The sequence below is a fragment of the Marmota flaviventris genome, chromosome 10 (assembly GCF_047511675.1).
Source record: "Marmota flaviventris isolate mMarFla1 chromosome 10, mMarFla1.hap1, whole genome shotgun sequence".
NCBI lineage: Eukaryota > Metazoa > Chordata > Mammalia > Rodentia > Sciuridae > Marmota > Marmota flaviventris.
Genome location: NC_092507.1, coordinates 106,180,380 through 106,293,160, shown reverse-complemented (window position 1 = coordinate 106,293,160; position 112,781 = coordinate 106,180,380). Strand labels below are relative to the sequence as shown.

General features: G+C 42.2%; 2 protein-coding genes across 3 annotated transcripts; one reads left to right on the top strand and one right to left on the bottom strand.

The window, feature by feature from the left end:
* The first annotated feature begins 43,115 nt into the window (after window positions 1-43,115).
* Window positions 43,116-93,840, top strand: Tspan2 (tetraspanin 2). Of its 2 annotated transcripts, XM_027940265.2 has the most exons (8): window positions 43,116-43,239; window positions 58,316-58,418; window positions 71,898-71,995; window positions 73,313-73,387; window positions 74,751-74,849; window positions 76,061-76,132; window positions 89,718-89,801; window positions 93,520-93,840. In XM_027940265.2, the coding sequence occupies exons 1-8, from the start codon at window positions 43,171-43,173 to the stop codon at window positions 93,583-93,585; spliced, it is 666 nt and encodes a 221-aa protein (XP_027796066.2). In that variant the 5' UTR covers window positions 43,116-43,170; the 3' UTR covers window positions 93,586-93,840. The 2 variants fall into 2 exon arrangements, with proteins under 2 accessions (XP_027796066.2, XP_071474322.1); XM_071618221.1 differs by lacking the exons at window positions 89,718-89,801; window positions 93,520-93,840 and adding an exon at window positions 86,881-87,007.
* An 8,727-nt stretch (window positions 93,841-102,567) lies between these two features.
* On the bottom strand, window positions 102,568-104,189 carry Tshb (thyroid stimulating hormone subunit beta). Its single transcript, XM_027940340.3, has 2 exons — window positions 104,028-104,189; window positions 102,568-102,822 (listed from the first exon to the last, which is right to left on the bottom strand). The coding sequence occupies exons 1-2, from the start codon at window positions 104,187-104,189 to the stop codon at window positions 102,568-102,570; spliced, it is 417 nt and encodes a 138-aa protein (XP_027796141.1).
* Window positions 104,190-112,781: the final 8,592 nt, after the last annotated feature.

The following is a 112,781-nucleotide window of genomic DNA, read 5'->3' as shown; positions in this document are numbered from 1 at the left end:
CCTGATGCATTTCTGCTCCAGACACCAGCATCATCTCCATAAAATTAGAAAATCATGCACTCGGAACTCCAAGGGCCTCACAAGAGTTCCACTCGGAGGGAGGGAGTCTGACTTTTGATTCACACATTCATCAGTTTAGTCACTCAGCAAACATTTTGTACACACCTATCTATGCCAGGTACCAAGCTAGCACTAAAGCTACAAGCAGGAGACAAAGAGAAATGATACCTTCCTTCAGAGCCTGCAGAATCATGGAGCATGAGGCTCTAAACCTGCCCTATTGGGTGCTGTGCAAACAGGAAGGAAACATGATCTATTCTACCCAGAGAAGTCATGCAGCTAAGGGACTGCCTCAGATGAGAGGTGACATTACAGATAGAGTGGAAGTTCTTTAGGAAGAGAGTGGAACCAGGAGCTTTTGAGTGAGGCATATAGATGTTCCCAGGCACACCCTGTGCTGAGGATCTAATGGGGGATAAAAGACCATTGTGCCCAGAGTGCTAAAACTTCACTGTTTATTTTCCAGAGCCTCACTCTGTCATGTGGATATCAGAGCATCTCAGAAAGCAGAAAGACAAGAGCACTGGATGAAAAGCCAAGGAACCAAGGGATTTGTTGGTCCCTCGCTGTGCAAACTTGGGCAAGGGACCATCCCTCTCTGGACCTCAGTTTCCTTCTCTAATAAGAGAATCTTTAGGAAATGATTTCTTCATGCCACAGAAAGCATAGAAGCTTGGTTAAGAAACAGATTATAAGGATGTCTATTTGGAAGGCTCCCCACACCCTTTCAATTAACCTCATTTGGACCATGCACATCTGTATATGTGCATTCAAACGTACACACTCAACCACACCCCTTCCATCCATCCTCCACTTGTTCACTTTGGGGCAATAGGATTTAAGGGCTCCAGAAATCCCGGGTCTCTAGAGGATGAAGCTAAAGTTCCTTAGTACAAAAGACAAAGGGCTTCACAACTCTGCCATCTCCTATAGCACAACTCTGCAGCTAAACCTTCAGTCTCCGGTCACGTCACCAACCCCAACTCCCCGGATGCACTGTTCAGCCTCACGTATCTGCTCCTTGGCCCACAGTGCTTCATCTGCCTGAAATGCCCTTTCACTTGGTAAACCCCTACTGACGCTTTTTTAAATAGGCTCTAGACTGGTCTTCTCAGCAAAGCTTTTCCTCACCTGTATTCACTCCATCCTGGGCATATTTCTATCCATGATGGGACCCTGAATTGCACTTCTTGGTTCACACAGATCTCCCTCAGATGATGAATGCCTCAAGTCACTATGCCTCAGTGATACCTGCATCCCCAGCTCCTGGACTGAACCTGGACTCACAGAGCCCTCAGCAAGCCTTTGTTGAACCAAACACTTGCATTATTTTATTTAATTGTTCTGACTGTGTGCACAAGGAGACAGGAGGTTGGGGAGGGAGGTGGAGACCAAGGTCTTCTAGGGCTAAGTTAGCTGCCAGAAAAGAGGCTAGAGGCCCATCATCTCATGCATTCCCAACTTTTCACAAACTCTACATCCATCCATAGGAGGGGCAGGTCAGAAGGTAGGCCACTCAAACTTGTCCATCAATTTGTCATTTTAATTAAGTCACAGAACCTTAGAAGTGAAAGGGATCCTGGAAGCCACCACAAACTTCCCGGGACAGACATCTTGACATCCCTGACAGATGCTCACCCAAACCCAGCGGGTCTCACCACATCATAAGGGAGCCCATCCTATTCTTGACTGGGCATTAGAAAACATGTCCTCATTTAACCCATACAGTCCCAGAGTCCCTTGTTCTCCTGTCTCAAAGTCTTGTTCTAATAAAAGAGTCTAACAGCCAAGAATAGGAGAAAATGCAATTCAAAGATGTCCTGGAATTTCTCAAAGATCATTACAAGCCACAGACAACTTCTTAGAATCTTCTTCCCTCAGAGTTTTCCTTTGATCAGTGCAGAGGCCCCCCAAGGCCCCCCTCATTTGACCAGTGCCAGCCAAGCCTATAAGCAGGCTGCAGCCTCTGTCCTCAGTGCCCCACCCACCCTGCCTTCAGGGCAGAACTACTGCACATGCCACGGGCTCTCAAGTTTTTAAATTTTCTGTTGGTTCCTCTCTCACCCTACTCCCCCAACTACGTGTATATAAGAAGACTCAGGAGCTTCCTCCGTGTTGGAAACGTGTTCTTTCATTCTGTATTACCTATTGGTGGAAACAGAAGGATCTGCATGCTGGGAAGCCATCCTATAACCCTACATCTTCCCTTTGCAGTCTTCCCAGCCCCTTGCTTCAAGTTACCTGGCAATGCCAGGGCTCCCAGGGCCTCCACCATTTTTGGTCACCCTCCTTCGATATGATCCTAAGATAATTTCCGCTGTCTTTAAAAAAGAGATGCACAGAATACAGGAATTCACATGTAGGTTCACGACACAAAGCACTGTGGGATGCCACAAAGGAGAAACTTTATGAATAAAGCTGAAGAATGCATTCCTTTTACAAGTAAAGGTTCTGAAAACCAGTAACATGGTCAATTCAAAAGAGGACACTAGTTTACAAAGGGATCACTACACTCCGCACATAGATGTGCTGTGACTGGTATATATACTGTTGGATGTGAGCTCTTATAAGGACAGTCAGGTGGGGCACTCACAGGCAGGGCACTGTGGATGTGATGTGAGGAGCTCTTGGGGCAACCCCACCCCTTCCACCAAAAAACATAACCACCACCAAAGCACATCACTGTCCATGTTTACTCAAAGGCATGAAAAGCCAATGTTATGTTGCAACTATGTCAACAGAAGAATGGAAACTCCAGAATCATTGACAATTAGCATCTTACAGCAAGTTATTTCAGATTTTGTTGGCTACTACTAAAAGAAGTAAGGAAAGATCTGGATTCGCCATAGTTAAAAGTGTACACATCCAGGGGAAGCCTGAGGTAGGGGAAGAGTAATGTGAAAAAATGAAGGAGACATCTGAAGATAATGACAGGAGTCCGGATAAGAGGACTGACCCGTCAGAGAGCAAGTACCCTCGGGCAGCTCCCCTCACAGAGTCCCCAGGCTCTGCCAGACACCTGGAGTGCAGCTCAGGAGGAGCAGAGGGCCACCTCAGCGAAGCACACAGCGAGATTGCCCTCTAGTGGGAGGAACAAGCACTCACCAGCCCAGGGACAGCAGACCAGTGTGGGTTTAAAATTTCCATTACCTTTCCAGTCACTGGGTTGGCAGACGTTGGTCGAATCCCCACTATGTGCTACACATGGTGAAGATATGTGACTATAACATGAGCACCACTCTCCAGAGAGTTTCAGCTGGCTAAGGAAGTCAGACAACTCACGGCAGGCTCGTGTATGTCAAGGACAGTAGAATGCAAAGGCCCAGGTCGTGATTCAGGAAGTTTCTTTCCGACAGAGGGAACCCACAAGCTGAGGGTATGTTGGCCAGATAGAAAGTAGGGGGCAGGCATGATGGGCAGAACAGCACAGTGGGAGGGAGAAGGTGGGGGTCATGGAAGCTGGAGAGAGGAAGATAAGGTGAGCCCGTGGAGGGTGGCCTTCATTCTAAAACTACAGAGGCAGAAATGAATTTTACAGAATTATAACAGAATCAATCTGGTAAAGGGAACAGAAATTGAACCTCAGAGAAACAGAACTGAAGGCGAGCAGAAAACCAGAGCCTTAAATTAGGGTCAGAATGAAGAGATGTGAGGGAGAGCAGGACAACGTCTGGGTGCACAAGGTGAAGGAAAGAGACCAGTCAGTCTCCAGCAATTCCCAGCTTCGGGCTCAGGAGGTCCGCCTGATGGGGACATCATCCATCAATCCAGGAATCACAGAGAAGGAGCAGATGTGGAAGGGAGATAGTGGGTTCCATTTTTGAACACACAGATTTGGATGTGACTGAGAGAGAATTCCAGAAGGAAATTGGTAATGACCACATAGTGTGAAGCTCTGGGAACTAATGTGGAGTTGGACTAATCAATGGCACAGGAAGGGGAGAGCTCTCCCAAGATAGCAGCTGACTTGAAGAGAGAAAGAGCTGAGGACAGATGTTATGGTTTAGATACGAGGTATCTCCCAAAAGCTCACGTATGAGAAAATGGGAGAAGGTTTAGAGGTCAAATGATGAGGTTAGGGGAGCCTTACCCCAGTTAGTGGTTTAATAGCCTGGTAGGGATTAACTGAGTGGTAATTGAAGGCAAGTAGGGTGTGGCTGGAGGAGGTGGGTTACTGCAGGGAGAGGGCATACCTTTGGGGTATATATTTTGTGAGCCAGTTTAGTCTACCTCTGTTTCCTTGTGCCATGTCTTGAGCTGCTGTCTTCCACCACATCCTTCCACCATGATATTCTGCCTCACCTTGGGCCCAGAGCCATGGAGCTGGCCATGTATGCACTGAGACCTCGGACACCGTGAGCCCCCATAAAATTGTTCTTGTCCGGTCCTTCGGTCATAGCTGTGAAAAAGCTGACTAAAACAGCAGACCCTTAGGGAAAGTTCACTTTTAAAAGGCAATCCAAGGAAGAGCAGCTCTGCCTGGAGACCAAGAAGAAAGACTGAGGTGGAAAGAGAGTCAGAAAAGAACTGTAGACGGCAAAGAGAGGTTCAAGAAGGGTGTGATCCACCTCCTCACATGGCTACCAGGAAAGTCCTGCAGCGAGCTGAAGAGAGAATGGAGACAGAGTGTGGGCACTCAGCTTTCTGGTTCCTTCACTTTGGATTTTTAAGGAATGGGTCTGGTTTCCTTCTCTCACTCAACATCCAGGACAACCCAGCCTGTGAGGCTTCATAGCCCCTCACAGGACTCTGATGACTAGGATGAGGATTCCGAAAAATCATTCAGAGAGTGACAACTTCCCAGCACATAGCAGGCACTCCGAGGTAGCAGCCTCCTCCACCATAACAACATAATTAGGAAATAAACGAAGCAGGACACAGACCCACATGAGATCAGCCATTGTCTCCACTGACCAGGTCTGTACATAATCACCAAGTGGGCACTGTGGCCTCAGTGGCCCATGTGTGTGCTGAGCATCAGCAATTGGATCCCAACATGTAGACATTGCTGACTCCGATTCGTCACAACAATACTCTAAGGTAGGTGTTATTATTATTCTCCATATATGGATAAAGACGCTGGACTTAAAGAATTGTGTAATGAGCCCAATGTTAGGAAATGGGGTGCCTTTTTAAATTGTGTTATCTTCAGGGTGTCCCCTTTTGAAGACTGAGGATTAGAGAGGAACATGTGTGCACGCGTGCACACACACACACACACACACTCACTCACTCTCACACACACACTAACTGGCCACCCTAAATCAGTTTGTTCTCAACTCTAAAGCAGCTCATTATCTCCTCCTTACCAAGCTCCTCCCCCTGCTTAAGGCCTCAGTTTCTCCACTTGGAAAAACGGGACACAGTGGTCCTGTACCCCTGCATCTCCCCTCTAGGGAGTCACCCTGGTTAGATCATGAGTGAAGCTCCAGGATCTGTAGAAAGCTAGGGAATGGCAGTGGACCATCCGCTTGGACAGAAGGAAGGCCCAGTGCCTCCTCACTCCAAGCGGATGTGCACATTTGGAAGTACCAACCAATGGGTTTTTGTTTGTTTGTTTTGCTTTGCCACATTTTTATGGGTGCATTATAGTTGTGCCTAAGGATGGGATTTGTTGTTACGTATTCATACATGCACTCAATGTAACAATAAAATTTGGCCAATATCAATCCCCAGCATTTCCCCCTCCCTCCCTGACTTCCACCCCCGATCCCTCTCCTCTACTGATCTCCCTTTATTTTCATGAGATCCCCTACGCCCACCTTTCTCTTTTTTCCCCTCTCTAGCTTCCACATATAAGAGAAAATATATGACCCTTGACCTTCTGAGTTTAGCTTTTTAATTTAATATGATGGTCTCTAATTTGAAAATAATTTCATTTCTCTTTATGGCTGAATAAAACTCCATTGTGTGTATATACCACATTTTCCTTCTCCATTCATCTATTGATGGACACCTAGGCCATACTTTGGCTATTGTGAATTGTGCTGCTATAAACATGGGAATGCATATATCACTGTAGTATGCTAACTTTAATTCTTTAGGATAAATACTGAGGAGTTGTATAGCTGGGTCCTATGGTGGTTCTAGGCCTAGTCCGTTGAGGACCCTCCATACAGATTACCATAGACCAACCAATGTTTTGATATCTAATGGCCACATTACTCACTTCTGAAGCCCAGAACAAGTGGGAGCACAGGAATTTTGACAGTTCTCCACAATGAGCAGGAAGTAAATAAAAGCTCGGTTTCACAGTGATAAACCTTCAAACAAAGAGGCGGTCAAATTTTAGACCCCAAATTATTGTATGGATCTTGGGTCCCAGTTTATTTATTCTGCCCTTGACCCTTAACCCTTCCTCTGATTTTAACCTAGCCACATTCCAAGTTTCAAATCCAAAGATGCTGGGGACATCTTTATTGACTACAGTGTAAAGAAATGTCTTTACAGGGTTCCCCTGAAACATCTCACCCCCTGAGACTGTCCAGCGCATTTTTTTCATCATCTGCACCAAGTATCTACTATACTTCCTTCCACCCTCACCATCTATCACTTCCCCTCACCCCCCAACCAGCCCCCTCTCTTTCCCCTCTCTCTCTCTTTCTCCTCTCTCTCTCTCCTCTCTCTCTCTCCCCCTCTGCTCTCCCTCCCCCACACACACTGAAGCCATTCCAAACTGTCAAGAGAAATAAACCATCCTGAAGGCACCTTGCCACCTCCGCCTGCAGAAGTGACCAACGTTCAGGTGCCTGGAATGTCCTCTGACCACTTCTTCTCCAAGCCCCATCCCACCCCATAGTCTACCTGTTTCTACAAGCCTGCTTCCTCCAGAAGGTCTTCTTGGATTCGTTAGATAAAAGCAGTTTCCCTGCCCATCCTGACTCAACCTGTATCTTCGGGCTGTTCCCACTGGCTACTTCCCTTCCTCGATTATTCACTTATGGCTTCTTCTAGCCTCCAAAATGCACTTTTTATGTGTAACTTACTGGAAAGTGGCGTAGCTCTGATGCCGTCCCATGGTCCTCAGTGCCCCCCCACACCCTCCACACCCTCCCGCACCCCCACACCGCCCCCCCAAAAAACACACACACGCCTTCTCTGTCAGCAGCAGGAGGGTGAGTCCTCTGGCACAACAGATAGGCATTAATGAGGAATTTGTGAAGATGAGAATCACGATGATCACATTCAACAATTATTTATCGAGCTCCTCCTATCTGCTCAAAAGTGTGCTCATCTTGTCAGAGTCGGAGCTATGAGACAGTCATAAAAACGAAAAGAACAGTCCTTACAAAAAGAAAAATACTGTCAATTCCTCACTTGACACCACAATTCAGTTAGAAAGCATTCTCAGACATTAACATTTGGCCCCTGTTCCAGGAACCCTATCCCTGGAAGACAGGCCAATCATAGTTGCTGCTTATCCAATGTCTTACTCCCACTTTACACATGAGGAAATAGAGGCTTGGAGATGTCCATGACTTACCAAAGGTCACACAGCACAGAGTTTCAGAGAAGGGACTCCTGACTTCCGGTCCAATGTCCAGGAAAGCAAGACGGCTCCCAGACACAAAAGACCTTCAAAGGCTGTAACCAAAATTGTAGGTGGTAGGTGCAAAAGGCTATGTACAGATGACACACACAGTAGAGGTATTCAAAGAATCACAATGAAGAAGAATCAGCCACAGTGGGGAGTTTCCGGGCAGAGAAAGATAAAGGCTGCCCAGAAATAGCCTTTGAGGGATCACAGAGTTGCTGCCCTTGGGCCACCATCTTCTGCTCCTGGACAGCATTCTACTACCCAAGTTAGACACAGAGAGCAGCATGAGTATTCGCCACTTAATCACTTTTTAGGCACTACTGTCGGGAAGTGACTCTGCATCTACATCCTAGAGGATGTCTCTTCTGTATTGCAATTGAGTCTGCAAATACATTATTTACGTGGAGATACATGGACATGAGCCTGGGGAGGTTCCATGGACCCTCAGTCTCCAAGCCCCTAAGGGATTATTAGCCTAACAGATATTCTGTTTGCATGAGACAGACTAAGCAATGTGTCCTCTTGTCATGGGGGTTTCTTTAAATTTTTTTATTTGTTCTTTTTAATTATATGTGACAGCAAATATATTTTGACATATTATACATACATGAAGTATAACTTCCCATTCTTGTGGTTGTACAAATATCATGACAGACACTAGGGAGATACAGACAATAATCAGAAACTATTTTGAAAATTTATACTCTAATAAAATAAAAATCTTGAAGACATCATGGGGGTTTCTTAGAGGATGCCTGGACCCAAGAACCTAGAGAAAGCCAAACAGCCTGGCACTGGGTAACGGACAGCACATAGAGGTTGGTTCTGAATCTGCAGCAGACCTTGGGGCCTTGGTAGTGGGAGTCTGTGTGTCCTCCAACTGACACTTCACCCTTAATGTGATCTGGCCTCCTTCTGCATCTTTCCCGCATGGCTCACTTCTGGGCGCCCTCCTATGTCCACTCTGTGGCTTCTCCCCCACCTTACTGATCACTTTCTATGCTGGCATGTATGGGCCCATGCAGGCCCCCTCCCTCACACACCATCATGACCTTGTAGCTTCCTTTCCCACCGATACCCTCTTCTCTCAGACTTTTCTGGTTCAGAAACATTAGAGGGAAATCCAACCTATTAGGCTTTTCTTTTCTAACAGGCCAAGTCACCGGCTGGCTCACGGGTTAGTTGCACTTAGGTCAGATGACCCGTCTAATCAGGGGGACAGCCTTATACAAAAATAACCCCTTGGGCTGTTTTCCAGAGCCAGGAGCTGGGAGCAGATGCTGGCCAGACTGCACAAGGACAGTCCCCTCCTGTGCATGCAGAATCTCCTTTCTTTTCCACAGATGACCCTAAGCCAGGCCCTTTCCACTACACACCTGGAATTCCACAATAGCTCCTCAGTGGATCCTGCTACCCCACACTGAGCCAAGATTTAAATCCTATTTTTGCCATGAGTTTCCTCTCTCTCTCTCTCTCTCTCTCTCTCTCTCTCTCTCTCTCTCTCATTCTCTGATGCATCCATTTGTCTACTTCCATTGTGTACTTGACTCATCAATGAGACCACAAAACCCTCAAGGCCAGGGAGGAGCTCACCTTTCTTATATGTCACAAAACACAGAGGGTAAAGTGCCTCGCAGGCCAAGAAGCACAGAAGAAAGAACATGTTAATTAGCTTAGCTAGGAAAAGACCCTGGCTGACTGACCATCGCTCTTTAAAGCAAGGTAGCTCTGTAGTCCCCTGGACACATGCTGCCTGTCCCCACGGCCAGGCTCCTCTGCCCTGCTCTTCCCTCGGGGATGGAGAAGCCCTAACAGGCCTCAAAATTCTTCCTCCCCAGGGCATCACACATGGGTGACTGAGCCCTCAGCTCCCCCCAGACACCAAACACCCAGACGTGGAGGCTCCTGAGGAAAAAGCCTTTCCTGTCTTCTACGTCGCGCTACTTATAGCCCATGTGGAAACTTAGCCATCTAATTTGGTTACTGGAACTCAAGCCAAGTCCAGAAAAACAGAGTCTCAGGAACACATTTTGACAGAATGTCTACAAAGGATTGGGGGGGGAGGGTGCAAGAGCGGCCCATTTGGGAAAAAGCTTTCAGGCACAAGCTGCCATGTTCAAGATCTGGTCTTGTCCCCACAGCCAGCTGTGTGTCCCTGGGCAGTTTCTCATCAGCTGTGGCCATTCACTTCACTCGTCCTTCCTACCTTCCCCCCCCCCCCCCCCAGGTACTGTGAAAGTCACAGGCAAGTGTCATGGTAAAATGGATGTTGTTATCATCACCAACACGATTACAAGGTCAATAATCATACCTGGTGCAGCTCAGAATCCCCCAGAGCTGCCACCTGGGACAGGCACACCCAGACCTCCAGGTTGGGAACCCAGCAGGGGGGAATGAAAACAAGCCACAAGCACTCCTCTGGTGTATATACCACATGGCAAACAAAGCTAAGTGGTTGTTTATTCTAGAACACAGGGTCGTCCCAGTGTGGAGCCCATATCCCAGGTACACAGAGATATGAAATGAGGAGGAGAGAACAGTAGCACACTCTAGGGGTATGGTTTCATTTATTTCTCATGGAAACCCTGCGACAGTGATATTATTATCTTCATTTTTGCAGAGAAGGAAAACAGGTGTGTAAGAGAACTGAGACTTGACCCCAGGGCTGTCAGGCTCCAGAACTGGTATCTCTCCACTACACAGTCTCAGGTCAGCATCCTCAGAGGTTATTCAGACCAATGCCATTTCAGAGTGGCCACTGGAAAGCCCAGCTGGTTATCTCCAGTGCTGGGCAGCTCTCTGTCTCCTCGGCAGAGCCCAGCGTGCCTGGACACCTGGGGCTGTAAGAAAGGCCACTGTTCTCCAGCGCAGAGGAGGGAACACATTCACCCCCAGAAAGAGAGGCTGCTGCCATCTCCCTCGACACCCTCATAGAGAAGGGCACGGGTGAGTGCCTGAGGAAGACAACCTGATTTCACAGTGGTCATTCGAATGCTGAGCTTCATGTTCTGGTTTCATGAATGTCCCTGTGTTTAAAGAATGAGTGGATTACTGGTCCTACAAATGCTTAAATGAAAAGTACATGGGAAAGTCCAAATGACCCAGCACTGCAGAACGGTCCCACTAACAGCCAGGGAGGTGGAGAGTTCTGAATTGGCTCCATTTCACAGCCTCCACATGATGCAGCCACCCACATTCATAAACTGGGCTTCTGGGCCTTTTCAAAGATTCTAGAACCAAAGACATAATGAAAGTCAGGCATCTTGGGGCCAGAATACAGGCCTAGTGGCAAAGAAGGTACAAAGTGAGTGTCTAGAGGACGTTGGAAAGGGCAGAAAAAAAGGGGCTTCTCAGGGGCAGCACAGGAACAGCTTCTTGCACCTCATGCTAGGGCTGAAGGACTCTAATCCAGACGTGACCTGGGGAGTTGTGTGTTCCTGATGTTTATAATCAACAAATCCATTTGTGTGGAACTGGTTTATTTTTGCCAAGTAGACCTGGATATCATGCTTTTCAAATATGTGGAAAATAAGGAAATGGCTTTAATAATAAGGGTGACATTTTCACCTGACCTTCCTCTGAGAAGCAGATGTCTGGAACCCACAAAGAAGGGGCAGGGCGGGGGGAGACCAACCCACAGGACAGCCTACCTCCTTCAAGAATCTTAGCTAGCTTATGTGGGCCCCCCACTTCCTCCCCTCAAGTGACCCAGGCAGAGGAAGTTTCCATCAAGACAGGGCCTGACTCAACCTCTCCCAGGCAAACCAGACACCAGCCACCAAACTGCCTGCACAAGAGTTTCCATAATGAGAAGCTTCCAGGAAAGCCCCATAAAACCTTTACTGTAAATTCAATAAACTGGGTTTCAAACATGGTGGCTGGGCTGGGAAAGCCTGGAGCCATACCGCCACCCTCCACCCCTCTCCACCATCTCCACACACACACACAGAAGTGGGTTGAATCAGCCGAGATGGAAAGGCAGCCTCACCCTCAGCCCAATGCCAAGTCCTTCTTGCTCCCAAATCAGCTCTACACACTCTCCCCACACCCCCAGCAACACCAGACCAAGTCCAGCCAGACATGCAGATAGCCATGTTGACAGGACTCAAATGGCACCCTGCTATTCTCAGGGTCCCTAAGCCAAATCCCAGATCCCTCAAGTCCACCCACTGCTCAGGGACTCGGTTCCCATGCTGTTAGTCCTAACAAAAGAACACAAGCCAACCAAGACCAGAACCAGGAAACGCACCCCTGAAGGACTCAGTTAAGATCAGGAACTGAGCTATAGCATTTCTCCCTGCCCTGGGCCAAAAAAGCCTCACCTCTACCACCACCCCCAGCCCATTATTTCTAGGTCACTCACCCTGATCCATACTCCAATTGCCTCACCCCTGACCCTGAGACCCTGATTGTTCCATATACAAGACTTCTGTTCCCATGTTTCAGTCTCTTACCAAATCCCAGCCTCACTCTTCCCTTTTAGGGCACAACCAGCAGAGATCAAACAGCTTGTGAGGTGCTTAGAGTGGGCAACTCAGCCTGGGCTCTGGAGATGCAGAGCAGAGCGGGTCTTGGACATCTAGACCCCGAACTCAGCTCACTAAATCAGAGCAAGGTGGGTATCAGGAAAGGTCACAGCAGACAGTGGAAAATGAGGTTGGATGGACTCGGAAGAAGGGGATGGCTTTTCTGGCAGAGGTTAGGAAACCTGGATTTGATCAGAAAGTACAGACCCTCAAAACTTTGGAGTGGGAGAGCGTGTAGATGTCAACTGTCACTCAACACTTGTATTGTGCAAATGAGGAAACTGAGGCATGGAGACGTGACTTGCCCAACCAAGGTCATACTCATTCACTCCTTCCTACAATCAATAAGCCAAGCACAGCACCACCCATGGCCAGGCCTCCAGGCTGCAGACTGGCCTTCACTGCCCAGAACTTCAGATTCTAAGATAACAGCAGCAGGGTCCCATGGATCACTTAAGGCACAGGCTGTGGCCATGTCCTGGTCTAGCAGTAAGAAAACTGAATTCGGGAGGGGAGGGGAGGGGGGATAGTAGAGGATAGGAAAGGCAGCAGAACACAACAGACACTAGTATGGCAATATGTAAATCAATGGATGTGTAACTGATGTGATTCTGCAATCTGTATATGGGGTAAAAATGGGAGTTCATAACCCACTTGAATCAAAGTGTGAAGAAATATGATATATCAAGAAATTTGTAATGTTTTGAACAACCAACAATAAAAAAATTTAAAAAAAAAAGAAAACTGAATTCATAGGTGACCCTGGGTAGATGACTTCCCTTCCTGAACCTTGGTCCCTCCTCTTGTACAATAATACATACCTGTCACACCTCATTGCTACACTTGCTGCAAGTATTAAATGGATCCTGTGCAAAACTGTGAATCACTACCTAAAGGTAAGGAGAGAGGGAGAAATAGAGAGAGAGAGGTCAAAATGAGGAGGCCTGGGTAGCCTCCGCACCCACAAGGAAATAGACGTGTGCCTCAGGTCTCCATTGAGCACCTGGGGAGCAGGGTCAGGAGTCCTGACTCACCCACTGTTGGAACACTGGCTTGTGAAGTCAGATCCCAGGAGGCTGTGACCCCCCAGCATGCTCTGCACGCCTGGCCCCTTCCCAGAGTGGGCAGAGAGTGAAACGCACACTGTGCCTTGCTCCTTGGGGTGATAGGGTTTCACATTCCTTCCCTGCCTCTTCGCAGGAGGACTGTGGAATCTTCAGCTGGAGCCCGTCTAGAAGACTTCCCGCCCCACTTGGGTTGCGGATATTTTCCATATTTTTTTTTAAACTGCTTTTTTAAGAAACTATTTTCCTCCAGCCCTGGATCATGGACAAACCAGTCAGCACTTGCAGTTGGGGAGTCCAGAGGGCAGTCAGGCCTTTGCCTGAAGGCTTGAGGGGCACCAGCCTGCCTGTACTTTTCCATGCCTGGGAGGGACGGGGTCTGCTTCCCTGGGAACACTGCCTAGTGGCCTGGCATCCTGGGGATTTTCCCAGCCAACTCTGGGGAAGTTATTCCAACCTAACCAGCCACGGCGGAGGCCCCAGTGGGTATGTGAGGATTCAGATCTTCAGCTCTGGTCATAGGCTCAAAGTGATCCGGCCTTCCCCAAGCCAGCTTTCTCTCCTTGATGGGTCTGCCCAGTAGCTCCTCAGCATGGGTTTCTGGCATTGGGCAACATTGTCCTCCAAGCGCCTACCATTCATTATATGCACATCCTAAATACTCTGAGTTTTGGGGCTGGCCAGCCTCACCCATGACCTATATGATCGTCCTTCATTCAGTCCAGCCCAATCCTAGGGTCAGATCAAAAGAGGTGAATTTGATGCTTTGAACAAAACAGAATGATGTTAGACAGTTTGGAGGGGACATAGCTATATGAAGAAGTGGAATTTGGATCCAACATACTCACATTCGACTGGCTTTGCCATTTGGTAGTGGCTACTTCTCTGAGGTTCAGTTTCCTCACCAGTAAAAGGGACTCTACTACTTATCTCAGAGGATGAAGTAAATAGTAGAGGATTCATCAAAGTGTAAAAGGGACCTGTCACTGAGCCAGATAACAAAGCAATCATGACAGGTGGGATAGGCTGAGGCCTACGATTTACCCACCTCCTCATCCCAGGTTACCTGTGCAGGCAGAAGGAAAGATGGGGATGTGAGAGGCCCTGGAGTAGCACCAAAGGACAATCCCCCCACATTAGGAGTGACACAGGACAGCTGCTTTGGGGGGGTAAGGCATGCAGAGGAAGGAGAGGGGTTGGCATTACTTGTTCCTTGAAGAGCTCTGAGGAATTGGCATCTTCAGAGAGCTTACATGTGGCTTGAAAGCAGCCTTCCAAGGGACAACCTAAACCCATGCCCCAGACATGACCCACCTTCCTGCCAGGCTAATTCCCCTGGAACAGGAACTTCTTTCCATCCCTCCACCCTGCCAATGTCCAGCTCTTCCTACAAAACCCTGGAACAAAATTGCCACTTGATACTATATTTTTCCTAAGTGTGGTTGATAGAACAATATGTACAGCATGATCATTCCAAATATGCTATAATACGAATATTTATTGATGATTGCAAGATTACATTCCGAGGGTAACATGATTATCTGTTGCCCTGGAGCATCAAATTAGAAGTGATTTTTTTTTTCTACTTGGTACTTTTCTGTGTTTTTCAAATGAGCATATGCAAGTTTTATAATCACAAAATATATTTTTTTAAGTTTGCCACTGACTTTTCAACATGCATGTTAAATTGCACACTCTTCCTGATTACTTTATTTATTGCTTCATACAGCACATAGAGTAAGATGAGATTCAAACTCCTTCTCATGGCCCACAGGCTGGACACGACCCACACCCTCTACTTTTTAGCTCCAGCCTGATCTCCTGTCCTTCTTGTCCTTTCTAGTCCTCACCACCAGCCCAGTCCTGATAGCATCCTTCTGGATGTGGAGGTCCTCCCAGCTCCACCACTTATTGACTGGGTGGCCTTGGAGAGGTCACTTAACCTCCATATACCTTGATTTCCAATTCTGAAAGAAAAAAAAAAACCTCAATAACTGAACCTACCTCAAAGAACTGTTGTGAGAATTAATTTTAAGAGTCCCCGGCATAGAGTAAAGTGTCATATGTTTTTGTTATTATCACTTCTCCACCACAGTTTTTGCCCACGCCCTTCCCTCTGCTAAGAACATGCTTCATTTCGTTCTTCCCCTGGAAAATTTCTTCCCTACGTTTTGGATTAAGTGTTCTTCCTGAGCACCTGCTCTCAGCTCTGCCTTTGCCCTTTACATATTTATGTGTGGCTAACTTGTTGAATGCTGACCTCTCCCCCAGACTATAGGCTTCATGAGAATGGCATCAAAGCAGGTTTGCCCACCTACCAACAACCTGGGCTTAGGAAAGCCCAGTAGTTGTTGGAAAGCAAGCAAATGAATGAGTGGTTTCAGGCATCGCAGATGGATAACACCGATTTGCTTTTCTATTTAGAAACTCATCAGCACTGAGGTTTTTGCTTGGAAATCATGTTGAATATGGCAATTAAAGCTATTCTTCAGTCAAGAGTTCTCCTTAACCTCACAATGGCAAATGACAGAAACTGAGCAGAAGCCAGGCTAAGCCAAAAGAGAAAGTTATGGGATCATGTATGAAAGGGAGGGCAGGAATGTAGCTGGACTCCAAGACCATCAGCTCACCATCGGCTCCCTGCCTCTGCTTTTCTCTGCTGCTTCATTTTCTTTACACTAACCATGGATCTTGGAGGTGACCTGGTGGCTGAGATTTCAGAGCCTCAATGCTTTTGGCTCCCACTGCCAGAGAGGCAATGAATCTCTTTCTTCAATTCCAGCTTGGAAAATTTTTGAGAAATAACCAATAGACCTGAGTCGGTCTGGGTATTCTGCTAAGACCAGACCTTGAGGCACAGACAGGGGCCCCTGGAATCCACCTCTGCTAACTCCAGGGAGCCAAGAAAGGTTGAGTTGATCAGAGCTCTGATGCTCCATGGTGCGGCACTAATCTCTCTAAAGAGAGCCCTAAAAATCTCAAGGCCATTCCAGGAGATAGTTCTTGGGTCCATCAAAATGCTATTGACTATCTGACTAAAGCATAGACTTTCTTCTTCTCTAAGACAATCTAGCTTGGATTAATACCAACTTTATTTCAATAGTATAAAATTTTACTAGAACTTCATTTGCTACCTCCTCCTTTGTGCTATTGTCATATAGCTTACATCTTTATACATCATAAACCGTTCAACACAGTTTCATAATTATTGCTTATATAAATTTTCTTTAAAATCAGATAGAAAATGAAAAGAATTACAAGGGCTAGGGATACAGATCAGTTGGTAGAGTGCTTGCCTTGCATGCACAAGGCCCTGGGTTCAATCCCTAGCCCCCCACACACACATAAAAAAAAATATTACAAATAGAAATATAATTATATTGTCTTTTATATTTACCTATGTAGTTACCTGTAACAATGTTCTTTTTTTCTTCATGTGGAGTAGAGCTGCTACTGCCAGCTGCCCTTTTATTTCAGTCTGAAAGAACTCCTGGTGGTACTTCTTGAAGGGATATTCTCCTAGTGAGTTGTTTTTTCATGAACTTTTTTGTTTACTTTAGCAATATTTTAATTTTCCTTCTTTTTTGTTGTATACTTTTGCTTAAGACAAAATTCTTGGTTGACAACTTCATTCTTTCAGCACTTTGAATGTCATTCACTGTCTTCTGGCGTCGATGATTTCCAATGTTAAGTCAGATGTTAACCTCATGTTAATCTTAACTATTATATATTACAAGTTGTTTTTCTGTTGCTAATTTCAATATTCTGTCTTTATCTTTGAGTTCCAGTATCTTGTTTGTGATGTGCTTAGATATCTTTGAATTTATCCTACCAGAAGTTTGTAGAGTTTCTTGAATGAGCAAATTAACATTTTTCATAAACTTTTAGAAGTTTTCATTCATTACTTTTTCAAACATTTTTCTACTCCTTTCTTTCTTCCCATATTCATATGTTGGTACACTTGATGGAGACACACAAATCTCTGATTCTGCTCATTTTTTTCTTTCCTTCTGTTCCTCAGACTGAATAATCTCCATTGACTTATCTTTAAGTTTGCTGATTCTTTTACCAACTCAAATCTACTTTGATCTCTCTAATGACTTTTCATATTAATTATTATACTTTTCAACTCTAGGATTTATTCCTATTTGGTTCCTTTTTATAATTTCTGTCTCTTATTGATACTCTCTGTTGAGACAATATTGCTATATTTTCTCTTAATTCTTTAGGAATAGTTTTTGTTGGGTTTTTTTTTCAGTTCTTTGAACAGGTCTATAAAAGCTAATTTAAATTTGTTGTTTAATAAATCCAGTAAGTGGGATTTCTTCTGGGAGATTTCCTTTATCTGATTTTTCCAATAATATCACATTTCTTTTATTCTTCTTTTTTCTTAATTTTTGGTTGAAAATTGAATATTCTAAACAATATAATGTGTCCGAAAATCATGTTCTTCCATCCACCCTGTTTGTTGATGTTGCTACTGTTATTTGTTTAATGAACAAATGTTTGTTTCCTAGAATAATTCCATAGAGTCTGTAATCTTTGATATATGCAACCATTGAAGTCACTACTTGATTAGCTTAAGTGATTAGCTAGTATTTGGACAGAGAATTTCTTACATACCTTGAAGCAATTAGTCTCCAATCCGTTACCATGCTTGCACTCTGTGTGTATTAGGATGCATCTTCAATTTGCCAGAAGTGTACAACTCTGCCTTAACTTTTGTTTCCTAATGTGCAGAGCCTCAGCACCAATCACAAGTGAGAGATTAGGGCCTTCTCAAAATTTTTCTGGGCATATACATATGCCCACACACATGTATGGCCTTCTAGATTCACAGAAATATCGTGAAGCTTTATAAAACCCCCATGAACATCCCATACCTCAGATTTTTCTTTTAAGTTTTTTGGTCTGACCCTTGCCCCCAAGTGGTGTCAGTGTCTCAAGCAGCTTGATGTTGAACAATTGCAGTAGATTGTTTTTGAAAAACACCCTAGGAATGGGGCTTTCCAGAGTGAACTCTGAGTCAGGTAGATAAAGATAAGCCCTGTGGATGGAGATTTATCAGCGAGGTCAAATAGTAACAATTATCTGAGGTCAGGACTTCCTGGGTCCCCCAAGACAATTGTGCCCCCTCCAGTAGTTGCTAGACTGCTGGTTTTCACAAAGACCATGATTCCAATGCTACCTACATTTTCAAGACTATCTCTACTGGTGCAAGAGGAATGGGAATAGGGCAAATTAAAACATCACAAATCTTGCTTTTCTTGCCAGTTCAGTTATTTTTCTTGAATAAACACTCCCCAAATTGTTACTTCTTTGATTAATTTCCACAGTTTTGAAAAAATTAATTAGAATACTCCTGCCAGTGTTCCAGTTACTTTCATAGAGGAAGCAGTTTTCAGAAGTCCTCTAACTCTGCCATTCCAAAGTGCCTCCTCCCTTGTAAGCATGTGAAGAGCCTGTCTTTCAAGTCCTCTCTTTTAAAAACTAAACTTCTTAAAATATGTAGGTCGTTTTCCAAAAACAGCATAACTAGGAGTCCAAGGTGGAGAAGATCATATGTCAAAGATCATTGTGAATATAAATTTCGATTGGTGGAGTGAATTATAAATCGAGACATTAAAAGCCCGCAAAGTTTTTAAACAATGATTCCATTTCGGATTAAAGGAGACAGACAGTACAAAATTAAGAAGCCTTCGGGTCCCAAAACCTTAACAAGCAGACAGTAGACTTGGAAAATCACTCAGCTGGAAACATAAGCTATTGTATATATAAAAAGAAGAGTGACTCAGAAATCAAAATCGAGAGCCCAAGAGCTGAGAGAGGAGAACCCAGAGGCACACAGCAACTTCCAGAGAGAAGCGAGTCTAATCATAACTGACTGAGCCCAGAGAGATTTCAGAGTTTCTGTGCACCAGTGTGCCCTATTTTACTCTTTATAAACTGAAAGGTCTGTATGCCTAACCCACCCTTGTACATAGGCTATGTCCTTTGCTTATAGTTTTTCAAATCAAGAAAAACCTATTTAAGATTTCCTTGAGGACCACACCTGAGTAGCCTCATTCACATCTGGATCTAATTTAAATTACCAGACCTAGACTTCAAGCTGACACCATAATGAGATAAGTCTTGGAAGTCTACGGAGAGGGATGAGTATATTTTGCATTTGGGAGGGATGTGAATTGTAGCTAGAGAGTGGACTGTGGCAGTTTGTATTTTTCAAAAATAGGCACATTACCCAACCATCATGTTTTTTTCTGATATTTTTCCCATTGAGTGCTGATATCTCTGTTCTCTCCTTTTGAATCTAGTTGAAACATTGTGCCTTCCCTGGCCAACACAGTAAGACAAAAGTGACACTGTGATTTCCAAAGTTAGATAATAAGTAGCTCGCACACAGCTGCCTTGCTCCTGCGGGTCACGTGCTCTTGGAACTGAGCCACCGTCCTGAAAGAAAGTCCAAACTATCCTATATGGAAAGATCACATGGACCTGAGTTAGTCAGCTTTTTGTTGCTGTGACAAATACCCAAGAAAAACAACTTAGAAGAGGAAAGATTTATTTTGGCCCAGAGGTTTGGCTTCAGAGGTTTCCATTCATGACCAGCTGTCTCCATTGATTTAGGCCTGAGGCAAGGCAGAACCTCATGGTGGTAGGTAGGAACGTGTGGTGGAGGAGACCACTCACTTAGTAGCAGCCAGGAAGCAGAGAAAGAGGAAGGGACCAGGGACAAGATTCAGTCCCCAAGGACCTGCCCCCCAGGACCCTCTCCCTCAACTCGGTTCCACCTCCTAATAATTTTGCACCTCCCAATAGTCCATTCAATCATGAATCCCTCAATGGATTAATCCATCAATAAGGCCAGAGCCCATGATTCAAGAGTCCCAAGAGCCCCACCTCTGAACACTGTTTCCAGGTGTTCAAAGGTGGGGCTTCCACACGTGAGTCTTTGGGCAACATTCCAGGTCTAAACCACAACAAGAAGCCACATGCAGGTACTCTGCTCAACAGCCCCGTTGAAATCCTAGCCAAAAGGCAGCAACAACCACAAAACATGTGACTGCTGATAGCCCCAGATAATTCTAGATGCCAGCTTTTGAGCCACCTCCAATCTTCAAGTCTTACCATTTAAGTCCCCAAATGGAGAGACTTCCTTCTCTGCCCTGCCCAAATTTCTGATCCAAAGAAACTTTGAAAGATAATAAATGATTGTTGTTTTAAGCCACTATATTTTGGGATTTTTATGCAACAACAGCTAATTAGAACATGCCCAAACAATATGATTTATGCCTGGACTTTTCTTTTTTGTTATCTATTTATTATGAACATCACTGCTTTAAACGCTTGCGTACATTTCCCCTAATACAGTCAAAAAAGTGTGTTTAGGGTATGTGCTTAAGAATAGAATTGCTGTTCAAATTTATAAGATATTGCCCAATCATTTTGCAAAAGGGTTATATTATGTTACATTCCCATCAACAAGGGATATGAAATCCAGTTGAGCTCCCACCTCAGGGCTCTCGCGCTGGCTGTCCTCTCTGCCTATAACGTTCTTCCTCCAGGTATTTGGACACCTTGGTGTCCTTCAATTCTATCTCACAGGTTACCTTTTCAATGCGATGTACCATGACTATTCCATTCAAATTGGAAATTATCCCACCATCACTCCCAATTGTCCTTATCCTCCTCTGTGTTGTCCTTTCTAGCACACTGTGTCATTTACTTAATATTCACATTCACTGCATATTATCCATATCCTTCCAGAAGAATGTCAGCCACCACAAGAATCTGCATTTTTTGTCTTCTTTGTTAACCTTGACATTCTGAGTACCCGAAGAGTATCCAATGCAAAGTCAGGCCCAGCAAATTTCCATCAAATAATAAATGAACATCCACATCTTTTTCAACTCCCTATATGAATAGACAAATTAATATTTGCCAATTGAACAAATATATGTGGATTCACTGTTGTTCATTGATTATTTTCCCTTAATAAAATGAGGCTGACTACCCCTCTGTGTTTATTCTCATGTCTTTCCTTTTCTGTGAAGCCTTATTCTTGTCATCTCTTTTTATCAAATTAGGTGTAAAGATGAACTGATCCTTTGCAAGTCACATGCATCCCAAATATCTTCTCCCAGTATGCAACTTGTCTTTAAGATGTCCAATAAACAGAATTTTTGTTTTAATATAATCAGTATAATAGTAAGTTATTTTTGTGTCTTGTTTATGAATAAACTATTCTTTTGTCAAAACAGCAATGCAGGGGTAGGGGAGTTTCTAAACTTTCTAAAACTTTCTTTTTAATTAAAAAAAATGTTAAAACGTACTTTGTTGACCACAAAAGATTGGTGCTTGAAATTCAATGGATTACAAAGGACCTCGAGAGAGACAAGCCCACCCAGCCCCAGGCCCAGGCCCCGCTCACTTTCATTCAGCATTTCACTTTCTCCCCGATAGCAATGTCAGGAGAGACTTCACCATTCATCACCCCCTAAGAACTGCCAGGTGGGCAAGGGGTCGGGGAAAGAGGAGAAGAGCCCAGGGGAAGGGGCTGAAGTTTGGAAATACCAGCCAGCAGGAGTACCTCTCCGGCTGTCAGGAGAAAGCAGACAAGTCCCAACACAGGATTCTAAGGGGCACTCAGGGGATTTAAAATGTAGCAAAAGGGTGGCCATAACAGGGGTGGGGAGGGGCCAGGTATGAAAGAGCACCCGGGCTCACAGAGAAAAGGCTGCACTTTGGCAGAAAGAGATGCCCTTTCCGGAGGGCCCCTTGGAGGAAAGGGGAGCCAGGGTGACCTCTGTACCTCTAAATGCTCCGCTATGATCTGCACATTGGCACAGGTTCCCCAAAATGAGAGGATAGCTAAGGGCAAGGAATAGAGGCAATGGGGGTCCTTTGAGTCCTTCAAAGCTTTGGGCTTATGAGTCAGTGATCACAGGATTCCAAACTCTCTTGAGTTTTGTGGCCCAAGGATAAAATTTATTTTCTTTAATGGCGGAAGAAAAGGGGAAATTTCAAAACATAAATACCAGAAGGTGCCCCTGTCCATCTTCTTGAGATTAGCCAGGCCATCAGCCCATAACCTGCAGGGATTTCTGAGTTCTGAGTTCCCCTCAACAGGATGATTCACTAAATCTTATTTGAAGTGTTCAGACTTTGCCTCCAGTGAATATTTGGCTTTGACACTTTCTGTCATCTCTGCTGAGAACAGAAGCCATAACTCGCTGCTGCTACCAGAGCTCAGGGCTTCGGTAAATCTCCTCCCTGCCTCAGGTCTCCGCCTCTGAGCCCAGAAAGACAGGCTGAGCACTGGACTAAGAGCCAAAAGGTCTATTATGGTCCCTTAATTAGCCTTGTGACTAGTCAAACCCATTCCTTCTTCTATAAAACAGGAGCTGGCCCCTTGTTCTGAGATGAAACACAAGATTAGAAATTGAAAGGCCACCAAGACGAGAGAGAGCAGAGTCCAGGAGCACTCCTTAACCTGCACCACATACTTGCATAAAAGGTAGCTGCAGGTCTGGTCCGGCAAAATGACAGGAAGCACCCAGAAGAAGCCTGCATAGCTCCGGGCAAATCCCCTAGTCCTGTCGCCATTACCAGAACTGTGACCAGAGGGTTTTCTATCCAGGTTCCCTGCCCCTCGTCAGCCCATTGCTATTTCAGGAAGTTCGGTCCCTGGAGCCAGCAGATACCCCAGGACATGTGTGGTTTCAGCCCAATGGGACCCAAACTTTTAGTGCACCAAGCCCCTTGAGCCCTAGCTGAGACTCTGCACACGCAGCAGGCCATACCAGAACATCTGCATTATGGCGGTGGGAGGGGTCATGGTGCTACCTTCAAGGAGCTCCCAATCCGATGAAATCATTGATTACAATGCTCATAAAGGGAAGGGCAAAGTCTCTGCTTTCAGACCAGCAGCCAGCTCCAGAAAGTCCCTGAGCTAAGGTAGGCCCCCTCTGAGGGGTCAGGCCAGATCAAGTTTGCTAGATTTGGTGACTAAAAATATAGGATCCCACTGGGTGCCATGGCACCCACCTGTAATCTCAGAGCCTCAGGAGGCTGAGGCAGGAGGACTGCAAATTCAAAGCCAGACTCAGCAATTTAGCAAGATCTTAAGCAACTTAGTGAGAACCTGTCTCAAAATAAAACTTGGCTAGGGATGTCGCTCAGTGGTAAAAGCGCCCCTGGGTTCGATCCCTAGTACCAAAAAAAAAAAAAAATACAGGACACCCAGTTAAATCTGAATTTCAGATTAAGAAAAAAATAAGTTTTTAGGATAGTATGTTTCATGTAATACAACAGATTCCTTGTCTATGTGAAGTTCAAATTTAACTGGACATTTTGCATTTTATCTTGCAACCGTACAACAAACTTCAATCCACATTCAGGGCAACCTCAGAACAGGTAGAAAAGAAAAGTCACAAACCAAATCATAATGCCGATGGTGACCGAAAATAAAGGGTTGCTTAGAGTTTGTGGGATGCTGTGGGACCCAGGAACGCACAAGTCATCTGGAAAGCCTCAGACTCTGACCCATCACCATGGCTGCTGCTGGCTGCACCCCTGCTTGGCAGGCAGAGTTTGGGATCCTAGTCGAGTGGCCCAGGGACTTGGCAGCCAGCTGCATCCACTCAAATCTGAACAGAGGTAAGGCACACCGGGGGACAGAGGGTTCTGGGAAGCACCCACGGGGGTAAGAAGGGCCAAGATTCATGCAAATACAGAGAGGTGCCCTAGAAACCATGTGTGCTTTCAAAATAGAGAGTAGTGGGAGTCTTCTTTGTTGCCAGGAAAGAAAGTTCCGTGAGATGAAGGCTGCTAGGGTGCTGGTAACACAGGAAGTTGAGAGCTAGGGAAACTGGAAAACAGGAAACAGTGGAATCCGGAGCCGAAGCTGCAGGCTCCAAAGGGCCGAGCACCCCATGGAGCTGGGTGACTGAGGCCCAGGGCCAGACTGTCTCTTCCTAGGAGGCTGGCACCAAGAGGCCTCCAGACAGCTTTCTACCACCAGCACCCACCTCAGAAGAGCAGCACAGACCAGGCTGAAAAGCATTTTGCCAAGTCAGGAACTGTTTTGCATTATCTAGTGCCTGTTGCCCATTAGCCCCACTAATTCAGAGCATCTCCATCTAAGAGAGTCTAGAGAGTTCATCTTCTAAGCAGAACAAGATGCAGCTTTTGGATGCAATCTTCTTCCAGAGACAGTTTCAGTAACTGAAGTAGAAAGACAGCTCAGCTCCCTCAGGCCAGAGGGTTGCCAGCATCCAGTGCTAACCTGTTGACAAACAGGGGACAGAAGCCCTCTCCAAGTGTAGGCCTTCCTCTTCCTGGTGCTTTGAGCATCAGGTTCCTGCCCCTGGTGTTCTGCTGCGTGGGGAAAACAGAACATCTGAACACCCTGGAACTCCCAGAGTCAGAACCAGCTCTCACTGTGACCGAGGGGCATCCAGTGTTGCCTGCTTTGAGGAGCTTGAGGAAGATGGGGAGCAGCTCTTACAACAACAATAACCACTAGCATTCTTGTTATTTACAGAGCACTCACTATAGGGCAGGCAATGTTAAGCACTTTGCTACTGATTCATTTAACAAAAAAAGACCCTGCACCACTGACTCCACTTTGCAGATGAGGACCTTGCAGCTGCAGGCATCTACAGTCTAGGCAGTCGACATCAAGTACCTGAGATCAGTGAAATGGAACCTCAGACTTGGGATTTCACACCGGCATTTTGGGAAGAACAATGTTAAAGGCAGGCGCCAAGTGCAATGCTGATCTCTGACAGCAGAGGGCGCCAATGTCTGAGAAAAGCGGTAAACCCAGAAACAATTGGTGCAGGGGAAGGTCAATGCCCAAAGGAAAAGGGGGCAAATGGTCCTTTAAGCCTGACTGCCCCAGGAAAGGAGCTTTAAACTAAACAGATGCAGGCAGCTCAGAATCAGATTTAGTGAGCATTAGTTCCCAGGTTATTGAGACTCCCTAGAAGCCCCAGAGCTCTGCAAATGCTGGCTGGGGAAAACCAGCCTTGCCTTCGGGACTCCTCTGGTTCCTCCTCTGTCCCACCAGCCAGGCAAGACAGATGCAACCTGTTTCCTCTTCCTCTCAGGGGGGACTCTGCTTACGAAGGTCAAGCCCACACCCAAGCTCAGAAGAGGCAAACACACTGGGACAGAAAATGAGATAGAGGTCTGCTGGCTTCATCTCCGGTCCAGCTGTCTCCGCTTATGGCTCACACAGCTCTCCAGCTCTCTGTGTCTTCGGATCTTCCCTTGTTACAACGTATCCAGTTTTCTATTATCCCACTATTATCCCAGTAGAATGGAGATGGCCTGTTGTTGCTTTCTATATCCTACCAGGAAGCAGAAGTGCAGGTTACCTCCCTAAACTTCCGTTTCCTCATCATCTGTGAAAAGAGGATGATTATATAAACGTTAAAGGAGGGGAAGGAAGAAAATTGACCAACATAGTGTCTAGGTCATGGGAGGTACTAAGTAAAGTGTGAGTTTTGGTAGATCACTGAAGGGATGTGCAGGGAAGGAGGCCATGTGGGCCCTGATGAAGACTGCTGGCCTTGGAGTCAGTGACTTGGATTTGAATTCCTGTCTCCCAACCTGTAGGCAATGTGACCTTGAAGTGACCTTGAATAACCTATAGCTTCAGTTCCCTCAGTCAAATAAAGACATAAGAAAACGCAAGCCTGATCTCTGTAAGTACTTAGTGGTAATCAATAATACATCAGATTTTATAGATTTTGCTTACAAAATGAAATAAGGACAGGTAGATTAAGGTGTTATACTATTTAGAGACTGCCTGCAAATTACAAAATGTTATAATGCATATCAAACAGTCATAAAATAATGAGAAATATTTCTTAGATTTCATATTCATGGAGCAATTTTTCCGATTGCTTTGACAGTCATTATCTCTTTGAATCTTTACCACCACCAGGTAATATTTAGTAGAACACACATTATCCCCATTTTAAAGATGAGGAAACTAAGGTTCAAAGAGATTAAATGAGTTAGCTAAAGTCTACCCAGATACTCAGGAGAAGAACCAGAAAAGTAATTACCCTTCATATCCCTAATCCCAGTCTGCAAGGATATATAATCCTATCCCAAGGATATACTAATTCAGTAGGAGAATGTGATCAAGTGGTATAAGATGGACATTAGGCAAGATTATGATAGGAGGTCAGAGAAAGGGGAGCTGGAGGAGGCAAGTTAGTAAATACCATGACTAACCATCCCATCACTACCCACCACAAACCAGAACTCTAAAGAGAAGAGATGACTCTTACAAATAAATCTTCATGAGAAAGAAAATCTGGGAACAAGTGTTCACATTTTTCAATTAGTTACATACATTCAAATACATTTTTAAAATGTATTTATTTCACCAAAATATTTGTATTCTTACCATACTCCAAGTGCTGTGTAAGATGCCAGAATACAGTTGTGGACAAAAACATAGTGCCCACCTTCTGTAACTTTCTTACCTGGTGAGGGAGACAACCAATAATCAAATAATCCATAGGTAGATGTGCACAGTTATTCTTCAATATCCACGAGGGATTAGTTCCAGAATTCCTGCATATACCCCCAAGTTCCTTCTATAAAATGGCACAATATTTCCATACAACTACATACATCCTCCCATATACTTCAAATCATTTCTATATGGTCACATCCAACATAATGTAAATGCTAGGTAAATACTTCTTCTACTGCATTGTTTAGGGAATAATGACAAGGAAATAAAGTCTGTACATATTTAGTACAGACAAAATTGTCTTTCAAATATTTTCAATTCAGTTGGTTAGGTCCATGGATGCGGAACCCGTGTACACAAACAAAGACCAACTGCAATTACAAACTGAGGTAAGTGTTTTGGTGGGGAAGTATCAGGTGTGTACCAGGAGAGCCCCTAACCTAATAAACATGACCAAGAATTAGGAAGGGCCTGAGAGGGCCCACTTGAGAAGTCTGCAGGCAGAAGGGAGCATGTGTGAAATCCCCACAGTGAGCACAGAATGCCCAGGGCAGGGGAAGGGGGTGAGTGAGCTTCAAGAGACATGGAGTAGGGAGGTGGGAGCGTGGCCTGCAGAGGCCCCAAGGCCGGATCAGTCTGGGGCTTGCAGGCTGTGGCTGGGATTTGAGTCTTCTCAGTCTAATAGAAATGTGAAGCTATTTGCTATGGCCTGAATATTTGTAATCCCCTCAAAATTCATCTGTTGAAACCTAATCACCAGTGTGCTGCTGGCCTTAAGGGGTAGAACCCCTGAGAGGTGACTGGGTCCTGAGTGTGGAGCCATCATGAATGGGATTAGTGCTTCATAAAAGAGACTCCAACGAGCATTCCTGAGCAACTCAGCCCTCACCCTCAGCCTGCACCCGTGACCCCTGCACTTGCAAGCGCTAGAAAAACTGGACCAAAATTGTGTAACCCTGCCTGGATGCTCCCCCTAGTCCGTTCTAGCAATACTAACACCCATAACGAGTCTCTCGCTCTGAAGAGGGCCCGCATTCTCATTTGCATGTGTATTTCCTACTTTACCCCAAAAGATCTCTCTCCCTTGAGATATCTTACATTCTCCCATGAATGTGCATCTGTTTTCCTAATAAATCTGTGTCTCTGAAAAATAAGATAAAAATAAGCGACCCCAGGAAACTAGCTAGCTCCGTCCACCAGATGAGAACACAGCTAGAAGCTGCCATCCATGAACCAGCAAAAAGGACCCTCGCCAGACACCAAACCTGTCAGCCCCTTATCTTGGACTTCCAGCCTCAACAACTGTGAGAAATAAGTGTCCGTCATTTATAAACCACCCCATTTATGGCATTCTGTTACAGCACCCCGAAAGGACTAAGACACCGTTAAAGAGCCGTAAGCGGGTAAGAAACCCAGAAGAGGATTGAGAAAGGTAGTCAAAGGTGGTCTTTTCAGGATTCTTGGGTTATAAGTAACAGCAACAGGGTCTGGTTTACTTCAGGAAAAAGTTAATTTACAGGGAGGAAATGTCATAGCATCAAAGGAAAGACCTTGAGAAGGAAGGGAACAAAGGGAGTGCCAAAGGCCCAGGCAGCAGGGTTTGGCTCAGCTCCAGCCAATCTCCAGCCCCGTGGCCCTCCCCTCCAGATTCAAGTTCCCCAGACAGACCTGACCAGCTCCACTTGGGCACACCTGCTCACTACACACATCCAGACTGACAGCTTCCAAGGGAGAGGGGCATTCCCCAAAGGAAAATCACAAAGAAGTTGAGTGATGTTTCCAAAAAGTGGAAAGAAATTTTGGACAAACAAAAAAAATAATCCATGAAGGGTTAGGGGTGTCGGTCAGTGGTAGGGCACTTGCCTTCTATTCCCAAGGCCCTGAGTTTGATCCCCACTGTCACAAGAAAAAAAAAATCATCAGATGTCTACTGCAGATTCTGAAGGAAAGACTAGAGGGTCATCAGGGCCAAACTGGATGTACCTGTGGTTTTGAAGCAAACTATTTCGGGCAGCAACTCCTCGAGAGGGCAGACCATATGGAGGTTTGGGAGATGGGAAGTAGAGAAAAAAGTTGTTGGACGGAACTTCAAATGAGGTTACATGACCTATAACTCTCCCTTAGGCCTCATTCTCTGACTCATCCGTAATATTCAGAGAGAAAACACCACTAAATACACAAGCCACCAAAGGTAATAAGAGGTGGCAGAGGACACTGGACCGGAATTTAATCTTTCTGTCAATAATATGCATAAACCTACTCATCCAAGGATGAAAGCTGACCTAGATGTGTTTCCCTCCTCAGGGAGATGAAGAAAGGAATACATGTTACCTATAGATGAGGTTCTGGGTGTGCAGGAAAAAATTATGGGAAAACAAATCATGGGTTCTGCAGAACTTGAGGCAGGAAATATCTGATATGGGCCAAAGCCTTTTCTCTTACTACCTATCCGTTGGCATGGTGGTTTCCTTCCTGAACTGGCAAGCTTTGACCCAAACATGATAATTTCAATGCATAATTTCTCACAGGAAGCATATTTCAAATGTGGGTTGCAGCATCTTAAGAAATCCACAATGCTTCCAAGAAAGTAGACTCGCAAAGGAAGATAAAAATTACACAAGAGTTGGATGCTGGGGTGGGACGGGGAGGATTTGTTTCATTGGAGCAGAGTCCAAGGTTCTTCATGCAGTTCTGAGGCTCGACCTTAACAAGTTCTGAAAGTCTTATTTTATTTTCATGCTTCCACCATTGCATCTCGATTAAACTTCTCAGTAAAATAAGAGTGTCATTGATTCTAAGGGGAGGAGATAAAACTGTGATGTGTCACTTGTCAAACCTTCAAAACACCACTGCCAAAATCAAGAAATGTCTATTTTGCAGAAAGGCAGTCATTTACCAACATGTCACTTCACGGGAAGCAAGCAGATGAATTTCCAAAGAGAACGCAAGTGAATGTGAGACTGTGTGAAGGGAAAACTGTACAGGTTCCTCAAAGAGAAAACTCTTGCTGCTAATGCATCCACGTAGCTTCCCTTACTGTGCCAGCTCTGGTCTCTACTTTTTCTATTTAATCCATTTCACACCAGTTCTCCAGCCAATTTTATTTTATTTTATTTTATTTATTTAGGTACCAGGGATTGAACACTGGGGCTCTTAACCACTGAGCCACATCCATTTTTATTTTTATTTTGAGACAGGGTCTTGCTAAGTTTTTGAGGCTGGCTTTGAACTTGCCATCCTCCTGCCTCAGCCTCCTGAGCTACTGGAATTACCGACATGCACCAGCACACCCATCTCAGACAAATCTTTCCACTGAAGCACTACCCTTTAATACTAAGGTGCCTACCTTCCTAAATTATCCTAAATTCCTTGACCCACTTTCTCAAAATCTTTACATATTTGCATATTTCTTTGATGATTCTTGTCATATCTGTGCACCATCCATATTATTCTTTCTGAATGTTGATTAAATTGCCTCATTTTATTTTTCTTGCCTCATAGTAGGCAGTATTATCAATGCACTTAAATATTTTCCGTATACATTAATGTAAATACCTAGCTTTAAAATGTCCATGATGTACCACCAAAAATCATCTTTAGCCTGTAAAACATCCTTTAGCCTGTCAATCAAGATCTGCCCTTGGCTCCCACTAAGTCCCTTCCATACATCTTACATTCTGGTCAAAGTAGGCAACACCATTACACACACACACTGCTTGCCCCAGTGTTTGTCCCACCACTCATCTCTGCCTTCCAAATCACACTAATCACTCAGGACCCACCCTGACTTAAAGCGTTCCCCAACCCCTCTCCAGCCTGAAGGAATCTCTCTTCTCTGAATTCTCACTGCACTTGGAGCATTGGGGACTTCTCATTTGGGACTTAACACTGACCTGGAAAACTAAAGTGTTTTGATAGACACCTTCTCCTCTTTTAAAACATCTGCAGGCTTCCTGGAATCAGAGGTCATAGCTAGATGCTCTGCATAGTGTCATTGTTTTGGTCAGCTTTTTTGCTGCTGAGACGAGAGGATCTCACCAGAACAACTATAGAGGAGGAAAAGATTATTTGAGGCTCACGGTTTCAGAGGTCTAAGTCCATAGATGACCAGCTCCATTCCGAGGGCTCATGGTTTGGCTGAATATCATAGCGGAAGAGGGTGGTGGAGGAAAGCAGCTCACATGATGGTGATCAGGAGACAGACAGAGAGACATCCACTCTCCAGATACAAATATATACCTAAAGCCTCGCCCCAATTCCCACCTCCTCCAGCCACACCCGCCACAGCCACTTCAGTTACCATTCAGTTAATCCCTATCAGGGGATTAATTCACTGATTGCTTTAAGACTCTTACAACCCAAGCATTTCTCCTCTGAACCTCCTTGCATTGTCTCACATGTGAGCTTTTGGGGGACACGGCACATCCAAACCATAACAGTCATGCACAATGAAGATTTGTTGGATAAATATGTTTTCCCTACTGTCCCTTGCCCTTATCATAAAACATGAATCTGATCGTGCCATTCCTCTGCTCTCCACAAAATAATTTCAATAATGTAGTAGCTGTAAAGAGACAGGATCCTTCACACTTTGGCCCAAAGTGCTGTTTGATACACACACACCCCCATCTCCACCTACTCCCCAGTTACCATCACCTCTCCAAATGCACACTCCCTGTTCTAACCACACCCAACTCCTAGGCATTCCCTGAGTGGAGCAGACTGCACTGTGGGTCAGTTCCCCTGCAAGCATCTCAATAAATACACTCCCTCTCCGTCAAACAGCAACTCAGTGCACAAGTGCTCGATAAAGTAGCATCACTTCCTTTTAGCCTTTCCCAGCTCCCTAGGGCCTTTCTTATTCCCCTCTTCATTGTATACATTCTTTTACTGAAGCACCTGTCAGTGAGGTTGTAACTTTTGTTTGTTTTGATGACTGTGACCTCCATTACACCATAAGCTTTCCATGAGCATATGTATTATTCAGAATCCTCAATACCTAGTACAGTACCTGGCACATAGTAGGTGCTCAATATTTGGTGAATGACCAGTGTAGGTTAAAAATATAGACTATAGCCAGACATCTGAGATGTAAAACAAAACACTGTCACTGTCTATCTTGGGCAAGTTACTTAATTCCTCTGTACCTCCGTCTTTCTCATTTAAAATGGTATTAACTCATAGGGTTGTTTTAAGGGTTAAATGAGTTAACAACTGAAATGAGCTTAGAACAGAGCTATGCATAGTAAGTGCTCAGTAAATTCCATTATTTACATTGTCCCTGTCCAGAAAAATACCCATATCATCTGAACTTTCCTTTTGTTTGGCCTCTAGTGAATGTTGTAACGGTTCAGGCAAAAGATAAGGAGGTAAGACTAAAAGTGTAGTGTTAAGAAGAGAAAGGCGGAATCCCAGGACTTGACAACTGAGGGGATGTGAGGGGTGGAAGAGAAAAGCCAAGGACTATCAGATCCTCATGTGGGAACTGAAGAGTTCACGGCAGAGTCTAAGATCCTCGCCAGGGCAGGCTCTAAGCCACGTCAGAAATGAGGGAGCTGGTGCAGATGTGTTCAAAATACAGAAAAGGAAATTGAGCTCCAAGGAGAGTCAGAGCAAGAACCCAAGACAAGAAGCCAAACAAGGTCAGATCCAAGGGAAGCTCCAGATCCACCAGGCGAAGAGGTCAATGAACAGGGTCAAAAGCTCAAGTGAGGCTTACATAGCTGACCGAGACACGGGGTGCCTCATGAATTCCCCATGTTTGTAGATAATATCAAATTCGTTGCTACAAAACTATAAGGTCTTTAGAAATTGGATGGTCCATGGAATTCAATGCAAGTAAGTGAAAATGTGAATATTTCAATGTAAATGGCTAAGATAATAAATGTTTATGAGCGGAAAATACCCCTAGTGAGAAATCTGGACTCCTGAGACCTGACCCCATGTTCACTACCAGCTAGCCACCTGACTTCCTGAGCCCCAGTTTCTCCAGCTATATAATCAGGATATTGGAATGATGGATTTTCAGTCACTCCCAGCCCTTATAGTCTCCTCAAAAAAGTATTCATTTTATTTTCTAGTTAGTTCCCTCAAGGCATCCCTCCTAAACTTCACTACACTACTGGATATCACATCACAAGTCAAGTGCCATTCGCCTCAGAGTGCCTCAATCTTCCCCTTGATATTATTTTTAAGCTGATGAAGCGTCTGTTCCATTGTTAGTGGAGTCACCTGTACTTCCTCTAATTACCAAATCCTAGGGAAATGGCATCTTTCCTCATAACCTGTTGCTCAGCTTCCTATCATGGTTTCTAGTGCAACTCACAGAAAGCCAACCCAAACCAGCTGAAACCATAAAACTGCAAGTTTGGTAATTAGCAAGATTTCAAGACTTGGTCTAATCAAGACTAAGTTCCATTCCATTATTCTCTCAGCTCTTCAGACGGGATTCCTCATTGTAGCAAAACAGTTGCAGCACTTTCTGGCCATTCATGTGCTTAACACTTACATGTTAACCAGCCTTCCACCACTGTGACAAGCAGAGATGAACAAGGCCCACAGAGGCTGGGGCTCAGAAGGCCACACTGACACTCATCAAAGTCTCAGTCAAACCTCTAGAGTCAAGGAAGGCAACATAAAATCTGCCTCTTTTGGAAAAGAACACGAATACAGGAAGGAGAGAACAATTGGGGCCAATAAAGGAATAAATCATATTTTCAAAAAGCTTTTTTATAGTTTCACCTTCTACGTAAGTCTCTACTCCACGTGAAGTGACCGGTGTAATATGATGCTGGGATGCATATTTTTCCCATGTGGATACCAATTGATCTAGACCTATTTTTTAAAAAATTTTTTTAGCTTTATTTTTTATTTGTATGTGGTGTTAGGGATCGAACTCTGTATTTCACACATGCTAGGCAAGTGCTCTACCACGGAGCCACAACCCCAGCCCTATCTAGCACTTTTTATTTTTTAAGAACATTTCTTTCCATTGCATAGCAGGGGTACTTCTACTGTGAATTAAGTATCCACATACCAGTGTCCTAGTCTATTTGCCTCTTCCATTCCCAATGTTAAACGGTCTTAAATACTGTGGATACATATAAATCTTGACATCTAATAGTGCAAGTCTTCCCACCTGTCCTACTTCAATGATGTCTTGGCTATTCTTGATCCTTTTCATTTGTATATAATTTTTTTTAATTATCTTATCACATGCCACCCAAAAAAATCTAAAGCCAAAAATCTTGGTAGAAAATTTTTATTGGAAGTTCTTTGAACCTATATATCATATTGGAGAAAAGTGACATTCTTAAAATGTTGATTCTGTTAATGTGAACATAATGCATTTCTCCATTCATTTACATCTTCCTTAATATTACTCAGTAAAGATTTTTAAATGTTCCCTGTAAAGGTCTTACATATTATTTCTAGGTACTATATATGTTATGTCGCTTTAAATTATGAACTTTAAATTTTAGTTTTTATTCTTTGCTGATAGAAGGAAAATATATTCTTACATTTATTTTTATTTCTAAAAGATTTAATAAACTCTTATTAATTCTAGTAATTTATAATTTGTATGTGGAAAATCAAAATGAACACACAAGTCATCAGCAAATAGTGGCCATTTTTATTTCTTTCATTCTTAACTTACATACTTTCTTTTTCTTGACTTATTGGGCTATCTGGCACAATCCTGAATAGAAGTAGAGAAAGCAGGAATCTGTCTTATCGCTCAAATCTTATTTGTCAATTTCATTAAACATTGTGAAGAAACAGCTTTTGACTTCACTGATCCTCTACTTAATGTCCATTTCATCATTTTTTGCTTTTAGCTTTATCATTTCCTCTTTTCCACTTTGTTTTATTTTTCTTTATTTGAATTCATCTCCTTTTTGAGATCAATGTGTATCTGATTAACTTGCAGTCTTTCCCACTAATACAGGCATTTGAGGTTACTCTTTCCACTCTAAGTTCTACTTTAGCTGCATTCTATTCATGTTCAATATAGGATTTTTATTACTACTTAGTACACGTATTTTTAAATATGCACCATGACATATTATTTTGGTTATTTAAAAGTATATTTCTTAATTTTCAAATACATTGAGATTTTTCTATTGTCTTTGCACATTTGCATTATTACTAGAATTCATACTCCATGATTTTAATTCTTTGAAATCTGTAGAGATGTGTTTTATAGAGCAGTGCATGATCATTTCTGTAAATGACCCAAGTTGCTTGACAAGGTCGTATATTCTGCAGTTTTAAAGTGCACTGCTATGTCTATTATCTATTGCTGCAAACCAAGTCACCCCAAAACTTAGTGGTTTAAAACAGCAACCATTTTTATTTGCTCACAATTCCATTGTGAGTTGGGCTCACACATACATTTGCTATTATTTAGTTGGCTTGGGGCTAGCGGGTCACAGACGGCCTTACTCACACATCTGGCAGACAACTGGGCAGTCCTGCTTCTCCTATACATGACCTCTCCAGCCAGCTAGCTTGGCAGCAGCATTCCAAGAAAACAAGGGTGGGTGTAAGGCTCAGATTCTAAAATCATACCGTATCATTTTTGTGGCATTCAATGGGTCAAAATAAGTAACCATGTCAACCAAGATTCACAGGGTAAGGAAATAGACTGCTTCTTATTGGGAGAATCTTTTAAAATGTATGGCCATTTTTAAAAATTATTTTTTAGTTGTTGATGGACCTTAATTTTTTATTTATTTATATGCAGTGCTGAGACTCGAACCCAGTGCCTCACACATGCTAGGCAAGCACTCTGCCAACTGAGCCACAACCCCAGCCCCATGGCCATTTTTAATCAACCACAAGTGATATCCATTTGTCCTCTGATTTTAACATCAGTTTTCATTTATTCACTTATTTGGTCAGTGTGTGTATCTCAATTCATTTGCTTTGAACTTTTCTAAGCCCTATTGCTTTAGATGTGGCTCTTATAAACAGCAATTTCTTGAATTTTGTGATTTTTTGTTTTGTCTGTTTTAATTTTTTTTCATACTGGAGCATTTGCTCTGTTAATATTTGATACAGTTACCGAGAGGCATCCCACTGTGTACTTTTAGTTTATCCTACCTGTTCTGTATTTCTTTTGCACCTATGAGAGTTGATTTCAATTTGACTGAATCATGAGGTACACAGATATTTGGCCAAACACCATTCCAGACACTTCTGTGACAGTGTACTTAGAAGACATTAACATTCATTTAAATCATGAGATTGAGTAGATTGCCTTTCTTAAAGTGGGTGTGCCTTATCCAATCAGTTGAAGGCCTGAATAGAACCAAATGCTGACCCTCCCATGAGTAAGAGGGAACTCCTGCTGCCTGAGTGCTTACCCTGGAACAATGATCTTTTCCTGCCTTCAGCCTTGACCTAAAACATTATTCATTCTTTTGGCCTCGAGGCTCCCAGTTTTCAGACTGGAATTTAGACCACAAGTTCTCCTGCTTCTTGGTCTGTTGGATTTGAACTAAACTGCACCTTTGGCTCTTCTGGGTCTCCAGCTTGCCCACTGCAGATCTTGGGATTGGCCTCTGCAAACTTTATAGAGCCAATTCCTAAATATATAACGACTAACACAGACAATCTTGCATCTTGCTTCAGAATGGAAAGGGGCTTAACCTATAGTGTTGCTCTCAGCCTTTGGGGCCTCTGTTGAAGCTTAAAAACTAGAAGAAAAGTCATACAAAAATTATGCCAGATTATTATTATTCTACAATTTTTAAGACATCTTTCCTAGGTGATTTAAATGTGGATCATTTATGAGGCAGAATAAATTCTCCAACTTTAAAAATTCAGACCTGAGTGAGTTATGTTCCTCTCCTTCCCCCAGCCCCTGTAAAAGCGAAAACAAAAATAGGTTAGTTGTTTCTGTAGGGTCCTATGGAAACAATCTGTTATGCTTGGAGTCGGCTCTCTCCTCCCATTCGTCCCCCTGCCTTGTGTCACACGTGTCTCCACAAGCAGGTACACAGTCCTTTCTCTTACAAACAAATACCCAAAACTGAGAAGTGATAAAAGAAAGCTCTTACTGCCTGAGTGCTGCTGGGAAAACAGAGGAGAGCCCAGCAACCTGTGGCCATGGAGATGGTTGGTAATCAGCAAGCCGAGGCCCTCGCTTTCCTTCCTTCTCTGGGCATCCAAGAAATGGTTGGTTTAGAAACTCTGAGCCCACAGACTATTTTCCAGCAACAACTGCATAGCAACCAGGATTCATACACTGCAAACCCGGCAGTCAGAAACTGCTCGTGTCCTGCTTATCAAAACCAAAATGATGATAGCAAACACACCAGGCTTCCTTTCTTTGCAGAAGGGCAGACCTGATATCCTGAACTGTCTTCTCAATTGAAACTAAAGCACTGGATAAAATACAGAAGCATTTAAAACACACACTCATACAGACACAAAAGGAGGAGAATCTACAAAAGCCAAAACGAAGTGAAAGCAAGAACCTTGGGAAGTGAGCAGGCGACAAACCACCTTTAGCCCCGAGTTTCTGTTTCCACAGCAGCAATGGCTTGAGGTTTGTTAAGACTGAAGTGCCACCAACATGGAGTCTATCCGAAGACACCACCTAAACCTTGCACCACCTCCCAGGAGCTACACTCTAAAGGTAAAAGTAGACAAGAAATAAACCCCCTGTGCCAAAGAGCACGAGGAACTGCACGTGTTTTGACTTTGGTGTTGGAGTGGGGGAAGATCTCCCCTGAGAACACGTGACCACAAGCCAGCCCTCAACTGCTCTGCGGGTTGAGTTAACACCCCGTGGCACCCTTCAGATCATGTGCAGAAGGCTGAGTAAATCCTTTTTGGAGAAACAAAACTTCAACTGAGGACTCCCACAATCCTCACAATTTTCCAAGGAAAATGAACAGCTTAAAAAAAAAAAAAAATCACACAATAAACAAGGAACAAGACGCTAAAAGCAACAGGCAGAAAATTCCACAGGCAGCAAAATCAGATCACCGAGAGCTCAGATGCTGGGATTATGAGATTTAGAATACAGAATGTTTCTGCAGCTCTGTCCTTGCCCATTTCTCCTGATCCAAATGTAAACTGCACGTGATCTGGCTCCCCTGTCCCTCTCTACTTCTTCAGAGACGCTGTTCTTGCTTTTCTTCTTTTTCAACCACACTCTGCCTATCTTCCCCAAGGCCTATGAGCACTTCTCCATCTTCCCATAAAGACATGTAAGAAAGGAAAAAAGGGGAAAACCCTTCCACCCACCTTGATCCATCTTACAGCTAAACTTCTGGGAAAAGCAATGATTAGGACTCCCCACCCTTATGAAGTGGTCTTTACCCAGGTTGTCAGTGTCCTAAGGCACCAGGCCACCAAACTTTTATACTATTATCTTACCTGCTCCGGCTGGGGCATTCGCTCAGTGACTGTTCTCTCCTTCCAGAATCTCATTCATTCCTCAGCCTCTGTGACACCATTTTCTGGGTTTTTCTTTTCTCTCTCTGATCATTTCTTCCAGTCTCCTTCGCATGTCTGCTATGGTTGGATCTAGAATGTCCTCTAAAGGCCCATGTGTTAAATTCTTGGTTCCCAGCTTGAAATTATTGGGAAGTGATGAAATCTTTAAAGGCTGGGGCTAGGGCTAGGGATATGGCTCAGTTGGTAGAATGTTTGCCTAGCATGCACAAGGCCCTGAGTTCAATTCCTAGGACTCCCTCCAAAAAATGATGAGGCTAAGAGGGATGCTTTCAAGTGATTGAGGAGGGACATTTTTACTTCACTATGCACTTCCACCATGGTGTGCTCCCCCACCATAGGCCCAAAGCAAAAGCCAATATCATGGACCTCCAAACTGTGAGCCAAAACAAAATTTCTATCTTTAAAAGCTAATTTATCTCAGGTATTTTGTTATAATGACATAAAACTGATTAACAGAGTGTTATAGCTCCTCTGACCAACCAGGATTTTGTTCTAAAGATTTTGCATATTCTCCATGGGCACATCAACCATTTTCTTGGCTTAAATCTATCTCTAGAGCATGTGTATCTGAGGATGCAGGAAATCTTTCCAGAGGATGTAAGAAATCTTTCCAAAATGAATCGTTTTAAGAGATTGATTTCCCAGTCCTCAATTTCTGTATTCCTTCCTAAAATCAATCTGCCTGAGAATACGCCTGTGAAGAAGATATCTTCCTTCACAAGCTACCCATTACCCAGCCCTGAGCCTACTTACGGTACATTTCCCCAGGGTGTAAAAAGCCCTGAGCCATCAGCTTGCAAATGATGTAGATGCTGAGAAAGTAGATAACTATAATATGGGTAATAAATTCTCTTGTATGTTAGAAGGGTTCCAATCCTATTCTCTGAATAACATTGAAGAAAGACAAATGCAATTGTCAGGCAAATGGATTGATCATTAAAAATAATTTTTGATGTTAGGCCATTATGTGAATGGGGCATTTAATTCAGAAGGGGTTTAAAGAATTGGTTGGCATTGCTGTAACAACATCATCCATCCTCATCTACCTGTTTGTATAAACAAAATTTCTCAGCATAAATATCAAAACAAAGGACAATATTAAGAGAATGTAAGCTGAGCTCTGTGTTGTTCTAGCAATAAGTAATTTCCATTCATGGATGCATGAACTAGTAGAAAAAAATACCAACCCCACCAGTCCTATTAAGAGAGACATTCTCAGTAATATTTTCATGATCACACTTAATGATTATTCATTTAAAATTATATTTATTATTTTAATCAATTGTGTACTACTAATAATTTTAGCAATAACTCAATCTAGAAGAAGTTAATTAACACTTAGAGTCTTATGGTTCTCAAGGGAAATTTTTAAAATTTGTTTTAATCACCATGTAATAATTATCCAAATATAAAAGGACATTGAATAAAAATCTTTCAAGCATAAAAAAGCCTTACTTTAGGATTACATACATGGAATAAAAATATAAGTTCAAGGATTAAAAAGAAAAGGTGTAAAATCTCCACCCTGTTAAAGAACAACTTGTTGGTGTGTTTTGAAATGGATGATAGTAGGCAGCAGATCACACTGATGTTTAGTTTCTATTGGATGCTTGAAATGAGTGATGTGACAATTTTTCTTTCAAAATGTCGATATTTAAGATACATCATAAATGACATATTTTGAGCCAGGCACAGTGGTGCATGCTTGTAATCCCAGTGGCTCAGGAGGCAGAGGCTGGAGGATTGTGAGTTAAAAGCCAGTGAGGCCCTAAACAACTCAGAGAGACCCTGTCTCTAAATAAAATACAAAATAATGCTGGGGATATGGCTCAGTGGTTGAGTGCCCATGAGTTCAATCCCTTGTATCCCCTCTTAAAAAAAAATGTCTATTGTAGAATCTAGGTGGTGAGTATGTGGTGTTCATTGTCCATTATTTCAACTTTTCTATATGCTGGAAAATTTTCATAGTAAAATATCAGGGGGAAAGTTCTAGAGGGACTATTTATTTCATAATTATTTTAGGGTATGGGGGAAAGTTTGAAGACCACTGGCTTCAACTTACCACCATTTGCTAATGAATCCTTACCTTAAAGTTATAGTTCAAACCTCTGCCCAGAATTTCAAATTTCCATTCCATCTGGATTTCCCACCAAATCTAAAACAGCAGATCCAAAAATGAACATATCGTCTTCCCTTTATCAGTTAGGAATATCTTCAACTATAAGTAACAGAACCCAAAGTCAAACACATTAAGGGATATATATGTATATGTGTGTATATATATATATATGCACACACGCACACACACACACACACACATATATCTGGAAATAGATGAAAGCTGATATTGGCTGATACTGGTTACATGTTGGTTACATGGTTCAACAGCATCCTGGCTGGCAGGTCTGCAATTTTCTTGTATTTTTCCTCTAGTCACAATATTGTCTTAGAGTTTCAGGCACCATGACTGAGTTCAACACAGGAGAAAAAAGAGGAGAAAGGAGGAGCGATGCTAGTGACAATTAATCACAGGCTAACTTCTTTATTATGTCATTATTTAGGATGCCTCTCCCCCACAATTCACACATACATATATATATGCACAAACAGACAAAACTCAAACTACACTTGGCTTCAGAATGGGATGATTTCAATGGTCCAGGTTTTTTCAACTTTCTGCTTTGTTGTCCTCAATGTTGTTGGGTCTGTCTTGAGGATGGTACCAAGTTGGAAACAGCTATTTCAAGTATAACATCCAGATTCAATAACTTTGAAAAGAAGAGAGACCATCTGGGCCCCATTAGATACCACTCTATCCCATTTGCCGAAACATCTGTCAGTTTGCTTTCTGAACTAAGTACAAGGAAAAGAGGATTATTTTAGTCTAGTCCTGCCAAGGGTCAGACTCCCCTAAAAGGAGAGGCTTCATCTTTGTGAATGGGGGGATTGGGAGAGTCTAGACTCAAAATCTAAAACTGTTACATTAAGCAGGCAATCATTTGTCTATTACACGAGTGCTAAAATCGAAGTGTGAAAGAACAACAGCTTTGCATGTCATAATAAGGGTTCTGTTCCCAGAATATTGAATATAATGTCTAAATAAATATATTTTGTCTTAGAGATGTGAAATTCAACAATATATCTAAATTATAATATCATTGTTGTTCATTTAGTTGATTGATTGCATGCCTGCTGGGTAGTAGACACTACTCTTTAGTTTTTTTCCTTTATAGTAAAACAGAGGTGTCAGATATAGAACTGTGTTTGAAATCAAAGCTTTGCATCTGCATACCTATTAACTTCTATCTTTGTCTCTAGTTCATTGTGTGAGACTTATGCTTACTACCAGAATCAGCACTTTCATTTTTCTTTCTTCTACTCATTTTTGTTAATAAAATTCACTAGATTTTTCAAACATGTGTCCAAGGATGCAGATGTAGGCCAAGATGGCAACATGGTGGAGACTGAATGGTTGGCTGATTGAGTACTATATTGAAACAGCTAACCCTTATATTGTACTTACAGTACTTATACTGTACTTACAGTGCAGGCACTGTTCTGGGCACTTTGCAAACATTAACTCATTAATCCTTCCAACAATTCTTTAAGACAAGTACTATCCCTATGTTGCAGGTGAGGAGGTGGGAAACTGAGGCCCTCGGTTTGTGTTGCACATTCAACAGCTACCTGCAAGCTGTGATTTGGCTCCAGCACCCTCCTGACTCACCTCCCCATTGCCTTCACACGGGCTCCTGCTCCACCTGGCTAGCAAAGATTCTCATCCTTTTCCCAGAAAGCTTTGGTCCCTTGCAAACTTTTGCACATGATACCTGGACTGCTCTTCCTCTCCTCTGAGACTCATTCTTCAAGAAGGGATCAGTCTCACTCTCCTTAGCAAAATCTCTCCTGGCCAATGCAGCGAGGCCAGGGATGCTTGTCCAGCACTTAACTTGTCCTGACACCTTGCTACAATTAATTGCATACAGATCTGTCTCTACAGATATGCAATAGGAGAGCTGACTAACTCCCTCCTTGTTGAGTCCCCAGGGCTTGCTACTATGCCTGGTCTATAATTGGCACTTAGAATGTTGCTAAATTAATGCATAAGCTCCCTGAATTTTACACTTCCCTGTCTCCCCCACACTGTCTGACACCACACATTGTAGACACTTTAGTCAACGGGAGTGGGGAGCCTGAGTTCCCGCCAGCAGCCAAACTTAATAAAAACAAAGCAAAACCAAAACCGCCCCCCTTTTCTCCAATCTCCACAACATAATCAAGATCCCGGGAATTTGGATTCATTTCAAGCCCTCTCATCTGTCGTATCTAGCAGGATATGGGGGTGGGAGGAGGATGGGGCGCAGGGCTCCGGGTGGCCGGACCGCGCGCCTTCCCCCAGTTCTTGCCTATTAAGGTAAGAACCCTCGGAGAGGCGCGGGGCGGGGGCAGGGGGCGGGGGCAGGGGGCGGGGGCAGGAGGGAGGGTCCCCTGCAAGCCGCCTCTGCGGCCTGTGAGCTTACAGGGCGCCGCGGGACCACAGCCCTGGAAACTCCGCCGGGTGCTCCACCACGGGTCCTGCCATCTCTTCTACCTGAAGCCACCTTCCTAGGTTTCCATAGCCACCGAGGCCGCGACCTATGTGTCCTCCATCAAGAAGGGCCTCAAAGGAGTCTAGGCACTGGGCGCTGATTAGATGGGGCCCGCTTCCCTGGCGGACGTTCTATTGTCGCAGATGCTGGGACAGCCGCCGGGAGCAGGGACCCCAGGGAGGGCAGGAAGGTAGTCTCCGCGGCAGAATGAAAGGAGGGAGTCCCTGGGTGGAGGGATCCGCACCCTCCCGGCGTCCGGCCCGCCTCCCCTCCCACTCGCCAGCTGGTCGCTCCGGGTCCCCGCAGGCCCCGCCCCCAGGCCCCGCCCGCGGCCCGCCCCCCGCCCCTCCCTGCCGGCGCCCGCCGCTCCCCGGGCTCGCAGCGCGGGCCTGGGGACTCGGGAGCCCGCCGCCTGGGCCACAGCATGGGGCGCTTCCGCGGGGGCCTGCGGTGCATCAAGTACCTGCTGCTCGGCTTCAACCTGCTGTTCTGGGTGAGACCCGAGCCGGCAGGCCCAGCAGGGCAGGGGGACTGGCGGCGGGCGCGGGGCCGGGGTCTCGGGGGAGCTGACCGCCGTGCGTCCGAGCCGGCTCCGGGAGAGGGCAGGGTGTTCCATCGGCGGAGGCGAGAAGGCAGACAAAGAAGAGGGGGACGGACGGAGGGGGAGGGAACGGAAAAAAGAGAAGGTTGAGCAATGGGAACCGGTAAGAAGCGGAGACACCGAGCGGCTCTAACCCGGGAGGAGCCCCTCTGCCTAGGTTTTTATCTCCAGGCGGGTGACGCCAGGTGCGGGGACTCAGCCACTCCTCACCTCCCAAGGGCTCCCGGCCCCGGCGGTCCGCTCCAGCTTCCCAAGCACACACACACCCCCTTCTCGCTCTGCCTTTCCGCGGGAGCCCGGTGGCCTGGCCAGTGGGTTGGGAGGGAAACCCCTGCCCTAAGGGGCTGCCTGTGGGGTGCCACCCCATCCAGAGTGTGTGGACACACCACCTGCCTCTGAGGATTTCTTTAGGAAATTGGGGGTAGGAATGAAAATTGTGGGGGTGGGGAAGGACCATCCTTTTTCTAGGCATTATGACAGGGTCCTAGTGAATGAGGAGGTGGGAGTGCTCTTTAAGGAAGGATGTTGGGGGCACTGAGGGGCTTCCAAGAGGCAGCAGCATCTCCCCACAGTTCCCTGTCCGCAGCTAAATACTAATGCTAATGGAGATGATCTCATTCAACTTTGCAGGGTTTTATGGAGCCGACAACAATCCGGGAATTAGTAGTTCACAGAGAGATAAGACTGTGACCCTTGTCTTCTATATTATTAGAGAATGGTTAGGACTCCACCATCCTTAGCCCCCTGGATACTCAGCCCCAGGTCCTGGAGAATTCTGAGAAAGGTCTGAAAATTGTCTTCTGCACAGTCCCTCTTGGGCTTTCTTGATGGCCACCCATAATAACTGCTCAAATAGACCCTGAGTGAAAATATAGGTCCTGCTTTGGGTGAAGAGGTTTTTAGAGGGTGGAGGGAGCAGGAGGGGCTTAGGTGCTTTGAAACCATTTGCTCTGTGGAGGTTGCTTCCCATGACTGCAAGTAATTAATTATTGAATAATAGGCCCAGTTTGTGTCTGCCAACCCATTAGCCCAGACGCCTGGGTGACTCCAACAACTCCAAGCTCTTCCAAGTAGCCATCTTCAGCATCTTTCAGCAATGGAATGTGTGGAGGAGGTACCCAGGAACAGCCCCTGCATTTTAAAGATACATGTGACTTTTGTACACCTGGACATTGATATTCAGCATACTATAAGGAGGAACATTTCTCAAGGCCCTTACTTTGTATTTTTTAGTAGGCTGGCTTAATTTCCAACTCCGTTAATTAATTATAGATGTCATTGCTGCAGTGGCACCTTTCACTCTCACTGCTTACAAATTCAAAAGAAGTTTATAGCAGCCTGAATAGAAGTTCTTAAACTGGGTTCAGTTCTTATTAAATGCTTGATGCTGTGCCAGCTTTCCAGGGATAATTGGAAGCATTTATTGAGTGTTTTCCATGTGTCAAGGACAGGGCTAAGCACATTACACTCATTATCACACTTCATCTTCATGGCAATACTGATGTACATCGGATTATCCCCATTTTTACAAATGAGGAAACTGAGATTCAAACAGGTTAATTTGCCCAAGATCACAGAGCTAGCAAGAGGCAAAGATGGGTCTCAAACTCTGCCTACTTACTTTTAAAAACTGTGGTAATTCAGTTAACCAGTGGTTTTCAAAAGTGTGGCTCCTGGACCAGCAACTTCAGCATCCCTTGGAAGTTGGTCATAAATGCACATTCTCTGCCCATCCTGAACCTGCTGAATCAGAAACTCTGGAAGAGGGACCCAGCAATCTATTTTAACAGACCACCCAGGTAATTCTGACCCATGTGCAAGTTTGAGAGCCACTATTAAATAATGACTAAGCAAATAATAAATAAGCACTAGTAACTGCAAACACTGTTTCCTAAGTAGCTAATCTACTTGAGGAAACAAGACCAATGCATATAGAACAACAACTGCCCCCGCCCCGCCCCCCCCCCCAAAAAAAGAAAAGTTCAGTATATAATCAAGTGACAAATTTCACACCATTGACCATTAACACAGTAAGGAAGGGAAGTAGCAGCAAAGTTTGAGTCCCTCCCTGTGTTAGCCACTGAGGTCATATATGGCCTTTGGTATATATGTTCTGACTAAGGTGTTCAGAGAAGGGATCACAGTAACATTAAGGAGGCTGCAAAGTCTTCTGAAGAAGGAGACATTAAGGCAAAGGTGAGAAACCAGCGTCACCAGCTGAGATGCAGAGCAAGGGGCATGTGAGCCACCATCTATACGAAGAAGCCATCAGGCTTAAGGGCAGAGATCCAAGCAGAGTATGCTTGAGCAAGTTATTTTTACTTCTCAGCTTGATTTATCATTTGTATGAGTGGAGAAATAGAGTTGTTGAGAGCATTAAAATCAAATATGTTAAGTATCCAGCCTCACCTTTTATGAGCCTTATACATAGTTAGTGCTCAAAAAGGTTAAGAATTATTTTTATTAGTAAGCGCCTGGCACATAGGAAGCATTCAACATAAATCTCTTTCCCCTGATTCCTTTAATATTGGCAAATAGTAAACATGTGTGCCAAATGACTTCCAACTTGTCTTCATTTGGGAATAACTATACATTATCTTCTTAATGTGTACTTGTGGATTTTCCCTACTAGAACTTAACAGCACTGAGAGCAGGAATTTCTTTTTCTTCTGTTTTGTTCACAAATGTATCCCCAGCATTTAGAATAGTGTCCAACATATAGGAGGCACTTAATAAATATCTGTAGAGTGAATTAATGAAGCTGCATTAATCTCAGGTTAGAAAACTGAGTATAGATTTCTGATTTACATAATCAGTTGCCAAGTGGACCTATCTCTGCCTGCTCATCATTACCTGGCTGCTGTTCAGACTGAGCCCAGTAGGGAAGTATGGGGACCTTTCTCTCTTTCAATTCCACAGGGCTGCAGGGGGCAGGGGACAGGGTTGTGCAACAGCAGCAAGTAGAGGCCATCTTCCCGTGTTTGTGCCGCACAACCAACACAAAAGGGACAAACTGAAACCAGTGCCTTATGCCCGACAGGGAAGAACGGAATGGATTAAGTTATTTAGATATCTACCTCCATTGTCACTGAAGGAACCTGATTCTAGAAAAGCCCCACCCTAGTTTCTGAAGTTGTTTTTTCCTAGTTGGAGGGCTTTTCCTGGAAGGACAGGCTTCAGCTGTGACTTAAGAGTGTTTAACATTTACACACACACCCTTAGATGTCTGCCCTTCTGAGGTATAAGGTCCCCTGGATGACAGTATTTTGGGTCCTGTCAGAAATTGGCCGGAGGGCAGGCATAGAGGTTTTCTGAGCTGCAATTTGACAGCTAGATTTGTAACCTCCTCAGGCAGCTGGGTTTAAGCTCCCCTCGGCTGTGCTCCTGGTTTTCTAAACATTCAGCTAGATCTTGCCAGAGCCTGCAGTGCCTGGCCCAGGGCCACCGCCTGGATTCTTTTTAAAGTAAAAGTAAAGCCTACCCATTAACTCTACTCAATTAATTTCTGATATCATGGTTGATGTCTACCATGAAAACCCTCCCAACATCTGTCAGGTCTAAATTCAGGCACTGCAGTCAGATAGCTTAGTATTTTCCTGTGCCTTTCATTGAAATCACCTTTGTTTTTTTTTTTTTTTTCCTCCGTTGCATAGCAATATAAATAAAACACCACAACCCACCCAGCCACACATGTTGGTTTAAAGAAAAACCTGGGCGCTGTTTATTCCTTGGTTTATTGTTGTCTGCTCAGCGTTTTCCTATCATTGTGCTGTAATGAGTGGCTCACTGTCCCTGTCCAACAGGAAGCGAGGCAGTTCTTTGTTGAAAGCCAGATGCCGTATATGGCAAGTTTGAAGTTTCTCTCCTTTCCTTCTCACCATTACTAATGCAGCTTTGGGTTTGCACTTGGTGATACCTAACAGGTGCTTGTAGGAAAGATAGTGTTTCTTTGGCTTGGGAGTAAAAGAAGCTTGGATCAAATGAATCTTACAGAGGTGGCCTCCTCTACTTTCCCAAATATGTCAAATAGTACTTTACAGAAATCACCTGTTGGAGAAACTGGTTTAAAAAAAAAAAAGAAAAGAAAGAATGTACCCTTTGGAGTCCACAGAAATGCTAGACCACCCCAGAAAACAGCTCAGCCTCACTATAGGATAGTCTTCATTCCTGATTTCTGTCAAGGTGAGAAGACAGCAGCAGAGAGTCAGCCCCTATCAGTGTGGATCAGAGGGACCTAGTGCTGCTAGGAGGTCAAGGAGTCTACAGTAGGGTCAGTCTGGGAAATCCAGAGCTGTAGTTACAGTGTCCTGGTAGACCTCAGGCAGGTCTGCACAGCATGGCTATTCAGATCCAGGAATTCAAAGCTTGGAAGGTGTAGATTGGCACCACACTGCCTGACTATTTTCTTGGCTCCGTTGTTTAACCTCTTTGAGCCTCAGTTTTTCTCCTCTGTGAAACAGGCCTGATGAAGTACTCACTTCAGTCTGATCTTTGTGCAAATAAAATGAGTTAATACATGTAAGGTCCTCAAGTATGGCACATCCCCACACACATAGTAAATACTCAATAATATACGCTATGAGTGACAGTTGAATACTAGAGATACAAGTGAGAAAGTAGAATCCAGACTCCATGAGACCCATAAAGGCAAGGAGAAGCAAGAAGGTGTCCCATGTCCAACCAATCAAAGTGCCAAGAGTCTTACCTTATCAAAGGTGTGGAGTCAGAAGGAGAGGGTCCCTCCTCTGTAATCCATTCAGTCAGCAAGCCTGTGCTGAGCTCCTGCTGTGTACCTGACACCCTGCCAAGTGCTGGCAGCTCAGAGATATCCTGGATCAGGAGGCACTTGTGCCTTTCTGTAGCCTCCATTTTGTCCTTGATTGTCACTTGTTCTCTCTCAGGTCTCAGCACCTGGTAGAGGTTCATCATGGCTTCAGCTGACAGGGCTGTGCACGCTGACCTTAGAGCAGAGCTGTTTGTTGTCTGCCCTGCCTCTGTGCCATTAGAGTCCAAGAGGAGGCATGGGAAAGCTTTTGGGGTCAAGAGCCTCTTAGACATGGATGTGCATAGACCATCCCAGACCTGTTCAGTTACATATTCTGATTCAGTAGGTCTGCATCTCTAAACAAGTCCCAAGCTCTCGGACCACATTGTGAGAACCTCTGTTTCAGATGTGACCTGAAGAGGTCAGAGACCCACCAGATGCCCTCACTTCTGGTTGGGGCAGGGAGCTCCTTCTTCTTGGCTTGCTCTTGGCAGTGCTTTTAATTCCAGTTACCACTTTACCACGGCTGTTTTCAATTCTTTTTTTCTACACTAATCCTTGACGGTTTCTAGAATTACCATCATCCATTGCCTTTTACTGTGCTATTCTAGAACGTCATCCGTGAAGTCTCTTGGTGCTCCAACCGTGTGCCACAAAAGAGAACATTACCTCCATCCGCCCAGTGTTAATATTGACAGTGTCACAGCCAACAGTGTGCCTTTTTCCTAAAGCAAGTGATATTATACATGTTTCTAAAGCAAGTGATGTTATACTGATCATTGAAACAAATTGTGTCATGGTCACCAAGCAGTGAAAGGAATCAAGAGAATGAGGCCAGTAAGATGGGGATATCCAATGGACTAAGAGCACATCTTACAGATGAGTGGGGTTTACCTTGGCCTACATTTTCATCCTCTTTGGCTTTGATTAGGGACAAAATAACAATACTAATGAACATTTAGATGATGTTTAGTTTGCAAAATGCTTTCACATCCATTATCCCATATGATTGTGAATCACAACAATCCCATGGAACTGTATAACTGCCACCATCTTACAGATATAGAAACTGAGTCAGGCAGAATAAGTTGAATGTCCCACGTCTTCTGATTTTAAATCCCATTTTCTTCCCACTGTAGTAAATTTGGGGACAAGTGTAATACACAGCATAAGAAATGATACTGGCCTGGAAAGTGTAAAGTCTGTGAGCGGGATCATTAAATCCAATGCCAGATTTAGTTTTGATGTATTCCAGAAATGCAGGTGTGAAAAGATGGATAAAATACCCTGACATATGGCAGAAGCAAGAGAAACTTTGAGACCACTAACCAATCATTTTAAAACAGAAGAAAAGTAAGATGGAAATTGAGAGTGTGTATCAAGAGACAATTTCATAAATTAATTTAAGCAGAAAAAACTTGAAGGATAGGAAGCACTATCTAAATGTAAGCTATGTACTAAATGTTCTCTTAAGCACATTTCTATATGAGCATTTTTAATCCTCACAATAATCTTATGAGATAAAAGCTATTATCATGCCCAGGTTCTATATGAGGAAGTACAAAGAGTACAAAGAGTGTGAGAGACTTATGCAGGACTCAGAGCTGGCCAGTGGCAGAGCCGGGTTTTGATGTGTGGCTCCAGAGTACGTGCTCTTAACCACTCCAAGTCTAAAGGCTAAAACTTGGACACGAACGGGACTTCTAGACACTCAATACAGTGGCTGTGCTACTGAGCATGTGCAGCTATTTAAACTTAAATCAATTTAAGTAAAATGTAATATTCATTTCCTCAGTCCCACTGACCACATTTCAAGTGTTCAATAGCCATTGGTGGCTGGTGGCTACCATATTGGATGGCACAAATAGAGAACATTTCCATCATTGGAGAAATTTCTGTTGGACAGCTCTAGCCTAAATAAAATTATTTTCCTCTCACAAAGACATATTTTTCTCTTATTGGGTTTTAAATTAAAACTAGAGAAAAGAGGAAATAGTGTCTGTAAAGGGCTACTGGTGTTCTGGTATAGATAGTTTGGAAAACTCAAAGGAACTTCAGCTGTCACGGAGAGTGGGAGCATAGTGCCAACCAACATCAAAAGATGGCAGACAACTAAGTTACTGGCACCATGGGACTAAGATCAAGTTTGGGGTCTGAATGTAACATTAGTGAGTCTATCAAGGTAATAAGACTAAGTGCTGGGCCCTCACTGTTCCAGTGTGTAACATGAACTCAGTTAATCTCTTAAGAAGACACTATGACTCTTTCTGCTCTGCAAATGAGGAAGCTGGGGGTAACAGAGGATAAGAAATTTTCCCAAGGGTCACAGGACTCGTGAGTGCAGAGCCTGATTCAATCTAGTTGGCTAGAACCCCCGTTTTGACCACAGTAATTCCCCTGTGCCACAGCGCTGTCTGTACATGTGGCATATTTGTTACCCATGTTCGGGCATCAGTTATTCAGTATGAACACTCAGAAGAAGTAAAATTAGATGAGCAGGTGGTAGATTTTCCAAAACATAGGCCAAGCTCCACCCTCTCCATTGTGATGGCGATTGGACAAGAACCATCTTGTAAACAGGGGACAAGGGAATTGAGCAGAGATGACAAGCCCTCCAACAGGGGCAGTGTGGGGTTGGGGATGCATAGGAAGCTGCTGTCACTCAGACCCAAAGCCAATTTATTCTCCCTCCCTGTGCCAGAATCTGCCTGTAACTCTGTGAATGGGCCATGCTATACCTTCCTGACCTCAAATAGGCTCTGATAAAATTAATGTTAAGAAAATTATCTATAGAACACCAACCTGGGCTTCCATGATTTCTACTAGCTTCCATCCAAGCTAACATTTTCCTAAATGAAGTGTTTTGACACTCATTTTACTGTATAGAGAATACTGTAATCATATGCAGTGTTCATATGCCCCTCCTCTCACCATATTTCTGAGTTCTACCTGAAATATTTTTTTTCTGCCATTATTTCTCTGAAACAATTAAAACTGGTTAAATATTATTCCTATTGATCAATATTTAAGAAATCTTTCAATCTGCTCAGAAGTAGTCCTTTCAAACACCTGGAAGAATTTTACACTGAAACATAAATATTAATTAATGTCTTTGCTTATATAAAGCATCATATAGATGAGATGACATGTCTATATAGGTGAGTGATCATTTTGGCCCCCAAGATAAATTTGTAATAGAAGGGTGAGCCTAGGATAAGTCCCAGATGGATGGGTCTTATCTATTAGAAGGCAATGCAGAGAACTTAGAAAAGAGCATTTTTGTCTATTCTACCCATAGTTACTCCTCCCGATGAGGTAAGGCCGACACTTAGTTTATTTAATTCACTTCTGTGACCTGGTGGATTGGATTTTAGACTTGTGTATATTTGACCTTCACTTGATAAAACCATCTGCTCACCGGATCATTAGCTGGTAGTCTGTGACATTCATTTTTGCTGTCTAGAGAAAATTAAGCAGCCATCAACATCAACATTCTCATAATTCTTGCTGTTTCATCCTCTCCTACTCCTTTCCCCTGCATTTCTTTTAAGATAAAAGGTGTTGTGTATAACCACCACATAAACACATTTTCCACCATCCAGAAGTGAATTATCTGCTTTATGGTTCCCAGAAAACTTTTCACCCCGGGCTTATTTTGCTTCCCCGCAGCACTTTTAAACTGCTTCCTCGAAAAACAGTTGATCCAGGCAAGTTAACTTTATAAAAGCCTCAACAAACAGAAGAACATGTGTTTGGCACCAATAGATAGCCCAGAGGTGAATAGAACACTCCTGATTCTATGGGGCTTCTACCAGCCCAGAGAACGAATTAAGCATTGATTGATCATGAAATGTACTCTTACCTGAAAGAAGTCTTTCTTGGCATGAGCCTGTTCTTACCGAAATTCTATGAAGAAAATAGTAGGGGAAATCTGGCACGCAGATACCTTAAGGAGCTGCTGTGTATTTCCAGACAATCAGAGGCTTCTCACCATCACCTGCCGTCCTGGTCCTGCCTCCAGTTCCCCCTCACCTGGTCCTGATGTTGAGGTCAGGGCAGCAAGTTCCCTCAGGGGCATTTGGTGTAAATGTCATATGACATTCAGCTCTCGTATTTTTTTTCTGATAAAATCCTTGATTTTGAGAAAGTGCCATCTTAATCCTGGTCCTGCTTTCAGGGCATAATAGGATGAAAGTCTTGGGAGCCAGTTTTCCACTTTGAGAAAATTAGTATCATCTTCTAAAGCAAATGTGCTTCTGACATCTGCCTGCTAAAAGGCGGAGGCTGCATTACCCTCATGGCATCATAATGGGGTTTCAATCAGATCAAATATCGTGAGTGAGTGCTCATTATAGTTCCATCTAGGATGATAATTGCCACTGAGAGCAAGTATTAGCTTGAAAGCATTTAATGAAAACCCTAGGATGAAAGTGTCATTTCCAACTTTGTGTGACTTCAGCCCAAAGAAGAGAGTAACAAACAAACTGGGTTGCATGTGGCCATGGCTTCATCCTGGAGAAGCAAGAGTATAGGATTGGTTTTGTTTATTCTTTCATTCTCATGCAGCGTGTGGTGTGTGTGTTGCTATAATCGTATGCAGTGTTCATATGCCCCTCTTCTTGCCACCAACAGAGATGCATAGATCTACTCTAACATGTCACTGAGGCTCAGGGAAACGGAAGTGAGGCTGCGTACTCTAATTTGGTTTTCTTTGTCCATGGGCGACTGTTTTGCTGTGTATATTCAACCTTGTGTTCACTCAGTGCCTTCCAAGGTATCTGCAGTGTTTCCCCGGTGCAGGTGAATTTGAAAAGAGGCCTTTGTGAAGTCTTCCCTTGGAGAGCTGTGAGGGAGGTTGTTCACAATTCCTCCTGTCAGCCTGTCTTAGTCAACTTGGGATGACATTAAAAAAAAAAAAAAAGAAATACCTGGCCCTGTGTTCAATCGATAGCACCAAACAGAGGGAAGGGTGTGGGGGGGGGGGGGAAGACTTGGTGGCTTAAATAACAGAAACGTATGCCTTACAGCTCTGGAGGTTGAAGTCTGAGGGCAGGGTGGCAGCATGGTCGGGTCTCATGAGGACCCTCTCCTGGTGAGCTGGTGGTGCCTTGTCACTGCATCTTCGATGACAGAGGGAAAGAAAGCAGCCTCTCTGGTGTCTCTTCTCATAAAGACACTAGTCCCACCCTCATGACCTCATCTGATTCTCTCCCAAAGGCCTCATCTCCAAATATCACCGCACTGGGAGGTAGGGCTGCAGTGTGTGAATCGTGGGGTGAGGGGTCGCAGTTCCATCCACAACATAGCCTAAGTGGTATCTTTTGTAGGTCTTCTGCTCCTTCAGTGACATATGTCATATGTCAGTTGACAGAATGGGAGCCCATTCTGCAAGACAAGAGGAAGGGGTTTGTACTACAGCAACACAGCTCCCATCCCTGCCCTCACAGAAATCAGGGCTTTTTGAAAAAAATTACTGAAATGTTTAAATAGAAATGGTTGCATGTGCTATGAAAAAAGACAAATAACTAGGCTAGGGTAGTCTTCCCCAAGTGACAGGAAAGCTGAACACTGAGTGGGTGTCAGTCTGGTAGGGGAGGGAGGAGAGCATTCTGTCTCGGGAAACGGCAAGAGCAGTGGCCTCCAGTGGAAGAAGGAACTGAGACTGTGGCTTAGGGCCTCTGAGGATCATTCTTTGGTCTGGTACCTAGATATAAGCATATGTACTATCTAGAACTGTCTCTGGGGGTGCTTTTGACCCAGAAAGGAGGTTTACTGCTCACCAGCAGTACCAAGCTTTTGCTGTTTGTGATCCACGTTGGCCTGTGTCCAGGAGGGGAAGGCTGGGCAGACAGGAGGAGCCAGGTCCAGGGAGTGGTCTCTGCGTTTTTGCATCCCAGCACTACCTGTCTCCAGCTGGACTACCACAGGGGACCATGTTTGTGATTCATAAAATCTTTCTTGTTTTTAAGTGAAAAAAAAACTATGTCCTCACGATAGGCCCTTTTATCAGCAGGCCCAGGAAAGTGAAAATAAATGCAGTTAAAATCAAGGTGAAATCCATAAACAAGTTTTGCTTTATGCTAAATGGCTTAGTTTTTTCAGATAGCCATGACTTACAGGAAACTCTGCCCATCCACTTTGCTTTAAAAATTCTTTAAATCCGTCTTCAGTTCTCTCTTCTGCTTCTTTAGTTTTAGAATGCAAACATGTCTTCTCTAAAGACATGTGCTTACAATTTGCAATTTTGTGTCCCGCAAACACTCTGGAATATGGTTAGCTACTGGAATAACTTACCCAGGAAAATCTGGCGAGCCCCTCTTTAATGGCTTAGGTTTGTACACCACTGTTCCTTTCACTGCATTCTTCTCGCCTTTTTTGGTTTTTGTTTTTTCTATTTTATGTTTTTAAGTAATGGGCACACTTTTGCCCTCAGACCTCATTTCAACACATTTTTTAGTGCCTTGTGCACAACTGGTCCTCAGAAAAGGGGAGATGACTGAAGAGGTGATGTTATCTGGCGTCTTCTTGTGTGCATTCTGGTAGGCTGGGCCTGTGATTGGATCCTCACCTGCAGGACTAGGTTTTTACCTAGGCCACCAAATAGCTTTCCATGAGTCCCTGAGAACCCCAGGAGAAAGACTGGTTCTTTGTCAACTCTGAGTCCTAGGCTCCTGGCTCACAGTCATGCTCAATAAGTGATTTTTTTTTAAATGATTAACATGAAGGTCCAACCCATTCCGCTGTATGAAAAAGCCCGTTCCTACAAAACAATATTTCTGGTTGTCATTCTCTCAAAGGCCCTAGGCGTGGTACTGGCCCTAGAAGGACCCCTCAACAAAGTTCTTCAAATGGTGTGGTGAACTCTTTCTGGTCCTCTCAGCTGTTAGCTTCACTCCCTAGTGTTCTCTCTCTCTGGTCCACAGTCACTCAGGCCTTTATCTTTGGCTCCCTGCTGTATCAGGCACCCAAGCAAGATTCATGCTCCTGACTGTTCCCATCAAAAGAAGGGTCTCCATCCTTTCTTCACTCAAGGCTCTGGGGCTTCCCAAGATGATGCAAAGGTAGGCAGAAGCCCTGCATCCCAGCTTCCTGCTAAAGCCCAGACTCTGGCCTCCCCCAGACTCGTCTCTTTCCCCAGCCCAGCATCAGGGTAAGGAAATGAAGCCCTTCCCTGTGCTCCTCGGCTGGGAGCTCTCACCTCCCTCCAGTTCTCTGCTCTTCTGGGTATACATCAAGAGTGAACAACTGCTGCACACTGGTGGTTGTGCTTTGCACCATCCCTTGGCCGTGTGCACGCTGTCCCTCTTCAGCTCGTTCCCTGCCTCATATTGCATTTATGACTTCATGTTGATTATCTTCCATGTTGGATTGTGATCCCCACCTTTTTCGTTGTTTCCCTGATGCCAAGCACAATAGCTAGCCTAGATCAGAGTTGATTCCCGCTGAATAAACACTCAAGGAAGAAAGAGAGGAAGTGAAGGCAGGGTAGGGGCAAGAGAAGAAAAGAAGAAAGCCCCACTCAGAGCCATGGATGTCCTCTCCTTCCTTAGTTGTTTTTAACCTTGACAGAGGTGCGGATATGTCTGAATGCAAAAAAAAAAAAAAAAAAAATGGACTGGGATTAAAAGAAGAGAGAATTAGGGCAAAAGGGAGTGTTGGCCTGGTGGTTTAGGATTACAGGGGCTTGCAGGCTTCCCTCAGGGGAGCCGATCTCTTCTGGCTGTATGGAACAGAGAGTAATGAGAACTTAGGGACACCAGATTCACTTACCTCCATGCTGACTTAATGGCAATTGGTGTGAACTTTTGGGGGGCAATTTCTGGTGTGTGGTAGACCAGGCTAATAAGTCCAGTGAACACAGAGCATTGCATGAGCCTTACAGGATTGGTGAGTTCAAAAGGACCTGCTGTGCCTCTTCCCAAAGCAGTGCTCACTCTGTTTCTCATCGCAATATCAGCCCTGGCTAGCTCCCTGGCAGCACACTGGGAGGATTCCCCTCCACACAGTGATGACATTCAGCTAAGCCACAATTCCTTGAACCAGGAGGAAACCCGTGTGGTTTGGGGGTTGGGGCGGGGATGAGCAAGCGCAGATTTTTTCCCCTTTGCCCGATGGCTTTAAATTGCAACCTCTCTTTTAATTTTCCATTATGCATCAAACACATCCGTGCCAGAACTGGACAAATGTATTCCGTCTGGAAGGATGATCCCAGACAGCTATAAATTAGAGTTTGTGTACAGAGATTCCAAAAATGTGGCCTCATGGTAGGGTGTCCCTGGGACCAGTCACCTCCTCCACAGTCTGCTTGGTGGCTTCTGGCTTTGGCCTGGCGCCTCTGTCAATAGATTTTTGCTTTGTATTTGGAAACTCTCTTTCCATCAGGCACTGCAGAGGGTGGTAAGGTTGCCCGTCAGGCTTTGCTGGACAACTTGTCCCCTGACGAGCAGGGACAGCAATTGACTGAGGGCAGCACCCTCTTTCCTGCACAGCAACAGTGAGGTCCCCAAACTGGTTTCCTTCTAAGTTAAAGCACAACAAAAGCATACTCTCCTCACTTTTTTTCTGATAGAAAAAAAAAAAAAAAAACTACCACGTAACGCTGTTTTAAAACTACATTTTTAAGGTTAAAAGAAAGTCACCTGTAATCTCTCCCTTCGATGATAAATATTATGACTTTTTTAACATGACTTCTTTCCAGATTTTCAAGCCATGCTACTGATTTTTAAAATTCAGCAGTTTTTTCAAAAGCTGGTTGTGCCCAGTTCCTTTAGCTGCCCCTCACACTATTCAATTAGCGCTTTCCTCTGAGGCTGGAAACTGTTAGTTATTCCCCATGGGGAGAGTCCAGCTGGTAAAACTCTGCCCTCGGACTCCTCCTCACCGAAGTCCTGCAGCGTTTCTGAAGAAACCCGGGGAGGAGGGAATTGGCCCTGGGGGACAGAAGGTGAAGGGGGATAAAGTCCTGGTAGAAACCCAGCCAGACAGCACCAGGTCCTTTACAAGCTGCCCACAAGACAGAAGGAACCCGTATGCAAAAGTCTCTGGGCTAACCCTGACTTTGATTTTTCCTTGTTAAACCTCTGCCTCTGTGATTTTCATCCTGTCTTCATGTCATCAGCCCCCGGTGTGCTTTTCTCTGTTCCTGCAGGGGCAGGCTCTGAATTGCTTGTCTGGGGAAGGACTGGGGCAGCCCAACAGAGACTGGACAGGGTGGCAGCAGCAGGAGGCTATTTTTACATTTCTGCTTATTTTCCCATCATGCCTTATGCCCAGAAGGTGCCCAGTAAATATGCGTTGATTGATTGATACAGTGAAATTTGAGAACACCACGGCAGGAGCCTGCTGGCCTGCAGCAGTGACGGTCCTGCAAAGGCAGAAAGGGCTTCTGGCTTTAATGCTGAGCCCCACGGCAACCTTCAGAGGGGAGGGAGGGAGCCCGGGTGATGACTCTACCAGCTGCCAGCCTGCCCAGCCACTGCCCGTGCCAACCGCCCAGCCTCTCCCGCAGCCGCACAGCGCAGACCACGCTGTTTCAGAAAATTATTTTTTCTTCTCTCACTTTCCATGGAAACTCAAAATAGTAACCAAAAAAAAAAAAAAAAAGCCAGGTTCCCTACTTCATCCCCAGGAAGGGGCAGGACAGTGACCACCACACAGGACTGGGGGCGAGAGGGTTACAGAAACCTCTGGAATTACATTCTAATTGGAGAGTGTGCATCATGAGGTGTGGGTGGTGCATTTTGAAGGTTGGTGCATTTTCCTCTAACTGAGAAAGACAAGTTCCCCCAGGTCTTGGAGTTCATCTTGCTGTTGGTGACCTGGCACCTGAGACCCAGTCACCTCTCACTGTGATATTGGTGACGAGTTTCAATGAACCAGCAAAGGACAATAAGTCAAGGAGAAGATGCTGCCAGGGGGATGTTGTTAGGATAGTGTTTCTGAGATGCCCTCAGCATGGCACGTGTGCCGCATAACCACCAGGCAGCTAGCTGGTAGTGTGGGCCTAGTGCCATCATCACACCAGGCTGAGGGGCTTCAACACATGCTTCCACCTCTGTGAACCTCCCTTTCCTCCCCCATAAGAGCTGAAGGGTGGACTAGGTAATGTCCAAGGGTGAGCCCTTGTCTGTGCCTGCACCTGCTAGTGGGTCTGCACACCCCCTCTTCACTTCCATTGTAAATACGGTGTTGTTTGCCCCGCAGCTGGCCGGGTCAGCCGTCATTGCTTTTGGACTATGGTTTCGATTTGGAGGCACCATAAAGGATTTGTCGTCGGAGGACAAGTCCCCAGAGTATTTCTACATGGGTGAGTGACTTGAGCTTCCCTAAGCTTTAGCTCAGGTAGGACAGCTGGGAGACATGGAGCAGAAGCTGCACTTGAGCTTTGGTGGGAGGGGGAGGCGTGGAGGGGCAGGGAAGAGGCAGAAGGAGCCAACACTGGAGCCCTGTGCTCCACCTGGCCCTCAGTGCTGCGCTTAGGGAGGCAGGTGGACAGGACCTTGCTTCTCCTGCTCCCTCACATGACCCATTCCTCCACTCTCCAAAGTATAGGAAGGCCGGCGCAGCCAGAAAAGAAGTCTCAAGGAAATGTAATGAAAATTCATTTCAAAGAATTAGAAAACCTCCTCTGTCCCTGGAGGAAAATGGGTGTACCACAAGTCTGTTATTCACTAGTCCATCCAGGGAGACAGGGTGCCCCTACAGAGTCAGGATTTGATTTTGTGATTTTGTATTTCCACTTGCACCGGAGGAGAATGTAACTCAAAATGAAGAGAGATATTCAAGGTTGGGAGGTGCTGATCCCAGTCCTTCCATGACTAGGGACTGCAGAGAGGAGAGGGGGGGGGGGGACAAGAAGGCTAGCCCTGGAGAAGAGGCATCAGCTCTGCCTCCTGCCAGGAGTAGGAAAGGGGTGAGGAGCATGGGATGGGGTGCAGCCTCCCACCCAGAGTGAGATGAGCAGGGGTACAAATGGTCACCGTGCATTTAGCTCCCTCTGTTTCCAGCCCTCTGCTGGAGCCTTATCTCATTCTCCAGCTAAGTGGACATGCACTCTAGATTTCAAAAATTCCAAGCCCATTGTCAATGCAAGCGACCCCCATAACTGACTGGCTGTTTTAAGAACCCCACCAGCCATAGGGTAAACTTGGATTGCTTGTTGTGACATCTGTGCCTGGGGAGAGGCAGGGACCCATACAGGTCATTGGCTCCAGAGTCTAATAAGAGCAGAATCTCTTTCTGAAAAGAAAGAGTCCAGGCCCCACTCAGAGCCATGGATGTCCTCATGAAGGACCAAATCACGGCGGCTGGGCCACCTCCTCCACCAAACATCTTCCACTCCCAGAATCATCCTGTGAGGAAAATCGCCATACTGATTACAATACTTACAAAGGAAAGTAGCAGAAAATCTACTAAAGGAATATTACTCAGCAATAAAAGAGAATAAAGTCATGGCATTTGCAGGTAAATGGTTGGAGCTGGAGAAGAGAATGCTAAGTGAAGTTAGCCAATTCCAAAAAAACAAATGCCAAATGTTTTCTCTGATATAAGGAGGCTGATTCATAGTGAGGTAGGGAGGGGGAGATTGGGAGGAATAGACGAACTCTAGATAGGACAGAGGGGTTGGAGGGAAAGGGAGGGGGCAGGGGGTTAGAAATGATGGTGGAATTTGATGGACATTATTATCCAAAGTACATGTATGAAGACACGAATGGTGTAAATATACTTTCTATACAACCAGAGATATGAAAAATTGTGCTCTATATGGGTAATAAGAATTGTAATGCATTCTGGTGTCATATATAAATTTTAAAAATTAATTTAAAAAAGATGAATATAATAAGAACATTTATGTTTTATGAAATCTTACATATAGATTTTTTTAAAAAAAACAACACCCAATTATTTTAGGTTACATTAAGAAAAAAAATGCTGCCAATTTAATTATAACATACGATAAAAGATAAATTCTAATCTCAGAATTGTTAAAATGCTTTTTAAAAAAAAACTCAAAAATTGATGAAATGTGATTAAAGAAGTCTGGAGATGGGGAATTTCCAGAATTAGTTCAGGGCCCAACAAAGTCATCAAGGACCCCGGTTCTTCTCTCTACTCTGCCATCCTCTGCGTGTCCTAAGATGTCCCCTTATGATTCCAACATAGCTGCAGTGGCTCCAACATTGTGTCCTCAGACAACAACATCCCAACAAGAAAAAAGGAAGTTTCACTTCATATGGTCCTTTTGAGGGATAAATGAAATCTTTCTCAGGAGTCTCCTGAAAAGCACATTTCCCCTTGCAGCTTATTGGCCAGATTTGCATTATATCTAATCATGGCCAAGAAGAGAATAACTATGACTGGCTCTCTGATTAATTGATAATCATGCCTGGGTCTGGAGCAAGGCCCAAGTTCCCCAGAGGACTTATAACAGTTGGACAAGATTGGCATTTTGTGGCAAGGAAAAAACAGAGGAATCTGCTAAAGACTTAACCCTGAAATGCTCTTTTCTATCCACATGGCTCCTAGGTGGTACGCACACTTCCATCAAAGCTAGCAAACATGCACTTCAAATATTCCTCCTTGAGAGACTCCTGGCTCTGAAAACTTCTCAAGAAGCATTTTTCTATTCCAGAGAAGCCTTCAAGTGTTCCAAGGACAAGCTTAACCCACCCTTGTTCTGTCACCTTCAACCCACACCAGGGACACCAGGATCAGGCAGAGGGAAGAGTGGAGAAGGAATGCCTCTTCCCTTGCTGTTTTAATCAGCTTTGTGCCACTATGGCCAATATATCTGACAAGAACAACTTAGAGGAGGAAAAATTTATCTTGGCTCACAGTTTCCTAAGTTCAGTTTATGGTCATCTGACTCTATGGCTAGAGGAAAGCAACTCAGGACATGACATCCAGGAAGCAGAGAGACCTCTGCTCACCAGGGACAAAATGTAAACCCCAAAGGCATACCCCCAAGTGATCCACACCCTACCTGCCTTCAGGTACCACACAGTTAATCCGTCCATGTGGATTAATCTACTGATTAGATTATGCCTCTCCTAATCTAATTTCACCTATGAACATTCTTACATTGTCTCACACATGAGATCTTGGGGGACAACTCATATCTAAACCATAACACTCATGTTGCTGATATTCCAGAAGCTACCGATCACATAGCATTCCCCACAATTTTGAATTCAGTTTTAACAAGATCCCATTTAATCCCATGTTAAATAGGCTTCATGCCTCTCCAGACATATGGAGAAGGAACTCTTCAATAATCAAGAGCAGATAATAGTCACAAGCACATGGTAGGCACTACATGAATGGTACATAAATACTGAATTAGAGAGAGAGAGAGAGAGAGAGAGCGAGCGAGAGCGCGCAGGCTGCTCCCATAGAGCTTCGAAGGACAGGCAGTTTGGGATAGATTGAGTTAGGGAAAGCTTTATTCATGATTCTGAATTAGGATTGACAAATAAATATAGGGTAGGCAGCCGCCATTTTTACCTTACCTATGGGGACTGTGGCTAATTGTTCAGGGCAATGGAGAAAAGTTCACCCTTAGTTAGAAGGAAAATGCTTGGGAAGACACCAACCAGTTCAGTTCCATTCATAATCTCCTTCAAGTTGTTTGGCAATAATCAAATGCCTAAACTCAGCCACCTACACCCTCACTGCCAAGTTTGCAGGTGAAGGATTTCAAGCTCTAAATTGTACTTTGAGTTAGAACTAGACATTTTTTTTTTTAGGAACAATAAAGAAAGTACTTTTTCTGAGATAGAGGTGGACATTTTTTAGCAGTAAAAAAGAAAACCCCTTTTCAAAGACCATGAAGAAAAACATCTAGAGGAGCTGTATCCCTCTCAATGATATTAAATATCTACTTATTTTAAAGAGCTCTCCATGATCATTTTAATTTTTTGGATTTTGCTAAATATTTGCTAAAACATAGTTTTCAAGTAATTTCTCTTTCCATCTTTTTGTAGATTCCTTCATTTGAGGGAAAAAATATAACCTATCAATATCATTCTCCAGTCAACTTATAGGCCCAGGAACTGGGGGTCACACACAAAAAATATAATAATGCTGTAATTGCCTTCACATAACTTGCAGTATATTTGAAAAGACTCATAGTCTTAACGACTTAAATTTACAATAAAAGCTAGTGTGTAACTAGGTGCTGAGTGTATTTGCAGTGGGTGCATCAAAGGTCATTCTAAGGTAAGGCAGGAAAGATTTGGGTTATATTTTGAATACCAGACTGGAAAAGAAAAAGATGAGGATTGCAAAGACTGAGAGTCAAGAATGCACAAGGCGTGTGCACAGGCCAGCCATGAGCAAACCCAGATGGCACAGAGGTGCTTTCAGGGGTGAGGAGTGGGGCATGGTGGGAAGCTAAGATTACTTACTTATAAGAGAGGGAAGGACAACAGATATAAAGGGCCGGGCCTTGAATGTCATCATTAATTTGATAAGCAATAGATAATTTGGAGCTTGTGGCCCAGTGGGATCTGTCCTGCGTTCTAAAGAAATTATTCTGGCAACAGAGAATAAGAGGGCAGGCACAAGACTTAAAAAAAAAAATAAAAAAAGGTATAGATTATTGATATAGCCAGGTGTGAAGAAATAAGGGCATAACCCATAGTGGTTGCAATAAGAATTATAAAGAAAGAAAGGTAAAAAATATTGTTAACTCCAACTAAGCCTAACTAATCTGACTCAGGAACAGAAGGAATCAAAATGGCACAAGATACCAGTGAAGGAAAAGCCACGTCTGGCAGTAATAATTCATGATTTTCAGGTGAGTTACTGAAGGCAGTTACATGGATCTAGGGATGGAAGCCAGTCCCCAAGTGGCCTGTCTCTGTTGCTCCAGAAACAAAGTGCTAGAGCAATTTCACAGATACAGATTTGGATTCAATATAAGAAAATATTTTTAATGATCGGATAACTCAAAAAAAAGTTGAACAGACTCCCACAGAAGAAAATGAACTGTCCTTTTTGTTGGTATTTCACCACTGCTGTGACAAAAAAAATCAGGATCAAGTGTTTTGTTAATTGAGGAGATTATTGTGTTGAGCAGAAGGGTGAACTAGCACTTCACGGACATTCCTGAGTCTGCTTTCTAACCTAGACAAGAGCAGTTTGCATACTGCCTGAGAAATGAGAGAGCTGTCCCATCATATCATATCTTCATGGACTTATCTGACTAGACTCTTCTATGTCAAGTCACAGAGACCTCCTCCAATTGACAAGAGTAAAATAGAAATTTATTGACTCACATAACTGAAGAGTCCAGGATTAGTACTGGTCCCAGGGACTACTCAGATGATGTACAGAATCCAGCCTGTAGCCATCTGTTGGCTCTGTTTCCCTTTGTCAACCCTCTTAGGCAAGTTTCCTCTCCACGTGATAAAATGGCTGCCAGTGGCTCTAGGCTCCAACTCCAGAGAAACCCCAGTAAAAGAACACGCTTCTTTCATTCCAGCCAGATCCACCTGAAATCCCCAGCCTAACCTGCAGTGGCCATATTGGGTATAGTGCCCATCCCCAAACCAGTCCTTATGACCAGCTGTTGGTTGGTGTAAGCCTGGGCTTCATGCCCACCTTGGAGCTTGAGGTAAGTTGGCACTCTCAAGCCTCATGGATTGAGAATCAAGGAGATTCATTTATCTAAGTAGAGAAAAGGAGCTGGATTCTTGGCAAGGAAAACAGTACAAAAGCAGAGTCTGAATCCTTCTTGCTTGCCCTTGGCAGTACGGACCATGGGTGTGGGTTTACCCACCCTGAGTTCTCCTCTAGGTCATCCTGGAGCAGATGGTGTTGAGGATGATCACGGTCAGTGCTCAGAGGTTAGGGAAGTAGGTCATCATAGAAACTCAGCACTAGGTGGAATAAGGAAAGTAGGGACCAGAGGGCTAAGCAGCAGGGGCCGGCAGTCAGTCATGGTTTCCTAGCTCTTCCTGCAGAGCTCAGCAAAAACCCAGGTCTGCGAACACCCAGTCCTGTGCTTGCTCATTTTCTGCCTCCCTGGATAATGTCAACAAAAAACACTTGTGAAGTTGGGACCTTTTCTCTACACCAGATATTTCTTATAAGAAGAGCAATGTACATGTTTGTAGAAATTGATATTTTCTCTTAATAGTTAACTTTCCAAATAAGAAAGATACCTTCTCTCTAGCAACAAAACACGAAGAAAAATAAACCAGGGTACCATTTATGCTACATCATAGTATACAGTATGAGGTAACAAGAGTTTAAAAAAGAAACCAGGCCCAGTTTGGGGGTTCTGTCTACTGTTCTCACACTCCTTTTTTTGCAAGAATAAATTCCAAAGCAATCATTAAACTCTTGTGACCCCTTTGCTAAAGAGTGTTCTAAACAAACATGGCACATTCAAGTGGTTCTTCAAGAAAAAAAGGCTTTAGCTGGGCTCAGTGGCACACTCCTATAGCCCCAGCTACTTGTGAGGCTGAGGCAGGAGGATTGCAAGTTCAAGGCCAGCCTCAGCAATCTTATAAGACCTCATCTCAAGAAAAGGAAAAGATAACTGCACTCCCAGCCTCAAGTCCCACTCTGAAAGAGACCCCAGGAAAGGTATGTTGTTTAGCTCCCTGCTTCTGGGCAGACGACTGTTAAGCGTTGTTGGAGGAACTCCCCATCTTTGGGAGATTCTTTTCTTTCTGGCATCCTCAGTTCTCGCTCCTGGGTAATGGAGTTTCCCTTCCTGGGGTAAAGATCCAGATGCCACTGCCAAGCCTGGGAGAGTGACAGATCCTAGGCCAAGACAAGAGGACCCAGCTGTGGAAATGAGGACAGCAGGAGAGGGTAGTCAGACTGATTGCCGCCTGCCGCAATCTCTCGAGGCCCTATGGGGCCAGGCTGAGGCCTGGAGTCTGATCCATGGTGTCCCTGGGTTGCTGAGGTGGGGGAGGGAGATCCTGGCAGTAAGAGGACTTGGGTTACTGGGGCTTCCAAGACCTTCTCCCTTCTAGCCTCTTTCAATGAACTCTTAGGAGAAGTCCCGCATCTTCCAAATTCCAGCAACCTGCCCATGCTATGTCCTGTTGCGGTCCCTCTCTGGCCTGCCTTTTGGATGGGCAGACACCCCAGGGTCTTCTTTCTAGGAGCTCAGAGTGGGGAGTGATCCCCTCAGCCCTCGGGCGGCCAGAGGGCCCATGTTCTGGAACGCATGAGGTCATGTCTGCAAGCAGAGGATGTGAGCAGCTTTCTCCATGGAAGGGTTGCCCACACAAACAGGAGCCACTTGGCTCTCCAGGGTCACAGCCTGGCTGCAGCTGTCTCTCCCTGGATTCAGAGTCCTGGAGCCTGGCTTTGATTGTGGCTGGAGGTTATGTGTAAGGAAAGTGTTCCTGTGCTGAACATTAAGGGGCTGGCTTGCCTTTTTAAAAACTCTGACTCATTCCGGGAATATTTTTTAACTTCTTGGTCTTCAGTTGTACCTGACAGTCTTGCTAGCTGGATAACAGAACGGTGCTGTAGTTTATAGCATTGAGATCATTTCTCCAAAGTACTTTTACAACGAGCTGATAATCATTCTCATATTAAAGATAACAAAACCAAAGAATAAGAGGACCTACTTACAGGCAAGGTGGGCAGGCCTAGATTTTGGGGCGCCAGGCCTGTTCTTTCAGAGGAAAATCCAGGAATCATCATTTCTAGACACCTCAAGTACTTTTCTCAAGAAAATGCTCCTTCCATTTTTAAATGAGCAGATTTCTAGCTAAGAGAGTCACTGTTCTTCTGAGTTCCTATTGAGTGTGTGGCCTGGCGGTTAAGGGTTTGTACTTTGGCTCAATTCCACCTTAACCCCTCACTAGCTACGCAATCTTAGGAAAAGTACTTAATTCTCTGTGTCTCAGATTCCTCATCTGTGAAATCTGAACATGGTTAAGTGCCATACCTGTTTCTGAGTGAGCCCTCGGTACATCTTACCTATTGGTATTACTTGTCAAGAGGGCATGCTGAGGAAGGGTTTGTCTGCAATGCACAATGACACGAGAGAATAGGAAGAAGAGATAAAGGAGAGACTAGTTTATAAGACTGAACTGTGCAGCCAGCAGTTTCTTGAGATAATGTCTGTTAGGTGCACAGTACAGATGCCACTCAGAGCAGGCTGGCCACCAGGACATGGTGCTTACTACCAATAGTGATGAGTGACTGCATGACTGAGACATGTTAAGCACTGAGAATAAGACTCAGTAACTGATAGCTTTTGGTGTTATTCAGAGAGCACCAAGTCCTCCCTTTCCCCTAGATATTTATTTAAAACCAGCCTTCCAAAGCCGTGGGTTCTACAGATTCAACCAACTACGGATCAAAAAGACTCTGAAAAAAAGCTTGTTTATACTGAATATGTAGATAATTTTCTCTTCATTATTCCCTAAACAATACAGTATAACAACTATTTATATAGCTTTTATGCTGTATCAGATACTATAAGTAATCTAGAGATAATTTAAAGTATATGGGAGGGTGTGTTTAGGTTATATGCAACTATTACACCATTTTACATAAGAGACTTGAGCACCCACTGACTTTGGTATCCAAGGAGGTCCTGGAACCAATCCCCCAGGGATACTGAGGGACAAGTGGAATTATATGCATTCAGGAAAAGCTGAGAAGGAGAGTTTTTATGCAGAAGCATAAAAAACATTATTTTTAGATGAAAAATGGTCATTTACAAGTTATATGAAACTGTCTACTGCTAAAAGCCAATGTTTATGACCACACCAATATCCAGTCCCTACAAAGGGGGAGCCATTTTACAATGAATTTATGCCAACAGGCCTTAAAAAGCCATCCCCTTTGTGTGTTAACTGAAATGATGCTATTTGCTTTAAAAGACGTATCCAAAATCTGAGAGAGAAGCAGGAATTGTCGGGAAGTAAGATGTTCAGAAAAAGCTCTTGTTGGTAGCATGTCACTAGAGATCACTGGCATTGTAACACCCAGCTATTAAAGATAAAAATGAAACTTCAAAGTGTTTTTTCTCTTTAAATCAAGAGAAGCAGGGCTTGGAAAGCATGAGGGATTTGGGAAATAGGTCATGCATCTATCACACGTGCCGTGGGAAGAAGAGGGCTCTGTAGAAACCATCTTGGAATTAAAATGTGCTGTGAATTAATTTATTCATCCAGCAGCTATTTTTTTTTTTTAAGGCGGAGCATATAAAGGATAAGGTATCCTTGGAAGTCATAGGTGGTTTTATGTTGTGCAGAATATTACAACCAGATTTGGAACAGGGTTCAGGAGGCCCAAGGAATTTTGCCACGGGCTGGGGCTATGGCTCAGCCATAGAGTGCTCGCCTAGCACACATGGGGCCCTGGGTTCCAGGCTCAGCACCACATAAAAATAAAATGAATGGAATAAAGGTATTGTGTCCAACTAAAAAAAAAAAGAAATATATATATATATATAAAGGAATTTTGCCACTTGCATAGTTTCTTCTGATTTCTCTCCAGCTCTATAAGCAGGGCTCACTGGGAATGGGGGAGTTGGGGAATCACAACAACACACTCCTACATGAGTGGAGACTGGCTGGAAAGAGGCCTCAGGACAGAGAGATGCTAGGGCAGTTACAGGTTGGTTTAGCCATGAGCTCTGGGATTCTCAGCTTTTTTTTTTGGCGGTGGGGGGGAATAGAGATTGAACCCAGGGGCACTTAACCACTGAGCCACATCCCAGCCCTTTTTATTTTTTTATTTTGAGGCAGGGTCTCGCTAAGTTGCTTAGGGCCTCATTTAGTTGTTGAGACTGGCCTCGAATCTATGATCCTCCTGCCTCAACCTGCAGGAATGACGGGTACGCACCACCACACTTGGCCAACATATGCTCTTGAAGAGCTCATTGTTTCAGAAACATAAGGATCTCTGCCAGAGAGATCAAGCCGTGCACAGTGCAGATCAACTCTGTCCTCCCCAGACCCTGGGCCTCTGCCCATTGAGTCCGAGCCTCTGCAGGAGCACCATTTTTCCCCCTATATTCCAGACTTTCTCACAGTGTCTTGGGACTCCATTCTCATTTGCCTGACCTTGGACAGTCCAGCCCTCTGATGGCTTCATGGATGTTTGCTGAGATGGGTTCCCAGCATGTATCTCTAAGCAAAGATGGGTGATGAGGTATCTCAGTCCAGCACTTCCAAATTGATTTACTCTTGATCCACTTGAAATATCCAGCATATTCTCTCTAGATAGAATGAGTAAGGTTTGTGGGTTTAAAAATCTACAGAGGGAACTTTTGGTAATATCGCCATTTTGATGATGTTAGTTCTGCCTATCCATAGTTATACAAAAGTACATACAAGAGGAAGTGAGGGGAAGGGGAAAAATAATACAAGGGGGACAAACGAATGTCAGTAGAGGGGGCAGAGAGAGAAGAGGGGAGGGGAGGGGAGGGGAGGGGGGATAGTAGAGGATAGGAAAGGCAGCAGAATACAACAGACACTAGTATGGCAATATGTAAATCAATGGATGTGTAACTGATGTGATTCTGCAATCTGTATATGGGGTAAAAATGGGAGCTCATAACCCACTTGAATCAAATTGTGAAATATGATATATCAAGAACTATGTAATGTTTTGAACAGCCAACAATAAAAAATTAAAAAAAAAATCTACAGAGGGATAAATATGGGAATCTGCAAAGGCACAAATCAGCAAAGATCAAGGCATGGTCAGACCACAGTGATCTCCAGATGGCCGGAGTGAAGGATGGGTGAGGGTTTAGGGTGTGCTGGTCCTCAGGCTGTGACTCCACACAGATGATCATGTTGCAGTTGTAGCAGTAACAATGGGGAGGCCATGAACAACTTAAGCAGGAAATCAACAGAGTAAGATGGGCCACCTGTTGAGAAGGAGTTGAATATGGTGTCCCTCCTGCTGCCCTTCATTATAGCCTGTTTGGGTGAGAAGACCCTGGTGAGAACTCAGGGGTCCAGGCCCACAGCGTTTTGCCTTGCTGATCCCCATTTGTAAAACAATCGCGTGTCTTACCTAACCAGGTTGTTTTGAGGAAGTAATGAGAGGTTGGAAGTGAAATCGCTTTGAAAAATGAAAACATTATTAAAAACGATAAGGTTTTTCGTCAGTGCCGCCAACAATATTATTGTTTTTAATATGCGATTATTTCTCTAGTTACCACATTCATTCCCCACTGAATTAGCCTTTAGAGAAAATGGAACAGGAGGAAGTGGCAGAGCTGGAACTGCAGGAAGCTTGAACCTCCCTCAGGACTGCAGAGTAGCCAACCCAGAGAAGCACCCTGAGCGAGGCCGGGCAATGCAGGAAACCAAGCAGCGTGGCTTTCGGCTCCATCTGAGTCTGTGAACAGACAGGCCTGCCCACAAACCACTTTCAGCAACCCAGTGGAGCCCCAGGAAGCGCCTGAATGGCAGGCTCAGGGGTTCCCCAAAGAGGCCTGACACCAGCCCCCACCTCCGGCAAATGGGAGTGGTTTCCAGGTGACTCATCTGAGTAAAATGCAGAAAAGAAAATAGAGGCTATGAGAGTTATTGCAAGTAAGCCAAGTACCAGGTCTCATTGTGTTCCCCCTTATCTCGGGATCAGAGAAGGAAACCTGGGAAGGCTTGGCTGAAGTTCTCTCAGAGCCCGAGCATGTCTGCCCTTTTCTTTCCCTGTGGGAACAACAGTTCTTGAGTTTGATTTAGGTAGGAAGTAAAAGTCACCACCCAAACTAAAGTTGCTGCTGTTGCCAGAGAGGCAGGATGGCGTTCTGCCGAGGAGCTGGCTTTTAGGGCCTGCACTGCCCATCAAGCAGCTCTGTGAGTTTGGGCAAAGGGCTTACTCTTTGGAGGCCCAGTTCCTCTGACGAAAGAATGGAGGTAATAAGAGTGCCTACCTCACAGGCCTGTCCTGAATTAAATTTTACATTAAAAAATCAACACGAGGTGTTCAGATCAGTACCAGAAAAAATGAGCCCCTCATAGGTGTAGCTGATATTGTATTAAGAATATTAATATGACCTTATCTCTCGCCCCTCTTAATTATTAATATCAGCCTCTTTTGCCTAAGGTCTACGGTATTGCCCTCTAAAGGAGAAAAATCATGCAAAACCCATATTTTATTGCTCTTTCCTCTGCTCCTGTCCTTAACCAAAAGCCCCCTCTGTGTCTGAGCAGCTCCCCTCAGTGCCTGGGCAGCTGTTTTTTCCTCCCAAACACTGGGCCTCAGGCCTCTCAGATAGAGACAGCCATTAAGTCCCTAGTGCAGAGGCTCAGGAGAAAGGCCTGGGTTTGTGTCCCAGCTCTCGCACCCGCTCCTGACCACCCCTAAACTCAGTGTCATGAATCTCCTGTGGATCATAGAACTCTCCTTGTTGCCAAAATCTCCATCCTTGTCCCCAGTGCCAATCCAATAACAAGGACACGGTTTTGAGAGAAAGGAATTATTGCTTTGCTAGCAAGAGAGAAACACAGGAGACTGTGGTTCTATCCATCAGCAGGAACAGAGCCTTTTAAAGAGGTGATTCAAAGGCTACATGCCACGTGTTCTCTGTTGGAGTTGTAATTCACTTGTTAATTTGGGAGGTGGTCATTTCTGAGATCTTCTGGTGCCATCCCCAAAGTCTGGATTATTTCGTTCCTATGGTGGATATGTACTCAGGGACAGATATATATGCGTAGGTTGGGGAAGAAAGATAATCCTGTTTCCCCTGAGATTAAAGAGGGGAGAGATTAGGGAGGAACAGGGAGAGATTAAAAGAAAGAAACATGACCATTTTAAAAATAAGCTGCAGTGGCAGAGCAGCAAGGCTTATATGCAAAGCATAAAGGGGACACTGTTACATCCTGTGCAAAGGTATAGGAATCTGAGCTGCAGAGCCTGGCCTGAGGAGGCATGTTGTGGTCATCCAGGTGTGAGCTCTGGGAGGTGGGCAGCTCTGGCTTCCACCCCTTGCTGGCTATGTGCTTCTTTTATCTCCTTAACTTGGCTTTCTTCTCTGAACTGGGGATTACAGTTGGAAAATGACAACCCCCGAGACAGGATGCCCTGGGAGGAGGAGAGGAAGAGGTGGGGAGGAAGAAGACAAAACATTCATCCCTTCCTAGTGAATATGGGTCCTGAAGCAAGGAGGCAGATGCTCAGCGCTGGGCCCTGGACTTTCACCCTTTCCCTTTGCCCGTGTGAGTCCTGGAAGGAGAAAAGCAAATAGTGAAGCTCTGGGTAACAATGGGTCCCAGAGGAAGAAGAGAAGCAATGGACACAGAGCTCTGAGCTTCCATCCCCTCCCAGTAACACTAAGTTTCAGACTTTTTACAACTTTTTTCCTGGCTGCCCAAACTGACACATTCTGCTTCAGTCCCCAGTGATTAAGCCACCCTCATTGTAAACTATAAAACACAGATCCCTTATGGAACCAGGGCCATTTTCCACCCAGAAAGTGAGCCCCTCCAATGCCCGACTGTGATCCTGAATAAAAGGCACTGCTGATCCGTGAAGCCTCTTCCATCCTGGTTATTTGTGCTTTCATCATGGTGCCGAAACTGTGTTGGTTATTTTTGCTTCCAATAGTAGCCCCTACCTCAGAGGATCACGGCACACTGCCAAGGCATACGGTGTGCCCAGGAAGCATTCAACAGGTGTTACTCATTACAGTATGGACAATCAAATGCTCCGGGTGCCTAGGATTTGGAGCCCAGTTTGTGGTGGTGAAGTCCTTCTGTTTGCTCTGGCCCTCAGGGGCTGGGGAGCCAGGCACTTCACTTAGCCTGACTCTGAATAGTCTCCCTTGACCTCTTTCCCACAGGGCTCTATGTGCTGGTTGGAGCTGGGGCCCTGATGATGGCCGTGGGGTTCTTTGGGTGCTGTGGAGCCATGCGGGAGTCACAGTGTGTGCTCGGATCAGTAAGTGGGGCATGGGGGGTAGGGTCAGAGGCGCTGGTCTGAAGGAAGTCAGGATGCCTGGCCTGCAGCCCAGGGTCCCCCAGGACTCACTGAGCCCTTGACTCTCCCTTATCTTCCTAAGTCTGGGGTTTCTCTGTCTCTTGCATAAGAATAATATTATTTTTGTTCCTGCCTCATATGGAAAGTGTGAAAAAAATGAGGTCATTAGTGTAAAGAGGTTTAGGAAGGAAAAGTGCCTGGTAATTGTAAGGGGCAATTATGATTATTTTTTTAAAAAATAATATTTCACTGTGGATGAGGCAGCTAAAAGATTCCTATAGGCAAGGGAAGTGCTGTTATCTATAAGAAAAGCATTTCTGGTTAAGATCAATAACTTAACCAAACATCCCTCTAGTGGCTTATTTTAACCACCAGTCTCTGGTTTAAAAAAAAAAAAATCAGTTAACTGCTATAAAGCCAATGCCAATGTATAAGTGAAACAAGAAGAAAGAAGGGGCAGGGGGAGTTTTTATGTTTCTCCATTGGGAGTCTGAAGCATCACTTTTATTAGGCAGTCTCTCATTTTAGTCACTCATGGCAACCTTTGGATTTTTTAACTCTGCTGCTTCTGACCTCTTGCTATATAAAAATGCCTGACTTGTTTCCTCACCCACCCATTCTTTCTCTCTCTCCCCTGCTGTTGGGCATCTCTCTCTTGTTTATCAATGACAAATCAATGAACTTGGTTTGATCAAAGCAAACCCAAGACCTGAATGGAAATTTGTCCAAGAGGACACCCACTTCCCCACAATACACACCCCCTTAGAGAAGCCTTTCCATACTCTTCTCCAAGCCCAGGCCCCATGATACCTATCTCCTGACCCTGCTTGATATCTTGATAGAGTCTTTTTTGCTCTTCAAGTATTTATTGAGCACATAGGTGGCCAGGCACTGACCTGGGATGGTGGCATTTCTGTGTCACTCTATAAAATTCTCTTATTCAAATTTTAAATCCTTTATTCATTAGTATCTTCGTCTATCCAATGTGAAGTTCATGATCGCAGAGACATTGAGACCTTGTTCACTATAGTATACTAAGAACCAGGGACAGTAACTGGTGCAGAACAGATGCTCAATAAACAATTGCTGAATGAATGAATAGATGAATGAAAAAAACAACGGTTGCATAAAGGAAACTAAAGGGGCAAATGCTTACTGCTGGATCAACTCAAACTAATAACCTTGCCTAATGCCTTTTCAATATAACTAAAGTCAAAGGGACTGAATACATTGAAAAGGTATTAAATTAATGAAATTAGTGTTTTCTCTCCTCTACAGTTTTTTACCTGCCTACTGGTGATATTCGCTGCTGAAGTAACCACTGGAGTATTTGCTTTTATAGGCAAGGGTGTAGTAAGTAAAAATTACTTTTTTATGGCAAAAGTTATGAGATACATAGAGTGTTATTTAAAAAACCAAATAGTGCCCAAAGTTATAGAATGAGCAGAACTTCTTAATCTAACGAAGTAGTGCATAGGACTGAGCGTGTGTATGTATTAGTATGCATATGTACACATCTATGTGTGTTTCTAGGGAGATTGTTCATAGCATTTATTAAATTTATAATGTAGTGTATGGTTTTTGAAATAAGCTCACTAGTTTAAGATTATCCCTAGTTCACAATGAGGCAAAAGTAAAAAGGGGACTGAGAAGAACATGCATCCCTGGTTTATCCTTAAGGCTTGGCCTGTACAGAGTCTGTGACATCCTCAGAGACTAAAACTTGACCTATTGTGTGCTCCCAAAGTAGTTTAGATTGCTGCCCAACTCCAGGTGTCCAGAACAGTATCAGGAGAACCCACAAGTGAAATAGGCTTTGGGAAAGATAAACACTTGGAGAGAGAGAGAGAGAGAGAGAGAGAGAGAGAGAGAGAGAGAGAGAGAAAGAAAGGGATGGAAGGGAAAAGAAAGAAGAATGGAAGAATGGCACTGTGTACTATATTTCAGATTAATTCATGTGCCGTCAATAATGTGTTAATGAACTTATTTTAGACCAAAAAAATGACAAACCTATACAATAAGAAATGTCACCTCTTTTGGAATTTTTCCAAAGTAGCTGGTTATATTCATAGGTTACTTTAAACTCAGCTCCATACAGAAGTGAAACTATATCGTAGGACCTTTTGAGATTTCTGTGGATTAGGGGGTCACATGCTTTTATATCAGAGAAGCATTCTCCAAACTTTATATGGTATTTGAATGCAAAAAGTCTTCTTTGGTGGTGAACATCTGTTAAACAATGCCATGAGAAGACTTCAGTCCTTTTAACCAGTGAGGTACCATGATTGCGTAGTTCCCAGCCCTGGTTGTGCATCAGAATCTCCTGGGTGGAGCCCAGGAAACTGGGTTCCCACTGATGCTGAAGCCCTATCAGGTTTTGGAAACCTCCACTCTAAGAAATCTTTCTGGTCTATGAAAACTCTTCTTGGGTTAGTCTGTCCTTTCATCCTCAAAAGCATCTTAGAAACTCTAGAATCAACTGGGGATGTGCTCAGCAGTAGTGCACTTGCCTAGCATGCACAAGGCCCTGGGTTTAATCCCGAGCATGACAAAAAGAAACTCTAGAATCTATTCTGTGTCATATATGCAGAATCATTTTAAATACATGGAAAGGCAGTGTTTTTAAGGGGTATAGAACAAGGGATTTTCTTTGATGAAAAGAGATTGTTTGAAACTTCCCACTCAGCATACCCTCAGTTTTCCTGGTATTTTTCAGGCTATACGACACGTACAGACCATGTACGAAGAGGCTTACAATGATTACCTTAAAGACAGGGGAAAGGGAAATGGGACTCTTGTTACCTTCCACTCAGCAGTAAGTAACTTGACTTGTTCCTTAACCTCATGTCTTCTAAAGATCATGTATGAACCAGGTTCTCTCCCCAGCACCTGGATTCAAAATAAAAATAAATTCAGTAAAGGCAAGCAGCAGCATCTTATTTTAGCCCTTGTGAGAGCCATAGTTTGCATTCTGTATAGAACCCCAGAAGAGAAAGAGGCCTACCACCGAGTTCACAAGAGGAAGTCAGAGTGTGTGCCCAAAAGAGACAAAGGAGGGCGAACAAGAACACAGAGAAAGCAGCCCAAATAAATGTCAGCGTCTCTCAAAGAGCAGCATGGTGGTGTGGCAGAAGCAAGTGTGGCCTGTAAGTTAGGAAAGCTAGTTTCCAGCTGCAGCTTTGCTACTTCACAGCTTTGTGACCCTGAGCAAGTTTTTTGGTCTCCCTGATACACAGTCATCTCCTCATTTGTAAAATGAAGGGTCGCAGGTGAGACTGTCCTTCTGGAGCCTTCTGTGGGCCTGTGCTGTCAATGGAGTGCTCAGAGCTACATACAGTTAATCAAAGAAGATTGACAGAGGAAATGGGCCAAGCCAGAGTCGTTCTGATTTCTTAAACACTGATACTGGAGAAACGCTATGAACTCTTGGGCCAAGCGTTTTCAGGTACTTGGATCTTCTCTGTCACAAAAAAAAATGCTGGCAAGTACCCCAGAGCCATCAAGCAGCACACAGGTCCCTCTGTCTCACAGGGCAAGCCCTAAAGCAAGTCACCTGTTTGCTAGCCTGTGTGAAAGTCGGTCTTTGGACCCCTGGGGTTTACTGTGACCACTTCTGTCCTTCACAGACAGCCCCTAGTTAATGAGCCCTTCTCAAAGCTCATAAAACTTTAGTTCCTCAACAGGTTATATGAATCCCCTTCTGAAGGAAGGACTCCAAAGGCCCAGCTCCTGTGTAAAAAGCAGCAATTTTCACAGACGCTGTCTATTAGCTTCTTGCCTTGTTCCGGTTGCCTTGAGTCACTTCCTATGGTGAAACTCAGACAGCTTTAAGGAAGTCATTTTCTTAGTTTGCTAGCATGACGATGCGATTCTTTGCTCCCTTTCTAGAAATAGCAGTTTGGGTTGTAGAGAAGGACCTTATAGCTGCTTTGCTGCCTCGGCACCACCTGCTCTCAGCAGGGATGCCCAGACTCATAACTCTCGCTTTCCCGGCTCCTGTCCTAACATCTCTTTCTGACTTTCTAGTTTCAGTGCTGTGGAAAAGAAAGCCCTGAACAGGTCCAACCCACGTGCCCAAAGGAACTTCTAGGCCACAAGGTGAGCTTCTACCGGGGACCCCCACCTGCCCTGTAGTGTGAAATGGTTTTTGCCCTCAGGGTGGGGGCAAGGAGGCTCAGGTTCTACCTTCCAGGGACCCTAGGAGACCCTCTCCCGGTGGACTCTGGGCCTCACCTTTTCCCCGTGCAAAATAAGCAAACCAGTGCTGAGTTGTGGCCTCCTAGTACCCCGGAGAATGATGGTATATATTTGCCAGTTATTTTTTTTAATATCTATTTTTTAGTTATAGGTAGATGCAATATCTTTATTTTATTTTTATGTAGTGCTGAGGATCGAACCCAGTGCCTCACGCATGCTAGGCGAGCGCTCTACCTCTGAGCCACCACCCCAGCCCCTCACTTGCCAGTTATAAGCCCCTCATGCTTATGGTATTAATTGTGCTCACCAGGTCCAGAGGTGAGTGCCCCCAAAATGTTGCCCTACATTTCTCCAGTAGAGTCACAGTGCTGATAAATGCCTCATCTGTAAATTGCTGCGTCAGGCATGTTGCCACTCTAAGATGAAAAGGACATGGTCCCTGTCCTCAGAGGCCTTGCCAACTAGTCTAGGGCTCTGATATGCAAGGGTCTACACAGGCTGCCATGAAACACAACAGAAGTAGGGAAGCTCCATCTAGAAGGGGATCCTGGAATTCAATTTTGACAAAGGAAGGTCATTCCCGGCCCAGCAAGCCACAAGAACGGAGGCACGCTGATGTGAAGCTCCAGGACTGCAGAAGGACAGGGACCCTGAGGGAATGGCAATAGTCACATTGGGAGAGGCAGAAAAAGGCAAGATGTTGCCCCTGGAGGTTTGAAAAATCCATCGCTTTTAGCAGAGAAGGAAACATAAGTCGTTTTGCGTTGTAGAAAGAGTACTCAGGCTGCCCTACATGAAGGGTAGAAAGGAAGGTTGGAGACAATAGGGGGAGACCAGTTAGGTGACCACCTGTGGTCATTCTTTCTTACAAGGAAAGGAGCCAGAGCAAGTCACAAACAGTAGTGAAGGAGAAGGGGCGAGATATTCCAGAAATGTTCGGGAGGTAGAATCAACAAGACTGGGTGACTTACTCGGTATATAAGTTATGAGTGGAAAGAAGGAGGCTAAGATTTTCATAATTCTGCTTGGGAGACTGTATGGACAGGGGCTCTCCTCACTGATAGAGGTGAAGGGAGCAGATCCTGGAGGCAAAGGATAACTTCAGTTTTGATCAAGTTTGTCGCAGGTACCTGTGGGACTTCTAGGTAGCCTGAGAGGATGACTTAGGTGTAGGAATCTCAACATGTTAGCAGTAGCTGAAGCCCTCGGGTGAATCAGAACACCCAGAGAGAAGGAAAGAGTGAGGAGACTGTTGTTTACAGGGTAAGATGAGGACGAGAAACCAGAATAAGAGGCTGTGAAGGAAAAGTCCGAGAGAGTCCATACTACAGTATTTGTTGCTTAGAGGATCATTAGTGATCTTTGCCACATAGTCTCATTGAAGTAATTGGGGAAAGCGTAGGTACAACATGCGAAAGAAAAAAGGAAATATGAGACTATAGACACGGTAATATTGATGCTTTTAGGCATTTAGCTGTGAAGGGACGATGAGCTGTAAGTTCCGGCTGTGTCATTAATCACCCTTGAACATTTATTGGGTCCTTCTGAGTTGAATGAAATGAACAAGGCACAGCTCCACCCATGAAGTACTGACATCCAGCTGGGGAGACCCACGGTGGAGCCATTAGCACCCCACAGGCTGAGTCAAAGCTACGTGAAAGGGAGCACAGCAGACTCATCTGGGCCCTTGGAAGGTTCCCTGATGTGATTATCAGGATGCATTTTGAAGGTTAAGTAGGAGTTCAATAAGCAAATGAAAGTGAGAGGGATATTCCAGGCAAGCGGGATAGGGCACAGGCATGGGGGCAGAGGAAGGTGGTTACATTCAGGAAAGCGCAGCATCGAGGAGCCTAAAATCTCAGTGTGTATGTGGGAGATGAGTTCTTCAAAGAGGATGGACCCATTCTTGAAGGCCCTCGGATACTCTCGTGAAGCCAGAAGTCTATCCTTCATACTGCTGGCTTAGGGAACCACAAAAGGTAGAGTCTGGGATAGGATGTGTGTGTGTGTGTGTGTGTGTGTGTGTGTGTGTGTTTTATTTCTTACATGCATGACAATAGTGGAGTGCATTACATTCATAATTATACGTTCACAGCACAATTTTTTGTAACTCTGTATATAAAATATGTTCATGCCAAATTATGCCATTATACGTGAGCACTCATTTTTTGCATACAATTCTTAATACACCTTTATACTACAATATCATATCTCTTTTTGTATATAAGGTATGTTGACACCAAATTCACATCTTCATACATGTGTGTTGTGTAATGATGACCGTCTCCTTCCACCATCCTAGTTATTCCCCTTCTAGGATGTGTGTTTTATTGAGTTTGCTCTAGTAGCAGTATGGAGGATTCATGGAAAATAAATAGCCAGACATGAGAACAAGAAGACTTTTCTTGTTCTCAGGCATGAAATATTAACTGAGACAACTGGACTGAGCAATAGGAAGGGCAAGAAGAAGGGAAAGTCCTCAGGACTGATGACCAGTCAGCCATCAGAGGAGGGGGGACTGTCTTCTGGGTTTCTGGCTCCTCCACCTGTATAGATATGGTATCATTTATTGAGTTGAGGAATAGAGGAGAAGGAGCCAGTTATGGAGGAAAGAAAACGAGTCCAGTGTTTAGCACGATGATTTCTTAAGGAGTCATAGGAACTTATGTGGAAATATCCAATGGGCAGTTGGAGAATCTGGTTTGTGACTTTGGTGAGAAGTTGGAGTATCAGTGACTTATGGAATCTTAGAATTATAGATATGGATTAGACCCATGAGATCTGGAAGAAAAGAACAGCAAGGGAACCCTGCAGAACAGCAGCAGTTAAGCCTAGCCATGGGCATCTCTGTCATTTATCATCTTCCTACATGGAAAGTGTGATTGAGAGTTTTTATATGTGTCTGTAAATTTTTAAAGTAAATTCTACGTATTTCCTTATTAAGACATATACACATGTTTTTAAAAAGAGAGAGAGAGAGAATATATGTAGCAGAGGCATTTACTATATTCTTGGAATAAATATACAAAGCCTAAATAAAATGTAAACTTTTTATGCAAACATAAAAAAACACTAGCCAAATACAAGGAGTGCTCAAGTGAGGAAACTAAGAGGAGTAGCCAGGCACAAGTGAGAAGACACCATAGAAGGAGAAGGGAATGGTCGGTCACCAGGGCCAGGTGCTACGGTGGAGGTCAGTTCAGTATTATTCACTACTTACCTCCCACCAGCACTGTGGATACAAAGATGTATAAGAAAAGATCCCTATGGACAAGGAGCTTGCGGTCTGGTAGGAGAAGTAAACACAGAAATAAGTACAGTACAAAAATGTAGTTGGGCACAGAGTGGTGATGTGTTGAATTTTTGTGGTGCTATAGAAGTACAAAGGGGAGAAGTACAAAGCCAGAGGATAGGGGACCAGGTGAAGGCTGAGTAGAGGTAATGATGCCTCCCAGCTAAATCTTGGAAAGTGAGAAGTAATTAAGCAATTAAAGAGGGAGAAGGGATAGTCTGCCTACAGAGGGAACAGTCTTAGCAATGACACAAAAAAGCAGAAAATGCAGTGTTTGGGGGGAAAATAAAAGCCCAAGAAGGTTCACTAAGGCAACTGCAGAAAAACCAACAGGATTTAGCATTTAAGAAGGTAAATGGTGAGCCCAGACTGCAGGATGTGAAAAAAGAGGGCATCCTTTCCAGGAGTTTGGCTTTGGGCCAAGGATATGGAAAAGACCTCATAAAAAATAAAACCCAAATCCAAATTACCACTAAACACATAAAAGCATAGGCAATTAAAAGTAATCTTGAAAATTAATTACAAATTTAAATGAAGAAATGCCATTGGTTAACCTTTGAAATTTGGCCAAGTTATTTTTCCTGTCTTAATAATAACATACAGTTTTGGCAACAATGATATGAAATGAACATTTTTAAAAAATTGGTACAATAGTCTTAAGAGGTTAGTACATTTATGTAAGACGAGAATGTTAAGTATGTTCATGCCCCTCAATCCAGAAATTCCACTCTCAGAATTTATTCTAAGGAAAAGGAATGATAAGTGTGGATAGAAATTTTTGTACAGCGGTATTCACTATAGTGTTGTTCATAAGAATTAAATATTGGATAGTGGCTTACTATCTGACAATAGGGGGTTGTTTAAATAAATTATTTATTTATTTTTTTAGAGAGAGAGAATTTTTTAATTATTATTAGTTGTTCAAAACATTACATAGTTCTTGACATATCATATTTCATACGTTTGATTCAAGTGGGTTATGAACTCCCATTTTTACCCCGTATACAGATTGCAGAATCACATCAGTTACACGTCCATTGATTTACATATTGCCATACTAGTGTCTGTTGTATTCTGCTGCCTTTCCTATCCTCTACTATCCCCCCTCCCCTCCCCTCCCCTCTTCTCTCTCTACCACCTCTACTGTCATTCATTTCTCCCCCTTGTATTATTTTTCCCTTTCCCCTCACTTCCTCTTGTATGTGATTTTGTATAACCCTGAGGGTCTCCTTCCATTTCCATGCAATTTCCCTTCTCTCTCCCTTTCCCTCCCACCTCTCATCCCTGTTTAATGTTAATCTTCTTCTCATGCTCTTCGTCCCTACTCTGTTCTTAGTTACTCTCCTTATATCAAAGGAGACATTTGGCATTTGTTTTTTAGGGATTGGCTAGCTTCACTTAGCATAATCTGCTCTAATGCCATCCATTTCCCTGCAAATTCTATGATTTTGTCATTTTTTAATGCAGAGTAATACTCCACCTTGTGTATAAATGCCACATTATTTTTTATCCATTCGTCTATTGAAGGGCATCTAGGTTGGTTCCACAGTCTTGCTATTGTGAATTGTGCTGCTATGAACATTGATGTAGCAGTGTCCCTATAGCATGCTCTTTTTAGGTCTTTAGGGAATAGACCGAGAAGGGGAATAGCTGGGTCAAATGGTGGTTCCATTCCCAGCTTTCCAAGAAATCTCCATACTGCTTTCCAAATTGGCTGCACCAATTTGCAGTCCCACCAGCAATGTACAAGTGTACCCTTTTCCCCACATCCTCGCCAGCACTTGTTGTTGTTTGACTTCCTAATGGCTGCCAATCTTACTGGAGTGAGATGGTATCTTAGGGTGGTTTTGATTTGCATTTCTCTGACTGCTAGAGATGGTGAGCATTTTTTCATGTACTTGTTGATTGATTGTATGTCCTCCTCTGAAAAGTGTCTGTTCAGGTCCTTGGCCCATTTGTTGATTGGGTTATTTGTTATCTTATTGTATAATTTTTTGAGTTCTTTGTATACTCTGGATATTAGGGCTCTATCTGAAGTGTGAGGAGTAAAGATTTGTTCCCAGGATGTAGGCTCCCTATTTACCTCTCTTATTGTTTCTTTTGCTGAGAAAAATCTTTTTAGTTTGAGTAAGTCCCATTTGTTGATTCTAATTATTAACTTTTGTGCTATGGGTGTCCTATTGAGGAATTTGGAGCCCGACCCCACAGTATGTAGATCGTAGCCAACTTTTTCTTCTATCAGACGCCGTGTCTCTGATTTGATATCAAGCTCCTTGATCCATTTTGAATTCACTTTTGTGCATGGCGAGAGAAAGGGATTCAGTTTCATTTTGTTGCATATGGATTTCCAGTTTTCCCAGCACCATTTGTTGAAGATGCTATCCTTCCTCCATTGCATGCTTTTAGCCCCTTTATCAAATATAAGGTAGTTGTAGTTTTGTGGATTGGTTTCTGTGTCCTCTATTCTGTACCATTGGTCCACCCGCCTGTTTTGGTACCAGTACCATGCTGTTTTTGTTACTATTGCTCTGTAGTATAGTTTGAAGTCTGGTATCGCTATACCGCCTGATTCACACTTCCTGCTTAGCATTGTTTTTGCTATTCTGGGTCTTTTATTTTTCCATATGAATTTCATGATTGCTTTCTCTATTTCTACAAGAAATGCCGTTGGGATTTTGATTGGCATTGCATTAAACCTATAGAGAACTTTTGGTAATATCGCCATTTTGATGATGTTAGTTCTGCCTATCCATGAACAGGGTATATTTTTCCATCTTCTAAGATCTTCTTCTATTTCTCTCTTTAGGGTTCTGTAGTTTTCATTGTATAAGTCTTTCACCTCTTTTGTTAGGTTGATTCCCAAGTATTTTATTTTTTTTGAAGATATTGTGAATGGAGTGGTTGTCCTCATTTCCATTTCAGAGGATTTGTCGCTGATATACAGGAATGCCTTTGATTTATGCGTGTTGATTTTATATCCTGCCACTTTGCTGAATTCATTTAATTAGCTCTAATAGTTTCTTTGTAGACCCTTTTGGGTCTGCTAGGTATAGAATCATGTCTTCTGCAAATAGTGATAATTTAAGTTCTTCTTTTCCTATTTTTATGCCTTTAATTTCTTTCGTCTGTCTAATTGCTCTGGCCAGTGTTTCGAGAACTATGTTGAACAGAAGTGGAGAGAGAGGGCATCCCTGTCTTGTTCCAGATTTTAGAGGGAATGCCTTCAATTTTTCTCCATTCAGAATGATGCTAGCCTGAGGCTTAGCATAGATTGCTTTTACAATATTGAGGTATGTTCCTGTTATCCCTAGTTTTTCTAGAGTTTTGAACATAAAGGGATGCTGTACTTTGTCGAATGCTTTTGCCGCGTCTATCGAGATGATCATATGGTTCTTAAGTCTATTGATGTGGTGAATAACATTTATTGATTTCCGTATATTGAACCAGCCTTGCATCCCAGGGATGAATCCTACTTGATCATGGTGTACAATTTTTTTGATATGTTTTTGTATCCGATTCGCCAGAATTTTATTGAGGATTTTTGCATCTAGTTTCATTAGAGATATTGGTCTGTAGTTTACTTTCTTTGAAGTGTCTTTGTCTGGTTTAGGTATCAGGGTGATGTTGGCCTCGTAGAATGAATTTGGAAGTTCTCCCTCTTTTTCTATTTCCTGAAGTAGCTTGAAAAGTATTGGTATTAGTTCCTCTTTAAAGGTTTTGTAAAACTCTGCTGTATACCCATCCGGTCCTGGGCTTTTCTTAGTTGGTAGTCTTTTGATGGTTTCTTTCCTCAATTGATATTGGTCTGTTTAGGTTGTCTATATCTTCCTGACTCAATCTGGGCAGATCATATGACTTAAGAAATTTATCTATACCTTCACTATCTTCTAATTTATTGGAGTATAAGGATTCAAAATAATTTTTGACTATCTTCTGTATTTCTGAAGTGTCTGTTGTGATATTGCCTTTTTCATCCCGTATGCTAGTAATTTGAGTTCTCTCTCTTCTTCTCTTCGCTAGCATGGCTAAGGGTCTGTCGATTTTGTTTATTTTTTCAAAGAACCAACTTTTAGGTTTGTCAATTTTTTCAATTGTTTCTTTTGTTTCAATTTCATTAATTTCAGCTCTGATTTTCATTATTTCTTGCCTTCTACTTCTTTTGCTGTTGTTTTGCTCTTCTTTTTCTAGGATTTTGAGATGAAGTATGAGATCATTTATTTGTTGGTTTTTTCTTTTTTTAAGGAATGAACTCCACGCAATGAATTTTCCTCTTAGAACTGCTTTCAATGTGTCCCATAGATTCCGATATGTTCTGTCTGTGTTTTCATTTATCTCTAAGAATTTTTTAATTTCCTCCTTGATGTCTTCTATAACCCATTGATCATTCAGTAACCTATTGTTCATTCTCCAAGTGATGTATGCTTTTTCCTTCCTTCTTTTATCGTTGATTTTCAGTTTCATTCCATTATGATCAGATAAGATGCATGGTATTATCTCTACTCCTTTATATTGTCTAAGAGTTGTCCTGTGACATAATATGTGATCTATTTTTGAGAAGGATCCATGTGCTGCTGAGAAAAAAGTGTAACTGCTTGATGTTGGGTAGTATATTCTATATATGTCAATTAAGTCTAGGTTATTAATTGTGTTATTGAGTTCTATAGTTTCCTTATTCAACTTTTGTTTGGAAGATCTGTCCATTGGTGAAAGAGGTGTGTTGAAGTCTCCCATGATTATTGTATGGTGGTCTATTAGACTCTTGAACTTGAGAAGAGTTTGTTTGATGAACATAGCTGCACCATTGTTAGGGGCATATATATTTATGATTGTTATGTCTTGTTGGTGTATGGTTCCCTTGAGCAGTATGTAGTGTCCCTCTTTATCCCTTTTGGTTAACTTTGGCTTGAAATCTATTTTATTTGATATGAGTATGGACACTCCTGCTTATTTCCGAAGTCCATATGAGTGATATGATTTTTCCCAACCTTTCACCTTCAGCCTATGTATGTCTTTTCCTATCAAATGCGTCTCCTGTAGGCAGCATATTGTTGGGTCTTGTTTTGTGATCCATTCTACTAGCCTGTGTCTCTTAATTGGTGAGTTTAAGCCATTAACATTTAGGGTTATTATTGAGATATGGGTTGTTCTTCCAGCCATATTTGTTTATTTCTGTTACTAAACATGGTTTGTTTTCCTCTTTGATTATTCCCCCCCCCTTTACTGTCCTACCTCCCACTGTTGGTTTTCATTGTTATTTTCCATTTCCTCTTCCTGTAATGTTTTGCCGAGGATGTTTTGAAGAGATGGTTTTCTAGCTGCAAATTCTTTTAACTTTTGTTTATTCTGGAAGGTTTTAATTTCATCTTCCATCCTGAAGCTTAATTTTGCTGGATAAACAATTCTTGGTTGGAACCCATTTTCTTTCAGTGTTTGAAATATGTTATTCCAGGATCTTCTAGCTTTTAGAGTCTGTGTTGAAAGATCAGCTGTTGTCCTGATTGGCTTACCCCTAAATGTAATCTGCTTCCTTTCTCTTGTAGCTTTTAAAATTCTCTCCTTATTCTGTATGTTGGGCATCTTCATTATAATGTGTCTAGGTGTGGATCTCTTATGATTTTGCACACTCGGCGTCCTGTAGGCTTCTAGGATTTGGGATTCTGTCTCATTCTTCAAGTCTGGGAAGTTTTCTCGTATTATTTCATTGAATGGATTGCTCATTCCTTTGGTTTGGACCTCTATACGTTCCTGTATCCCAATGACTCTTAAGTTTGGTCTCTTTATGTTTTCCCATATTTCTTGGATGTTCTGCTCATGGTTTCTTAACAGTCTTGCTGAGCTGTCTATGTTCTTTTCAAGTTGAAATACTTTGTCTTCATTGTCTGATGTTCTATCTTCTAAGTGTTCTACTCTGCTGGTAGTATTCTCCATTGAGTTTTTAAGTTGGTTTATTGCTTCCTGCATTTCTAGGATTTCTGTTTGTTTGTTTTTTATAACCTCTATCTCCCTGTATAGTTGATCTTTTGCTTCCTGGATTTGTTTGTGTAATTCATTGTCAAAGTGATCTTTCATTGTCTGATTTTACTGTCTAATGTCTTCCTTGAGACTCCAGATCATCTGAAGCATGTATATCCTGAATTCTTTATCTGACATTCCATCTGCTGCAGCTGTTACCTCTTCTAAAGTTGAGTTGACCTGCATTGCTTGTGGTCCTTTCTTTCCTTGTCTTTTCATACTGCTTGCATTTCTTTCTGCTTGGTGAAACTGTTGTGTTTTTGAAAACTTTCCCCCGTATATATTTATATTGCTCTTGTATAGTTGAAAAGTCTCCCTTGCAGGGTCGGGCGGCGGTCTGCCAACCTTGCAGGCACGGGCGGCGGCTCTGCTCTGCCCCTCCTCCAATTGGTGTGACGTGTGTACCACGCCCGCGGACCCCTGGGCCTGTTCTGCCGGTAGGTCGCAGGTCTGCCTACCTTGCAGGCGCGGGCGAAAGCTCTGCTCTGCCCCTACTCCAATTGGAGTGACGTGTGTACCACGCCGGCAGGCCACCAGGCCTTATCCGCCGGTCGGTTGCAGGTCTGCCTACCTTGCAGGTGCGGGCGGCGGCTCTGCTCTGCCCCTCCTCCAGTTGGTGTGACTTATCTACCACATCCGCGGTCCGCTGGGCCTGTTCCGGGCGCGGGTGAAGTCTCTGCTCTGCTCCTACTCCAACTGGGGTGACGTGCCTACTACCCCGGCCGGCCGCTGGGCCTGTTCCAGCGGTCGGTCGCAGGTCTGCCTACCTTGCAGGCACGGGCGGTGGCTCTGCTCTGCCCCTACTCCAAATGGGGTGACGTGTCTGTCGCGCCGGCAGGCCACTGGGTCTGTTCCGCTGGTCGGTCACAGGTCTGCCTACCTTTCGGGCGCGGGTGGCGGCTCTGCTCTGCCCCTATTCCAATTGGGGTGTCGTGACTACCACGCCGGCAGGTTGCTGGGCCTGTTCCGGGCGCGGGCGGCGGCTCTGCTCTGCCCCTACTCCAGTTGGGGTGACGTGTGTACCATGCCGGCAGGCCACTGGGCCTGATCCGCCGGTCTGTCGCAGGTCTGCCTACCTTGCAGGCGCGGGCGGCGGCTCTGCCCTGCCCCTCCAACCACTCCCGCAGACCGCTGGGTCTGTTCTGCCAGTCGGTCGCAGGTCTGCCTACCTTGCGGGCGCGGGTGGTGGCTCTGCTCTGCCCCTACTCCAATTGGGGTTACGTGACTACCACGCCTGCGGGTCGCTGGGCCTGTTCCGGGCGCGGGCGGCGGCTCTGCTCTACCCCTCTGGCTTGATGACAAAGTGAGAGAGACTCGGGTGTTTGTGACTCACTTTCTTTACCAGGAGACCAACTGTTTCTGTCGCCGCTGGTATCGATGAAGTTCTCTCCTCCGCCGCTTTCTGATGACATTAGATCTCTGCCATGTTGGTATCCCATGCGAATGGCAGCATTTCGTTCCCTTTGCCGGGTGACCAAAGCAACGGGTGAGTCCTGACCGGCCCTCTCAAGCCCCGTCTCAGTCCTGTTGCCACTGCCTGTGAAGGCTCGGTTGGTATTTACCTCCACAGTATTCAGCAGGACTCGGACCAAGAAGCAGTTTCCGCGGGTTCTTTATCCCTGGGCCAGAGCAGTTCCGGGAGCCGGAATTCGGCCGCTCCGTGCTCGGTGTATGTTCTGATAAGAGCACGCTCCAAGAAGCAGTTTCCGCGGGTTCTTTAGCACTGAGCCTGAGTAATTTGTCTACGAGCCGCAGGCGAATGGCAGCCTGAAATTACCTGTTCTATGGCTGAATGAGCTGCGATCAGGGATGGTGACATCAGCTCTCCAAGATGGTGGCCGCTGGCTTCCTCTGTGGTCTGACCGGTGTGGAGAACCGAATTGGACCGCTTCCTTCCCCCGTCTCAAACCCAGAATTCAGCACTGAGTACGGTGATTTCACAGCTGGCAGAAGCCTGCAGAGCTGTATCTTTGCGTGGCTATCTCCTTGTTTCCCAGCGCGCGCCTCAGACTCTAGCCGCGGGGCGATTTGCTGAATAAGCAGCGTGACCCTCCGTGCGGACAAATCTCTCGCGTTTGAGCCCCTGTAGCTGATCCTCGTGCGATGGAAATCCTTCCTCTAGGTTTTGGAGCACCCCAATTTTGCTGGAAATTCCTAACAAGATTGCTTTTAGGCGTTCTAACTCGTCATTCTCCCACACAGTGACGCGGTACATGGGGGTAATGCACTCCCTTCGCCGCCATCTTCTGCTCGAAATGTTATTTTCTTTTTTCTAACATGTGTTTTCCAGATTTCTTCCTTTGTGACTATTAAAGTCAATACATGTTTTGTTAGTTTGTTTTTCACAAACAAAAACTGGCTATGAAGGAAAGGAGGGACTATGGGCAATCACAGGACAGTATTATGAGTATTATTATTTCTTTAGATTGTAGAACTTGAACCTGGTGTTATTTGATAAGTGGAAATGTCAATAAAGGAGAGGCCTAATGTATAAGGAAGCGGGAAGGTAACTGGCTTCATGGGCATCCTCAAGAGGAGAGAGGGAATGAGACCCAGAGCAGAGAAGAAAGAGGTTAACTTTCAACAGAGAAGCGCACTTCTTTGGTACTAAGGAAAAGAAGTCAGGGATGATACTGCTATGTCCCCGTTCTTTGCTTGCTACCTGTGACAGCCCTGGAACTGAAGGAAGGGAGCATGTTTTTAAACTTCTTTCTTTCTAACGTGAATTGACTCATTTAGCCGTGTGGCTAAGTAGATTTGAGACAACTGAATGACTACATGTTTCATAAGAATAACTCTATATTGAAAAACATATTGAATGTATTTTAACTTAAGCTGTGCATAATTTCTTTTTGTAAGTTTTGTGCTCGAATAATTTCTTCCTTAAATGAGTAGTGGAGATTTCTAGTCATCAAGAACTGCAAACTTGACGGGTGTTCAGGAAAGAATGTGGAACTCTTTGTTTCAGGTTAAATACTGAAAAATTAGAAAAAAATAGACATTTTTGTTGCAGATTTTATTTTTTCCCTTTATTTTCCTTTTCTTGTTGAGATAATACTGTGAACCTTGGCTTGATAAAGTACCATTTAATTATTAAAAAAAAGAGAGAGAGAGAGAGAGAGAGAGAGCTGAGGTGAAGAAGAGGAAGATTGGAAGAAGTGCTTCAGGTTGACTCCCATTTTCTGCAGTATATAAGGAAGCCACGGTCTATAGGAGTGTTTCTGAAACTTTTTCCCGGATGTAATATAAGCAGAAGAAACCGTGTCTTAGTCTTTACTTCCACCAACCCATTTTAGGGGCTGATGCAAAGTGGTTGCTCCAGGAATGTTTGTTGACTCAATGAAGTATGAAAAGAGACGTGAGGATTTGGTGAGGGTTTTGTGTAGCTTATGTGGGTATCAGAGGAAGCCCACCAGTGACAAGAAAAGGATTTGAGTAGTCTGAGGATGCAGTTGGGTTGAGAGCATACCTCTACTTAAAAGGACTCCAAATTTTGAAACCAGGGAAACAAATAATGGTTACAGGTGATCTATTTTGTTCTCTGTCCAGTTTTTCCCATGTCCATGATGGTCCTTTGAATCCAGGCTTCACAGTCTCTTATGGGCATAATGATAAAAACCCACAGCCCACTTGGCCACCAAAAGAGAGAATGGTCCTCTAACTCCCCAGACCTGGCCCGCATAGACAGTTTTTGTTTAAGTTGAACCTATACAGACTTTTTAGTTTCTTAATAGGTAATGCCTACCTTGCATAGTTAATTGGATAGAGTATGTAGAAAATCTTTTAAACTGTAAGTGACAGTATAAAAATAAAGGGTTCTTATTTTAGGGATATTTATTTTTCTTCACTGAAAGTAAGAAGAGGCCTCAAATTTTCATATACCTCAGGTCTCAGAGAAACAACTTCCTCCAGCCAGATTTTAGGGCTCTGAGCAGCTACTGGCCTAAATAGGGAAACCAAAAGAAGAGAATTGTATTTTTCCCAAAATTGCATTTTTGCTTAAAGGTTACCAGGATGATGTTACCTGAGAGGAATGGTTTAAATATGGGCAGAAGCTGACATAGGTTAGCTCTCACAGAAGAATGATCTGTAGAGAAGGAAAGGATTGGATGAGGGGGATGATTCACACATACAAGCAGTTTTCATTCCTTCTTCTTCTTCTTCTTCTTTTTTTCAAAACAGAATTGCATTGATGAAATTGAGACCATGATCAGTGTTAAGCTCCAGCTCATCGGAATTGTCGGTATTGGAATTGCAGGTCTCACGGTGAGAAAGTTCCAGAACTTACCTTTTTTGCCCTCTAAGGAGCCTCAAACTTTTGCATACGATTTTTCTTGAAGTGTGAGATGGCAGTATCTTTTTTTTATTTTGAGGCATCACATCATTTTATTCATTAAATAACCACATCATCATAACCATAACTATAATAATTAATAATTGCTTAATATAATCCAATCCATACACAGTGTTCAAATTCCTAATTGTCCCAAAAAAATGTATTTAGGTATAACATTTATGTCAGGATCTCAAAAAGTCTCACTTTTTGTGATGTTAATTTTTTATTTTGAAATAACTCCAAACTTACAGAACAGTTGCAAGAAAAGCACACACACAAACACACACACACAAAAACCCTCCTATTAGTCATCCATAAATCCCCATTCAAGTTTGTTAACTGTTCTCATATCTTTTAATAGCAAAAGGATTCTTAAAATGTTCTTTTCAATCCTTTCGAGAACCTTGACTGCATTTCATCCTTTCTTTACTTTTATGACTTGAACATTTTTTAAAATTATAGGCTAGGTATTTTGTAGCATATTCCTCAATTTGAGTTTGTCTGCTGTTTCCATATGCTAAGTATGAAGTTATGAATTTGGGGTAGATATGTGACAGAAATGACTCTGCTTTTCTCACTGTACCTCTCAGGTGCCACAAGATGTCATTTTGCCCCATAGTTAGGAATGTTAAGTGTCTTCTCATCAACAAAGTAGTATCTTCCAAGATCTGCCCATTTTAAGTTGTTCTTTCTTCCTTCATAGATAATGTTTTATGGAAAAATGCTTGGAGACCATGTAAATATCCCGTTCCACACCCACTTTGATGCAGTAATTTTAGCACCCATTATGTTTCTTAGATAGCAGTATTTTAAAAGAGAATTCTCATAAAGGACAAAGACATTTATTCATGGTACATTTTCTAAGAACAAAGTTAATTAAATACATCAATAATTAGTCCTCTAAGATATGATATAAATTTCAACATTGACCTAATTGTGACCTTGAGCTTATCAGCACAATAACATCTATTTTAAGGCCACCAATATTAAGTTAGGTAAGTGATTTTCAATTCAAAATAGCATAATATCACCCTGATCTCTCTTAACTATGATTTGAAGCAGCAGCACAGCACAGTGACTAATAGGACAAGCTCTGGAATCACATGATTTGGATTCAACTCCTCACTCCACTATTTACGAGCCCTGGAATTGTATCTTAATTTTTCTATGCCTCAGTTTCCTCTTTTGTAAAATGGGCTTTTTGGTGGTATTGAGGATTGAACCCAGGGCCTCATACATGGGAGGCAAGTGCTTAGTACAGTGTATCACTAAATTTCCCAAGATGAGCTTGAACTTGTGATCCTCCTGCCTCAGCCTCCTAAGTAGCTATGATTACAGGTGTACACCATCACCCCCAGCTAAAAATTGGGATTTTAATATACCAAATTATAAGATTGTTGTGAAGATTAAATGGGATATTACATATAAACTATTATTACAAATTAATTCATATAAAGCCTGTGGCACATATGGCACTCAATAAATGCCAACCGTTCTGAGTGTTCCCAAATCTAGAAACTAGGCGAAGGGTCAGCATATGAGAGAGTGTGAGGCATAATGTTTCCAGGTGGCTTGGGACTCCTGAAGTACAAAAGAAGAGTATAATAGAGGAGCTGATAGCCATGGACAGGTATGTAGGAATGACCAGAGATGACACTGGAGGGGTATGAGGTGCACATGATTGAGGTATTTTTAATGTGCCCTTCTGAGAAATTTGGCTTCATTTCTAAGGAGAGGGGAGTCTTTGAGGTTTAGAAAGATGTGATGCAGCCATGAGGGAAAGATTGGAGTAAGGCGAGATTGGAGTCCAGGAGGCCAGTGAGGAGGTGATTTCCATTGTCCAGAGATTAGGTGATGATAACTAATGCCAAGCCAGTATATACTCTCCAGACATCTATAAAGATTGGCTCTCAGCCCTCACTAAAGTGTGAAAACAGTGAGGAAATCCATGAACTGGTAGTTCTCAGGGGACACACAAGCACTTTTCCCCTTTTCTGAATTTAGTGCACAGAGAGGCAGGACAGTGGTTGAAAACACTATGCTGAGAACCCCTAAACTCAGCAACATCTGTCAGACCCTCCCCATCTGATCCAGGGCTAGCTTGGATGCAATTTCTGCAGCTCCTCAAAGACAATCTTGAGGCAGGTGGGTTGAAAACATTCTATAATGGAGGTATAAATAGAGTCTCCAAACTATTCTACAATCTCAACAAATAAACAGCCGAAAGAAGTCACCCATGACTCTTGACAGCAGCAGGCTGAGACTGAAGAAGTTTCTTTCTGAGGGCATCTCTTCAGAGTACTACCAACCTTATGACCATGGTGTGTTAGCTAATTTTTCTATTACGGTGACAGAATACCTCAGATAAACCACTTAAAAAGAGGAAAGTTTACAGCTTCAGAGTTTTAGTCCATGGTCATTTGGCCCCAGAGCTCTTTGGGCCCGTGCAGAGAATCATGGTGGGGAACATAAGGTGGAACAAGGCTGCTTACTTCATGGCATCTGGGAAGCAAAAGAGAGAAAGGAGGGACTGGGATCCTAATATCCTTCCTTATGTTAGGCTCTATCTTGTAAAGATTTACCACTTCCTAATAGCTGGGGACCAGCCTTCAATACAATTATCCTTTGGGGGATATTTAATTATTTTGTTGTTTGTTCTAATAAGGTGAGAGTCGCCCAGTGTAATCAGTTAACCAAATGTCCATTAGGTGTCTCCCTGCCACACGCTAGTAGTGAGTTCTGACAGCCAGAAGCATGAAATCCTGCTATGCCCTTACTTAAGTCTGCAGGGCTCTTCCAGAACAACTGGTTATTCATGCCTTGTTGTGTTTAGCATTTACAGATCTTAGTCTGACTTATGATGGAATGAATTAATGAGAGTTATGGTGCCAATTTTTAAAAACTAAAACTTGACAGTCATTTACGAAAGGACATCCACAGACAGAGTTCCACAGGCTCTGCACAAACATCGAGGAAATGATTGAAGACAGGAACAATCTTCTGGAATTCTTCTGTTCAAACCATGGAAGTGGATATTGAGTTGGCCCAAGTATTTTGCTTCTCAGAGAACTATTCAAGAGGTAGAAGAAGTTAGGAATATCATAGTTCAAATACTTCCATTTGTACTTTGGTAAAAATATTGAGTTAAATAGTGAAGAATTATTTGAACATCAAAATGGGCCAGGAATGAAGACATGCCCCACACTTTGGTATGAATTTAAAGCTTTTCTAGCAATAGAAAACTATTTGGACCATAAGTATCTTTAAACAACAAGAAGTTATGAACACATTTTTCAAATGAATACCTAAATGATCTAGGATTAACCTTAAAATATACAACTCCAAAACCAGTTAGTATATCAATCTTTTACAACTATTAAGACCTGTTTTATAAGCCAGAAACAGTCCTTTTCTTAAAACAGAGACTTGTTATTTGTTAACAATAATAATATAATAATGCATTTTAAGCAGCGAATAAAGAACTATTGCTCCGTAGCCATCTTCAAGGAACACATAAACATATAAACCAGTAATTATTGATTGTAATTGTTACTTATTAACTTGAGTTGGACACCTAAGCAGTTTGCTGACCTTTTAATCAAATAATACACATTTGAAAGTCACTAACAAGTGTTCCTTCTGTTTCAGATCTTTGGCATGATATTCAGTATGGTCCTTTGCTGTGCAATACGAAACTCACGAGATGTGATTTGAAGCTACTTCATCATGAAAATTGCAATCTAGAGTTTTCATACTAAATGTCACAGGAGCTGTCTCTCAGCTCATTTTTAATGTTAAGAGGACATTAGAATCTAAAATAATTTACTGTTGATTGTACATTTGCACATGTATGTACGTCTGGCTCATTACTGGTTTGCCCCTTGAGTGAATGGTATGTTGACTGGGAACATAGTCACATGTGAGCCGTGTGTTTCTGGTATATACATTATAGAAATCTGTTGGCTGGGAGTTCCTGATTCTTGTTCTGTAAGAGGAATAACCTATTTAACTACCAGAAAAAGATCAAATAGCTTTGAGAAACTTTTAAAACCTGGATGTTCAGAAAATGTGATAATGGTTCAGTTTCTCAGACATCAGCCAGGAAAATTAGATGCATACAGAGAATTTGGGGATTTCTACTTAATGGAAGCAATAAGCTACAGAATTGAGAGATCATGGTGCAGTGTTGAAATTGACTCTGTCTGATTATAGGGTTTCCTAGGGTTTTTTAATATATATTCTCTCCCCCAAAATACAGTAAACCACAGTTTTAAAACTAACACATCTGTAAAACTAAATATAGCATGGAAAATCTAATTTGAATAAGTCATGCTTTCCTAGTATTTAAAAAAAAAAAAGCAAAAACAAAACCTCCCTCTGGAAAGAGTAGTCACACAGACAATCATGTGCCCTATAAAAGTATTTATAGAACTGAAAAAAAAAACTTTTAAGGCAATATTTTTGTTCTTATACAAATGCATGTAAGTATTGCTTTATCCCTTTCTTTTTCTGACTCTGCTCTGAACTACTGCAACCCTCATATCCTCAAAAGGGCTTTTATCTTGAACTCTTCTATGTTTCTCCAAACATGAGAATAGAACAACTAAAGCAAGAAGTCTGGCAGTTGCAAATTGTAGGAAAGAAATTTTTTATTGTAACTTTGAAATACCTCATAACTTGAGTTTACATATTTTCCTAATTTTTTGTACTTTTCTTATTTATTCACCTAGAGAGAATTCTTCATATATTCATAACTACGGTTTTGACCACTTAAATAAAAAAAAAATCCTGCACAATTAGATATTATTTTATGAGCATCAGTGGCCAAATAAAAACATCTCTGAGTTGTATACCCAAAATAAAGAGAAGTTCAGGAAACAAAAATACTTATATACAAACATACGCAATACAAATATATTCCTTTCTATGCAAGTCCCCTATGAAAATAAAATCTTCAGGTTTGTTATTTTTTTGGTCTTAATTCTTGATTTTAAGTAAGGAAATCCACATTTAGGACCTAAATTGGCCTATTTGTCAGTAATTTTTAGCAATTTGTTACATTTAGTAAATCATGGATTTTTTTTAATTGCATTTCAAAAAGTCACACAAAAGTGAAAATATGGGGGACTTTGGAAATTCCCAGTGAGCTTCTTATAAATGTGAGAACACAAAACTTTGGCTGTGCACTAAGAGGAAGTGCCAGGTTCCCAAGAACCTTAACAAACATTTTGCTGAAAAGATATAACTGCTCAAAGTAGTGGTTATGAAGCACCACAACTTCTTTCAGCCATACTTGCTATTGCTACTAACTTTGGAGGACAACTTTTCTAGGGAAAAAAAAAGTCAGATTGGAAGCAAGCTAAAAACTTAATTGTGCATGGCTACTTTGCTGTGTCTATAGCTAAAAAAAAAAAGATTTAAGAAAATCACTTCATGAAATAAATATTTGCATTCTAATAGTTGAAAAACGTAACCTTTTAAGCAAAGTTTAGAAACTAGTTCATCTGTTCCCCTAAATGACAGGAGATAGGTCCAAGTGTATACTCAGGTTCCTCCAGCTCAGAATTATCTTTTATTCCACAAAAAATAAATTTCATTCCATATCTGAATTAACAATCTTAAAGAAGACTACGGTATTAAAAGTGAAAGAGTAGAAATAAATTAATTTTTTAAATGTTTAAAAAATTTTGTTAAAGTACAAGACTAGAAATCTGTTTCATATATGATTAATGTGCCCTTTTAGGGGGTTAAGCTTTCCAAAATAAGTGCCATAAGTAAAATTAGAAAATTCCACTGCTAAGTGAGGGTAGATTTTATATGTGTGTATATACACACACATGCATACAGAGACATAGTTTCATATAGATAGAAAATCCCTATATACCTTGAATCTATATCTATATCTATATATATATATCTTGAAAACATTTGAGTGTATATACATCTATAATTTGAATACATGTACACATATATGTATGTGCACATATATGTATGTCTATATATCTATACATATGCACACACTTGTATACATAATATTTCAGTTATTTGTTTACCTGAACTAATTGGAGATCAGACACAAACATTTTCTTAAACCCCTGGTGCCAAGGCACTGAATTAAAACTTCTTAATGATGAAATATTTTAAGTTATTTTAAATTAAATTTTCTATGTATTGGAACTGCTTGTCTGAGTTATCTTAAAATCCTTGTATATCTTTTGACACATCTTCACACAACTTATTTAAATGTTTGTTACTATCAATAACCAAACAATATGGTATATGAAACAACTGGTCATCTTCCTATAATGTTATTAAGAGCTGAATATTTTCAAAAGCAATACCCTAAAGACTTTCATTGCATATAGTTGTATTTCAACTACTATTTTTTAATCCAAGTTGAACTTCTCTTCTCCAGAATAGCTTCTTTGTTATCTGTGGCTTAATCGGTAAGATTGTACAATGACCCAGGGTACAGTGTGGTCCTTCATGCAGTCAATGACAATGTTGCTCTCCTTTTTCTGTGAGCAATGTCTAAAAGGAGTGGCTGGGTGAGAATGAGGCTGGTGGGAAGATGGGTGAAGAGGGAAGCAACTTTTCTAAAGTTTATCAAAGATTAAAAAGAAGAGCCACTCTTCTGTCACACGCAAAAGGTGGCTTCCATTGTTCTGGGAGCAGCCTTTAGGGCTTCAATAGGTGCACATTATATCCTTCTTGGTTCCTGGACTCCTTGCCATCCTCTTTGACCACCAGCTTCTCAATCTCAGAAACCTAGTTTTCCCCAAACCTGTGGGAGAACACTCAAGGGCCCTTGAAGTTAGCTGTATTTTAGTTTGGGATCATCAAAATCAAATTTGTGTTAATATGTATTTTAAGAGAGACAAAAGTTTTTTACTTTCTTTCAACATGATTCTTCATTTTTTTTCTTTAAATATATAGGTACATAGTATCTGTAGCTATAAGTATCCCTTTAAAGGTGAAACACCTACACCAATACAGAGTGTTATTAATTTGGGGTATCCTTATTATAACAAGAAAAGCGAAATATATTCCAGGAACCATGTTCAGATGGCTATCCCTTGGAAACAGAAAAAGCATGAAGGATAGAAGTAACATGTCCTATACTTTGTCATTGATGTTGATTTCATGAAGTGTTTAGCTAATGTGCCAAAAACGCTTCCAAAACGTTCATATTTGTTTTGGGGGTTTTCCCTCTGTGTAACTTATGATGGCTTTTATTTATATTAAATAATATAAATTAGCCAGGCACAGTGGCACACACCTATAATCCCAGCAATTTGGGAAACTGTAGTAGGAGAATCCCAAGTTTGAGACCAACCTAGGCAATTTAGTGAGACCTTATCACAAAATAAAACTTAAAAGAAAAAAACATAATAATAAAGGTTGGGATGTAGCTTGGTGGCAGTGCACCCTGTATTCAATCTCCAGTATCACAATAAATAGAAATTTAAATCAAAGTAAAACAACCAATATAAAGTGTTTAGTACACCTGGCAACTAGTGAATATTAGCTACTGCTATAATTATTATGTTAATTCTCCTGAGTTTTGTTAACTATAAATAATTTTCTAAAAATCATATAGAATTGAAGATACTTCTGTATGATTCCAGTTATCTATAGGAACATATTCATTTGTTGAATTATCGAAGAGCATTTGATATATTTCCCAAACCTATTTTAATTCAAAAACTTGATATCAATAGCCAAAGTCCCTATGCTCTTCTCTGGGCCTGCTCCACATTGTAAGATGCACCCACATTAATATTGGAATTGCTTTTGTAACTTTGTTTGGGATTACTCTTTTGTGCATTGTGGAACATTTTATAGGACTACTAATGTGGTATGATGGGCAAGGCAAGTCTGCTTGCTGTCACAAGCTTAGAGTGCAGAAAAGCTGGTGGGTATATTGAGACAAGTACTATGATAATCATTAATCCAGAGAAGACCCACTCAAAGTTGGGAAGAAGATCAGGGGAGAGACATCTCCTGAATGTTAGGGTCTCTAAACTGAATGCTAAAAATCCCTTACAAATTAGCCAAGTCAAAAGTGGTAGGGGAAGAGGAAAAAAGAAGAGGGTTTGTGGGGAAAGCGTGCTGAAGACCCTGAAATACACAGAGCATAAAAACACTGAACATGTCGACAGCTAATGTTTGTCCTGTGGTCATGGGTGAATTTTTAAACAGTGGCAGAAAACCAAACTTGAATCTTTTTTGTTGTTGTTGTTGCTTTTACTATTATACTATCATACATGCATAGAATATAATTTGCTCCATTTCAATCCCCAGTATTTCCTCTTTCCCTTCACTCCTCCCTCCCTTTTCCCTTCCTCTACTCTACTGGTCCTCCTCCTATTTATTGTTTTTCTAAATTAGTGCCTTATAGATGTACCTAAAGGTAAAGATCACTCAGCTTAAATATAAGGAGTGATTGGATGGCAAAGACCTGACTTATAAGAATTTCTAACTAATGTACTAGAAACCCTCATAGGAAGTAGACTTAAGAGAAATTAGATTTGAGGAATCAGAAAGGAGAGGAACCTAGGTTTCTGACTCAGTAGCTGGAAAATACTGCTGCACAGGAAGAAAAGTAGATTGGATCAGAGATGTAGGAGATGACTTCCTCTACCAGTAGAGTAGAGGAAGGGAAAAGGGAGGGAGGAGTGAGGAGAAAGAGGAAATACTGGGGATTGAAATGGAGCAAATTATATTCCATGCATGAATGATAGTATAATAGTAAAAGCAACAACAACAACAAAAAAGATTCAAGTTTGGTTTTCTGCCACTGTTTAAAAATTCACCATGACCGCAGGACATCCAAAAGAAAATACACACAGCCAGTGGATACACAGCCCTGAAGTTCAGAAAATTTTGCACTAAAACTGCAGTTCAGGAATCATCCACATAAAAGTGATAGTACTGACATTTGAACAAGATGAGCCACTTCTCATGATTAAATCCCCAGAGAAAAATCAAGCTGAAAAAATTAGAATCAAATACTCTTATTAAAAGTATGCAACAATTCTTTACTCTCCACCCGTTTCTTAATCTCAGGCCAGAGAGTCTCTTAGCTTCCCATGTTCCGTTAGTAGCTGCCATATAACATCTTAATGCAACTCTAACTAGTTCAGCAATAAAGTATTGGTTTAAGCATGAAGCCAACTTCAGATTATGAAATGGATGTAATTCCTTAGGACATCCAAGGACAAATTCATACAAAGCCAAGTTTCTTATATGCTCTACACTTAATAGTGTTCAAACGGTTAATAGAACACATAAGATTATTATAGCTCTAGCCCTTCTTTCATGAAGTTTAGAATTTTCACCCTATGGCATTAAGCAAAATTACTAAGAAAAATACAGTCCAGACTTACATTACCACTGCTTGCTAAAAACCATAGTATAGATTTTGAGTCATTATGGAGAAAGGTAGAAAGAAAAGGCATGAAAAAATTAGAGAAGGTTGATTTCATCCTCATTAAGACGAATTATAAATGCCATGGCTATGTTATATTGTGAACAGAGATATGTGACTTCCACTGGGAAACAGAGAGATCAGGGAAGATCAAAACTAAAAGGTATCCTGTGTATTGAACCATTAGTTACTCACTATTGCCCTTACTAAAATAGTTTCAAATTGTAGAAGTCAAATTGTAGTGGACTGAGAAGAGAATGCAAAGTGAAGAAGTAGATGGTAAATATAGCAGGCTTTTTTATTTAAAAACAAAACAAAACAAAACAAAAACTTGGCATAAGAATTTAAGATGTGAGAGGACAAATAATTAGAAAATTACATAAGGCCAAGAAAAGTTTGTTTTCTTTTTCTTTTTTTTTTTTTTTTTTTTAGGATGGGAAGAGATCTATGGATGCTTCACACTGAAGATGTGTCAAAAAAGAGGAAGTAGGAAAAGATACAGGAGGAAACAGCAAGGTGCTGGAGAAGATGGGGGATGGGATCAGGAACATCTTCTGAAACTAGTGGGAAAGATGCTGGATCAGTAAGGCCTTTTCAGGTGAGGTGTCAGAAACCCAAGTCTAGTTACAGAAAAGGAAAGAGAAGGTTTAATGGTGAAATTTTAGAGTGAAAATAAAGGTTTTAAGGATGAAAAAGAAAGTAAAGGCTTAAGAGATGAACTGTGGTTCAATCCATTTGAATTGAAAGTTCGAACAACTTGAACTGAAAGTATGCATAAGAAGAACTTGCAGAGAAAAAGGTGCAACTCTGTGAAGCAGGGACATGGATGCTAAGATGACAGAGGCAGCAGGTAGAAAGGAGATAGCAGAAGTAGAGAACGTGAGACAGAATTGTCTTTAAAAATAAAAACTAGGACTGCTGAGAGGGTAGAGGAAAACCCAACATCGAAAAAAAGTGTTAGCGCAGAAGTGACCTTGATAAAAGAATTTTAATTGCACTTAAAGACTCAGACTTGCTGCTCGTAAGTAAAAAAAAAAAAGAGGCAATTTCTATATAAAAGAGCTTCAGTTACCAGAATTTCCTGCCAATAAATTCATCCTGGTACATTCACTTATTCCTAAAGAGTTTGGTCTTTAGAAAAACAGAGATGCTGCTATACTGATCCCAAATCCATCTAAGTTATAAAAGAATTCTTTATATTTCAGAGTCAAATGAGGAATAAGAGATTTTTTTCCCCTGAAAGCACTGAGTTTCAAACTTCTTCTGCCAAGAACTGACTCCTCTAAACTTTAGTTTGAATCACTTCAGAAATATTCCATTTTCCATCTTTCCCCTGTTGTGCAAGCAATGATTCTCTAACTTTCCCTTTCTAAACTTTATCCATTCTCCTTTTCTTAAACCAAGAGATGCCAAGCCCCTCCAAAACAGCACATCATATTCTCAAGTTTCTGGATCCAACTGAAGCAAATAACTGGTCATCCCAATCCTTAAGCTCCATACTAAGGCTTTTTCTGTCTTGGATAACTCCACTTTCAAGAATAGTTTAATATAATTCATGTGTGCCTCTATCCAAATAGATTGTCTTCAGTGGAAGAAACAACTTGTCTCTCCTGCACCCACTCTAGAGTTCTATGGCTCAGGATGGTACAGGCCCATCATACACATGTCCAGGTCTGGCTGTCTCACTGCAAGTTGAGGAAACCTACTTAAGTTATTAAAATCTCCATCTGGACTATTATGAGTGGCCTCCCTAAAACTCTTGGTCTTTCCAGGGTTCGAGTCCTTGGAAAAAAAATGTTTTTCAGAATACGTGAAAGTCATTTGTGGCTAGTACCAATTAGATTGAACATTAGACTTTTTACTCATTAATTAAAAATCTGTATTTGATAAACAGTTTTAAGTGATAGGTAGATTTAAGCATCCATGTTATCCACAGATAGGAGAACCCAAAGCCCCAGATTAATATTTGGAGATTATAAAAATATTAACTTCAGATATTAAGGCAAAAATAACGTAGGTTCTTAACTCTTTTGTATATAAATGCACATCTGTTTCCTCCCAGGGGCAAATCAGGGGTTTGGTACTAATTTATCTGCACCGCATCATCCTCCCCAAGGGCACTATCAGCAGACAGACATTTACAAGATACCCAGTGGAATTTAACCAGTGATTGGGATACAGCAAAGCCAAATGGCCCTAATGACAATTAGTTTTCACTTTGATGATGGCAGTGAGCATGGAAAGTAATGGACAAATACAGGATAGTCTTTTTGAGGTCAAGTCTGCAAGCCACTAGACCTCTCTCAATTCAATTGTCTGTTGAAACCAAACTCTCAGAGAATCTAATGGAGGAAAAGAAAATAAAGAGCCATTTACTAAGCATATTCACCAAAAAAAAAAAAACAATGTTTCAATATTAATGAAGGTTTAGATTAAAATTTAGGATGGTTCTACTCCTTTAAATCCCTTAGCACTCACACCCTGTCCCTAAAACCTTTCATAATTATACTAGTTTTTCATGATATAGAAAGTGAATGTGATATCAAAAGTCAAAACAGTACAAGTAGCTTTTTGTATAAATGCTGGAAAGTATCTCCTGTTACTTCAAGGACTAGGAAGGATTTAGACTTCCACATGTAAAATGATCGTGGCCTCTTTTCTAGGCTTTGTAAATTGACCTTTTGGGGTATAACTTTCATAGGTCAGTTGGCCCACCAGAGTAATTAAATTAAAGAGTTCCATACTCTGCTGAGTTTTGGTGGAGTTTTATCCTGTGCATTTGAATGAGTAGGATAAAGCTTTATATTACATATTTCACATATTCCTTACTGCCTACCTCCATTCCAGCCTGGCTTCTAGCCTTTGGAAGAAAATGTCTCTAGTACCCTGATGCCATGTGTTCCTTCAGCTTCTGATCACATTGCTTTCTCTTCATTGCTGCAGTGGACCCACATTCACCTTCTCTGTCAAGACAAACTCCTGGTCCTCTGTTAGGAGGACCTGCTCAAGTCTGGTTTTCATTAGCACTGCATGTCTCTGTTCTGTTTTACTTCCATTCTCCTCTTTCATGTGAAAACTACAAAAGGCTTTTTCACTCACCTTTTCTTAAGCTCCTTAAGCTCTCTAATGCCTGTGTAAGTATGCACGTGGATGGAATAATACTCAAGATATATACAAGGTATTGTCAAACATAATGACATTTTATTAGGCTTTTTTTTTCCAGGTAAACACATTTAACCAAATCGCAAATTATATTGCTCTTAAAGCTACACAGAAAATCCCAGCAGATAGGACTTCTGAGGTTTGGTGCAGTAGTTTGTCTTGATGGCCTCATGTACACAGTCACTATAATCAGTGTTACATTTGCCGCATTTGCAGCTTACAGCGACAGGGTAGGAGAAATATGGAGCAACATGATGTGGGCATCCTGGTATTTCTACAGTCCTGTAGATGAAGTCTCTATATGTACACACATCTTGGGAGAGGGCATATTTGGGAAGAAACAGCTTGCCGTTGATATCCTGAGAATGAATACATAAGAGAGCATAATATGATAGGACTTTAGAAAACATAGATAATGGAAACAGATGAATGCTGATTCATTATATTTCTTTTTCTTTTTTGTTTTTTTAATTCTAATTTGTTATATATGACAGAAGAATGCATTACAATTCATATTGCACATATAGAGCATAATTTTTCATATCTCTGTATACAAAGTATATTCACAGCATTCGTGTCTTCATACATGTACTAAGGGTAATGATGTCTAACTCATTCCACTATCTTTTTCACCCCCATGCTCCCTCCCTTTCCCTCCCACCCCCTTTGCCCTATCTAGAGTTTGTCTAATCCTCCCCATGCTCCTCCCTCCAAACCCCACTATGAATCAGCCTCCTTATATCAGAGAAAACATTTGGTATTTGGTTTTTCGGGATTGGCTAACTTCACTTAGCATTATACTCTCCAACTCCATCCATTTACCTACAAATGCCATGATTTTATTGCTGAGTAATATTCCATTGTGTATATATACCACATTTTCTTTATCCATTCATCTACTGAAGGGCATCTAGGTTGGTTCCACAGTTTAGCTATTGTGAATTGTGCTGCTATAAACATTGATGTGGCTGTGTCCCTGAAGTATGCTGGGTTTTTTTTGTTTGTTTTTTAAAAAAAATATTATATTGTAAGTTGTAGTTGGACACAATATCTTTATTTCATTTATGTGGTGCTAAGGATCAAACCCAGGGCCTCGCACGTGCTAGTCGAGTGCTCTACCACTGAGCCACAACCCAGCCCCAAGTATGCTGTTTTTAAATCCTTTGGGTATAGACTGAGGAGTGGGATAGCTAGGTCAAATGGTGGTTCCATTCTTTGTCACAAATAACAACTAAGAGAGGATTCCTTCACCCTGTTCCCCAATAACACATCTACACTGAATCCTACAGAGACAAAACTGATACCTTCCTTTCTTTTATCCCTGATTATGGGAATAAGATAAGCTTAAACAAATATGGATAGCAAAACTATTATAAATTTATCTGTACCCATTTTGCTGAGTAAATCCACATAATATTATAAACTGTGTGCTCTACTTTTAAGGAGCCAATAATCATTGGATTTGGAAAATGAGGTTGTCATTTACCTCATTTCCTTTACAGATAGGAATGAACTGCTTCTATGTTTATATAATTTATGTCCAAAAGTGAGATGAACTACATACCCGTGTCATACAATATCCAGCACAGATGGTGGTGTTGATGGTTAGGCAATAAGCACACTCTCTCCTATCGACATGCATTGTATACTCGGTTGGAATACAAAAAGTCATTGCTTGCCCACATGCAAGACCAAAAAGCATGGACATCAGGAAGATGGCAGTCATGCTAAAATAAAAGATAAAATTTAAAAACCTATTACATGTATTCTTTCAGAACATTTGGAAGACACATTTGGGAAAAGCTTACATGTTTTTATATACTTAATACTCTCAAACCTTAAAATATACATTTTGATGTGGCTATGATTCACATACTCATAGTAGAGGAGGAGCTCACATTGTAGAGGTCCCGCTTTCAAGTGCCACAAAGCTTGCCAGAGCAAAATGGCAAGCCTGAAGTTAACACAACACAGAGATGCATATGGGAATCAAATGGGAAGTAATTCATTCAGTAGAAATATAATCCAAATAACTACCTTTATAAGAAGTCAATTAATAGTTATCCTTCAGGAAGAGATTTCCTAGAATGGTAGTTTTCTAAAAACTCTGGCCCAATAACTTAAAAGGCCAACAAATCTTTTGTTCATAATCAGAAAGGACAAAGAAACCAAGAAAAGGCATAACCAAATTTTAGTACCATTCCAGTGCAAATAATATTGCATATAATTCCACCATTTCCAGTCAAGGAAGATATCATGAAGCTAGAGAAAGTCCAGAAAAGCGAAACTAAAATTACACTAGTGTTAATAGGCTAACTTAGAAATCTAGGACCCACCTTCTGAACCCATAGAATATTCCTTTAAGATTGAAAGAAGTGGAATTTGACCAAATAAAAGATAATTTTACACAGAAGATATATGAAACTCATTATCTTGAACAGAATATAGAGGCAAAATATATAGTTTGACACACTGAAAATAACACAATCAATGATGATGATCTATTATGAGTAAGAAAGAAATACTAAATGTTTTTTTGCTGCATGGGAAACAACAGAGGATCCCCTTGCAGAAGTAGAACATGCATCTCAATAGAGCCTGTCTAATGGAAAACTTGTTCACTACCAATTGGGCATTGTAATGATCTGGATAATGTTATGACATAATTATTTTTGTTTTGCTACTAAGAGAGGGTAATCAAATTTCAGACTTTGGGATGTAGGTTGATCAGTTCAAAGATTAAGAAGATTTTTTCATTTTACTAATATTGTACAACTAGATAGGGGTGTGTGTGTGTGTGTATGTGTGTGTATGTGTGTGTGTGTGTATGTGTGTGTGTGTGTGTGTTTGGGTTCTTTTTCTTCTCAAGTTTCATTGTCAGTAAAGAAAATACACCCTGTAGTGGAGTAGTATTATCTATGAACACAAGACGTTTTCTCATAATATTAAATAATTATTCACTAAACATCTTTATTTAATCATCAAAAAATTATCAATATTTTCTCAAAACTTTCAATTATATATAAACAGTATCTTTAAGCTAATACCCCTACTTACTGAAACTCATACACACAAGCCTCAGTTAACTAGAATTTGTCTTCAATAAACTTGTAAGGAAAAAAAATGAAGAGCATATTTTTCAGAGGTAATCAGGGATTTATCTTACATGTCAACTTCTAAAAACTAGTAGTCATTCAACCAACTTCTTATTCCTAGAATGAGAAATGAAGATAAACTAGAAAAATATATAGTGAGCATCAGAGTCAGGCACTGAGACACAAAATGAGTAAGATATGGTTTTTGATCTAAGGGACTGACAGTCCAGTGGAGGAGCTAAGTATGAACTCAAATAATACCATTGTTCTAGGTTCTCTGAAAGAGTCCAACTTATAACTCACAATTATCAAGGATATCCTTAGGTTTACTATACTTGTGAATAGAAAAGGAAGTGAACTAAATCATTTTAGGAGGAAGGACTAGTGAACTCTTAAGTAAAATATTGCCCATTCAAGCATTCCTTGTAGGGGTTTTGTTTGTTTATTTTTGTTTTGTATTTGATTTAGGAAGCAAAAACATAAGAATTTATGGGCTAGGGTTGTAGCTCAGTGGCAGAGCATTCACCTAGCAAGTGTGAGACACTGGGTTTCATCCTCAGCACCACATATAAACAAATGAAATAAACATATTGTGTACATCTACAACTAAAGAAAAAGAAAAAAATATATGAAATCCCATGGCCTTATTTTTTGCAGCGTTGGGGATCAAACTGGGGCCTCATGCGTGCCTGGCAATCTACTCTCCTGGCAACCTGCTCTACCACTGAATTGCAATCCCAGCCCCCCAACAGGAATTCCTTACTTATGGAATTAGGTTTTCTTAAGTGTTTCACTTAAGAATTCCCACTATGATATAGAGTTGGTTTCATTATTTAAGAACCACAGACCTGGAGTAACGTCTACAGGATTTTAAAATTATGAACCAGGTAAATTATGTAAAACACTCATCCACCATGATCATACAGTTCTTGTCTGTCTGGGCAGCTACCTACTGATTTTTTACCACAGGAAATAATTAACTTCACTTATTTTAACCTCTAGCTCTACAATTTTATATAAAATAGATGTGTGGTGACCAAGTGATAAAAAGATTGATTTAGAAATTAAGCAACAGAATTCTCCATGGATCTAAGAAAAATTGACTAAAATATTTAATCTGAATTTTGTTTGCAAAATAGAAACAGACAAATACACTTGACCCCCTTTAAAATTCTAGGATCAAAAAATTGTGTTATAACTTTTTCCCATTGATGCCCTATTCATTGCACACATTTTTTGAAGTTCTTCTTATAAATGCAGAACTTTAAACTAACAAAAGTAAAATATTAAAAGTGTTGAATTACCAGCCATAACAGTGATACAACTTTTGTTGACATACAGAAAGTAAGAACTATTTCTTTCTCCTTTACTTCTTTATTGGAATTAAAACTTCATCTTCATAATCTTTCTGAACCTCAATTTCCTCATCTATGAAAGAAAGGCTTAAAAACAGAAGATGATCTCGAGGGTTTCTACAGCACAAATAGTCTGTGATTCTATGAGATTTCAGAAAGGAAGTAAAGAATCAATTGCTGCCAGGTCCAGTGGTGGTGCACACCTGTAATCCCAGCAATTTGGGAGGCTGAGGCAGGAGGATCACAAGTTCAAGGCCAAGCTTGGCAACTAAGCAAAACTGTCTCAAAATTTTTTTAAAAAGGCGGGGGGGGGGGGGGGGGGGACAGGGAGCGACCATTTGGGGATATAGCTCAGTGACAGAGCACCCTGTGTTCAATCCCTAGTACAACAAAAAAAAAGAAAGAAAAAAGGAAGAAGAATCTATTGCCCATCTTATGAACAATACCAGAATTTCCCTAAAGCAGTACATTTTTCTAGAGAGCAAAATGTACTATAGGCAAATGTTTGTGTTGGATATCATCCAAGGAGGTTTGACTATTAAATAACTAAAAAAAAATTTTAATAAAGAGTATATTGCCCCTGCAGGTACTAAAAACTGAATTTACTCTAAGACTTCCCAGAATTATATTTTGATCAAAAATGACCATTAGTAATTGAGAAGATTTAATACACATTCAATTGATAAAAACATTTGAATCAAATGTAAACAGGAGAATGTCATGCACATCAAACATTCTTCCTTAGGAAACCAACCAGTTGTTTCTTTTCCTTTAAGTTAATGGAATTTTTTCTTAACTTATGTATGTAGTTCACCTACCTTCACCAACTACTGAACAATTTAGAGCAATAATTAAAAATTTTAGAGCCTATTAAAACAAATTATCTCTTACACTTGCAATTTTTAATTAAATACAGTTTTGAAAATAAAAGAAACTTGGAATAAGAACATTTTATTTCACAGAGCCTTCTCATTATAGAAACCTACCTTACTTTGCATTGGTGAGCTGCTTCTGTGATGACCCAGACTCTTGGTTCATTTTATACCCTTCACGATAATTCCCCTCTGATCTTCTTGTTTATATAATTGCATTTGAATTACTGCTTTCTTATCTGAAAGACATCTATTGAAAATTCATACTGAACCCCAAATAAAATATGTTTAGACAAACAAGTTCACAATATCTTCCACTGGAAACTCTGACATTATTGTAGCACGCATTTTCCTCTCTCCTATTTCAAAATAAAATTGCTCTTTTACATACATCCTTTATTAATGTTTGTTAATATTAATAAAGTACAGACACAGAATGGGAAAAAAGAAGTAAAAAATAACACTTTAACATCATCTAGGTAAGTCTTAGGAATGAAAATTTATTTGGGGGTTTGAGTACTCCAAATTTTACCTAACTGCTCATGTAGATAAATATAAAATTATTCCTCATTTACAAGACAAAGGCAAATTCTTTATGGAAATCTAGGGCAATGTGCCCATATGTTGCTGATTAAATTTTCTTGATTAGTTCAAAATGTTTTATTGTTCTTTTCTTTGGATTTAAAAAATATTAAGTACAGTTAACATGTGAAATGTGTTCACTTGAGTAACATGGTAAAATCTTGCAAGATACTAACTGATGTGAGATCAAATTTTGACTGTCATTTACTAGTTATATGTCATTGGAATACTTGAACTCTGATTACTTCAGTTTCCTCACCTGTTAAAAGGTGTTATCAACATTTCTATAAGACACCTAACACAGTGCCTAGCACAAAATAAGGGCTCAATAAATGACAGCTAATTTACAATAATTCAACATATATTTATTTAACCAATATTTAATCACAGTGCCTAATATGTAGTAGGCAATCAATATATTTGTTGAATGCATAAATAGCTAAGGAATGCATAAATATTGAATTTTGGAACAAATGTACATATTCCTACATCTCCATAGCTATAACTCAATTTTACTACTTTAAATGACTTTTCCCTGAATTAAACATTTCCAAATTGCCTTCAAGAAAAAAAAATCAGAATTTCTTAGTTTCATTTGCAAAGCCCTCATAATCTGCTCTAGATCTACAGTTGCATGTTTTCTCATCTCCCACCAATCCATCTTCAAGTTGCATCCTTTCTCCACTTCATTTTTCAGCCAAAGTGAACTGAGTTTCTCAAATTAGTCACATTCTTTCTTGCCTTCAAGCCTTTTCATATGTTATTCCCTCTGTTGAAACACCTGCCTGATCTCCCACTGCATGCCTCATTTCACCTAACTTCTACTTATTTTTCATGATTTACCTGAGGAAACACCCCTTGTGTAAGTCTTCTTTTGATTCCCCAAGGCCTTCCTCATGGCTAGTTAGTGGTTTTAAGAGAATTAGAGAACATACATAGAACCCCTAGCATATGGTAGATACTTAATAAATCATAAATATTCTTATAGGTCACTCACAATTCTATTTGTCTTCACTTACCCTCATCTTTGTTTTCATGAAAGTTAAAGAAAAAATGATGTCTGGCATAGGTAAGTCTCCTCAGAGGATAATAGCAATGTCAAGGCAGAGTTTGGGATATGTTAAATAAAAACTTAAAGAAAAAGTACATTTTATAGAGTTTAATTGCCCAAAAAATGATTTACAAGTCAGACAGCCCTCAGAATCAGAAGCAGCTTAGAAAACACAGCTCTACAACATCAGTAGGCAGCATTTGTGGATAGAAAGCAGAAATGAGGTACAGAAACAACTTGATTGGTTACAGCTTACGGTATGCCTCGTCAGCTGGCCACCTGTAATTGAAACTTGGCTACAGCAGCTAAGACTCAACTATTTGTTATAGAAGTATATTCCTGGGCTGGGGTTGTGGCTCAGTGGTAGAGCACATGATGCATGCGAGGCCTTGGGTTCGATCCTCAGCACCACATAAAAATAAATAAATAACAATAAAAGAAATAAATATTTCTTTTAGTTACAACTAAAAGAAATAAATATTAAAAAAGAAGTATACTTCTAAATTATGCTTTCAATTAGATTATAGTTCATTAAGTAGGAACTCACAGAACAGAAACATTCTTAGATAAAATTTAGTTTACTCTAGTAAACTAAACCAGAGAGAACCAGTTCAGGGGCCCCTAATTTCTTGGGAATATGAACTACTGTGCAGTGAGAGAATTCTAAATCTAGGAAAATTAGAATTGGGGTGCCAAATTTTAACCTTGCTTTAAGTGATTCCAGGCAAGTTAACAAGAGCATGGTAACTGGGGGAATGTTAGATGTTCCTTTCTAATGAAATCCATGACTCTGTTGTTTAAAGCTTTGATCCAGGAACTCACTTTCTAGTGGATTTATATGCATATCCCTGGGGTGTGTGTGTGTGTGTGTATGTGTCAATATATAGTAATATATACTAACTGATATGCACTTGGCCTGTTACTAGAAAAATATAAAATACATAAATTTGGGTAGGATTTTCTTTTTAAAGGCACACTCATGTGTATGATCTCATGCTATAAAAAGAACCTACACAAATTGAATTTGCACTTCTGATCCAGATTTACTCTCCCACCTAAAATAAATTTAAAGCAAGACAAGATATGTGAAATAATAGTTCTATTGGAAGAAGCCTTTAGCCAGTTTGGTCTATTGAAAGGGCTGTTGTGGATGATTTCGGTAGATCTATAGGGAAAGTCATTGTTGAATTTGCTTCTAAGTCAGCAGCAAGAAAAGCATTTGAACGAAGCAATGAAGGTGTTTTCCTACTGACAACAACTCCTCATCCAGTCATTGTGGAACCACTTGAACAATTAGATGATAAAGATGGTCTTCCTGAAAAACTTGCACAGAAGAATCCACTGTATCAAAAGGAGAAACCTCGTTTTGCTCAGCATGGCACATTTGAGTATGAATATTCTCAGAGGTGGAAGTCCTTGGATGAAATGGAAAAACAGCAAAGGGAATAAGTTGAATAAAACATGAAGGATGCAAAAGGCAAGTTGGAAAGTGAAATGGAAGATGCCTATTCATGAGCATCAGGCAAATCTTTTACTCCAAGATCTGATGAGACGTCAGGAAGAATTAAGACGTATGGAAGAACTTCACAATCAAGAAATGCAGAAACGTAAAGAAATGCAATTGAGGCAGCAGGAGGAAAAACGTAGAAGGGAGGAATAGATGATGATTCGCCAATGTGAGAAAGTTATAGCCGGATGGGCTACATGGATCCAAGAGAAAGAGACATGAGAATGGGTGGTGGAGGAGCAATAAACATGGGAGATCCCTATGGTTCAGGAGGCCAGAAATTTCCACCTCTAGGTGGTGGTGGTGGCATAAGTTATGAAGCTAATCCTGGAGTTCCACCAGCAACTATGAGTGGTTCCATGATGGGAAGCGACACGGTATTGAGTGCTTTGGGCAGGGAGGTGCGGGACCTGTGGGTAGACAGGGTCCTAGATGAATGGGCTCTGGAACTCCAGCAGGCTATGGTAGAGGGAGAGGAGTATGAAGGCCCAAACAAAAAACCCCAATTTTAGATGTGATATCTAGGTTTTCATTCCAGTTTGGTTTTGTCTTTTCTTGTTTAGATAGCACTTTTAAATTCTTGCATTTTAGTAAGAAAGCTACCTTTTTATGGATGTTAGCAGTTTATTGACCTATTATTTGTAAATGGTCTGTTTGGACAGGTAAAATTATGTAATGCAGTGTTTGAAACAGGAGAAGTTTTTTCTTTTTAGTTTTTTTTTTTCTCTCCTTTTTTTTTTTTTTACTGTATAATGTCCCTCAAGTTAATGGCATTGTACCTTATGCCACCGAATTTCCAAAGTGTACAGATTTTTTTTTTACTGTGCTTCAAATAAATAGAAAAATAGTTATAATACTGATCTTCAACTTTGCCATTCATGCTTCTATGCACATTAGGCTAGGTATTCCACTTTGAAAGCATGAGAGTGTCGAGGCCTTTGAATGGCAGGCATATGCCATTTCTGGGAAATGAACGGGGAGACTAAGTATTGCTTTCTACAAGTAACTGCCCTCTTGTTTTAAAAAGAAGAAATGCAGATTTGAAGTAGTTCACGATTGTTTGGCATTATAGGAAGCAAGCTGGTGCTAAGTATTTTTAAATGGTTATGTAATCAAAGATGAACTGTAAATCTTTACTCAGGAATATATTTTAAGATTATGGAATGGGTGTAAGACTTGGTAGCAGGAGAAAGTGGGTTTGGTTAATAGATCTTTTATGGCCCTATGATCTATCCTTGAAAGTTTTTGAAAAAAGTGGAAAGATCATTTTGTCACATTTCCTCTATTCTTGTTTTTAAAAGAACAACAAATCCCAAGCCCTACAAATGGCTTGTATTGAACTTTTACATTTGAATCAAAGATTGTTAAACATTAAAAAAAGAAAAGAAATAATAGTTCTACACACTGAACATCAGGTTAAAAAAGACTGAGATCCCAGACAGATGGGAAACTTCACCTTACTACCTAGAGAAAGTTTCTTGGCCTTTGTGCAGGGAGATACTTAGGCAGAGGCCAAAAATGTTGCCAGATTGAGGAGATGGACCTAAAACTCTATAAACACAAAAGCAGTTAGATTTCACAAAGAACTGGAGAGAACAGAGCTGCACAGAGAGAAAATGTTGAAGATTTGCAGAGAATCTCTGAGTATTCAGCTGAAAATTGATAAACTTATGCATGTGAGGAAACTAGCTGAGGCTAGGGAAAGAAACACCTAAAAAAGATTAAGGAAACAGCCTTAGGTCACACAAAATGAGGCTTAGTGCTTGTCCAACCAACAACAGTGGGAAAATCTCCTAATTCAGGAAATGAGGTAGGTATACTGAGAAGGGTTTTCCATCAACTGTGAGGAAAAATTG

Bases quoted from the DNA above. Each gene is read 5' to 3' on its own strand.
- Tspan2 (XM_027940265.2), top strand. From the start codon at position 43,171: ATGGGGCGCTTCCGCGGGGGCCTGCGGTGCATCAAGTACCTGCTGCTC. The intron at 43,240-58,315 runs GTGAGACCCGAG...TTTGCCCCGCAG, and splicing joins GCTTCAACCTGCTGTTCTGG to CTGGCCGGGTCAGCCGTCAT. The intron at 89,802-93,519 runs GTGAGAAAGTTC...CTTCTGTTTCAG, and splicing joins TTGGAATTGCAGGTCTCACG to ATCTTTGGCATGATATTCAG.
- Tshb (XM_027940340.3), bottom strand. From the start codon at position 104,189: ATGACTGCCATCTTCCTGATGTCCATGCTTTTTGGTCTTGCATGTGGG. The intron at 102,823-104,027 runs GTATGTAGTTCA...ATTCATTCTCAG, and splicing joins CTGGATATTGTATGACACGG to GATATCAACGGCAAGCTGTT.